General features: G+C 37.9%; 3 protein-coding genes across 16 annotated transcripts in view; 2 read left to right on the top strand and 1 right to left on the bottom strand.

Annotated features, from left to right (window-relative positions):
- Positions 1-49,096, top strand: part of LOC115219800 (protrudin) — a 95,253-nt gene extending 46,157 nt beyond the window's left edge. For all 6 annotated transcript variants that reach the window (XM_029790069.2, XM_029790071.2, XM_029790070.2 and 3 more), the window contains exons 2-12: positions 13,380-13,555; positions 19,502-19,572; positions 21,295-21,475; positions 26,072-26,167; positions 30,650-30,762; positions 31,410-31,531; positions 37,187-37,249; positions 40,469-40,598; positions 41,377-41,426; positions 43,538-43,619; positions 45,946-49,096. In XM_029790069.2, coding sequence (XP_029645929.1) covers positions 13,380-13,555; positions 19,502-19,572; positions 21,295-21,475; positions 26,072-26,167; positions 30,650-30,762; positions 31,410-31,531; positions 37,187-37,249; positions 40,469-40,598; positions 41,377-41,426; positions 43,538-43,619; positions 45,946-46,034 — 1,173 coding nt within the window. In that variant the 3' untranslated portion in view covers positions 46,035-49,096. The remainder of the gene's footprint in view (positions 1-13,379; positions 13,556-19,501; positions 19,573-21,294; positions 21,476-26,071; positions 26,168-30,649; positions 30,763-31,409; positions 31,532-37,186; positions 37,250-40,468; positions 40,599-41,376; positions 41,427-43,537; positions 43,620-45,945) is intronic.
- A 7,705-nt stretch (positions 49,097-56,801) lies between these two features.
- LOC115219711 (phospholipase DDHD2) lies at positions 56,802-114,822 on the bottom strand. 7 transcript variants are annotated; one of them, XM_036509510.1, is made up of 23 exons: positions 114,647-114,822; positions 103,545-103,880; positions 101,086-101,436; positions 100,473-100,660; positions 100,078-100,221; positions 99,766-99,804; positions 93,389-93,406; positions 84,345-84,408; positions 80,139-80,228; positions 79,522-79,663; positions 76,271-76,373; positions 75,668-75,773; positions 73,792-73,916; positions 72,370-72,489; positions 70,842-70,931; positions 69,946-70,043; positions 67,746-67,965; positions 66,667-66,678; positions 65,299-65,392; positions 61,194-61,391; positions 59,458-59,596; positions 57,292-57,727; positions 56,802-57,246 (listed from the first exon to the last, which is right to left on the bottom strand). In XM_036509510.1, the coding sequence occupies exons 1-23, from the start codon at positions 114,789-114,791 to the stop codon at positions 56,932-56,934; spliced, it is 3,573 nt and encodes a 1,190-aa protein (XP_036365403.1). In that variant the 5' UTR covers positions 114,792-114,822; the 3' UTR covers positions 56,802-56,931. The 7 variants fall into 7 exon arrangements, with proteins under 7 accessions (XP_036365403.1, XP_036365405.1, XP_036365400.1 ...); XM_036509512.1 differs by having other exon boundaries at positions 57,322-57,727; XM_036509507.1 differs by having other exon boundaries at positions 56,802-57,727; positions 114,647-114,821.
- A 13,754-nt stretch (positions 114,823-128,576) lies between these two features.
- Positions 128,577-144,179, top strand: part of LOC115219850 (mini-chromosome maintenance complex-binding protein) — a 19,501-nt gene continuing 3,898 nt past the window's right edge. For all 3 annotated transcript variants that reach the window (XM_029790139.2, XM_036509502.1, XM_036509504.1), the window contains exons 1-9: positions 128,577-128,735; positions 132,391-132,470; positions 134,094-134,276; positions 137,018-137,116; positions 137,962-138,133; positions 138,235-138,311; positions 141,030-141,127; positions 141,652-141,809; positions 143,440-143,563. In XM_029790139.2, the coding sequence (XP_029645999.1) occupies positions 128,678-128,735; positions 132,391-132,470; positions 134,094-134,276; positions 137,018-137,116; positions 137,962-138,133; positions 138,235-138,311; positions 141,030-141,127; positions 141,652-141,809; positions 143,440-143,563 (1,049 nt within the window). In that variant the 5' untranslated portion in view covers positions 128,577-128,677. The remainder of the gene's footprint in view (positions 128,736-132,390; positions 132,471-134,093; positions 134,277-137,017; positions 137,117-137,961; positions 138,134-138,234; positions 138,312-141,029; positions 141,128-141,651; positions 141,810-143,439; positions 143,564-144,179) is intronic.

Raw genomic sequence — 144,179 nt, 5'->3', positions numbered from 1 at the left:
GAAGAGCATTAAACAATACTTAGTGGTATTTACTCATGTCCCTTTTGCATTCTGAGTTCTAAGCATGCTCAGTGTGCAAATTTGTGTTTTATCATTCTGAGATCAGTAAAAATAGTATCAGTTGAGTACCGAGATTGATATAATCAACCGTGCACTTGAAGATAAAGCCCAAGCGTGGCCATAGTCCAGTGACTGAAACCAGTAAAAGAATATCTTATTTGTACAGCTATATCCAATATTGATGCTGTCTGCTTAGTGTAAACAACTCGAGCTGTTACTTAAGCACCTGACTTGGCATAAATATTGCTCTATCTACGAACATTATAAATACACCTAATAGAAAGACCTGTTGAAATAGGTAACCTCTATGTTGTTGCTTAATCTACTTGAAGTAGCAAACATATTCCCTCATAGCACACCCTACAGTCCTGGTTCATTTGTACGTAGGAAAAAGGTAGATGGTCTCGGCTGGAGATCTTTAATCACAGGCCTGCTTGATCAGAGCTGACTTAGGCTGAACAGCAACAACCTAGTATAGGTCTTACAGCACATTTTGTAAAGTCCATTGCTAGGTTACCAAGCGTTAATAACTGTTGCCTATTTCCATAAAAATGTATGGAATCATACTGTGACATATACTAAAGCTGTTTCAGATTTCTAGTGTATGTACCCACTCCCTTACACACACACACGCATCTGCTTCAAAATACATCCCACCCTTAGCCTTGTCTTAAATGTCAAAACAGAAATAACATCAAAACTGGGGAGTCTCTGATGTTTGAAACTCAGCTGAAATAATATCTTGCTGTCTCTGGAGACTCTGGATTGGAGATAGAATCCCTTTCAAAAGGTTACCATCATCAGCAGCAGCAGCAGTCGTTGTTTGTCATTGTTACTATTATTATTATTAATTATTACTAACAGCATTACAGCAATGCTATCAGCTGCATTATCATTATTAATTAAATGTATATAATGAGATTATTGTGCACAGTGCTCAGGTGCACTACATCAATAATGAATATTATAATTAATTATTAAAAAAGAATTTTTAGAAACAAGGGCAGTGGATTGGTAGAATTGTAGTGTGTCAGACAAAATGCCTTTGGTATGCTGTGCACTTTGTTCCAAGTTCAAATCCAGGTCAGCTGTACCGTTCATTCCTCTGGGGTGAATAAAATAAAGTACCAGTCAAGTAGTGGTATTGACTTAACAGACAATATCTCCTTCAAAATTTACATCCTTGTACCCTGTACAAGAAATTATTATCCTCATTGAAGATCGCCCTGTCGCCTTCCTTTTAACCAGGAAGGGCAGGCTGTCCTTATGTGCCCTAGTGGCCATGGTGAAAGTGGTTGTATGGTGGATGAGATTAAAGGGGCTGAAGGCAAACACTTTTCTCTTTGGCCAATCCCTGATCAACTTCTTCAAGTTTCACTTGAAAAGGAAAATAAGGGTAGAGAGGGAAGTGTTGCCTTCTAGCCAGTTTGCTGGAAGGTGGATGAGCGTGAGGAGAATGGTGTGAGTGAACGGGCCTACTCTGAGCATGTCTGTAATCAGAAGAGGAAATGATAAAAGGCACCTGTCCCAGAAGCCAAGGCACTCATGGTTTTATGGGGTTTTTCCCAGAGCAGCCCTCAAATGTATTCTTCCTATTGAGAAAAAACGAAATTGTTAAAATTGTTTTTGTTTTTCTTTATGTTAAACCTGTTTACACGCAAAACCCTCATTCTTTGTTTTGTCTTGTACTGTCCATAATGCTGTTTTCTCAGTGTAAACCCTTGGTGGGCAATAAAAAAATGATTATAATTATTATAATTAAGGTGGTGAGCTAGTAGAATCGTTAGCACGCTGGATGAAATGCTTAGTAGTATTTCACCTGTCTCTGTGTTCTGGGTTCAAATTCTGCCAAGGTCGACTTTCACTTTCATCCTTTCGGGGTCGATGAAATAAGTACCAGTTAAGTACTGGGGTCGATGTTACTGACTATCACCCTCCCCCAAATTTCAGGCCTTGTGCCTATAGTAGAAAGTATTATTATTACTATTAAGGTGGCAATCTGGCAGAATCGTTAGCACACCAAGCAAAATACTTAGCTGTATTTCACCCATCTTTATGTTCTGAGTTCAAATTCTGTTGTGGTTGACTTTGCCTTTCATCCTTTCAGGGTCGATAAATTAAGCACCTGTCAGGTATTGGGGTCATGATCGACTTTCCCCTCCCCCCAAATTTCAGGCTTTGTGCCTACAGTAGAAAGGATTATTATTATTAAGGTGGCAAGCTGGCAGAGTCATTAGCATGCTGGGTAAAATGCTTAGCGGTATTTCGCCCGTCACTTCGTTCCCAGTTCAAATTCCACCGAGGTCAACTTTGCCTTTCATCCTTTTGGGGTCAATAAATTAAGTACCAGTGAAACACTGGCCTTGATGTAGTTGGCTAGTATCCCTCCCCATTTCAAGCCTTGTGCCGTTAATAGAAAGGATTATTATTATTATTAGGCAGCAAGCTGACAGAATCATTAGAATTCTTAGCAGCATTTCGTCTGTCTTTACATTCTGAGTTCAAATTCTGCCAAGGTTGACTTTGCCTTTCATCCTTTTAGGGTCATTAAAATAAGTACCAGTTGAGCACTGGGGTCGATGTAATCAACTTGTCCCCTCCCCTGAAACTGCTGGCCATCATCATCATTATTATTATTATTATTATTATTATAAGGCAGCGAGCTGGCAGAATCGTTAGCGCGGCAGGTGAAATGCTTAGTGGCATTTTGTCTGTCTTTATATTATGTTCCGAGTTCAAATTCCATCAACTGGGGTTGATGCATTCAACTAGTCCCCTCCCACAAAATTTCAGGCCTTGTGTGTGTAGTAGAAAGGATTATTATTATTATAGTTGTGACATTGCAGAATCATGAGAGCATTGGAGAAAATGTTTTGTGAATGTTGGCAAGGTGAATTTTGCTTTTCTCTTTCTGGGGTCATTGAAATAAAGTACCCATCAAATACTATGGTCAGTACAATGGACTGTTCCCTTTCCCCAAGTTTGAACAACTGTGTGGTTGTGTTAGAAAATATTTTTATTATTAGCATTATATTTTAAGGTGGCTGGATGGCAGAATCATTATCAGGCCAGGTAAAATGCTAAACAGCACTTCACCTGTCTTTACATTCTGAGTCCAAAAGCTACCATGGTTAACTTTGCTTGTCATCCTTTTGGGGCTCATAAGTGCTGGGGTCAATGTAATCGACTTGCCTCCTCCCTCAAAATTTCAGACCTTGTGCCTACAGTAAAAAGGATTAATATTATATACATTGTTATTGCTGTTATTGGATCTTTTCGCTTTGACCGGCAGATTTTTAAAATAATTTCCACGTAACTAAACACTTTTAAAATTCGTATTCTAGTAGAATGTGTTTATAAAACATCTATTTCTCTTGGCTTTCTTGAGAAAATTCTGTAGTTTGTAAGATATTTTCTGCAATTTCAACCAATCAATGACGTCTATTGAGGTGAAAACATTCTGTGCCGTATGAAAATGTCCCTCGTTTAAGAAACAGATTGGGTTTATTTACATTTGTGAAGAAAAAAGATACCCTTCCTCCCACCCCTAACCCTAACTAACCCTAAAAGAGATTGAAATGCAATAGATCGATACTAGGGTCATAATTATGGGTGACAATTTCATATGACATCACTAGAAATTATTTTTAAAATCTGTCGGTCAAAGCGAAAAGATCCCTGTTATTATCCACATTGTCACTGCCATCCTCCTTGAAAACCTTGTCAGTAGCATCATTTTTGGAGCGGCATGGATGGAGATGTGAACTGACAGTGTTGTTCTCTGTTTCTATAGTGGTCAGATCCCATTCAGATCAACGTTGTCTTTCATCAAGTAGCAGGAGTAGATTCTATCAACCATAAAATACTCCTTCCTTACAAATTTGTGTCATAGTCATTATAAATACAATGGGATCTCTATATACAAACATAATCTTTTTCCGGAGCTCTGTTTGTTAGCCAAATTGTTTGTTACGTAAGTAATTGAAATAGATATAGATAGGAGTAATCTGTTGCAAGCCACACCCAAACACCACATAAAGGCATGAAATGGCGTTTATTTGCCCATCTGTCAATAGCAAATGTGTGTGTGTGTGTGCTTCCTTTGTCTTCTGTGGATTCATGGTTATGTTTTTTAAAAAAAAAATGTGAAATATTATTTTCTATCTCCTGTACTCTTTTACTTGTTTCAGTCATTTGACTGTGGCCATGCTGGAGCACCGCCTTTTAAAATATGAAAATTTGAAAATTTAAAATATGAAAATTTGTAAGCCACATGAAATGTATATGTGGACATTAATGAACCATTGTCTTTTAATTTGTTTAAGTCATTAGACTGTGGCCATGCTGGGGCACTGGCCTTGAATTCTTTTTTTTTTAAAAAGCCTGGTACTTATGCTGAATCGTTATGTTACTGTGACATAAAGACACATGCACATATATTCTTTTACTTGTTTCAGTCATTTGACTGTGGCCATACTAGAGCACCGCCTTTAGTCAAACAAATCAACCCCAGAACTTATTCTTTGTAAACCTAGTACTTATTCTGTCGGTCTTTTGCTGAACTGCTAAGTTACAGGGACTTAAACACACCAACATCGGTTGTCATGTGATGGAGGTGGGAACAAATGCAGACACATACAAAAATATATACATATATATATGTTGGGCTTCTTTCAGTTTCCATTTACCAAATCCACTTACAAGGCTTTGGTCGGCCAAAAGCTATAGTAGATAATACTTGCCCAAGATGCCACACAGTGGGACTGAACCCAGAACCATGTGGTTGGGAATAAAGCTTCTTACCTCACAGTCACTCGTGTATATATACGACAGGCTTCTTTCAGTTTCTGTCTACCAAATCCACTCACAAGGCTTTGGTTAGTCTGAGGCTGTAGTAGAAGACACTTGTCCAAGGTGCCATGCAATGGAACTGAACCCAGCCACTTATATATACATGCATAGTCTATGCATGGTTTGTTGCAAATTTCATTAAAAAAACTGTTCATTAAATAATTCATTCATTTAGTGTACCGTTTATATATTCAATCCCAGCACTTTTGCATGTGCACAGCCTACTCATGGTTTGCTTAAATTTGCCTGTGATTTGTTGTTCAAATTTCAATTTACTAGGTGAATGGGCTCTTAATGTTTGGTATGTACCACCAAGCTAATCTTCAAATTTTTCCTATGCTTTGGAGTTAAGAGAGGACATAGAGACTTGTTTAGGTTTTTGCATATCCATGATCACGTTTCAGTGATTGTCTCTGTCTTTTGAAGACCATATTTATTAGTTTCAATATTGAACATGTATACCTGCATAGTCTATTTAAAAATCTGTTTTAGAATAAAAAATAGTATTAAAATACATCTAAAACAAGAGAGAAGTAATTTTTAGAGTAATTAATTATGTATGTTAGTGTATGTTTGTATGTACAGGTGTATGTGGGGTAGGTAACAATTTTGTGGTCATTTGAATTTTGCTGTATTATGTACACCCCAAAATATATTTTTGTTAGTGTATTTTAAAGATTGTATTTGTACTGCCCTACTTTCAAAATAAGCTATCATTATCATTGAGGCAGTGAATTGGCAGAGTCATTAACATGCCAGACAAATTGTATAGCAGCATTTTGTCCATCTTTATATTCTGATTCAAATGCTGCCAACGTCAAGATGGCTTTCATCCCTTTGGAGTTGATGAAATAAGTACCAGCTGAGCACTGGGGTCGATATAATCAACTATCCCTCCCTCTCTCACAAAATTTCGGGCCTTGACAGCCACTGCATTGACACCACCACCTCTAACATCTGAAACACAAGCCATTCCACAATGACCATCACCACAACAACAACAAACACAAAGTAAAAAGACTAGCTTTACAAACTACATGGCAATAGGCACAAAATACAAGGAATTAATGAAGTACATGATAATACACATCAGCATAATATCAGAAGGTTTTGTTACACCCACAATCTCCCCACCTGCACACATACAAATTGTTCAAACAATTAAAAAACATGCACACACTTAATAACCCAATTTCCACAGGAAATCAGAGATTTTTGAGGGAATTTCAACAAGAGGCGCAGGAGTGGCTGTGTGGTAAGTAGCTTGCTTACAAACCACATGGTCCCGGTTCAGTCCCACTGTGTGGCACCTTCGGCAAGTGTCTTCTACTATAGCCTCGGGCCGACCAAAGCCTTGTGAGTGGATTTGGTAGAGGGAAAGAAGCCTGTCGTATATATGTATATATATATGTGTGTGTGTTTGTGTGTCTGTGTTTGTCCCCCTCAACATCACTTGACAACCAATGATGTGTTTGCGTTCCTGTAACTTAGTGGTTCAGCAAAAGAGACCGATAGAATAAGTACTAGGCTTACAAAGAATAAGTCCTGGGGTCGATTTGCTCGACTAAAGGTGGTGCTTCAGCATGGCCACAGTCAAATGACTGAAACAAGTAAAAGAGTATGATTTGCTGCTGGAAGCACCCCAAGCCAACAGGAGGGACGGACAATCCACCCCTCCAAACAAAACCAAGTTTCCTTTTTCTATTCTTTCTCCAACAACATGGTAATGCACAGAATAGGCAGCGAGAACATATGTGGTCTGGGATTGCCTTGGAAGCAGGGTCACCTGCTCAATGACCTCAGAGCACTGAATGTCGACATGGTGGCCATTAGCGAAACCGAAATTTCCGACTCACGGGACTTCTGACACATTTTTTAGTGACTGAGGTGTACGCATCTCCAAGTTGTCTGGAAGTGGGAGGCAGAGTCACCATAATGGTTCAGAAAATTCTGGATCTTGCAATACGGATGATCTTCTGGATCTGGAAGGTAAGTCAGTGGTCCTGGATATGACAGGCAGCGAAGGACATACTTTCGGGTAAGTTGCTGTCTATGCCCCAACAGGGGCAGGATGACCTGATTTTCTTCAGACATCTAAAAACTTCCTGGGAATGTCCCACTCTTTAGTGTTAGTGGGGGATTGGAATGGAGTTTGAGATGTAAGGTCGGGATGTGTGGGGTTAGCAGAAAGGAGAGGAGGGTGCAAAAGCCTCACAGACCTGTTCAGACGATTCCAACTGTTTGACAGGTATCAACTGGATTTCCCTGATGTGCCAGTGTGGACCTGGTCAAACTGCATCAGGTCATCCAGAGCATATCTAGATAGGGTATTCTGTAGGGTAGCAGATAAGAAATGCATAGGTTGTCCACAGTTTAAAGTAGTCGACTACACAGACCTCAAATTCGTGATCTGTACTGTCAACTTAGGCTTCATAGACATGGAACTAGTTACTGGAAGCTGAACATGTCATTGTGGGCACGTAAAGATTTCAGAGACTGGGATTAGTGAACTAGTTAAGAGATTGTTGATAATAAATGGTGGTTTGCACTTAAAAGGTAAATTAGAGTAGAATTGACAAGGTTTAGCAAAGGACTAGCGGTAGAAAGAAACAGAGTAGAGGCAGAGCTTGTCAAAATGTTAGATGAAGCTTTTAGAAAAGGCATTGCAGCTGATGTACTCACAGCCAGAGTGGCACTCAACCGACTCTTCAACATGAAACATGAAGGTTATGTTGTCAGAGCTATAGCATGAGCACTTAGACATGAAGGGAAAAAGCCGTTGAACAGGCTTGAGTGACAGAGGCACGGCGTGGCAATAAATCCATGATTCAATCCTTGCTGGACCACAACAGGCAAATGATAATTGATCTGAGACAGATTTGTGTAGCCTTTCAGCAGCACTTTGCTCAACTGTTTGGGAGAAGCAGTGAACCAAGTTACAGGATGGATTTTACATCCTACCTCAACAGGCTGCTGCGGCGCTTGGTGAGGGAAGTGGAGCAGTGCGAAAGGCTGATAACAGCCTTTGAAATACAGGAAGGAATGGCTAGCTGCACAAGGGTAAATCACCTGATTTGGATGGTTTGCCCTACGAGCTTTACGCTTACATGCCAAACTTGTTTGGTGACCTCTTAGCAAACATTTATTGCAACTGGCAACAGAATGGGAGAATTTCCAGTTTTGTGAAACAAGGAGTGGTAGCATTGTTGAGAAAAGATCCAAACAAAGGAGATTCTATTGACAACTTTAGGCCTGCACTCTGTTGAGTGCACAGTTCAAAATTTTGGCCATTGTGTTAGCTATAAGATTAGTGCTTGTTGTTGGGGATGTGGTATGGGAGGCACAGACATGCGCCATCCTCATATGATACATCATTGTATCCACCTCATGTGATACATCAGTGGCTAGAAAACCTGGCACGGGTGGGGCCCCGATCAATTTAGATCAGTCTGAAGCTTTTGATAGGGTTGACTATCTATACCTGACAGTGCCACTACTACACAAACAGGAGGCATTGAGAGGCATCCTGCATGACCTGGGATGTGAGCGATGTATGTTGACATATGCCAACGTCACCATAGCAGTGTTGGATCATAAACACATGCTCTCAGAGACTATGAGGCAGTTTCAGGAGTGACAATTAACCAGGAAAAATTAATGGGCTTGCAACTTGGCACCTGGAGAAGCAAGTCCATGTTGTCCAACTGTGTCGTTGGGTGCAGGATGGACGGACTGGTTAAATTGCTTGGGGTCTGGTTTGATCCAGACCTCCAGATGGACAAATATTGGTCAGAATGACTACCTCTCACCCAGAAATGGGCTGAGAGGAAGCTATCCCTGAAAGGTCAGGCAGAGATGGTTAACAGGTGTGGTCGCCATTCTCCAGAACATATTTCCGCAGCTAGTTTCTTTAACGGTGCTGCAGTCCTGGGTAAAACAGAGACTGAGAGGGAGCATTTGGAAAGTGGAATACCTTCAAGTGCTTGCAGCCCTCAGCCAATTGGACATCCACTTTAGCTTTTTATAATGGATTAGTGGAGGGAAAGTGTGACGATGTTCTTGGGGAGACGTTGGGTGTTGAAGAAGATCAGCTAGCTGCTATTTTCCAGAGATCTTTTGGCCCAGAACCGATAGATAATTTCCAAAAATCTCTGGCCTGGCAGTGCTACCAAGGAGCTTTACCTGTTTGAGATAAACTTTACAGGCACTGAAGTGCCATCAGTTGAGCATATCCAAGATGCACACAGGACAATGAGATGGTCCAGCATGCACTCATCCAGTGCCTGAGCATTACTGACCTGTGGGTTTATGTCAAACACCTGCTGTTATGTATAGGACAGATCCAGCTGTCAACTGAATCTATCGTGAAAATCATTCTGCCACCTTCTTTTAACTGAGGCTGTGTTTTTTTGCCTGGTGGCCATGGCAAAAGAGGTTGTATGGTGGATGAGATTGAAGGGGCTGAAGCCAAACACTTTTATCTTCAGCCAATCCCTGATCAACTTCAAGTTTCACTTAAAAAGGAGAATAAGGGTAGAAGGGGAAGTGTTGTCTTCTAGCCAGTTTGCTGAAAGGTGGATGGAAGTGGCAAGAATGGTATGAATGAATGGGCCTGCCCTGAGCATACACCTGTAATTGGAAAAAAAAAAGAAAAGGATAAAAGGCACCTGCTAAAAGTCAAAAGTACCTATGGTTTTTTTGGGGCATTTCCATGAGCATGTTTCCTCCCTATTGAGGATCACAGATTGTTGATTTTTAAAAATTTTGTTTGTCTTGTTTACATGCAAAACTCTCACAACAACACACACTCACACACATACACACTCACTCACACACATACACACTCACTCACACACATACACACTCACTCATACACACTCACTCACACACATGCACTCACACACACATACACATACACATACACACTCACTCACACACATGCACATGCACTCACAGACACATGCACTCACACACGCACTCACACACACATGCATTATAGATGCAATATGCCTTGATTACCACACTACACCATCTCTATAATTAACACTTCACAAATGTGTACTGCACACACCTGGAACTGGAAGCATGTCTTGCAGCAGTTTAGAATACTTAATGGTAGTGATTTCAGAACCTAATGTGTGTAGAGGTATTACTAATGACATTAATATGTAATTTATAATTCATTGAAGGATATTTCAGCTGAACAGAACCCACCCCTCTCTGATATGTGTGGAATTTTAATTTCCACTTTAAACAAGATCCCGTTGATTTATGTTGATAGTGGTGAGGTAATCCTTACCTCCAGTAGTTCCATAGAGCCAAGTGGATTGAGTTTCGCTTAATCAGTGTTTCTTAACCATTTTTTTTTTTTTTTGCCTATGGACCTCTTTGATTTCTATTTTACTCTACTGGACCCTAATAATGTTTTTAAAAGTCTCATATTTTTATAATTAGATATTATTAGGGATTGTATTAAAAAAAAAATTGTGAAAATATTTTGTGTATTGTAGAAGTATAACTAATTTATTACTCTTTTACTCTTTTTACTTGTTTCAGTCATGTGACTGTGGCCATGCTAGAGCACCGCCTTTGGTCGAGCAAATCGACCCCAGGACTTATTCTTTGTAAGCCTAGTACTTATTCTATCGGTCTCTTTTGCCGAACCACTAAGTTACGGGGACGTAAACACACCAGCATCGGTTGTTAAGCGATGTTGGGTAGGACAAACACAGACACACAAACATACACACACATACATACATATATATATATACACATATATACGATGGGCTTCTTTCAGTTTCTATCTACCAAATCCACTCACAAGGCTTTGGTCGGCCCGAGGCTATAGTAGAAGACACTTGCCCAAGGTGCCATGCAGTGGGACTGAACCCGGAACCAAGTGGTTCGTAAGCAAGCTACTTACTACACAGCCACTCCTATGCCTATTGCACAAGTTTTAACAGCAAAATCTTACATAGACCCCCCCACCCAGATCATATGGACCCCTGTTGAGAATCTCTGCTCTAGGTCATGGGTACAGTACAATAGAAGAGTTGATGACAGAATATGAATTGGTGACCTCTTATCTAAAACAGTATCATTTCATGTATGGATGTCCTGAAAACATGTAGTGTGTTCCACAAATAGTCAAATACCTCCTTCTCTGACACTCTGCTAAAGAGTTATTTAACAACAATTGTCCTCATTTGCTATCTAGCTACTACTCCCTTCTTCTGTTAAGGTCAGGCCATTGTCTCTGCATGTATGAATGAAACAAATACTGTTGTATTTATTCTTTGTTTTATTTATATATTAAAATTATTTTTAATGTTTTCAAGCTATGAGGTTGTTACTCATCTATGGGTGTTGCTTCACTTAGCAAATCCCAAAGTACAAAGAAATGCACAAAAATATTTACTGATTGTCTGAATGCTCAGCTAGGACATACACAATTATATATTTACAGTTAACCAAATAATAAGAGGTTAACATCTATATTTTTTCAAATTCCTTATAATTACTCTTGAATTCATTTCAAAACGTCCTTTCACAATGTTATTCTGTTTTGAAAAATGGTTCTCTTTTACAGAATTGGGATTAAATCCTTCAATATATATTCAATTATATTAACCCGGGAAAGGCGGTGAGCTGGCAGAAACTTTAGCACGCCGGGCAAAATGCGTAGCCGTATTTCGTCTGTCATTATGTTGCGAGTTCAAATTCCACCGAGGTCGACTTTGCCTTTCATTTTTTCGGGGTCGATAAATTAAGTACCTATTTCTTTATTACCCACAAGGGTCTAAACATAGAGGGGACAAACAAGGACAGACATAGGTATTAAGTCGATTACATCGACCCCAGTGCGTAACTGGTACTTAATTTATCGACCCCAAAAGGATGAAAGGTAAAGTCGACCTCGGCGGAATTTGAACTCACAACGTAACAGCAGATGAAATACCGCTAAGCATTTCGCCCAACGTGCTAACGTTTCTGCCAGCTCTCCGCCTTAAATTAAGTACCAGTTATGCACTGGGGTCGATGTAATCGACTTAATCCCTCTGTCTGTCCCCTCTGTGTTTAGCCCCTTGTGGGCAGTAAAGAAATATATATTCAATTATATTAACCCTTTATCCAGTGTTGTCATTTCTTCTAACCTTGTTAATTGATAATTATAATTAATGATCATTATTGTTACCATTTTTTTTTTTCCTAAAACGAATTTGCCAAACATATATAACACTACCATCACACGCGTAAGGTGGAGTTCAGGTGGGAAAGTAATGATTTTGAAAAAAATCGAAAGAGGAATGTAGAGATCATCAGCTGTGGTCCACCACCTGCTCTGTTAACTCTCATGATAGTTAGCTCATCGGAAGAATTATGTTAAAATATTCTTGCCTTTAGTCTATTTCAGTAATTGTTTTATCTCTAGAATCAGTTCTACAACAGTCAACCATCTGTTGTTTCTTTTATTCTTATTGACTGTTTTTCTAATATATCTAACCCCCCCCCACACACACACACACACACATATTTTCCTAATGGTCAGTCTTTTAATGAAGTTATATCCTATCTTTCATGGTGTTTTTTTTCTATAGCTATAAACAAAAGTGGTGGTGGTGGTGGTGGTGGTGGTGGTGGTGGTAGTAGTGATGTTTATTGTTGACTATCTCTAGGTAAGTCTTAGTCTAAGAGACTTATGATTAAATCATTTCAGTCACAACCTTGTATTTTTTTAGGTATAGTACATTCACAACTATGTCCAGTGTTACCTCATCTTCTAAAAAAATTGTTGAGAGTGATTTGAGTGAAATTTGGCTGCTATTTCAACAGATTGAGTGACTACATAGTGGCTCCTTTGTTGGGTTGTGCTGGTTTTGTTAAATTTTGTTGGCCATGTTGGGTTTAATCTCAAGCTGGCCCTAATTGAAACAATTGTATGGTCAAAGGTGTTCCAAACATAACTACCCTGCTTTCCCATCTTTTTTTAAGACAATAAGATGTAATTTGAGGAACATTTGGTTGTTCTTCTAGTATGTTGAGAATCCACATAGAGGCTCCCTCATTGACTTCTGCTGGGAAATGGTGATGATAGTATTACTGTTTGTAACAGTACTGGACAGTGGGGTTGCATTCAAAGTGATTGGTTTGTTGGAGCAGATATCATCCAGTGTTGACAATTGGTTCATACCAAGGAAGTTTGTTAAGTTCTAAGACTTAATAATCCTGAAGTGCTAGAAATGATAGTATGTCACTAAGTGCCTGGTAGTATTGTGTAGAAAAGGTAAATTCAACCAAAGTAATGTAAAATAACAGATGGTTTTGTTTGATTTCTGTGGGATGGAAAAATATGTTTTCTGCTGATTTAGCGGTAACAAGCTTGATTGCTGATAGTGAAACAATGTTCATAAAAGATGCGCTTCAATTTTGAACTTTCTCTAATGTTTTCTATTTGTTATTCACAGGTTAAAGAAATGAATTCTGTGCAAAAGTCAACACTATTAGTTCGAGAAGAAAAAGATGGTGACCGCGAAAAAGTGAATTCTTTAGACATTGCCAATTTAGTAGCTGAAGTAGAACGGTTCACTAAGTTGATTGAGCCTGTGGCTTTTGTGATCTATGCTTTGGAAGATGTCCGGAGGTAAGCATTTCACTTCCATCTTGAAATACATTTTATTTGTGTGTGTGTGTGTTTGTTTCAATAGCTATAAATATACTCTTTGCTAAGCTGAAGCTGCCACAATAAATAAGGTTACATGTTAGACAATGTCCGTCTTCTTTGAAAGAAATTGCAATTTTGAAATAGCCACAGCAAGATTTGGAATCAGAGTTAGAAATTATATGCTACTCATTAATTTCCAATCAGTTCAGCATTTATTCAAAAGGAGCTTCCTTTAGTAACTAATCTGTTATAGGGATTCCCAAGTAAGAAAAGTTTGGTGTTCCCAAATACTAAGTATAGTACCAATGATATATCAGTTCTACAATGTATCAACTCAAGCCATCTCTTATGGCTTTACATCTATCCTTCTGCAGGTTGAAGGGATTTTGTTAGAACAATAGTTTTTTTACAGTTAGATGTCTTTACTTCTATCGAACACTCAATCACAAGTTTAATTAATTTTAATACATTACCTAGTCATTACCAGAATATAAAATAAATAAGATAAGTGCAGTCTTTACTATCAGTTTTAAAGATAAGATACAGCTATAGTAAGATTTGAACTATTGACCCTTGGAAAGCAGCTTAGCATGTTGACATCAGTCAGGTTACTAGAACAATTTAATTTTATGTGTAGATGAAAGAAAATATAAAAGCAGATGAAAAATGTTCAGCAGTATGGAGTGCTAAAGTGTGTTTGCACAGCTGTTATTCAGGTTTTATGGGCAGGTTTTTAGCTCCAGTTTCTGATGTTATGCAAATGGGATAAATTTCTTCCTGGGTAGAACGACAAGGAAGAGCTAACAATCTATAGTTAAAGCAAATAATAGACATTGAGGACCAAATGTCCGAAAGCAATTGCAAATCCTGAATTAACATCTGCTCTTCTCTCAATTCTCGCAAACTCATTACATCCTTTTTGGATAGACTTGTGACTGGTGATGAAAAATGGATCTTCTATCGAAATGTTAAATGTCGTAAACAGTGGCTTGGTAAAAGGGAAAAAGTTCAACCACAACCGAGAAGGGAACTTCATGGAAAAAAGGTTCTTCTCTCTATCTGGTGGGATTGCAAAGGAGTAATTCACTTTGAATTGTTACCACCTAATGCAACAATCACTGCTCAAGTCTACTGTCAGCAATTAGAGCGTTTGAACCAGGGTTTGAAGAAAAACAGGCCCACTTTAGTGAATCAAAAAGGAGTGATGTTTCATCAGGACAATACATGACCCCACACTGCAAAGATCACATCACAGAAGATCAAAGAGCTTGGTTGGGAAAAAATTCCTCATCCACCTTATTCTCCCGACCTTGCTCCTTCAGACTACCATTTGTTTTGTAGTTTACAGAATCATTTGGGGGACATAACTTTCGCAAGCCAGGAGGAGGTCGAAACTGACATTTCAGAGTTCTTCGCTTTGAAACCAAAAGAGTTTTACATTGATGGGATTAAAAAGCTTGTAAATAGATGGAAGGAAGTCATAGATAATCAAGGAAAGTACATTGAGGATTAAATTTCAATTAAATATAACATTTGATCACTTTTTTTCTTTATTCAAAATCCGGACAGAACTTATAGTATGGCTTGATATATATATACACACACACACACACACACAGTGGCAGACTGGGTCTCAAAGCATTGGTTGCCAGGAGACTAAGGGGGCCCACCTGCAACTACAATGCTATCATTTGATTATTATATCAAATAAATGAAATTTTCAAAAAGTGAAAAAAAACTAGTACATTGTTAGGATTACTAGGATAAATATACTAGGATTATATACAGTAATCCCTCTATTATTGTGGGTGTTACATTCCAAAACCCCCAGCAACAGGTGAAAATCCACAAAGTAGAAACAGTACTGTATATTTTTTTGTTATTTTTATAATTTATATATATTTTTCTATATCTATAAAAGGGAGTTTATGTGTGTGTGTGTGTGTGCGTATGTTCCTTATGCATTCCAAAACCGAGTTACCGATTTTGACATATGGAGTGTCAAAAGATTCAGTACTCTTTCGGCTTTGCTTTCATTCACATATTTGCATGACAAAAATTTAACATTACAATCTTTTCCAAAAGTCAACTATCCTAAACATTTTATATGATGACAATGACATCACATTTTCTATATGAGAGTGTACCTTAAAAGACATCCATGATCATGACACAGACCTTCACTCACTCTCTCTCTCTTTCTCACTCGCGCACGCACACACACACACGTCCATTTCATATACACGTACATACATCTTTCACTTTGTCATCTCCTTCACTTTCTGCCCTCTCCTCCCTTTTCACGTTCTCTTTTCTTTCAATTTCTGCTCCCTTCAAAGCATAAAGAAATAATTTTTTACGGAATGAGCACGAGAAACACAGAATGAAAGAAAAGACAGAGAGACAAGAGAAAGACACAGAGACAGAAAAGAAATTTCTATAGGAGAAAATTAAAGACAGGGAGAGTGGGTGAGAGAGAGAAATGCTGATGTTTCATACCCTAAGTATGTTCTATAGTTGAAAGTGAAAGAAAGCTGACAGAAAGTTGATTATGTATGTTCTATATGTGAAGGTGAAAGAAATCCGGCACAAAGAGAGTGGGAAAGTGGGAGAGAAGGAGATGCTGAGAACCTCAGAAGCGAGATTGGGTCTCACAATTTTCAGGTCATTTTCACTTTAATCCCATGTTTCATGCATGTGTAGAATTAGGCATTATCTCTCTCTCTCTTTTAATTTCTCATAATAATGTATGGAGACCTTATGCTGTCAGCATGTTCACTAACTTAATTTCCTTCTTTTGGAATTAAGAAAGGTATGCAAAAATAACTTACTTTGGCACGCGTGCACACACAAAGTTCTGATGAATTACGTTATTTCTTGCTGTGCGCTAAATTACAGCTCAGATCCTATGGAAATTACCTTTCCCTATTCTGTCATTTCTGTTTGTGATGAGCATATTTCAAAACCTGATCTTCTATTTAAACGTACAAGGAAGTTATCTCAGAAATCCTGTCCTTTCCCTGTTGCTTCTAGCATGACCAAAATGACATTTGTATACTGCCCCCACCTCCTATTTCTTTCCTCAATTTTCTCACATTCCTATGTTTTCCATACAGGAGATTTGCATTTTGCCCCAAAGTGGATAGCTGATGGGTGACTGAGTATTTCTTTCAGAAAAATTAAACTTTCAAAAACAAATATTTTTCTGCATTCGTAATCTCTACATTTTTCCTTGTGGATAGAAAACAAAATCCCGAAAACAGTTAAAAATTAGGAAATTTCAGTGGGGAGGGGGGAAATTATAATTTTGAAAATGTGATTTCCGGGCAAGAACATGTTAACCCCTTTTTATTCAATGAAACAGTACATAGTTTGTGATCCTTCTTAAGAACACAAATCACTTTCATGCAAGTTATACCGCCCCCCCCCATCTTTACTTCTGGACAAACAATAACTTCCATTATGACAGTCATCCATTCCACTATATATCGGCTAACAGAATGCATTATGCTTATTAACACAGAACATAGCCACAGATCATATATATATATATATATATATATCTCGACAGAGCGTTAGCACCTTGAGAGAAATGTTGTACCTAAGAAGCATCAGTTGTGGTGTGCAAGAGAGACGATTGCGCTGGTATGGTCATGTGGCGAGAATGGATGAAGATAGGTGTGTGAGAAAGTGCCAATCCCTAGCAGTTGAGGGAACCCGTGGAAGAGGTAGACCCAGGAAAACCTGGGACGAGGTGGTGAAGCACGACCTTCGAACTTTAGGCCTCACTGAGGAAATGACCAGCGACCGAGACCTTTGGAAATATTCTGTACGTGAGAAGACCAGGCAGGACAAGTGAGCCCAGCCCACTTATGAATGCCTTTCCTCCCTTGGACACAAAGACCTGTTGAGGCAAGCGAAGTCGATATAGAACCTCATCCGACGACAGGCACCCATGCCAACCCCCTTTGCTTGCGAAGACATGTTGGGGCAAGCGAAATCAAAATCGAATTGAACCAGCCAGGATCCCTGGTCTGGTGGTACGTAAAAAGCACTATCCAACTCGTGGCCGATGCCAGCACCGCCTCGACTGGCTTCCGTGCCAGTGGCACATAAAATACACCAATCCGACCGTGGCCGTTGCCAGCCTCGCCTGGCACCTGTGCAGGTGGCACGTAAAAAGCACCCACTACACTCACGGAGTGGTTGGCGTTAGGAAGGGCATCCAGCTGTAGAAACATTGCCAGATAAGACTGGAGCCTGGTGCAGCCTTCTGGCTTCCCAGATCCCCGGTCGAACCGTCCAACCCATGCTAGCATGGAGAACGGACGTTAAACGATGATGATGATGATATATATATATATATATATATATATATTATATATATATATATATAGGCGTAGGAGTGGCTGTGTGGTAAGTAGCTTGCTTACGAACCACTTGGTTCCGGGTTCAGTCCCACTGTGTGGCACCTTGGGCAAGTGTCTTCTACTATAGCCTCGGGCCGGCCAAAGCCTTGTGAGTGGATTTGGTAGATGGAAACTGAAAGAAGCCCGTTGTATATATGTATATATATATATGCTTGTGTGTCTGTGTTTGTCCCCTCCCCCCCAACATCGCTTAACAACCGATGCTGGTGTGTTTACGTCCCCGTAACTTACCAGTTCAGCAAAATAGACTGATAAAATAAGTACTAGGCTTACAAAGAATAAGTCCTAGGGTCGATTTGCTCGACTAAAGGCGTTGCTCCAGCATGGCCACAGTCAAATGACTGAAACAAGTAAAAGAGTAAAGAGAATATATATATATATATATGAGTGCTAATGTTGGGGGCTGACTGTTAACTGTTGGGTGATGGCTGTTATTTCTAGCATTGGAGGTCAACAGTTGTACATAGAAAAATAGCGACAAAATATGTTTAGGTTTTAATGAAAAAACTTTGTTCCTTGTGAGAGAGTGTGGATGTTATAGTAATTGGTGTATGAAATAATATCATGATAAATGTTGAGTTTTAGATGTTATTGTAATTGGAATAGTATTAGAAAAGTTGGTGCTAGTCATTGTGTTGCTGTGGATAGTTTGTCATGATGATATCACCTAGATTCAGCCGCTGCCCATGTCTATTCACCATTTCATCTATCGGTCATCTCTGCAACACCCCAAATCTCTCTCTGCATTCTCTGGGTATGGTGGTCATGTGTGTTGATTTTAAACTAATCGACAAGCTCTGAAATGATGGTGCTAAAAGTGGTATTTGGCACTGGAGCCTGTTCTACATGAAGTCGTGATTGGTCAGATCACGTGAACAATATTCTTTCCAGGTGAAATTGTTTCACCAATCTAGGAATGTATACAACAAAGCAGTCTCTTGTCTTCTGACTAATTACTACCTATTTTATTAGATACTAGCACTATGACCTGGCAACGCCGGGTCATAGTGCTAGTGCATGCATACACTGCTGCGTGTGTGCGCACATACATGCGAGTACTGTCCAAATCTCCAACCAATCACATACAGCTAGCTGGCATTCAATTGGTCTATCAAGTTTCGGGCATTTTGATTGGGTTTTGGATAGAAAATTCACAAAAAAGTCACTTCTATTGATTTTTTTAATGGCTTTGCGGGGTGACTGGGGAAATGTAAAGATGTGCACGACCACTCTTGGATGGTTGTGAATGACCATAGAAAGTGCGAGCCCTCTAACTGAAAAAAATTGTGGATTTGTATAAAGGACACACACACAGACATTTTGCCATTTTTATATATATAGAGAGAGAGAGAGAGATTCTTCCACAGTACTCTTGTCTGTCTGATATTTTACTTCCCAGATTTTACCTACAAACTAATCTAATTTCATAACAGTGTCCAGTTTAAAAGAAAAAAAATGTTACCTTGATTGTCAAGAGGTTTTCTTTCTGTTGTAGATGGCGTAATCCAAACCTGACAATTGCTTTGTGGATCTGTTGTAACATCGGATGTTTTGTTTTGTCTAAAGGTATTGTTCACAATATTTTTACAATAACAGCTTCCTAACATTTCTCTAGAGCAGTGTCTCTCCATTCTTTTGATAATGTGGTACACTGGCAGATAAATAATTTATTGACATAGATACGTAAAGGAAAAAAACAAACAAACAACTGTTTGAAAATTAAAAATCTGTAAAAATAAATAATATTTTGTTTTATAAGTAATACTTGTGTATAACAAAATTATGAATTACAGTTTCAAAACAGTGAAGCATTAGTATGGATTTTCTGAAACCTTAAATTATATTTTTAAAAATCTGTGGTGCACCATTTCAGAAACACCATTGGAGTTTTAATAATCTAATGTTCTAGATATGCATTTTAAGAAAAATAGGATAGAGAACAGAAATCGAAGCAGAGGGTTGTAAACCTGTTTGGATTGAACTGTAAGATGTTGATTAGTGTCAATCGGTTGATGATAGACAGTGTAGGACGGAGAGAATGGACAGCAGTAATATAATTCTTTTAACCCTTTCGTTACTGCATTTATTTTGAGATGCTCTGTGTTTCTTTCAATTAATTTTAAATATTAAAGAAAGAATTTAGTAAAATAACTTAGTTATCATTAAGCTAGTATTAGGAACATAAATTGTGACAATGGTTTGGTGGAAGATTTTAATTCAAAACTTATGAAAACAAGACATTTATACCACTGAGCCAGAGGCGGTTTCAGCCAGGTTGGTAATGAAAGGGTTAAAAGATTATATTACTGGATTGTATATATAAGAGAAAGGAGTAGTGCCTTTGACATTATAAATCTCACAGGCTCTCCAAGACTGTTCAGATTGATACAGTTAATGTCTTGTTTGAACCACTAGAAATCTATGTCTTCTGCAAAAACATGAAGGGGAGAGGAAATCCATTGGCATCTCACTGCAAAGCAGGAGGAATGGACTTAATGATTAGTGTGGGGCCATGCAATGGGACAAAATGAGGAGAGAGGTTGGTGTATACATATTTTTGTTGTTTAGACCCAGTTTAGCTCTGATTAAACTGAGGCATAATCATAACCGTTCCAGTCATGAACATCCTGTCTTTTTTGTTTGTCTATGATCACATTGTCCTTGCCATTTCTTTTAATTCTTTTCTACTCTAGGCACAAAGCCCAAAATTTTTAGGGAGGAGCCAGTTGATTAGATTGACCTCAGTATGCAACTGGTACTTAATTTATCGACCCCGAAATTTGGAATTTGAACTCAGAATGTAAAGACAGATGATATACCTATTTCTTTACTACCCACAAAGGGCTAAACACAGAGGAGACAAACAAGGACAGACAGACGGATTAAGTTGATTATATCGACCCCGGTGCGTAACTGGTGCTTAATTTATCGACCCTGAAAGGATGAAAGGCAAGGTTGACCTCAGCGGAATTTGAACTCAGAACGTAGCGGCAGACAAAATACCGCTAAACATTTCACCTGGCGTGCTAACATTTCTGCCAGTTCACTGCCTTTTCTTTTAATTGTGATTTGTAGAAGTGGTTACTATTTCTAGCAATTCATGCAACCACATAATCTCTCTCATGGGTTGATGTATATTTAGTCCTAGTAGACATTGTTCTATGGGAATTGATAAAGGGTTTTTAAAAAAATTTTTTTTTTTTTTTTACTTGGAAAAGAGTTTAGTGAGTGATGATCAGTTGAACATTTTTGTTGTTTGTAATGAAATCTGTTACTTCTATCTTTCAGCTGCCTTCTTTGTTTTAGTGTCTTTACTAGTCGTAGCTGTTGCTACTCTATCACTCGTTCATATACACACACGTATATTTGACACTATACTGCCTGAAAGCCACAGAGAATGTTATCTTCCTGGAGACAACAACGGGGACGAAGAAATATGTCAAAATACTGTTAGAGAATTCCAATACAGGTAAACTATTTTCATTGTTCATTAAATACATCTATTCCATTGTGACATCGTTATAGAAGTCTCACAGTTGTGGCTGCACAACTTTGTATGATTCAGCAACAAAACACAGCCTCCTCTAATCTAGCAGCATCATGGGATCTTTTCGGTTTGAACGGCAGTTTTTTCTAGCGGTGTCATATGAAATTGTCACCCATAATTATGACCCTAGTATCGATCTATTGCATTTCAATCTGTTTTAGGGTTAGGGGTGGGGGAAGGGTACCTTTTTTTTCTTCACAAATGTAAATAAACCCAATCTGTTTCTTAAACGCGGGACATATTCATACGGCACAGAATGTTTTTTTTACCTCAATAGACGTCACTGATTGGTTGAAATTGCAGAAATTGAAGAAAAAAAAAACAACAAATATCTTACAAACTATAGAATTTTCTCAATAAAGCCAAGAGAAAAAGATATTTTATAAACACATTCTACCAGTATACGAAGATTAAAATTTTTTAATTACCTAGAAATTATGTTAAAAACTGCCGTTCAAAGCGAAAAGATCTGCATCATGAGAAATGACTGACTAAAATGATTATGTTATTGTATTCCAGAAAGGTGTTTACATTTATGGTGTGCATGATATTTACTGAAATTATATATCAGTCACGCTGGCTGTCATTAGTAAAACTGTTTGGGTCACAATTAATATCTGGGATTTTTGAGTCTTCATTAAAATCATTTTACTGCTAGCAAAGAGGTGTTATTTGTATGTGATGTTGTGCTAATGTTAGTTAGTTAGTTAATTTGGCTCAAAAGCAAATAGCAAGGCCATGTAGGGGGACATGGAGTTAAGTACAGGGTGGTGTTCATGTAAAGAGTTCAGGCCACTTGAGGTCCAGGGAGGCTTTGAACAAAGCGGTCGTCGGCATCTTCACCATCTCATCTGGCAGCTTGTTCCATGGATCCACAACCCGGACGGAGAAAGCTCCTCTCCTTCGATTGAGATGAAATCGTCGCAGGTAGAGCTTTTCGGAATGACCCCGCAGCCGACGCTCTAGAGCATGAGTGAAGAACAGCTCTTTCGAGAGGTTACACTTTCCGCTTCTGATGTTGTGGGTGAGAATGAGATCACCACGGCGGCGTAGGACAAATTTTTGAGACCATGAACCATGCAGGTAGCCAGCTTCTGGACTCTTTCGAGATGCTGTATGTCTTTGAGGAGATAAGGAGAAGAGGCTTGAATCCCATACTCCAATATGGGTCTCACCAGCGTGACATAGAGTGGTAGGAATATGGCTGCTGTGAGCATTCCAAATGACCGTCGAATCAAGAACAGAATTCCGCGTGTATGGAGGGTTTGAAAATCAGTTGCCATATAAAATCTCTTAATTCTCCATTGTTGAGTAAGTAAGTTAGTTATAAAAACAGTTCATCCTCATCATATTGAAATGTGATGCAAAAACATAAGTCATCATCGTTTAATGTCTGCTTTCCATGCTGGCATGGGTTGGATGGTTTGACTGAGGTCTGGAGAGCCAGGAGGTTGCACCAGGCTCCAATCTGATCTGGCAAGGTTTCTACAGCTGGATGCCCTTCCTAATGCCAACCACTCCGAGTGTGTAGTGGGTGCTTTTTATGTGCCACTGACAGGGGGGGGGGCAGTCAGGCGGCACTGGCATCGACCATGCTCGAATGGTGCTTTTTATGTGTCACGAGCACAGGAGCCAGACAGGCAGTACTGGCACCAACCACACTTATATGGTACTTTTTACATGCCACCAGCTCGCAAGTCAGTCCGGTGGCACTGGCTTTGACCACGCTCAAATGGTGCTTTTTATGTGTCACTGGCATGGGTGCCAGTCAGGGGGTACTGGCATCGGCCACAACAACAGGTCTTCTCAAGCACAGCATATTGCCTGACGATTGAAGGGTACTCTTAAATGGGCCAGTTATGCAACACTGGCATAGATCATGGCTACAATCTTACTTGGCTTGTCAGGTCTTCCAAGTACAAGATATTTCCAAAAGTCTTGGTTGCTTGTTATTGCCTCTGTGAGGCCCAGCTTCACCACCTCCTCCCATGTCTTCCTGGGTCTATCTCTTCCACAGATTCCTTCCACTGTTAGGGTGTGACACTTCTTCACACAGCTGTCTTCATTCATAAGTAACACATGACCATACCAGCACAGTCGTCTCTCTTGCACACCACATCTGATGCTTCTTATGTCTCAAGGTGCTTACACTCTGTCATGTATGCACGCTGACATTATACATCAGGGCAGCATACTAGCTTCATTTTTTTAAAGCCTACACATATCCTCAGCAGTCACAGCCCATGTCTCACTGCCATGTAGCATGGCTGTTCGCACACATGCATCAAACAGTCTACTTTTCACTCTGAGCGAGAGGACCTTTGTTACCAGCAGAGGTAGGAGCTCTCTGAACTTTGTCCATGCTATTCTTATTCTAGTAGCTACACTCTCAGAGCATCCACCTCCACTACTGACTTGGTCACTTAGGTAATGGAAGCTGTCAACTACTAGTTTTTCCCCTTGACATGTGATGGAATCTGTTTTCTGCACATTTTCAGTGTTTATTGCCCTTGTGCATCTGCCACTCACAAAAACTATGCTGCTACACCTCTAATTTGTCCACAGCTTACACTGGGTACATGTTTTGGAGTTTCTACCTATGCATTTTCTATAGATTGAGCAGGACCATCTACCTGAAGGGATTTGTGGTTTGTCTGCCTTCCTACTTATTAGGACTTTGGTTTTAGTTAGGTTGACTCTAAGGTCCTTTGATTCTAGACTTTGCTCCCACACCTGAAACATCTCCTCTAGTTCTGGTAGTGACTCAGCTATTAGAGCAAAGTCATCAGCATAGAGGAACTCCCAGGGTCAGCCTGTCTTGAATTTCTCTGTTACTGCCTGGAGGACTATGATGAATAAGAGGGGACTGATCCTTGTTGGACCCCTACTTCTACCTGGAATTCTTCACTATACTCGTTGCCAACCCTCACCTTACTGACAGTATCCCTGTACATGGCTTGTACAGTTCTCACTAACCATTCATCTATCCCTAGTTTCTGCATTGACCACCAGATATGGGATCAGGGGACCCTGTCAAAGGCTTTCTCCATGTCACCAAAAGCCAAGTACAGAGGTTTATCTTTGGCTAGGAATTTCTCCTGCAGCTGTCTTACCAGAAATATAGCATCAGTGTTGTTTCTCCCTGGCACAAACCCAAACTGCATCTCGTCTAAACTAACTCTGGATATTCTTACTTTCTCGTTAAATTCCTCAAATGCCACTTTCTCTCAATTATTCAAAAGGGATCCTCATCTAACATCTGTTTTCCATGCTGGCATGGGTTGGACAGTTTTGATAGGATCCAGTGAGCTACAGGGCTACATCATACTCCAGTGTCAGCTTTAGCACAGTTTCTACTGCTGGATGCCCTTCCTAACACTAGCCACAATATAGTATGTACTAGGTGCTTTTTTGCATGCCACCAGCACTAGTGAGGTCACCTAGTAAGTTGCAAAGCATGAAAAGAAAGGAGAAGTGGGGGAAAGACCCCATGACTAGGTAGAGCAGGGTGAGTATTAGGGAGGAGGTGGCTTTCTATCAAATGTTGGAAGGCTAAAGTATGAGAGATAAGCACAGGTGCCATGCTAAACCTTACAAAGGAGGTGAGATAGGACCAAGATATGTGGCGCATTGTTGTACTCAAGAAGACCTACCCACCACAACAGAATTGAGATTTTAAAACTGAAGTGCCACATTAAAAGCATTGGTGTAAATGCTGGTGCCACATAAAATGCACTGGTGCTGGTGCCACGTAGACAGCACAGGTGCTGGTGCCACCTAAAGAGCACCCAGTACACTCTGTAAAGTGGTTGGTGCTCGGAAAGGCATCCAACTGTAAAAACCAAACCAAACAGACAATGGAACTTGGTGTGGCCCCTGGCTTTGTCAGTTTCTTTCAAGTCATCCAACCCATGTCAGATCTTTTCGGTTTGAACGGCAGTTTTTTAAAATAATTTCCACATAACTAAACACTTTTAAACTTCATATACTGGTAGAATGTGTTTATAAAACATCTTTTTCTCTTGGCTTTATTGAGAAAATTCTATAGTTTGTAAGATATTTGTTGTTGTTTTTTCTTCAATTTCTGCAATTTCAACCAATCACTGACGTCTATTGATGTAAAAAAACATTCTGTGCCGTATGAATATGTCCCTCGTTTAAGAAACAGATTGGGTTTATTTACATTTGTGAAGAAAAAAAGATACCCTCCCCCCACCCCTAACCCTAAAACAGATTGAAATGCAATAGATCGATACTAGGGTCATAATTATGGGTGACAATTTTATATGACACCGCTAGAAAAAAACTGTCGTTCAAACCAAAAAGATCCCCCATGCCAACATAGAAAACAGATGTTAGACGATGATGATGGAAACACTTCTATGAGCAATGTTTTCTGTTAGGTTAATTTTTATACACACACGCACACACACACACTGTTAATACATTAAGTAAACATTTCTTCAAATCTCCATTGGAAACTACAGAATGTATTTTTTCTAACAACTTTATTTTTAGCTTGATACAGGTCAATGATTTCCTGATCCGCTGCAATGAGTACCTCGACAGTTTTTACACAATTCTAAAATGGGAAGAAATTGGTCCCTCGCTCAGGTAAGTCTTCCATTAATAGTCGTTTAACAACATTAACAGTTACGTTATACACATCATGCTATATTACAATCTACACAATATATGGACATCAGATGACACGGACATGCTCTACACACCCATGAAACTTTGAGTAATGTGGAGCTTTGATTGATTAAAGCCATTCTAGCTATGACCAACCTGTCTTCCTTTTTCAAACATATTTTGTCTTGGATCACATTATCCAAGTTCTTTCTTTCTTCTTGATAGTGTCATGTGTGATTTGAGAAAAATTTGGCTGCTATTTATAGCTGGTCATGTGACTATGTAAAAACTTCATTAGCTTATTAAAACATATGTCATGCCATATTGTAACAGTGTGATGTAAAGGAAGTGTAACAAGATGAGAGTTCAGGAACACTGGAGGGGTGGTCTTATCTTGTCACATTCATTAGTCGAAGAAAAGGAACCAAAATCCAGCCATCTTCAATAACAATAAATAGTAGTTTGTTCTTCCGGTTCACAGGTAAAATATATACATATATATTTCTTATGGGCGAACCGGCAGCCAAGTCCACAAGACTGTTTACAAATGTTCACTCGGGTGAGCCAAGAAGATACGGTGTTCATTCCTGCTTCGAAGAGAGAGCTTCTCTGTGCGTAGGGTTTTCCCTGAGAGAAGTCTTAGCCACGTCCGCTTGTTAGGGCTACTCTTCCAAAAAAGGTCGATTTTAACGGGGACGCTTTCAGGTTGCAGTTCCTGCGCATGCGCATGTGGGAACTTCCGGCAGCCTACCGGAAGAAATCCAATCCTCGCATACGCGCTGAAACTTCCACAGTAGCATCACTACAGAAGAAAAAGATGGAAGCGAAGAGAGAATTGCAGTTGTCTTACCTGTCGGTTTGGAAAAAGGGTCACTTTCAATGTCCACATGCACTCTGTCTCGATCTGCAAGGTTCACTCAACGTCCACATGCACTATCCCTCACCGTACAATCTAACATGTCTGCTCTGATGCACTGTTGACCACCGACTGACCCCTCACACTTTACTGTCCCCACATGCCCCACTTCCGACAGGACATGCCTCCTCCCCCACTTCCGATCCTTCCCTACAACACAGCTTGGCTCATAACGCCACAAACAGTATACACATTTTTTCATTATATATGTACTATTGTAACAATGTGTACATACTATATAATACACCATGCAGTGGTATAATACACTTAATTCAGATTATACACACTATACTGCAACATTATACACAATATGCTGGAATTTTAGCTCTATTGTAATATTATACACACTGTTCTATATAACATTATATACGCTGTTCTAAATAACATTACATACTCTGTTCTATACAACATTGTACATTCTGTTCTATATAACATTATACACTCTGTTCTATATAACATTATACACTCTGTTCTATATAACATTATACACTCTGTTCTATATAACATTATGTACTCTGTTCTATATAACATTATGTACTCTGTTCTATATAACATTATGTACTCTGTTCTATATAACATTATACACTCTGTTCTATATAACATTATACACTCTGTTCTATATAACATTATACACTCTGTTCTATATAACATTATACACTCTGTTCTATATAACATTATACACTCTGTTCTATATAACATTACACATTCTGTACTATATAGCATTATACACGCTGTTCTATATAACTTTATACACTCTGTTCTATATAACATTACACATTCTGTACTATATAGCATTATACACGCCGTTCTATATAACATTATACACTCTGTTCTATATAACACTACACCCTCTGTACTATATAGCACTATACACGCTGTACTGTAACATTATATATACTATCAATTTTACGTTATAGTTCTACTGATCACACTTGGCAACTAAAACCAAGAATTTGGGATCACTCTTTCTGTCCTGTTTTTTTTTTCAGGTTGTAGAAACATCACTGAAAACAACATATAAGGGGCTAAACATAGAGGGGACAAACAAGGACAAAGTATTAAGTCAATTATATCGACCCCAGTGCATAACTGGTACTTAATTTATCGACCCTGAAAGGATGAAAGGCAAAGTCGACCTCGGCGGAATTTGAGCTCAGAACGTAACGGCAGATGAAATACGGCTACGCATTTCACCCGGCGTGCTAACATAGCTGCCAAATTGGGAGGTTTAGGAACTATGTTAAAGTCTCTTTGCTAGCTTACTTAGAACACCAAGTCTCTCTTTCTCACACATATCATACATTGATTTTAACTTCTACATGACCGTATTATTATTAAACTCTTTTAACAAACACAACACAGCTTTAATATAAAATATCCACCAACAGATTTCATCCTGACTCTCAAACATGTGAAAACATTGATTGGCTGACTCTTTTACAGAATATCAGGTTTTTATTATATAAAGCACAGAAAACTGATTTTAATTTTGTACATCTCTTATTATCCATTCACTTTAACCTACGCATCGTTAACATGTTTTACTCTCTTAGACTCATACCACACTCCATTATAAACTATACTATAATAATGAAATTATTGTATACAGTGCTCAGGTGCACCACAACTTGTCAAAAAGTGCATATAAAGTATATGCAGTAATGTACAAATGTCTGGAAAGCGAACAGTGTATGAGTCAGATACATGCTTGCGTGTGTATGGAGGGGAGAAAATCAGGTGTAATGTTGGCAAATCTCAGGAAGCATGGAAGTTTTGAAAGATACAGTGCTCCGACAACTAACAACTGATGCCGGCAGTCTGTTCCATGCTTCAGCAACTCTTAGTGTGAAAAAATGTTTCCGAAAGTCATGGGAGCTGTGCTGTTTTCTGACTTTGTAAACATGTCCACGGGTGTTAGACAGGTGGAGTTTGAAAAGGTGCTCAAAGTTATTGTTTGTAAGATGGTTAATAATTGGTTAATTGGTAAGATGGTTAATAATTTTACTACCCTTCCTACTGTCTATATCTCATTTATAAAGGGCGAATAGCACTTTCCACATTAATATGCATGCACACACAGATGTGTATGGAACATGGTTTATTGCAGTCTGCTCCAACCTATAAAACTAGCCATCCACAAACACTTAAGCACATCGGTAACCTGATCTTATTCCTCTGATCCAAACAAATACAAATATACCCAATGTTCTTGGTGAGTTGGGGGTGACTACCATCTTTAATTACTCCCAAACATTTGAAATATTTTTCCTAGACTTGATTTACATTGACTGTCACTACCCAGGCTGCCACAACAACCTTTGAACATATAAAATTAAGTTGAACAGCAAAGCACTTGCCATATATTCTGATTCCCACACCTAGGTCTCTAAACCAGCAACCACTATATTTTATTGTTTGTTTGTTCCTTTTCGAGCCATGCCTAGCTCACAAGGGCTGGTTTCCTGGTTTCTTGGCGTATAGGTTCTCCACCTGGACGGGACAGCAGTCCATCGCAGGTGAGCTGCAAGATGCAGGAGGAAAGAGTGAGAGAAAGTTGTGGCGAAAGAATCAGCAGAAGTTCGCTATTATCTTCTGTCGGAGCCGCGTGGAGCTTAGGTGTTTGCGCTCATAAACACACACATCACCCGGTCTGAGATTCGAACCTGCGATCCCTCGACTGCGAGTCCGCTGCTCTAACCACTAGGCCATGTGCCTCCACAGCAACCACTATATGGCAATATATTTTCTCATTCTCCCACCCAACTCTCTAAACCAGTGACCACTGTATAGCAATATCTCTTCAATCCTGCTACTTAAACTGCTGTGGTGCTATATATTCATTCTCACAAACACCTCTCTAAAACAACAACCACTCTTGCACTATATATTTATCACAACTGACAGCTCTCTGAACCAGTAACTCCTGCATGGCTGATCCTAGGTGACATTTTCTACACTAATTAGCTGCTGTTTAAATTTACACTGATTAACCAGATTTTTATCAAAGCTGTTCCTGCCATGACCATCCCATTCCTTTTTCAGGCATTTGTACTTTAGACTTACATTAATGAATATGTCCTTCCTTTCAAGTCAGTAACGTCTGGTTTGGGGAAAATCTGTCTTGTACACAGATTTTAACAAAGTAAATTAAAAGTGTTGATAAAATTATCTCGTTAAGTTTATCTTGCATTAACCCACAATTTTGTTTTCCATTATGTCATAAGTTCAAATCCCACTTAACCACAGAACTCCAATTACTTCCCAGTTTATATTTGTGAATAATAGCTACCCTCTCTAATTTTTGGCTCAGCTGGTTACTCATGAAGTGATCCTATACATGAAAAATATCTTCCACAATCCAATGTTGAAATATAATGTCTAAAATTTAAGGACCTACGTATGAGAGTCAGGAAAAAGAATTGCTTTTCAATGTCTGTTTTCCAGTTAATATTCAGAGATAATTTCTTGTATGTTTTTTATTTCTGTTCTGAACCCATGCTATCATTAATATCGTTGATTATGTTTTCCTTGCTTTTCTCTTACAGATTCCACATAGAAATCTGTTCCTTTTTGATCTTCCTCACCATGTTTCCAGCTCGCTGGAATTTTATCCTTTTCTTCAATTGGTTTTTCTTAGGTCATGAAGAAATGTTAAAATGTAAGTTAGATTCTCTTTATTTTTGCATTTACCTTTGTAAGCACCAATATCCATCTCATTCTTAAAGTAATGAATCAATATTTACCTTGCGGTCATAGTTTTTTTTTCTATCTCTAATATCCCTACTGAATTATGTATTTCTTCAGCTGTTCTGAAGAATATCTCTATATCATCAGCATTCCAAACCAAACTGCATGCGTCTATGTTAATTAATGAGTCTCTGTACAACTCTATACATGATTATCAATTATAGAGTCATCTGCAACCTCAGAGATGAGAGGGCCATATGGATCAGCTATTGGACTACGTTTAGTGTGTGTCTGAACAAAACATTTTAATCCACATTGCCTCAGTGTTGGAAATAGGCAGCAGGAACTGTTAGCTATGTTAGATTGATATCCTATCTAGGAAAAGGTTTATTTTCATCTTTACCATTCTATGAGACTAAGTACTGGCTCTTCAATGTTACTCTCCACTCTAGATATATTAGTTTTAATCTGATCATGTCTCTTCCTGTAGGTAAAGTTTAGTCTAATTTGCTAGCTAATTAGACCAAACTAATTAGTCTATGCTATAAAAGCTATTTCATCATATTTCAAATAATTCCTATAAAGTTTATACTATCTTATTGGTATTTGTGGTTTCAGATATTTCTAAAAAATCTCAATTTTTTATGGCAAAATGGAAAGATGAAAATGAATTAGAAGTTGAAAATCCCTCAAGTGATCCAAAAGTACCAGAAATGGATTCTAATGGTCAAACTGAACAGGTGAGAAACTTAATCACTAATTGCAGACACCATACCATGTAATTGGCATGTAAAAAGTACCCCTTGGATGTTGGACGATATTTTGTGCTTGAGAAGACCTGTCAAGCCATGTGAAATGATAGTCGGGGCCAGTGCCAGTGCTGTGTGACTGGCACCCATGCCAGTGGCACATAAAAAGCACCATTCGAATGTTGGGCCTCACAGAGGCAGTGACAAGTGACCAAGACCTTTCGCGAAATACCATGCTTAAGAAGACCTATCAAGCCAAGTGAGATCATAGTTGTGGCCAATGCCCGTGTCACGTAACTGGCACATAAAAAGCACCCATTACACTCTAGGAGTGGTTGGCATTAGGAAGGCATCCAGCCGTAGAAACCATACTTGGAACTTGATGCAGCTCCCCACCTTACTAATTCTCAGTCAAACCGTCCAATCCATGCCAGCATGGAAAAACGGATGTTAAATGATGATGATGATACAGATAAATTACTTCCTAATTTACCCACAGTTCATGTGTTAAGAATAAATCAGCCTCCATGATTTTTTAATAACCATGTTGATTCTACTTGTTCCCAAGACTATATTGTCTCTTACCATTCTGTTGTACTTGTAAAACGATGATGGAGATTCTAGTGTAAAAGCCAGAATTTGAATTGACAAGTGGTATGTACCGAGTGTGAAAGGTTTCTATGCCAGAGAAAAACCTTTGTGAATCGGGAGAATATCTGTCATTATTGAACCCCGTTGATAAAATGGCACAAAATTAAAATGGGGCAGTGATCTACTATTCTGAAAACTGATCCAACCCAAGTTAACAAGGAAACACTGTTGCTAAAACATTGCCATCAAGGAGAGAGAATATTAGTTTCAATTTTGGGCACAAGGCTAGCAATTTCAGGGGAGGGATTAAGTAGATTACATCAACCCCAGTGTTCAACTGGTACTATTTTATTGACCCAAAAAGGATGAAAGGCAAAGTTGACTTTTGCAGGATTTGAACTCAAAATGTATAGAGGATGAAATCGCACTATGCATTTTGCCCAGTGTGGTAACAATTGGGCCAGCTAACACTGAAAATAGTTTCTTTACTCACTGTATGATAAATTGCATCATCATCATTGTTTTACATCCACTTTTCCATTCTTGCATGAGTCATATAGAAAATTCATTGGGGCACATTTTATATGGCTGGATATAACAGCCATCTCCTGTTTCCAAGCAAGATAATATTTCCCAAGGCTGGACATGATTTCACAGAAGACTGGAAACAAGGGACACTAATTGTGTGATTGTGACATTTGTATATAAAATATCATGTGATGTCAAGGACAAGGAGATGGAAACAGTCATTCACAGATATCCATATATATTTATACACAAGCTTTTAGTTTCCACCTACTAAATCCATGCACAAGGCTTCAGTCAGCTCAGAACTATAGTAGAAAACTTACCCAAGGTGTTACGCAGTGGGACTGAATCTGAACCCACATGGTTGAAAATAAAACACTAAATATATATTGGCTTCAAATTTTGGCACAAGGCCAGCAATTTCGAGGAGGGGTTAAGTTGACTACATCAACCCCAGTGCTCAACTAGTTGTCATTTTATTGACCCCAAAAGGATGAAAGACAAAGTTAGCTTCAATGGAATTTTAATGCCGAACGCAAAGATGGACAAAATGCTGCTAAGTATTTTTCCCAGCGTCCTAAAGATTCTGTCAGCTCACTGTCCTACTAAGAATAAATATTAATTTAATTGTTCAACCACTGAGCCATGCACCTTCCTCTTTGGGTTAGGGTTCTCTTATTCACATTCCTTTAACTTGAAAGTGTGTCTTGATACGTCTTTACCATCTTTCTTTTCCACCTGGCATAACCATATAAAGAAACTGGAATTTTGCAATATTATTTTATTCACTCTGTTTAAAATATTCTTCATCTGAAGCAATGCATCGGTACAGGTGCGTTTCCCACCATCTGAAGCAGTGCTAGAACTCTTGCGAAGTGATGCCTTTTAACACTTCTGTCCTTTTTTTTCCTTTACCTTTTCCACATCTGCATATTCCGTAGCAGTAGCTTTCATCACTAGTGATGACTTTTGGAAAAAGGTTCGGATCAACTTCCAACTGTTCTTTCAGTTCAGGACATGCATTCAGTTGTAACTGCTTTTGATCTTCCATGAACAAGTGACACACGAATTTTGCTGCAACTCTTTTCATTTGCAACTCCTCACTCAAAGTTCATTGGCAGAAGCTCCAGGGCACACCAGTTTTATCAACAAGTTTGTCAATTGTTTGGTGATGGTCCTCCAAGATCAGTTCATGAATTTTCATGATCTTTTCATTTCGGTCACTCCGAAAAGCTCTATCTACGATGATTTCATCTCAATCGAAGGAGAGGGGCTTTCTCTGTCTGGGTTGCGGATCCGTGGAGTAAGCTGCCGGACGAGATAGTGAAGATGCCGATGACAGCTTGGTTCAAAGTCTCTCTTGACCAGAAATGGCCTGAACTCTTTGTATGACCACCCTCCCTGTCCCCCTACATGGCCTTGCTTTTGCTTTTTGAGCCAATAAAAATTGAATTGAATTGAATTTGGGAGATCAACAGTTGTCCTGAATGAGGTTGGTCTTCAAGGAACAAGTGACCATTCCTAAAGTGTGAAAACCACTCATAAACTTGTGTTTTGCTCATGGCAGCATCCTTATAAGCTGTTTGAGGTATGACAACTGTTTTGGCCGCTGTTTTCCCCAACAGAATTTCATGGAAGTATGCTGTCCCTTCGTTTCAGCCATTGCAAAATTCAGTGAACAGAGGAGAAGCGCTGCAAAACAAAGGCACACTGCATGGCAGTACGACATCACCTAATGACACCAGTCAGCAGACTGATGCCTGAGGGTTGCATCAAGTGGCTCCTAGCAGCGAAAGACTGAACTACAACGGGCTTTTCCCCACAGAGAATGTTTCCGGTTAACGTTAGGGTACCCCTTGTATATCACCCTATGACAAGATACCCATTCCTGTCTCTCTATCATACTTTAACCTCTCATCATCTGGCATAAAGCCACTTTGCTCAGTGCCCCTCCTCACTTGGTGGGGTTTTGTGTTGCAGCTTACTTGGTGACCTCACTAGTGCTGGTGCCATGCAAAAAGCACCCAGAACACTCTGGGTTGGCATTAAGAGGGGTATCTACCTGTAGAAACCATGCCAAAGCAGGTATTGGAATTTGGTGTTGTTCTCTTACTCACTGGTTCTTGTCAGACCATCCAATCCATTCTAGTATGAAAAGCAAACATTAAATGGTGATGATGATGATGTATACTATTTTATTAAAACTGAAGAAACTTTGAAAGCTGTTTGATATATATATATATATATATATATATATATATATGATGTATAAAAACATGTAACATACAAATAAATATGTAAATATAAAACCATCCGAATTTCTGAGTACCTAATTTCTTCTAATATAAAATACATGTACATCATCTCCAAACCTTCTAATATATATCATCATCATCATCGTTTAATGTCCGTTCTCCATGCTAGCATGAGTTTTATATATATATATATATATATAGTAAATAAAAAAAATAAGAACAAACAAAAAAAAACGTGAGGATGTGGTACATGTCAAGTATTAGCAGACGCTCAGGGAAGTAAAGAAAGATGGTTTAACGTTTTGAGCAACGCTCTTCTTCAGAAACAGAGGAAAGTCTAATAGAAAGGAAGACGGCAGAAGAAAATCGCCAACAATTCACATGTGGTTACATTTTGAAATGACTGGAAGGGAATGGGTGAAGAAAAAGTTCTTTCTAAGACAGGAGAGTGTAAGAGAAGAGGGTATGTGTATGTGTTTGTAATAGCACGTGTATGTGTCTGGTTTTGGCTGCTTATGTGTGTATCTGTGAGTGACCTTTGTGTTTCTTAATGCAGGAAGGATTCAGCAGTACGGTAACAGGAGTGGTGGTCTTTTGTGTAGTTGTGTGTCTCTCCACATGTGTGTAGAGGAATGGTTAGTAGAAGGGTGTTTGACTGCCAGTTTGAAGTATGTGTATGTATGTGCATATGTGTGTGTACGTGTGTGTATATACACCCATGTATGTATGTGTATTGTGTGTGTGATGTATGTGTGAATTCATGTGTATGTGTGCACATGTTATAGTCAGTTATAGCCTTGGTTTATATTTTCCCTTTTTATAAGTGATATACTGTCTGAATTGAAATTAGCATTTCGGACTACAGGTCATTCAAAAACAAATTGACATAATGTTATAAATAATAAAGACAATGCTGCTTAATTTTGAGAACAATAAAATTATAAAAATGTTAAGCGTAACTCTGGCATAACGCTTTGATATGTAAATATGACAAATTAATGTGAGAGAAATTGCTGAGAACACAAACATGTTTCAAGTTTTTGTGTAGCTGAAGGGAATCTAATTCTAAATATACACATGTGGTGTATGTGAGAAATATATCAGGTTGAATGTGTCCTTGCTTAAACAACAATGTAACAAAGAATGAGATAATAAATCTTGATATATAAGATAATCTAAAAACAATAAAATAACTATACAAAAATAGCTGTATAATTATGCTAATGGATTATTAAGGCTGTGTGTATAACCAAGGACAATTGATATGCCAAACATAGAAACAAAAACTAATTATATTAATATAAAATGAAATGAAACTTGAATTCAGGTTTCTTTAATATCCCCCTTCGTCCTTTATATGTTTCTTTATTAGCCACACAGGGCTGCACACAGACGGGACAGATTACAAAGTAGAGCTTTTCTTTTTTGGGGAGAGAAGAAAAAAAAAGTGGGGTAGGTTTTCGATCAAAAGGGAAAGAAAAAGAAAAAGAAAGATCGTAAAAGGGAAAGATGTAAAGGGGGAAGCAGATAAGGTTTATCTGGGGAAAGAAAAGCCTATGGAAAAGACCACGGTAACCTCGGTCAATAATGTTACATATTACCACATTTGTTTGCAAGTGGGTAACCCTCTGTTTTAAATTTTCTGGGTTCATAGGATTATGCTCAAGGTATTATATGTGTGTAAATTTACGTGTGTGCACAGATCAAGCCAGTTCTTCCTTTACATATATGTACTTGTGTATTTATGTGTGTCCAAACTAAACCTTTAATACAGCCTTTGTGTTGTGCCTTTGAGTAAGACATAAAGTCACACACCTTAATCTGCCTTAACTGATAATTTTCACTTCCTGTTACAGTAATTAAAGATATCTAAGGCCTGCTGTAAAAATTACTGAATTTGTAAAATACCCACTTTTGTGTTGCACCAACTCTTCCATGTTGAAAATAAAATTGACTTGTATTTCTAGTTCTGATGGTGGTTTTCAATATTTTATTGATTTAAGGAAGGTGGCGAGTCTGTAGAATCGTTAGCACACAGAGCAAAATGCTTAGCGGCATTTCATCTGTCTTTACATTCTGAGTTCAAATTCTCCTGAGGTTAACTTTGCCTTTCGTCCTTTCGGGGGCAATAAAATAAGTACCAGCTGAACACTGGGGCTGATGTAATTAACTCTCCCCAACTGTGAAATTGCTGGCCTTGTGCCAAAATTTGAAGTATTTTATTGATTTACAGTTTGTAGTCTCTATTTAGCAATTGTTTTCTGTTTTTCAGGTGAATTCCAAAAAAGGTGAAAATGAAGAATCCCCAGAGAAGGAAGAAATTTCTACCTCGGATGTAAGTTATAAATTGAGTTACAAGAAAGAATGAATAACTAGCACTATGACCTGGCAACGCCGGGTCATTGTGGTAGTGCATGCATATACAGCTGCGTGCATGCACACATGCACGCGAGTACTGTCCAAATCTCTGACCAATCACATAGAGCTAGCTGGCATTCAATTGGCGTATCAAGTTTCGGGCATTTTGATTGGGTTTTGGATAGAAAATTCACAAAGAAGTCACTTCTATTGATTTTCTAATGGCTTTGGGAAATGTAAAGATGTGCACGACCACCCTTGGACGGTTTTAAATAACCATAGAAAGTGTGAGCCCTCTAATTGAAGACTGTAGTCTGTATGGATAGAAAATACAAACCAGCCGTACATCGTTTACTTGAGAAAGCATTAAGCTGTAAAGTAATTATTTCCAAAAGGCATAGGTGTGGTTCTGTGGTAAGAAGCTTGGTTTTTAACCACATGGTTTGGGGTTCAGTCCCACTGCATGGCACCTTGAGCAAGTGTCTTCTACTACAGCTTCAGGCCGATCAAAGCCTTGTGTATTTGGTAAACTGAAAGAAGCCCATCCTATATACTTATATATCTATGTGTGTGTGTCTTTGTGTCTGTTTGTCTCCCCATGACACCAACGCGGCTTGACAACCGGTGTTGGTGTATTGACGTCTTTGTAGCTTAGCAGTTCAGCAAAAAGAGACCAATAGAATAAGTACCAGGCTTCAAAAGAAAAAATAAATACGGAAGTTGATTCATTCAACTAAAAGTTCTTCAAGGCAGTGCCCCAGCATGGTCACAGTCTAAAGACTGAAACAAGTGAAAGATAATGGTAAAAGTAGTAACAAAGAGACAGTGGATAATATGGTTTCTGGAGTCAATTCATGACAGATCAGCCTTTTAGCACTTTGACAGAGCTATATGTCAGTGTAGTCTGAACCTGGTATGCTGAGCTTGTAGACTTGTCTCACCCTATACTTGATCAAAATTGATTGAAGCTAGTCAACTAAAATCGATTAATTTGGAGATCTGACCCCCTTCAAGACTACTCATCATCATCATCATTTAACGTCCACTTTCCATGCTAGCATGGGTTGGACGATTTGACTGAGGCCTGGCGAACCAGACTCCAATCTGATCTGGCAGAGTTTATACAGCTGGATGCCCTTTCTGACGCCAACCACTCCAAGAGTGTAGTGGGTGCTTTTACGTGCCACCGACACGAGGGCCAGTTTGGTGATACTGGCAACGGCCACGTCCAAATGGTGCTTTTTACGTGCCACCTGCACTCGCGACGTCCTCGCTCGAATGTTTCACGTGCCACCAACACAAGTGCTGGTAAGGCAATGCGGTAACGATCACACTCGAATGGTGTGCTATTGCTCTGTAACTATAAAATGGAGTGGAAAATTCTTTATGATCTTCTGCTTTCATGTTAACATTGATATTAACTGTTATGATGATGCAATTATGAAATTTGAAAGCAAATTTACTCTAATGCTACCCATTTTCTCCATAACAGGTTGTTATATTTAAAGTAGATTTCGCGCTGGGCGAAATGCTTAGTGGTATTTCGTCTGTCGTTACGTTCTGAGTTCAAATTCCGCCATGGTCGACTTTGCCTTTCATCCTTTCGGGGTCGATAAATTAAGTACCAGTTTCGTACTGGGGTCGATGTAATCGACTTAATCCCTTTGTCTGTCCTTGTTTGTCCCCTCTATGTTAACCCTTGTGGGCAATAAAGAAATATATATTTAAAGTAGATTTAAATTTGCTAACCTCATTTTTCTTCTAGCTAAGATTATATTGTCTAAGAAAATATTGGAATGAATTAAATGTAAGTTATGAAAGTGTTAAGTGTATGTATGCATACATGCATGTATGCACCTACCTGCCTGCCCACACATAGGTATTTGTCCAACCTATTGCAGCAATGAGAAAACAGAACAGCTGTTGATAGATTATATTTTAACAGCAATCATTTTAAATAATAATAATAATAATGAAATTATTGTATACAGTGCTCAGGTGCACCACAACTTGTCAAAGGTGCATATAAAGCATATACAGTAGTGTACAAATGTCTGAAAAGTGAACAGTGTAAGAGTCAGATACATGCTTGCGTGTGTATGGAGGGGAGAAAATCAGGTGTAGTGTTGGTGAATCTCAGAAAGCATGGAAGTTCTGAAGGATGCAGTGCTCCGACAACTAACAACTGATGCTGGCAGTCTGTTCCATGCTTCAGCAACTCTTAGCATGAAAAAATGTTTCCGAAAGTCATGGGAGCTGTGCTGTTTTCTGACTTTGTAAACATGTCCACGGGTGTTAGACAGGTGGAGTTTGAAAAGGTGCTCTGAGTTATTCATCTTGTAACCAAGATATTCATCTTGGTTATGTTGCAATATGCATGTTTTAGTGCAGTATTTATACTGAGGTATTTTGTCTATGCTTGATTACTATTTGTAAGGTATTAAGCTGTCAGCCCTTTAACAGTATGGCAAACCATTTTGTAGAAACTAATTATATTTAAAGATTAATTAAAGAATTGTTGAAGCCTTAAACAAAATTCCTGTGGTATTTGGTTACGGCCCTTTACATTCAGGATTCAAATACTGACTATGTCAACTTTGCCCCTGCTCTTTCCAGGCTCAAGAAAATACAGAACCAGTCATGTTTTAGGGTTGGTTTAATATACCTATAAAACATTCTAGATGTGAATGGAATCATATTGTGTACATAGCTTCTCTACAGACTTCTTTAGAATCGTTCTTTCTTTTATTCTTTTACTCGTTTCAGTCATTTGACTGCAGCCATACTGGAGCACCACCCTTAGTCAAACTATTCAACCCTTGGACTTATTCTTTGTAAGCCTAGTACTTATTCTGTCGGTCTCTTTTGGTGAACAGCTAAGTTACAGGGATGTAAACACACCAACATCAGTTGTCAAGCAATGGAGGGAGGACAAACACAGACATATGCACACACACACACACACACATATACAACAGGCTTCTTTCAGTTTCTGTCTACCAAATCCTCTCACAAGGTCTTGGTTAGCCTAAGGCTATAGTAGAAGGTACTTGCTCAAGGTGCCCTGTAGTGGGACTGAACCTGGAACCATGTGGTTGGGAAGCAAGCTTCTTACCACACAGCCACTCCTTTGCCAATCAGTTGACGTTTTTTTTTCTTTTTCGTATCTTTAATCTCTCAATATTTTTCATTCTAGGGAGAGTTTGACTTTGTGAATTGTGATTCAGTCGGTTATGCAGAAAATCGCCATGAGCCTTTGCCTACCAAACCTGGAATGGTGGCACGTTTGATGGAGCTGAAGAAACGCCGACAATATATTGCAAGTGGTAAGATATATTTTATGTGTCGTTTGTCATTCAATGTAAATAGTGAGATCTTTTGGTCTGCAACCCTTACATATAATCTCCATCATAATCAGTATACTTACTAATGCTTACCATAGCATGGGCTGGACAGTTTGACAGGATGCAAAGAGCTGGAGGACCATGTCTTGTTGAAACATCTGAATTTGGTAGAGATTGTTTTTCTGGGTACATTATTACATAATACAACTACTAAAGAGATTGTCTCTGCTCAAGTCACTGACCAGTTTACAGAATGTAATGGGTCCTTTTTCTGTGACAACGGTACAACTAACATCACCTTGTAACTTTGTAAGACTAACCCTTTAACATTTAAACCGGCCGCATCCAGCTTAAATATTTTGTCTATTTTATGTTTGAACCAGCCAGATCTGATCTCTCACACCTACCCTACAATGTCATTCTGAAAATGCAACAATCACATTAATGAACTCTCAAAACTATGAGGTGATGCCTAATTAATTTAAGACAATGTGAATAAATAAGCTTTACGTTTGACAGAAAATCTGAATACTAAAGGGTTAAAGAATTGTCTCATTCCTGACAAAGAGGAAGAATAAGGAAGAGAGAGAAAGAAAGAAAGAGTGTGTGTGTGTGTGTGTGTGTGGTGTCTTTAGATGCAGTGTTGTGGGAAATTAAAGTATGACAAGAGGAACAGATTTGTTGTTGCGAGAGAGGGTAGTAGTGAAAAGAGTAAAGTTTTCCCAGACACCCCTATCATCTCACACTTTGTTTATTACAGGTGCCTGTAATGCTTGTAACGTTTCATTTTCTTCCATTCTGAAAAGAAGAGTAAGTATTATGTTTCTCAAAAATCTAATTCATCATCATCATCGGGGTCTGGGAAGCCAGGAGGCTGCACCAGGCTCCAGTCTGATCTGGCAGTGTTTCTACAGCTGGATGCCCTTCCTAATGCCAACCACTCCATGAGTGTAGTGGGTGCTTTTTACGTGGGAGGCTGGCAGCGGCCACAATCGGTTGGTGCTTTTTATGTGTGACTGGCACAGAAGCCAGTCAAGGCAGCGCTGGCATCGGCCACGTTTGGATGGTGCTTTTTGCATGCTACCGGCACAGAAGCCAGTCAAGGCAGCGCTGGCATCAGCCATGTTCAAATGGTGCTTTTTGCGTGCTACCGGCACAGAAGCCAGTCAAGGCAGCGCTGGCATCGGCCACGTTTGGATGGTGCTTTTTACGTGCCACTGGCACAGAAGCCAGTCAAGGCAGCGCTGGCATTGGCCACGTTTGGATGGTGCTTTTTGCGTGCTACCAGCACAGAAGCCAGTCAAGGCAGCGCTGGCATCGGCCACGTTTGGATGGTGCTTTTTACGTGCCACTGGCACAGGTATCACAACTACTATTTCTATTTGATATTTATTTCGATGTTGATGTACTTGACTCAATAGGTCTCCTCAAGCAATTAAATTTCAAAATAAATTTAGATATATCAGTTGCCATGCATTCAGTGAGACTTACTAAGGCAGTAGTGTATGACTGGATACTCTTCATGCGGACAACTTAATTGTTTTTCTTGCAAGTTATCTTTATACCACAGCTCTTCTTAACACAGTGTCATTGTTGAGCTATGGGATCTGTTGTTTAGAAGACATGTAAACAAGCATAACAACTTTTTCTTAATATATGTCAACATGAAGACATGTTGAAACATCACAAGCAAATACACATACACGCGTTTATATGGTATCTTCATTTAGATTATCATGTTGCATCTACTTTCTATGCTCTTTTGGGTTGGGTGATTTGATAGGTTCCAACAGCTTGGAGGGCCATGTCTTGTGAAATGTCTGTTTTTTGGGCTGGATTTTCTTCCTAACATCAACCAATGCATCCAGTGTGTGGGTTGAATGCATTTTCTCAAGGCACCAACCTTGTATGTTTATCTTTGACTGTGTATTTGCAAAGAATATAAATGTGAGAAACTTGTTCTCTTTGAACAAATTTGAGCAAGTCCCAGATATATTCTCTCATCATCATCATCATCATCGTTTAACGTCCGCTTTCCATGCTAGCATGGGTTGGACATAGTTCTGGGAAGCCAGAAGGCTGCACCAGGCCCATTCTGATCTGGCAATGTTTCTACAGCTGGATGCCCTTCCTAACGCCAACCACTCCGTGAGTGTAGTGGGTGCTTCTTACGTACCACCGGCACAGGTGCCAGACGAGGCTGGCAAACGGCCACGATCAGATGGTGCTTTTCACGTGCCACCGGCATGGAGGCCAATCGGGGCGGCGCTGGCAATGGCCACGTTCGGATGGTTCTCTTACATGGCACTGGTATCACAACTACAATTTCCATTGATGTGGATTGATTAGAAATGCAGTGAACATTAATTGTCCCATTGGAAATGTATGACTCTTGCAATATAAATTAAAATCTCACACCTCGACTGACACTCCATCGGTTACAATGACAAAGGTTTCTGTTAATCTGATCAACAGAACAGCCTGCTCAAGAAATTAATGTGCAAGTGGCTGACATGTGTACCCTTAACGTAGTTCTCAGGGAGATTCAGCATGGCACAGAATGTGACAAGGCTGGCCCTTTGAAATACAGGTACAATTCATTTTTGCCGACTGAGTAGACTGAAGCAACATAAAATAAAGTATCTTGCCCAAGGACACAATGTGCTGCCAGTATTTGAACTCACAACCTTACGATCATCAGCCAAATGCCCTAACCACTACGCCACATGCCTGCCTGCTTCAATACATGCAATTATCCAAACACACAGTATTCACTGAAACATTGGCTCCTAATTTTCAACAGTCTACTGTTACTTGTTTATAATTCAGTGAAATGAATGTTTACACTTAATCACACACTCAATATTTACTCTGTCTTGTCTGTTTCAAACTAATAGATTTCTACTTTCGTTCATTTCCAGTACTACTGTCGTCACTGTGGTAACCACTTCTGCGCTAAATGTTGTGCTCAAAAAGTACCCAAGTCCTTATTTGGAGCCACAGGTTGGTGAATTTTTTTCCAGTTACCTCCTTAGTTATATGACATACTGAAAAGCAGCGAGCTGGCAGAATCGTTAGCATGCTGGGCGAAATGCGTAGCCGTATTTCGTTTGCCGTTACATTCTGGGTTCAAATTCCGCCGAGGTCGACTTTGCCTTTCATCCTTTCGGGGTCGATAAATTAAGTACCAGTTACGCACTGGGGTCGATGTAATCGACTTAATCCGTTTGTCTGTCCTTGTTTGTCCCCTCTATGTTTAGCCCCTTGTGGGTAGTGAAGAAATAGGTATTTCGTCTGCCTTTACGTTGTGAGTTCAAATTCCGCAGAGGTCGACTTTGCCTTTCATCCTGTTGGGGTCAATAAATTAAGTACCAGTTACGCACTGGGGTCGATGTAATCGACTTAATCCATTTGCCTGCCCTTGTTTGTCCCCGCTGTGTTTAGCCCCTTGTGGGCAGCAAAGAAATATATATGACATACTGATATATCAGCATCCTTTAATATCCTGGTAAACTGACTGATCTATTGATTGAGGAATCAAATAATTATTTTATACATAATTTAGTTCACTTTCCCACTCACTTTATCAACATAACACTTCTCAAAAAAAACAAAAGAAAAAAAACTGTCTTTCTCACTTCAATCTTCTGTTCAGAAGGCAATTAATTGTCTCATCGCTGTGCATCTTCCTGGCAAGCTCCACCTGTCTAACACCCGTGGACATGTTTACAAAGTCAGAAAACAGCACAGCTCCCATGACTTTCGGAAACATTTTTTCACACTAAGAGTTGCTGAAGCATGGAACAGACTGCCAGCATCAGTTGTTAGTTGTTGGAGCACTGCATCCTTCAGAACTTCCATGCTTCCTGAGATTCGCCAACACTACACCTGATTTTCTCCCCTCCATACACACACAAGCATGTATCTGACTCATACACTGTTCACTTTCCAGACATTTGTACATTACTGCATATACTTTATACGCACTTTTGACAAGTTGTGGTGCACCTGAGCACTGTATACAATAATTTCATTATTATTATAAATCTTACACAAAGGCATTCAGTCAATGCACATTTCAGTGTAGCAAGTTACTTAATCCATTAATGACAGCATATTTTTCTAGATAGGATTTTCTACGTACATCACTCCAGGAGAGCCTTTATATTCTAGCCCAACTGTCTCTTCTGGCTTTTCGCTACTTTAAGGAAGCGGAGCAGCATTCATAACCTTTGTGTGGAGGCACATGGCCTAGTGGTTAGAGTAGCGCACTCGCAGTCGAGGGATCGCAGGTTCGAATCTCAGACCGGGCATTTTTTTTTTATATTTATGAGCGAAACACCTAAGCTCCATGCAGCTCCTGCAGAAGGTAATGGCAAACTCCTGCTGACTCTTTCGCCACAACTTTCTCTCACTCTTTCCTCCTGCATCTTGCAGCTCATCTGCGACGGACCGGCGTCCCGTCCAGGTGGGGAACCTATTACGCCAAGAAACCGGGAAACCGGCCCTTATGAGCCAGGCATGGCTTGAGAAGGAACAACCATTCATAACCTTTGTAGGTACTCACAGACTGGTGAGGTTTGAGGCAGCTGATACTCAGTTTCAATTATTTTCAAAGGGGACAAGAGAAGGAAAGCAGGCACATAAGGTGAGTCTGCATAGAAGTATCCAGCTTGCTAGTTCAGCGCAGCAGGGTCCATTATGGTCAGAGTAGAAGGGATGTGTTAACGAAACAGTACATCTGTGAACTGCTTCTAACAGATGATGAGCTTCAAAAAACAGAAAAGAAATACTTTGAGCCAGAATAACTAGTAGTCACGGATGAGGGCAGCTTCTATAGGCAGCACCTTTTAGTAAAATCATTTGATATATATAATGTTGCCTGGACAGTAGGCATGTGTAATTTCAGATGTAGCTTCTGGTGGTGACGGGTAGGGGTAAGATCAGACCAGATTCTGTGGATGTTGGTATAAATGTGAAAAAATTGTACAGCAACAAATGATGTCATTAAAAATATAAATTAAATCCTATAACAACTACAGCTGTGTGTGTGTGTGTACATACACACACACGTTTTATTATATTTGAGGATTGCTTATTAGACAAAGCTTCACTTAGCAATTTATTGATTTTAAAACTATATCTCCCCTACTTCCTCCGTCAGCCCTAACATTCAGAGATGTTCAAAGCATCTAGATTAAATAACAAAGTGTTAATTCTCCCATTGCATGACTTCTTAGAACCATAAAAGTTCAGTAATTAATCAATCAATTGAACAGTTAATGTAGGATAATTATATATAAAATGATTTCTCTGTTTTTAATTTCAGCTCCTTCAGCTCAAACCGAGACTGTTCTGGTGTGTAATACTTGCTACAATATGCTCATGAAGAAAGAAGATAAAGAGAAACCAAGCTGAATAACTGTTTGGTGACAGCTTGTCATCTGAACTACACACTTTAAGAGCATCAAACACTCCGAGAGAAAACTGTGCTGTCCTAGACTTACTCCTCAGCAAGACCACAACACCTGCTGCCACAAGCGACACTCACCGTTCCGACAAGAGTATGGACATCAGTATTATTTCAAAAGAAGCAGAAAACAATCATACTTTCAGTTTCCTTCTGTTCTTTTCATTATGGTTTTTCTAATTGTTAAAGTTTTAACTTTAGAAATTCACACATTATTTTCAGTTTTGTGAGTACCCAGTTTGAAAGGAATGGTCCCAGAGGAATTCAGATCATGTTTCAAAACTTAGTGAGAGGAATTTTTTAAGTTAAAAAAAAAAAAAACCCAGTATTTCTCCTTTATTTTGAGAGTAGTATGAAAGCAAAGCCTAATAATTTATTTTAAATAACCCTTCCCAACCTATATATATATATACACATCCAGTTTTTGCTTCAGTGCCAGTGTAGTTACTCTTTCATAAAGAGTTTTATCTTCAGTGTGAAGAATGCTTGCAGTTGGCTAAAATAAAAAGAGATGGGTTATGGTTGTTCTGTGTGTGAAGAACAGGTTTGGATTACGTAACTATACAAATTGCGTTTGCTTATATTTGAAGTTGGAGTAACTGTTTCATTGACGGAACTGATTAACGTAATTCTGTTAATTGGTTTCTTCTGCTCAATTACTATTTTAGTAAACTTCCATAAAGTATTAGTCATAAATAAGGGGAAACCTTATAAGTATTGTCGTAATAGATAGCAGTAGATTGGAAGTGCTACAAAAGAAATTTAATATTCAGAGAAAATTAGACATAATCCCAGCTGTTGACCTACGGTGGAATTACCTTTACGTATTTCCGCAGCAAAAAGCTATATTTAGTTAAGTTGTACCAGAGACAGTTAACACAACACTTCATTTTTCTGACATACAAAATACATTTATCCTGCATTATTGCATTGTGTATGGCACAAGTGAATCCAAAATCTTAATCTTTATTGTTTTGATGGCTAATAATTTTGCTACTTAGTAACAAAAATTCAAATCATTATCAACAATGTCTTTATCTAACTGTGGTCAAATTTGCCTTTCATCCCAGCCCCTCTTATTTAACATGTGCTATTATATTGCTATACTGTCATCTCATCTGTAGGGTCCTATTGCTAATATGAGAAACCGTTCTTAATTTAGCCTTGCTGCATTAATGCTTCAATGTTTGGATTTGCTTCTGCTCTTTACTCATAACATTTATTCTTACCAGATCATTTTATCAGTGATTTGTCATGTTACTTTTGTCTTGTTCTTTCAAACAAGATCTGAGAATATGAGTGAAAAAGTTTCCACCATCTCAGTCAAACAATTATTTAATAATGGATAAATTTCAATTTTAAATAAATCTAGTTGAGCTCACAGCAATTTTATTAAAGGCAGGGTATATGGCAGATTTCAAGAGAACTCAGTATGCAAAAATAGGGTCATTTTGCACAGCTTAAATTCTACAATTGAAAAGTTTAAATTTAAAAGTAACTTCTATATTGACAGAGTTACTATATTAACTACAGTTACTTACTAAAAGTATATTTCTCTGTTCCCCACCCCAAGAAATCTTAATGCAAACTTTAAGTATCCCACTAAATTAAGACAGAATTGTTAGTGCCAGACAACATGCTTAGCAACATTTCTCCTGGCTTTATGTTCTGAGTTCAAATTCCACCAAGATTAACTTTGCTTTTCATCCTTCCAGGGTTGATAAAATAAATACCAGTTGAGCACTGGAGTCAATGTAATTGACTGGGGCATACTTGACAGAGAACATTTTCTTTCCAAGAAATCAATAATCAAATAGAATTATTTGGTGAGTGAATCATGGAAAATGCTTTTTACTGATGAAGTATTACGATGATGGCGAAATAAGGATTGATTTCATATTATATATGAGCAGGGGATAAACTACCTAAAGAATGTTTAGTGGTGTACATTCAAGCCATAATAAATTTGATATTTAAGGATGAACCCTTTCTTTTAGACTTACCAACTACTTTATAAATCATTGTGGAATATGAACACTTTAAATATGAAAGTATTGGGTTTATATTATCAGCTTAAAGTGTGTGTTGGTAATTCTGTTTCTAGGGTTACAAGTCCGTCCTGTATAACCATTAAGTTCTGAGCCAACAAAAAGAAAAAAAAACTTGCTTTATTAAAGTGTATAAGGTAAAGTTATACTTATAACCAAATCTTCCAGGTCTTCAACAAAATATTTTAAATATACAAAGTGTTTCAGAGATTTTTTTCTTCAATTATTTACTATCAGCTACAAGTATTTTTCAAAGTCTTATCTATCAAAACCTGTTTTTGAGAGGCTGTACAACACATCTAATCCTCTCTTCAGCATTGTTCTCATTTTCTTCAAACACTGTTGACCTTTTCTATATTCATGGGATAAAGTTTACATTAAAATTTCATTCTTGATGGGACCATCTCTAACGAAGCAAAACTGAATTGAAATATTTAAGTTTTCTACCACTTCCTACATCAAACATCACACGAAATCTTTTACCAAGAATTGCTTTTATCTAGTCGTATTAAAATTATGTTGATACTGATAATGAGATAACGAGAAACGTGTTTCTAATGTAAAAACAATCATTCGGTGTTCAAATGGATTCATTTTGTCTTGATTTCCTTTTTTTTTTTTTTTTTTTTTTTTAATGGTCTCAGACTTAATGGGAATTCATTTTATCATGCGACTGGGTGTGAATTAGAAATATTTCCAAGGAGTTGACTCTTACACAAAAGCTACTGCAATTTTTGTGTTCCAGGAACTGAAACTTAAAATGTAATTTTTTTTTTTAAATCAAAAATCCTTATCACTCACTAAATTGGAGTATGGTCAATTTGTTTAATTTCTGGAAAAAAACATTATCTCTAATTTTGAAGGACCCACGATTGCAGAAAAATCAAACAAAGGAGAGAAAAAAAAACCCAAAACAAATTTGATCTGTCTTCCTTCTTGCTATAAAAACAAATCTTTAAACTGTGAACGAATGACTGCAACATGTTTCCGTGTTTGGTGTTACTCTTTGTGGTGGCTGGTGATAACAAGTAGTCACAATTCTTTTATTTACAATGTGCAACCACATTAGATTGTTGATATTGTGCTGTTATTTTGAAACTCACTTGTTAAAATCTATCACCAAAAAGCTACTTCTTTTTTTTTTTTTTCCAATATGAAATATTCTCATGTAATTTTCCCAAGACTATTGACATTGAGTATTTCACTCTATTTGCAATTGTGATAAACTGTCTTTATTATGTAAATAATAATAATAATAATAATAATAGAAAGTTTTATATAGCTCCGAGCATCTTTAAACATTATATTGGATTTGTTTTTATTTTATTCCTTATTTTTTTTTTACATTGTTTATCATTTCATTCATACCGAGCCACTACTTGTCTTTTAATTACAGAAGTATTCAAATTACACAGCAGTGGAGGCACATGGCCTAGTGGTTAGAGCAGCGAACTCGTGGTCGAGGGACCGCGGGTTCAAATCTCAGACCGGGTGATGTGTGTGTTTATGAGCGAAACACCTAAGCTCCACGCAGCTCCGGCAGAAGGTAATGGCGAACTCTGCTGACTCTTTCGCCACAACTTTCTTTCACTCTTTCCTCCTGCATCTTGCAGCTCACCTGCGATGGACCGGCATCCTGTCCAGGTGGAGAACCTATACACCAGGAAACCGGCCCTTATGAGCCAGGCATAGCTCAAAAAGGAACAACAACAAATTACACAGCATTAGGATTACAGCTAGCTTGTGAGAATTGACACATACCTACATGTCTTGCTGCAAACACTGTTTCTTAATAACTATTCTAATACTCATTTAGTTACTTTCAAATTTCAGTCCATCATTTTAAAGCCTTTTGTAGTTGTAGCTATTTAAAATTATTCTACCAACAGGTGCCATCAATTTGAAGTGATCTGCTTTTTTGTATGCAGCAGTCATTCTCCAATTGCCTGAACCAATGCAGTCTCCTCTCTTACACCTAATTCTGCTTAACCCTTTAGTGTTCGCATTATTCTGCCAAAATGAATGCTTCTTCATCCACATTGTTTTGAACTAATCATGCATTATCTTGTAGCTATGAGATTTTGATGAGGTAGCTGTTAATTTTTAAAACGATATTGTAGGGTTGGTGTGAGAGACCAGATTTGGCCAGTTTGAACATAAAACAGGCAGAATACTTTTAGCCAGATATGCCAGGTTTAAGGGTTAAAGAGTTTTTCTTCTTTCTACTCAGGTTTTCAAGCACACTAACACTGAACATCATTTGTAGCATACAAACTTTTCTTTCTAGTCTTCATAAATTACCTGAATTCAAAGCCCTTATCTTGTTACCATGCTACATTGCAATTCTAACACAATCTGCCCTTAACTCTAAGGAATAAAACACTTGATGCCAACATTGGTAATGGCTCTCTTAACTTTTTCAAACCTGCTCTTATCCTGGTTACACAACAACCACCTCCCCTACTAATTATGTTTCTTGGGTAATAGTTGTTCTATATTTTAGAGTTGAGGAATTCTATACATTATTTACATTGGATGGATGTATCCTCATCTTGTTTGTTGATACAAGGTTTTGGCAGATTTATTTGCCAGCTTCCATCAGGTGTCCTGGTAGAATTTTGAACCTAACCCTGGGTTCTCGTTCCTAAGGTTTTTTTTTTTTTTGCTGATATTATTTATTCAAGGCACTGCCTGGAATTGAACTCAGAATCTTGGTTAGTAGCCCATGCTCTTCATTATGCTATATGGGCATATAGCGTAATGGTTAAGAACACAGGCTACTAACCCCAAGATTCCAAGTTCAATACCAAGCAGTGCCTTGAATAAATAACATAAAAAAGATACCTTAGGAGTGAGAATCCAGGGTTGGGTTCAAAATTCTACCAGGACGCCTGATGAAGGCTGGAGAGTAAATCAGCCGAAACGTGGTAACAGAAGATGAGGACACATATCTGTCCAATGTAAGTTATAGAAGTTATCAACAACTAGCAAACCATCAGAGTATTTAACTGGATCTGTTTCCAGTGTGATCATATGCATTGCTCCAGTACGTTGTCATAGGAAGCCTAATTCCTCTGTTAATTTAATCAATGATTCCACTCCACTACACATCATGTGTGTTTATTGAGTACAGGTTCAGGATATGACGTTTCTGAGCTCTGACTTCTTAGTCTCTTCTAAATTTACTTTGACCCTCTCAAATCTAAGTTTAGTTCACATGCCTGGAATTCCTAATTCCAATAAGGATTCAGTTATGAGAACATGACAACATATAAGAGGAGTTCCTATGGCCAGCTAGTCGTGAACACCTTCATGATGGCCTGAAATCTGTATTGTGTGTGTGTGTGTGGCACAGGCACGGCTGTGTGTAAGAAGTTTGCTTCCCAATCACATGGTGTTGGGTTCAATCCCACTGCAAAACACTTTAGGCTCTGTGCTGAGCAGTTTTTATTTCTTTACTACCCACAAGGGGCTACACACAGAGGGGACAGACAAACGGATTAAGTTGATTACATTGACCCCAGTGCGTAACTGGTACTTATTTAATCGACCCCGAAAGGATGAACAGCAAAGTCGACCTCGGCGGAATTTGAACTCAGAACGTAGCAGCAGACGAAATACCGCTAAGCATTTCGCCCGGCATGCTAACGCTTCTGCCAGCTCACCACCTTTATGAGAACATGACAACATATAAGGAGTTCCTATGTGCTGAGCAGTTTGGGAGTAGATGGAAACTGGAAGAAGCCCATCGTGAGTGTGTATAAGTCTTTGTGTCTATCCCTGCAATCACTTGACAAATGGTACTGGTTCATTTATGTTCCTGTAACTTTGCAGTTCAGCAAGAGAGACCTATAGAATAAGTACCAGACTTACCCTAGTATGGTCCAAGTCCAATGAATGAAACAAGTAAAAAAAAAACAAAAAAGAAAGACCATTTTCATAATTACTTCCTAAACATTACATGGGTCAAACAAAATTATGTTTGGGTAGAAAGCCTTCTGGTTGCTACCCACTTCCTACACTTGTTTTCCAAATGAGGTAATAACCTCCCAATCTAAAAACAACACAAGTAAGTGTGGAGATAAACAACAAGATATGATTGAGGCTTTTGCTCAAATATTGCACATGTCTACCAGGGGATCTATTTCTAGCCCCCCCCCCTTCATCTTTATTATAGTCCTCCAAGCTATAGCTGAGGAATTTAAGACTAGTTGCCCTTGGGAGCTCCTTTATGCCAATGACCTTACTCTTATTGCTGAATCGCTACCAGAACTAGAGAAGAAATTTCAGATATGGAAGCAAAGATGTACTTTTATAATTGAATGCAAGCAAATGACACCAAGGAAACCATTGTTTACAGCCATCAAACGCATCAGATGAGGGGAAATATGTACTCATGCAAACACATGTATATATATGTATATATCAAGCTTCTTTCAGTTTCCGTCCACTCGCAAGGCTTTAGTCATTGTGAACAATATAGTAGAAAACCTGTCCAAGTTACCATACAGTGGCACTAAACCTGGAAGCAGGTGGTTGGGAAACAGACTTTTTAACTACACAGCCACATACCAGGTATACTTAGCCAGGAGAGGAGGAGGAGGAGGTTAACCAATGTTCTGTGGCATGAGGATCAGAGGCTTCAGGTGTTATGGACCATAAAACAGTGTAAGAAAATCATACCATGGAAGGAGAGAAGTGTGTTTGCATGGATGATGGCTCACTTTGCAGTTAGTGATTCTGCAAAGAAGGAGGCTTGGAAGCGCCACTGAAAGGTTGCTAAATGTAGAGAATGTATGGGGAGGAGCAGAGTCAACTATCTGAATCGACAGTAGCTTAGATAAAAGCAATTGAAGATATTAAGACTTGGCCAAAAATAAACTTCTATATCTGGCTTTTGTTGACATTGCAAAAGCCTTTGACAGGGTCCTCTGCTCCTTTATCTGGTGGGCAATGCAGAAGCTAGGACTAGATGAGGACTATTTCATTCTGACCTTCACACATCTTGTGCTTAGTCCCCACATCTCATTATTATACAGCATCACACTTCATACATAAGCAATATTCAGTCTACCTTTCATTAAAAAGAAGATTCCTCTTGTTACCATTAGAAGTAATAGCTCCATGAACTTTTGCCAATCTCCTCTTGTTCTGGCTACCAGAGCACCCACCTCCATGGCTGATTATGTTGTCTTGGTAACAAGTTTTGGAAGGCTCGGGTAGAGCACCGTCTGAAACAAGCCTTTAGTATCCAGTGTCTCCAGAATTCTTTCTTGCTGAGATAGGATTACACATGTAAAAACCCTCCATCAAATCAACTCCAGCATTTAGTCCACACCACGTAAAACATCAACTTGGCTGAAACATTGTGTGGATGTGATTTGCATCTCTCTTGTGGGAACCTCTACGGCCAGCTGCACCATGGTTAGCACATGGTTGGTGAATTAAAGAAGCAGTTCAGAGATTTTGAAGAGGAGTTTCTAATGGAAAATAATTGATGTAAAATAACTTTTCATTAAGGATGTATGTAATTGTGAGGTACAACAGTTATAACTAAAAAGACCAGTCAGTTTGCAGCATGGTATGGGCAGAGAAAATGGAGAAGGCATTGCCCCAGATGAGGGAGATGTGATGGAACACCCACTCCCATACATAGGGCTCGCAGTTGTGGATGGCAGTGAGCAGGGATGAAGTCCAGGTGCCCAGAATGCCAGAGATCTCCATTGTCACAGGCTCATCTACAAATCTAGCTGAGAAAAACAGCTGATACTTTGAATTTGCCTTTCTTGGCCTGATAAGCAGTGAAGCCTGTGCTGGCAGCCAAAGAAAGTGTTGCAGCATGTGGCATCCCAGATGAGGGCAGGGTGCTATCACTGTGGAACAGGAAATTAGTCATGCAGTCTGGCCTTTCACTATCCCCTCGGTCCAGCCCTGCTAACTTGAGCTGGGAAGACTAACTTGCAGCATTTAGGCTATGCTCTTTGCTCTTTTGCTTGTTTCAGTCATTTGACCGCAGCCATGCTGGAGCACCGCCTTTAGTCGAGCAAATCGACCCCAGGACTTATTCTTTGTAAGCCTAGTACTTATTCTATCGGTCTCTTCTGCCAAACCGCTAAGTGACGGGGACATAAACACACCAGCATTGGTTGTCAAGCAATGCCAAGGGGACGAACACAGACACACAAATATATATATATATATATATATATATATATACATATATAAATTAAATTATATATTATAGAAAAATTGAATATTATAGAAAGATTAAATATAAGATAAAACACTTACACACACTTACACACACACACACAGACACACACACATATATATATGTATAGATTGTTAGCCACTACACACATTTTTTTCTCTCCTTGTTTTTTCTGTGTCCCTTTCTGTAGAAGAGCATAGGCTCGAAACGTAAAAGACTTTTTCTATTCCTGAGCATTATACTAATACATCTGTTTGTTTTGTACACCACCTGTCTTCATCTTTTGTTTTTTAACCCTTAAATGTTCGAATCTATTCACTAATTCTGCTTGTTCTTAAAATATAACCCTTTAATTTGTTTATCCCCTCGGTACCAAGTTAATTTGTTCGTTACTCTGTTCATTTCTTCAAACCCCGATTGTTTTAAGTCTACTGTCCCCAATCAAAATCTTCGCAGCCCGCCATATGCCTCGGTATGAAGATATTTCGTTCGTCCTCCGCCATTACTTTCAATCAAAACTTCCGTCTTTCCAACCCACTTCCGGTGAACCTATATAAATAATCACCTCGTGTGCTTATCTTTCATTCACCCCTTCTTGACCACACAGCGATGATCATAGCAAGCAAGCTAAGAATTCTCATTTCATCTCTTCCTGACTCTTGTACTACACACATACATTTGCTGCTAACCCTTAAATGTTCGAATCTATTCACTAATTCTGCTTGTTCTTAAAATATAACCCTTTAATTTGTTTATCCCCTCGGTACCAAGTTAATTTGTTCGTTACTCTGTTCATTTCTTCAAACCCCGATTGTTTTAAGTCTACTGTCCCCAATCAAAATCTTCATCCCCTCGGTACCAAGTTAATTTGTTCGTTACTCTGTTCATTTCTTCAAACCCCGATTGTTTTAAGTCTACTGTCCCCAATCAAAATCTTCGCAGCCCGCCATTCGTTCGCGGTTTGCCCGCCCTCCCACCCCCACCACCCATACCGGAGAACACTCTGTTTACACCATCCTCACCGGATATCCCCTCTACCACCGCCACCACTACGTGTGTCTGTTCCTCCTACCCCTCCTCCTCAATATACTTTCTCATTATGTATTTTACCCCTGCCTCTTCCCCCCTGGACAGAAGCAGCTGGCGCTGCAGCTCATCAAACGTCCCACTTAACCTGTTATCTTATGTTCCTCCTGTTTTGAAATGTGTCACTGCCTCAACCGGCTATCTCCTTCCAGCCCCCCCCCCCACTCTTGATATCCTACGTTTTACTTCCTACTTTTCATTCTGTCTAGAACCTGCCACCAACCCTACCTGTCATCGTTTCTCTTTACCCCAAACCTTCCCCACTGGTGCTCCCCTATATTACATGCACCCCCCACCACTCTCTCTCCCTCTCTCCTCTCTGCCGGAACCCCCCCCTGCCGCAATGCAACGAAAAAAGGCAATAACCGATCGTGGCCGATGCCAGACCCCTCTGGCACCTGTGCAGGTGGCACGTAAAAAGCACCCACTACACTCGCGGAGTGGTTGGCGTTAGGAAGGGCATCCAGCTGTAGAAAAAACTGCCAGATCAGACTGGAGCCTGGGGCAGTCCCTGCTCCCCAGACCCCGGTCAAACCGTCCAACCCGTGCTAGCGCGGAAAACGGACGTTAAACGATGATGATGATGATGATGATGATGATGATGATATATATATATATATATATACACACACATATACATATATACGACGGGCTTCTTTCAGTTTCCATCTACCAAATCCACTCACAAGGCTTTGGTCGGCCCGAGGCTATAGTAGAAGACACTTGCCCAAGATGCCACGCAGTGGGACTGAACCCGGAACCATGTGGTTGGTAAGCAAGCTACCTACCACACAGACACTCCTGCATCTGATATGCTTTATGATTTCATCGAAAGCAGCATAGTGTGGAAGGCAGCTACCACCATAATGGTATGACAATCAAAGATTACCTGAATATGCCTTTGAAGAGATGCAACATCAGCATTTCGTGAGTGGGAGATATTGTTACCTGTGTTCGAGTAATCTTGGTGATCTTGCTGTTGGAAGGAGATTAAAAACATGGATAAGAAACATACTCAGTATTACTAGAAGGGAGAAAAAGTGTATACTTGCAGAGTAATCTCTGAGCTCTCTAAAAAAAACGTTTATATGTTTCATCTGCAACTACTAAAGTTGCATAGCAAATATTGGGATGTGTCATCAAAGAATCTACAAATGAAAAAGATGATAGTTATCATCAGATTCAGTGGACAACCATAAAGCAAAGAAGTGGGCGCATGTAGATGTGCTTAGATAAGAGATACAAAGTTGATGAATGACAGTATTTGTTGACAACAAGGAGTGATGTGAAGTGGAAACGAAGTGGAGAGAGAACATCCAAAAACCCACTTTAACTCGCAAAATTGTAGTGAAGAAGTAGTAAGAAACACCTGAGGAATGGTTTTCATTTATTCATATCTTTAAGTACAAGTCAGTGTCTTACCTACCTAGATGTAAAATTAAATGTTACTTTGAATATGAAACTTAGTTCAGATCTGAGAGATTAAACCTCCATTCCATTTTAGTAGGTGTTTTTTATAAACCCTGTCAATGGAGGAGGTCCAACTGGCATACCAGTCGTTTGAGGACCTGTAGTGGGGGGTATCATTGATGGAGCTGTTGAAGGTGGACCCATGGGTGGAGGAAGATTTGTTGAAGGTGGACCCATGGGTAGATGAGATAACACAGGAGCAGTTGTAGGAGGTGCAATGGAGGGAGTAGAAGTTGAAGGAGGACCCATGGGGGGAGGACCAACTGAAGGAGGTCCCATGGGGGGAGGGCCTGTTGAAGGAGGTCCCATGGGAGGAAGGCTTGAAGGAGGTCTCATGGGGGGAGGGCCTGTTGAAGGAGGTCCCATAGGGGGAAGGCCAGTTGAAGGAGGTCCCATAGGGGGAGGGCCAGTTGAAGGAGGTCCCATAGGGGGAGGGCCAGTTGAAGGAGGTCCCATAGGGGGAGGACCAACTGAAGGCCTCATAGGTGGAGGGCCTGTTGGAGGTGGTCCCATGGGGGGAGGACCAACTGAAGGATGTCCCTTTAGGGGAGGGCCAGTAGGAGGTCCCACAGGGGAAAATACACCAAAATGATTTGCAGTGGCTTGAGAGCTACCAGGACTTGAATATTCTCGTCTTTTAGAATTTAATTGTGGTTCTGAGTAGGAAGGTGTTTGGAGAGGAGTTGAAGGTGAAGTAAGAGGAACAGCTGAAGAAGGAGGTGCAACTGTACTTCGGTTCATTGAATCTGGCCAATTCGTCTGAGGATAAATTCCTACTATTGAGTACAACTCCTTAAGTATAAGCAGCACTGTGTCTTCAGATTCCCTGTAAACAAAAAAACAATAAACTGGATAGACATGGATTCACAGCAGACTTAATCATAAGTGTTGTTTACACAGGTATTAGCTTTTCTGAATCAATTTGCATTGTGGTGTTCTCCCACTATCTTCTCTAGCTAGGCATGAAAGCCAAAACGTTTTAATGTCATTAAGTCTATGATGTTCATGTCTTTCCTATGGACAGTGGAGACACAGATGAGACTTCCAGAAGATAGGGTCCTTCTGTTACCAGTGTAATCTAAGAACTAATACCTATTTCTTTATTACCCACAAGGGGCTAAAACATAGAGGGGACAAACAAGGACAGACATAGGTATTAAGTCGATTACATCGACCCCAGTGCATAACTGGTACTTAATTTATCGACCCCGAAAGGATGAAAGGCAAAGCCGACCTTGGCGGAATTTGAACTCACAACATAACGACAGACGAAATACGGCTACGCATTTTGCCTAGTGTGCTAACGTTTCTGCCAGCTCGCCACCTAATACCATAGCTGGCATATATTCTCAAACACTTTACCTTCTATACATATTTTAACATCCACTTTTCTTATGCTTGTATCAGTTGGACAAAGTTTTATTGGAGGCAGTTTTTCTACAATTAGATGCCCCTCCTGTAGCCAACCTTCTCGTGTTTCCAAGCAAGGTAATATTGTAACATCTTTCTCAGAGCCAGACATTTTCACAGAATACTCAAAATGAATGACACTGTGTGACAGTAACATTCATTTATAACCATCATGTGATGTTAAGACTAGGCGACACAAACACACATGGTTGGGAAGCTGTCTTCTTAACCATAGCCATGTCTGTGCTTAGTATATATATACAAAGTAAGACAGGGGTTATGAGGGTAACCCACTATGGGATATCTGACTAATATAGGCAGAATGAGATACTTTTATCTTTAGGCTGAAACAGCTGTAAGGACCATTTTATGTGTATTATTCTTATGGTATTATTATCTTGCATATTGATGTATATTGTTTTGTTCGATTTGGATATTCCTATTTATATAAATCCTTAAAATCCTTAAAAATGTTTTTAGCCCGAAGGCCACGGCCATGCTGGGGCACCACCGCTGAAAGTTAATAAATAATATGAAATGGTAATATCTGTAAGTTGATGATTGAAATGAATTTGTTCCTCCATTTTCTTGTTTTATTTATATTTCCTGAGCGCCATACTAATACAATTGTTTGTTTGTATTCCACCTGCCTTCGTCTTTTGTTTATTTCCGTAAACCTGCCTTCGTCTTTTGTCTATTTTCATAAAGCTTCCCATTATATATATATATATATATATTATATATATATATATATATATATATATATGGTATGACTATTGCAATTACTTGCTACATTGTGCTTACTGGGTAGTCTACAGTTCACATTCTGCTCTTGTTAAAGATATTGAATTCAATGTTCTTGTCCCAACAGTGTTTGTTAGTTTGTAGTAAATATTAAGCTGAAAATCTGCAGGTATAGAAATCACCAACCGTGGCACTACACCAATGCATCAACTACATGGAGATTGGCAACAAGACACTATATTAATGTGCTTTCCTTTGAATCATTGCATGAACACAAAGTCATCTATGATACTTTTAAAACTCAATCGGTTTCAAGATATAATAATTTAATTCATTAGAAGTCAAGATGTTAGTCAGAACCAACACTAAATTAGTAGAAATACTGTACGGTTAATGACTTACCAATAGCAGCCATGACTAGTCAGTGCAAATAAATAATCGTTAAAGCTTTCAATAGGTTTCTCCTGTAAGACATAGTCAATTCTGCGTCCTTCATTTAACAGACCCATGCTGATTTCCTCATCATGACTAGAAGCAATGGCTGAAAAATGTTTGAAAGAAAATTTCAGTGAATATAATCCTCAAACAGAAAACTTGGTATATTTTAAACATATAGAATCAAATAAACGGAACTTTTCGGTTTGAACGTGTTTTTAAAAATAATTTCCACGTAACTAAACAGTTTTAAACTTCGTATACTGGTAGAATGTGTTTATAAAACATCTTTTTCTCTTGGCTTTTTTGAGAAAATTCTATAGTTTGTAAGATATTTGTTGTTTTTTTTCTTCAATTTCTGCAATTTCAACCAATTACTGACGTCTATTGAGGTAAAAAACATTCTGTGCCGTATGAATATGTCCCTCGTTTAAGAAACAGATTGGGTTTATTTACATTTGTGAAGAAAAAAAAGATACCCTTCCCCCAACCCCTAACCAACCCTAAAACATTGAAATGCAATAGATCGATACTAGGGTCATAATTATGGGTGACAATTTCATATGACACTGCTAGAAAAAACTGCTGTTCAATCCGAAAAGATCCAAATAAACCTATCAGACTACTGAAGTCATCATTAAAGCAAGTTAGTTTCTATTTGGAGATCAATTCCTACAGCCACCAGTTAACCGAGGTATTTTGTTTTTCAGCAATCACAACAATTGAAGTCTTAACTGTAAAACACAGAAGTTTCCTTAAATTATTTAGCTACTTGTCAATAGTGGATGTTACCGTAAACTAATTTTCCTTTTAGTTTAGCTGTGTAGAGGTGACAAACTGAAAGAGAACTATTTCAACCGATCCATCAAATCTACTCTGGATTGGCAATGGATACTAAAGAGATTTGTTTCATCATCATCATCGTTTAACGTCCGCTTTTCATGCTAGCATGGGTTGGACGGTTCAATTGGGGTCTGGGAAGCCAGAAGGCTGCACCAGGACCAGTCTGATCTGGCAGTGTTTCTACAGCTGGATGCCCTTCCTAACACCAACCACTCCGTGAGTGTAGTGGGTGCTTTTTACGTGCCACCGGCACAGAGGCCAGATGAGATATATTATAATATTAGTTTATATTTTTACTTTTGCTATGGAATAGTCTGGCGGATTTTCTGCAGTTATGATCTTTACAGATCAATGTAGCTTCAACACCAATGCTTGCAGGGGAAATGTTATTGTGAAGGGAATTTTAGAGGATTGACATTTTGAGGATGAAGGAATAGGAAAAGTGGCCAGCACAGGATCAATGAGGGACAAGAGGAAAGGCAAAAACAAGGAAACTTTTAAATAATATAGTTCCAGTAGTTGTGGAGATGTCAAAAATGTTTTTAATGAAACAAAGACTATTAATTAGAAATATTGAATTTCTAAATGTCTCAACAAGACATGAGCGGCGGTGGAGCAATAGAGTGGTTGTATAAAGTCAACATAATGTGACAGTCCCATGAAGGGAATTACACACACCGCTATATAGCTCTAGGAAGCATCGACACTTCCTAGGGCTACATAGCGGTGGTGTAGTTCCCTCTACGGGACTGTCAAGTTATGTTGACTTTATACAATCACTCTAAAAACTATTAATTCGAAAATGAAATATAAAGTAGGGTTTTTTTTTTTTTGTTTTCCCAGAAAATCTGTCCACTTACATGCAGTTTCACATTCATCGTCAGTAACAACTAACTGGTTAATAACATCACTCATTTCTTTTTCTACATGTTGTTCCAGTGATTGGTTTGAAGTGTGAGCTCTTGCAAATTCATTGATTGAATTCCAGGTACTCTTCAGGGAATCCAGAAATCTTTGCTTCAGATCAGAACCAACTCGGCTGAGACTTTCTCGCAATTCTGAAATCAAAAGAGACAAAATATCAATCCCAATTCAATGTTTTTGGATTGATGCTTAAATGCATCTTTCTTTATTATTATTAAGTACCAGGGATTAACTATGTAGTACTTCATATAAATCGGAAAATTCATCTTTACTACTAAATGAAGATGAGGGTGGTGGTAAAATAGCAAGGGAATTAATTAAAAGGCAGTATTTTTTTTCATCTTACATTCTTAATTCATATCTGACCATTCATAATTCTAGGGTCAATAAGTACAAGGTTTCAATTCAATATACTCTTTCACATTCCCCTTGTAAAAAATAGCAAGATATTATTATTATTATTATTATTATATAATCATCATTATTATCATTATTATTATTATTATTATCATTATTATTATTATTATCATTATTATTATTATTATTATCCTTATCATTATTATCATCATCATCATCATTATTATTATTATTATCATTATTATCATTATTATTATTATTATTATCATTATTATCATTATTATTATCATTATTATCATTATTATCATCATTATTATTATTATTATTATTATTATTAACAGTGGTAAATTAGCAGAAACTGTATACACTCATGCAGTTTTTAGTTATAACTCTTCGTGTTCCGTGTTCAAATTGCATAATGTCAACTTTATCATCCCTCTGGTGTTGATAAAAAAGTACAGATAATAAAACAAGAGTGAATTTATTTGACTATGTTTCTCTCCTTCATAAATTGACTTTGTAGTTAATGAAAACTGTTTCTATTATTACTAGAATATTTGTCCTGAGCTTGTCTTAACAGTGATTCAAGTACACTAACATACAAAACCATCATATTAGTTTCCACACTAATTTACTAATAAATAATAAACAATCTTTCAACACATTAAACTGTCAACATTCTACACATGAAGTAGGAAAAAACATTATATATACTGAATTTTCAAATTCCCAACAAAATCACAAAAATTCAATGTACAATAGATATATATTTCTTTATTGCCCACAAGGGGCTAAACATAGAGGGGACAAACAAGGACAGACAAAGGGATTAAGTCGATTATATCGACCCCAGTGCGAAACTGGTACTTTATTTATCGACCCCGAAAGGACGAAAGGCAAAGTCGACCTCGGCGGAATTTGAACTCAGAACATAACAGCAGACGAAATACGGCTACGCATTTCGCCCGACATCCTAACGATTCTGCCAGCTCGCCGCCTTAATATATGTACTACAGATATAACAACACTAAACATACACCCCAAACAAAGCATGCATCTCAGGCACATTAAGATCATATAACATCATCACATATTCTTTATTGTGCCCTACTCAAGTCACATAATTGCCATCATATATATCAATACACGTGTATTCTGATAAATGTGATTCTTAATACAACCACAGAAGGGAGCAAATCCAGCATCTAGTGGGAACATGTCTCCCAGATTCCTGCAGCAGTCAAAGTAGAAAGAGTGAGATATATATCATCATCATCATTTTAACATCCACTTTTCCATGCTTGTATACGTCAGATGGAATTTATCGAGGCAGATTTTCTATGACCAGCTGCCTTTCCTGTTGCCAACCTTCACCTGCTTCCCTATGGCCAGACAGGTTTTCATGGAATACTGGAAATGAAGGACAACACTTGCATGGTTATGACTCTTGTTTACAACCTTCATGTGATGTCAAGGCAAGGAGAGACACACACACACACACACAAACATACATACATTCTTTCGTCCCTTTGTTTCAATCATTTGACTGCACCCATGCTGGAGCACCACCTTGAAGGGTTTTAGTTGAGCAAATCAACCCCAGAACTTATTTCTACTGATCTCTTTTGCCAAACCAGTAGGTTACAGGGACATAAACACACCAACACTGGTTAACAAGCAGTGGGCGAGGAGGGGAGGGGGCACAAAGACACACACACACACATAAACAGGCTTCTTTCAGTTTCCGTCTACCAAATCCACTCACAAGGCTTTGGTTGGCCTGAGGTTATAGAAGACACTTACCCAAGGTGTCACACAAGTGGGACTGAACCCGGAACCATGTCGTTGGGAAGCAAGCTTCTTACCACACAGCCATGCCTAGGCTCCTTTCAATTTCCATCTACCAAATCCACTCACAGGACTTTGGTTAACCCAGGGATATAGTAGAAGACACTTGCTCAAGGTATCACACAGTAGGACTGAACCCAGAACCATGAGATTGGGAAACAAACTTCTTGTCACACAACCATTTTTGCACATATCTATTTATCTATTACTCTTTTACTTGTTTCAGTCATTTGACTGCGGCCATGCTGGAGCACCGCCTTTAGTTAAGCAAATTGACCCCAGGACTTATTCTTTGTGAGCCTAGTACTTAATCTATCGGTCTCTTTTGCCGAACTGCTAAGTTACGGGGACGTAAACACACCAGCATCGGTTGTCAAGCGTTGGTGGGGGGGACAAACACACACACATATATATATATATACGACAGGCTTCTTTCAGTTTCCGTCTACCAAATCCACTCACAAGGCTTTGGTCAGCCCGAGGCTATAGTAGAAGACACTTGCCCAAGGTGCCACGCTGTGGGACTGAACCCGGAACCATGTGGTTGGGAAGCAAGCTACTTACCACACAGCCACTCCTGCGTCTAAGCATAAAGGTTCAGCTGATTAACCCTTTAGCATTCAGATTGCTCTCTCAAATGTAAAGTTTGTTTATTCACATTGTCTTAAATCAATCATGCATCATCTTGTAGCCTCAAAGTTTCGGTGATGTGATTGTCTACCTTAAGAATGACATCACAGGGTAGATGTCAGGGGCTGGATGTGGCTGATTCGATCATAAAACAAGAATATTTGGGCCAGATACGAGTCAGTTTAAATGCTAAAGGGTTAAGATGCACATACATTGTATACATATTTCTTGTCTCCCCCAAGATAAAAACCTACAACTGCCTGGGTAACAGTGTCCAGTGAATGCTATATAGTATGTGTAATATTGTTACTTAGTCCCAGAGGAAGCCTTTGATCAAAGGCGTTACAGTCGAGACCATTCTGTCTCTTTTCAGACATTGCATCACATTATTCAATTAATCCTTTTTAAGACAGCAGGACAGAGCAGCTGCATAGAAGATTTCTTGTTGGCTTGTGTTATCTTATATCTGTTTCAATCATTAAATTGCGGCCATGCTGGGGCACTAACTTAAAGAACTTTTAGTCAAGGGAATTGACCCCAGTACTTATTTTCTGTAAGCCTGGGACATAAACAAACCAACACCAGTTGTCAAGCAGTGATAGGGGACAAACACAGACACAAAGACATACACACACACACATATATATGTATGTGTATATATATATATATATATATATATATATATATATCATCATCATCATCATCATTTAGCATCCGTTGTCCATGCTAGCATATGTGTGTGTGTGTTTGTGTTTGTCTCCTAGCATTGCTTGACAACTGATGCTGGTGTGTTTACACCCCCGTCACTTAGCGTTCGGCAAAAGAGACCGATAGAATAAGTACTGGGCTTACAAAGAATAAGTCCCGGGGTCGATTTGCTCGACTAAAGGCGGTGCTCCAGCATGGCCACAGTCAAATGACTGAAACAAGTAAAAGAGTAAAGAGTATACATACATACACATACAACAGGCTTCTTTTAATTTCCATCTACCAAATCCACCCACAGGGTTTCGGTCAGCGCGAGGCTAAAGTAGGTGCCATATAGTGGGACTGAACCTGGAACCATGAGGTTGGGAAGCTAGCTTCTTACCACACAGCCATGCCTGTGCTTTATGCTTGTAATATATTTCTAATTCTAGATATGTGCTTTACTTACAATATAAAAACGAAAATAAAGATGAGGGAAACATAACAATTAAGACTCACCTAAATGAAGACGTTTTCGGCCTTTATGATGTGGTATTAGAACTGGTTTGTGGTTACTAGCGTGGGCATTCACAAGTGGCTCGATACGATAGGCCTACAACATGTAAACATTATATATGGAGATGTTGAGCTCTGAGCAGAATATACTTTCACATCATAAAATTCTACATTACACTTGAAATAGATTATGGAATCCCATGTCATTCTATGAAATTGGTCATGGTTTCAAAAGCAAATTATTTTACTGTTGACTGTTTGTCTAATCATTTAATACTCAACTAAAAAGTAGTGAAGGGTATCTATTTGCTTCAAAGACAGATTGAATTATATGCATGACTCATCATCATCATTTAACGTCCACTTTCCATGCTAGCATGGGTTGGACGATTTGATTGAGGTCTGGCGAACCAAACTCCAATCTGATCTGGCAGAGTTTATACAGCTGGATGCCCTTCCTAACGCCAACCACTCCGAGAGTGTAGTGGGTGCTTTTACATGCCACCAGCATGAGGGCCAGTTTGGTGGTACTGGCAACAGCCACACCCAAATGGTGCTTTGTACGTGCCACCTGTACAGGAGCCAGTCCAGCGGCACTGGCGACGACCTTGCTCGAATGTTTCACGTGCCACCAGCACAAGTTCTAGTAAGGCGACGCGGTAATAATCACGCTCGAATGGTGTGCTTAAACGTGCCATCAGCACAAAGGCCAGCTTGTTGCTCTGACAACGATCTCACTCGTATGGTACTCTTAGCGCTCCACTAGCAACAGATGCCAGTCACTGAGTTTCATTTTGACTTCGATTTCACTTGCCTCAACTGGTCTTCGCAAGCAGAGTTTAGTATCCAGTGACCCTATAGAGGAATCTCATCTGTTGATATTAATATCAACATTCATTTGTATATATACTTTGAGTTGGACAGCTACATCAATATACAGTACGGTGAATTACCATGCTTATATCATGCATTTTTTTTAAAATTTTAACATTCAAAATAATTTGAATGAGGAGGTAATTGTTTCTGCTGACTAATACCAATTACCTTCCAACATCTACACATCATTGGTTTGATAGCTAAATGCAGTATAATTTTCTTTTATATATAATGACAGAAATTTAACAAAATCGAGTTCTTTAACCAACAAACAAGTGGAAGTATAGTCATTCCAATTGCTAATGTTGCATGAAAGTATCCAAAACAAAACTCCCTACTGCCATTAAAATAATTGCTGTGATTTCAAATTCTAAGTTTTAGACTTTCTTATCAATAATAAAGATGGCAGTTAATACACGATAATTTTCAATATTACTTTGCAATAAATTTTTGATGTTTGCAACAAGTTAATGGTAAAATGCCAAAATAACTTACCACAGAATCAAACTGAAGACACGGCCAAAGGAAGATGCAAAGAAAATATAAAAAGTTATCAGAATGGTTTCAATACATTTAAATTATTTAAAATAAAAAAGTTTCAGAAAGCTAAAACAAAAGACTTAATACATTTACTGATAATCTGTTACACAAAAGAACCAAGATAAACAATATTATTTATGAACTTGTTAACAATATGTATTGTCTTTGATGTAAATGTGTTAGTAATAATAAAACTGTTAAACTGTTTTAATAAGTCATAATACTAAGTGACTTTCAAAATAGTTTATAACCTATTTATATACTGCCTAGCAGTATATAAATTTATATATTTCCTAGCAGTTTTACTTGCAACATATATACAACAAAACAGGTATCGGTGACAGTGCAGAAAACAACCCCAAACTTAAAAGGCAGCAAGCTGGCAGAACCGTTAGCACACCAGGCAAAGTGCTTAGCAGTATTTCGTCTGTCGCTACGTTCTGAGTTCAAATTCCGCTGAGGTTGACTTTGCCTTTCATCCTTTCGGGGTCGATAAATAAAGTACCAGTTTCGCACTGGGGTCGATGTAATCAACTTAATCCCTTTCTCTGTCCTTGTTTGTTCCCTCTATGTTTAGCCCCTTGTGGGCAGTAAAGAAATATATATTTGATCAGAATTCTTTAATATGGACATAAACAATCTTCAAATGGTAATGTCAGCTTTTAAAAGCATATTTCATTAAATAAGTATCTTTTTAATAATATTTAAGATAAGTTAGGTTGATGTCATCATCATCATCATCATCCTTTAACGTCCGCTTTCCATGCTGGCATGGGTTGGACAGCCTGACATGAGCTAGCTGAGCAGAAGACTGCACCAAGCTTCAGTGTCTGTTCTGGCATGCCTTTTATAGCTGGATGCCTTTCCTAACACCAACCACCTTGCAGTTGTTGTTTTTTTGAGTTCTACATCTGCTACAGAACAAGAGAGAGAGATTTTGAAATTGCATCCATGCAGACAGGCTCCAACAACAGCATGATATTTAACAAGAAAAAAGTCAAGAAGAAAAAAAGATTTGGTTTGCAATAACTTACCGGATGGAAAATGTTGAAGACTCTGGAACATGTGGGAAGGCAGAATTCTTCTCCCATTTTTTCTACCCCACGTACAGCTAGAAATACTCCAATAGGAGAGCCTAAAGCAAAGAAGCTAACAGGATGAAAGAGTAACTGTGGATATTCAACAAAGGGTTGTCCAGTTCCAGCCACACCCATCAAATAGTCAACAGAAATCGATGTCTCACATTTTAGCAATCTAAGAGAGAAAAATAAAGAATTGTACAAAATCATGAAAGTTAACACTTAAAGATGCTTTTTAGTTCTTTTATAAATACTTTTCCATTTTAAGAGCATTGTAGCTCACTTGAAGCATCTGGTCATCAAATCTAAGTAGAGACTTCAAACTTAAAATCTTCAAAGCCACAGTTGAACCAATTCTACTATATGGCTCAGAAACCTGGAGGTTGTCAAAGAAGCTTGAGAGGCAGGTGGATGGAACTTACACTCGCCTCCTTATGAGAGCTCAAAATCTCTCGTGGAGGCGTCATCCAACCAAAATACAAATATATGGGAAACTACCTCCTGTATCATCTCTTGTGAAAGGTAGGAGAGTCCAATTTGCTGGACATTGTTGTAGAGCTGAAAACAAGGCAATTTCTACTCTTCTCCTCTGGAAGCCATCCACTCGCGATAACAGAGGGTGCATACTCTCCTACCCTGATGTAATCTCCAGGGATACAGGCATCCAGCAACAGGACCTCCGTAATGCTATGATGGACCGTGAAGTCTGGCGTAGCATGGTAAATTCCATTGTCTCGACCACGGTCAAACAATGATGATGATGACAAAAGGAAAAGAAAAGGGGAAATAAGAATGCAGAAAGTTTTACCAAAAGTTTTACAAAGGCCCATTGTCAGAAGAAAGCAGTCTTGGAAACGTCCTGCTACACGGATTCCTTTACCTTATTCAAACTCCTAGGAGTTATGTAAACAGCAGTAGCAGAAACTCTTCAGCTGTTGGTTGATGCAATGTATAGTCATATGCTGGTGGTGGTGGTATATTATGATGCTGGTTGCAATCACCATGTTTATATAGCAGCCACTGGCTCAACTCCAATTGGCTGATAATTTTTGGATTGAGACAGTGGGTCAATATAGCTTCTTTTATATGTAGATTTCCAGTCACATCAACTAACAGTGGATGCGTTGCCTACACCAACAGCCGGAGATTTGCTTACACCAACAGTTGAAGAGTGGCTGCTACTGCTGCTGACCTAATGCCAAGGAGTTTGAATAAGGTAACAGAATCGGTGTGACTGGGCATTTCCCAGACTGCTTTCTTCTGAGGATGGGCCTCAGTACTTGAAATATAAAGGATTTTGTAAAATTTTCTGCATTGTTAGAAGCCTTATTTCCCTTTTTCTTTCACTTATAAATTGTGTTAGGTGAGAGTCATTTCCAAGGATTATTGAAGTAAGCCAAATAAATTTAAAGACCATTAAATAGTACTTGTGTGTTTTAGTCACAACCTGGACCATTTAAAATAGAAAAAGTAAAAGCAACAAGCCCACTGTCAGGCCTTCTTTCTGCTTCAAAGTGCTTATAATGTCTAATATCATTTATCTAAAACAGCCAATTTATTTATTTCATTCAAAAGACTATTTTGCATATCATGTTAATTTCATTTCCTTCCGCGTCCCCAAAGTCCATCCCCTCCTCACCGTGGTGGGGACGCTGGCAACGAGTAGTGTCAGAGCTATGCCGTCGGGAACTTCGGTTCCTGGTAGGGCCACCCAAGGCGGATTGGTCTGACACCGAGTGGTATTAGGGCCACAAGCCGGCAGACGAGGCTCTGGTGAAAATCCTCGGAGTGTCTGCTCCGGCAACCGGCGGCTCCTCGGTCGTTCTGTCCCTGCGTCTGCAGACAATCTGCGGCAAACAGGATGTCTCTACATGCGGGATTGTTAGGGACCGCTTGTGAAATCCACATATTCCCACAAAACTTCTTCCAAGGAAGAAGCCAACTCAACCCACCCAGGGTGAATGTCACCACAAGTACAAGTAAGTAATTTCCTTCCCATCTTGACATTTATGATAGCTTCTTTCCCGCTACTTTCTCTAGTTTCCTTCAAGTTCTGCTTATTGACGAATTGAACAGAATTGTATGCAAAAACTGAATTCAACTTGGTCACTTGTCTAAGTAATAGGAATCTCACAAAATTCCAAGAAAAACTCACTTTGTTTTTAAATTTGTTTCTGCTTCTTTCAGTTGCTCTTCCTCTTTTCTTTTCTTCTCAGCTTCTATCTTCTGCTTCATGGCAACCTCTTCTTGGTGCTATACAAATGACACATCAAACAATTATTAATAATACTAAACAAAAAAGATACAAGAGCATTATCACTAGTGCCAACAAACAAAAAGCTCCCAGTACAATCTGCAAAGAGGTTGGAATTAGGAAAAGGATCAGGTTATAGAAACTACACAAAAGTAGACATTCATGCATGACACAGGCCTCCAAACTCATCATCAGACCCTGTCTAACCATCCAACCTTTACCAGTGAGGAAACTGAATGTTAGATGATGATGATGATCAGCAGCAGCAGCAGTACTGACAGTCAGTATTTGAGAGCATTATAGATAACACACCTGGACACTCGAAATTCATGAAGCATTCTAAACCTTTTAACTGATGCAGGCATGGTGTTAGGAAGGTCAAAACAAACTATGGAACCTGGTGAAGCCCCTGGCCTACCAGTTCCTGTACAGCCATTCAACCCGTGCCAGCATGGAAAACGGATGTTAAATGATGATGTGTTTAAGAAGTTCACTTCACAATTACATTGTTTTGAATATGATTCCATTGCAAGGCACTTTGGGTATGACTCCATTGCAAAGCACTTTTTCAGAACCTCAAACTGACCAAAGACTTGGATGGAATTTATGAGATGGAACCCGTTTCTTTTTTGGTGTGAGACAATCTGTCATCTGGTTCACTACCATCATCTATTCCCTGGGGTGTCCGTTTTGAAGCAAGGATTGAGGATAACTTCCATCCACCTATCTTGCAGGTCCAAACTAAGCCATGCAAAAAAAAAACGAAATGTTTGATACTACAATTCCCTATATCTGACCTGTTTTAATTCTGTCATCAACTTCTGAAGTTTCTTTCGTGGTCCCATCGGTAAACCAAGACATTTCAAATCCTCATCAGTACACATACTCTAGAAAATACACAAAAAAAATTTTATATTATTTAGAAAATAGTTTCATCCAATTGTTCAATCATTTCATTTTTTTTAAGAAATCAAAGTATTCTAAATAGTTTCAGATTCATATTTACTTTTACTCGGTTTTTATATTATATATAGCATATATACCCTAACAAGATCTTATATAATATATACCCTAACAAGATCTTATATAACATATACCCCACCCCAACAACTTACATTATATGTACACAGTTGGTGGGAAAGACTCAAGACTCTATTCCTTAGAGCAGAGGCGAGAAAGATATGCCATAATATACATCTGGAAGATCCTGGAAGGACTTGTCCCAAACTTTGGCAACGAGAGTTACACAAATACTTGAACTGGGCGCCACTGCATAGTGCCAAGGACTCCAAATTTGCCATCAAGATGTAGGACAAGATACTGTGATAGCCTGGGCTTCAGAGGTCCACAGCTCTTCAATATCCTCCTGAGAGACCTGCATGGGGTGGATGCAGATGTCTTCAAAATAAAGTTGGGCCTCTTCCTGTCAGGTGCCCCAGATGAACCAACTTCACGGCAGGAGGTGCAGATGAGGGCAGCTGCATCAAACTCTCTCATGCACCAAATGTCAATTGCTAAAAAGCATTTGTGAAGTAAAATCATGTAGCAACACCAAATGGCGGTGCCCCAGCATGGCCACAGCTCGTGAGCTTTTTTTTTTAATATGACATATATTCAGCAAATTCTTCTATTATCTGTAGTCAACAAGTTCTTATATGTGACCCTTGATGCTCTTATATTCATTTATGTTCCAAAGTAATAATTAGGGGGAATCCCGAGTTACCTCCACTGCAGTTTCACTTTTATCTTCATTCCCACTTCAGAAGCACCAAAAAATTATAAATAGCTTTAAACAGGATACTGCCACTCTGACATCAATTACTTAACCACTGAAGTATATTTAATTTCCTAAATTAAAGCCAACTAATTTTATTTTGGTTTTATTCCTAAATGCCTTGTTTAATTTTAAATTTTAATCGGACTTTCTTTGGCTATAATTATGTAAGAATGAAAAAGAGCCTCATTGGCTCTTTTTTATTCTCTATGTGATTGTTCAGATAGCTAGAAAAATTATCCAAATTCCTCTCAAATTACAACGCTTTGCAGTCTTAGAAAAAGAACACATTAGATAACAAGCGGAAAGTGTAACCTTTCGAAGATGAGGACAAATATCCATCGAATGTAAATAATGTACATAATTCCTCATCTCTTAAATATAGAACTGTAAGTCTATAGTTGTTCTAGAATACAAAATAGTAAGTGTAGCTCGTCACATCAACATAACAAGTAATGTTACTATAAATAAACTAATAAGTATTAAGGTACATTTCAATACAACTAAAAACAAAATACTGTTTTTTTTAAATAAGAAAATGAAAATCTCACCAATGCATCAATATCAATTTGTTCATTTTTAAATATTTCCATTTTATCTTGAAGTCCAGCTTTGGCCAATAAGTCTTCAAGAGTCATCTCAGTTTCTTGGCTTGTATCTTCTTCCAATGCCTTAAAACCAAACAAAAAATTCCACTCATGACTAATTACTTTTTAAATATTTAAATCCATATTAACTTTTCAATAACCAGAATGACAAACACTAAATTAAACTCAGCAATGATATCCAACCAAAATTTGCAACTAGATTTGCATTAATCATCTTTAATATTTCCCTTTCTTTTATGCAGTAGAATCATTATTCTATTTCCAAGATTTATAATGAGACTTTGGTCATAGAAAATGCAAGAGTTATTAAAAATAAATTTCATTCATTAAACAATGTTTAATCCTGCTGTTTCAAATGAATATAGATTTCTAATAGAAATCTATACAAGTGAACATGTGAAGAACAAAATAGGAATTTTGAAAGAATTATCGATAAAACTAGTTTTTAAACACTGAATAGCTACAGGGGTCTACCAAAGTAAAATAGTAATCAAAAGGGTTCATAGGTAAAATACAGCTCTAAATAATGTTCATACATTAAAACATTGCTGTGTAGGAGCATGACAGAAACACCAACATGGGAACATGCCCAGCAACTGAATCCTCATTTAACCTTTCACAAAGTCCCTTCAGATTCTACGTAGCCCCAGAGTAGTTCGAACGTGACAAGACTGAAATTGCAATGACTAAGTTATGGACATGGCTTTTGTTTAAATTCGGATGTCAGCTCTATATTTCTGTACCACAAAATTAATTAGGTTCACATTTATGAAATTTGTTCATTGAATCACTGTAAGGTGTTGTCTACACATATCACCAAGAAAATTATCCTACGTAGAATAAACATCATCGACGTGTTCATCCTATGTGGAATAAACATTACTATCTTTTATCTTTTACCTGTTCCAGTCATTAGACTGGCCATGCTGCGACAACACCTTGAAGAATTTTTAATCAAATGAATTGACCCAAGTACTTTTTTTTTTCTATAAGCCAGGTACTTATTCTATTGGTCTCTATAGCTGAACCACTAAGTTACAAAGACATAAACAAACCAATACCGGTTGTCAAGTGGTGGCGGATACAAACAAAGATACAAAGACACACACACACACACAAACAAATTTACATCAGTTTCCGTCTACCAAATTCATTCGCAAAGCTTTGGTCAGCCCAAGGCTATAGCAGAAGACACTTGCCCAAGGTGCCATGCAGTGTGATTGGGAAGCAAGCTTCTTATCACACAGCCAAGCTTGTGCCTATATTATCAGGCTATTTATCCTATGTATATACAGCAGCATTAAACTGGTTTCTAGGTGGGTGGTTTTACAGTCATTTTTTTTTAATGACAAAATCGCAAAGAATATTTACCTTGTCCACTTCTGGAACAGGAGCAGGTTCAGGACTAATGTCCTTGCTTTTGTCTCCTAATTTCTGATTATTTTGAGGATTGTGCTGATGCAACAACAAATCAAAGAGAATAGATGAACCTGAAATTGTAGAATATGAGACATATTAGAATTAACTGGATTAGAGTAAATGGGAACGTTATCTTCATTATAATGAGGGTATAGATACTGAAGTGATGATTTCCATCTCTACATTCGGTTTTTAGATCTGACAAGGATCAAATATATTCTATATATATATATATATATATATATATATATATATATATATATATGTAAGTCCTATGAAATAAATATCAGGCATAACTGTAGTTGATTCAGTTAGCTATTCTCTTCCTTAGAAATTTATAGCCTTATGCTTCTACAAAACAATTATTATTACTACTACTAATACTATTGCTATTGTTGAGAGAGAGAGAGAAATGCATACCATTAAAGTGACACTGGGGTACAAATGTACAAAACCCAATATACCCACATGACTACCCGTCTGATAAGGGTACACCAGGTACATGCATCACAACCATGTGTCTGCAATATAGTGATTTTGTATCAAGATAAACAGCACATGACCTTATTAGAATTTTCTTCAGGTCAAGTAGCTCATTCCACTCAAATGGTCCCTGAATAAGGGTTGTTTAAAGATGATGAATGAAACACCTGTTTCCAGAGGTGAATTATTCAAACCCTCAAAGAATTCCTCTCAGCACATGGCTATGATGCCTCCCCACTATTCCTGTTCATGATCAAAGATGCACATAACGTCAGCCACTAAGGGACATGCTCGACTGGTGAAGGTCAAGCACATCTGTGGTATTGGTCAGAATATTTACTGTAGCCCATCTTTTATACCAAGACAAAACATCAGAAGCCATGAGAGCTACTGCCTGGTACTGCATCAGGGCATTTATCATCATCATTATTAATATTAAGAATGGCGGTGAGCTGGCAGAATTATTAGCACACCGGGCAAAATGCTTAGTGGTTTTTCACCTGTTTTTATGTTCAATTTCCACCAAGATCAACTTTGCCTTTCATCCTTCCGGGGTTCATAAAATAAGTACTAGCTGAGCATTGGGGTCGATGCAATCAACTAGACACCCTCCCCTGAACTTGCTGGCCTTGAGCCAAAATTTGAAATCGTCATTATTATTATAATTATATTTATTAGTAGCACTATGACCCGGCAAAACCGGGTCATAGTGCTAGTGCATGCATATACAGCTGCTTGCGTGCGCACATACACGCAAGTACTGTCCAAATCTCTGACCAATCACATACAGCTAGCTGGCATTCAATTGGCATATCAAGTTTCGGGCATTTTGATTGGGTTTTGGATAGAAAATTCACAAAAAAGTCACTTCTATTGATTTTTTAATGGCTTTGCGGGGTGACTGGGGAAATGTAAAGATGTGCACAACCACCCTTGGACGATTTTGAATGTCCATAGAAAGTACGAGCCCTCTAACTGAAAAATTGTGGATTAGTATAAAGGATAGACACACACACACACATTTTGCCATTTATATATATAGATCAATATATAGGTATTATAAACATTACATAAAATATTTCAGTATTACCAACATTACATACAATATTTTGGTTTTACATATAATTATATTGATAGAACATTCCTCTAATGATTAACAAATAGTCAAAATGTTCTTTTCTTCTTAATCCTATGTGTCACAGTCACATAAATCACATACTGAAGGATTATATCAACTGTTGTCTCACAAGTTGAGAGACAACAGAACTGTTGTTGATGTAATACAAAAACTTGACATGAAGAAATGAGATTGTTATTGTAAAGTTAATAGAACACTAACCTAAGCTATGCCCAGATACTGACACAGTTCCTTTGAAAGTAGGGTTTCTTGATAAAAATAATTCATAGAGACGATTAATTTCAGAACCAACAGTATCACACATTGTCTGTAAAAAAGAAAAAGAAAAAAAGAAAAATATCACAATTTATGATGACAAGATCTAGTCGGATACTTTGGACCCAATTATTTCATCATGCCCACACACTTTAATCCTTTTGTAAATATGTAAACCCTTTTGTTACCATACTTCTGTTGAACTACATTGCATTTGGTTTAGTTAATTTTGAAAATAATAAAGAATTTTGTAAAGTATCAGTCAGTACTAAGCTGGTATTCAAACATAAATTAACGAGGAATTTTAATGGGAAATTTTAATTTATCTCACTTTATATAGAAAAAGTGTATCATAGCAGGGTTGGTACCAAAAGTGTTAATAAAAACACATATAATTACACTTAACTCTCAAACAGTTACTGCTACAACAAATAATCTTAAATAGAAAAATATAGAAATCAGTTTGAGAGTCATTGTGAGAGACGATGTTAAATGAAAGGTTTGTAATTCAGATTTGTGATATTAATCAGCAAAAGGAATATATTTTACCTGACAGTATTTGGGGCTGGTATAAAACAAAATATCTAACAATGTATCATTGATAAATTGCCGAAGCTTCTGCGTGCTTGGAAGGGTTATTGCTTTCAGTTGACTGAAGAGAAAGAAATTGAGAGTTAAATACAAGTCAAAAAGGGGTGAAATGTTAACAGGATAATCAGATCCAACACACTCTACCATCACCTTTTCTGTACTACCAGTTATCACACACACACACACACACACACACACATACTCTCTCTCTCTCTCTTTCCAGAAATATTTGTTACTGACGTCCCTCACTCTCTCTTATTCCCCATCAATCTCTTTAACCCCAGTCACAATGCTCCAGCCACCATACCCTTGCTCATTTCACCCACTCATCCTGGTTCTTCTATCATCTCTCTCTCTCTCTCTCTCTCTTATTCACATTGCCTAGAAGGAACTGAAACACTGCTGAGTACTAGCTAGGACTATAGTAGGAATAATCAGCCATCACCTGAAGTCATGATTTGCTAGAATATTAACCCACACGATCAACAAAATCTGACCAATCACACCTTCATATTGAATAAACTAGTGATGATTTCATTTTTTGGTGTGCTTCCTTCTGAGCCTATCATCATCATCATCATCATTTAACGTCCGTTTTCCGTGCTAGCAGAGGTTGGACGGTTCGACCAGGGTCTGGGAAGCCAGGAGGCTGCACCAGGCTTCAGTCTGATCTGGCAGTGTTTCTACAGCTGGATGCCCTTCCTAACACCAACCACTCTGTGAGTGTAGTGGGTGCTTTTTACGTACCACCGGCACAGGTGCCAGGGGAGGCTGGCAACGGCCACGATCGGTTGGTGCTTTTTACGTGCCACCGGCATCGGCCACGTTCAGATGGTGCTTTTTACATGCCACCGGCACAGAAGCCAGTCAAGGTGGTGCTGGCATCGGCCACGTTCGGATGGTGCTTTTTACATGCCACCGGCACAGAAGCCAGTCAAGGTGGTGCTGGCATCGGCCACGTTCGGATGGTGCTTTTTATGTGCCACCGGCACAGAAGCCAGTCATGGTGGTGCTGGCATCGGCCACGTTCAGATGGTGCTTTTTACATGCCACCGGCACAGAAGCCAGTCAAGGTGGTGCTGGCATCGGCCACGTTCGGATGGTGCTTTTTACATGCCACCGGCACAGAAGCCAGTCAAGGTGGTGGTGGCATCGGCCACGTTCAGATGGTGCTTTTTACGTGCCACCGGCACAGAAGCCAGTCAAGGTGGTGCTGGCATCGGCCACGTTCGGATGGTGCTTTTTACGTGCCACCGGCACAGAAGCCAGTCAAGGTGGTGCTGGCATCGGCCACGTTCGGATGATGCTTTTTACGTGCCACCGACACAGGTATCACAACTAGTAGTATCACAATCAGTATAAATTTGATATACCATAACTACTAGACAGAGAGCTTTGACAGAGATGATAGGTGGCCAACAGAGATGGCAGACAACAGCTGACAACACAAAAGCAATGAACAGTCAGAAGACAAAAGACATTAGACGTCAGTAGCACAGTGAGCAGCTAACTACAAGAACAATAACATTCAAAACTCTCTCAATGTTTTGTCATTTGTAGTAACAACATTTGTTTTTTGTGCATGAAAAGAATAAAAGTTTGTTGATCAAAAATTGCAATGGATTTCAGTGTTCTTCATACAGGACTCTTTAGTTTTGTATGTACAAGGCAACTTTAACAGGACTGTTACCATGATAAACTGCAGCCACTACACACTGTAATGTTGCTGGTAAATGAATAGAAACAACACAAGTTCAAGAGGACCCTTTATTCTGGTCAAAGACATTTCTCTAGTGTTGATGCTATGAGGAACTGTACCCGGTATGTACTGTAAAGTGATTGGTGTCAGGAAGGGCACAGCAAAAGTGTTATGGCTGCTCCCCCCCAACCCCTGATGAAGAGGATTGGCTTGAAAGAGCCCTGTGCCAGTGTCACATAAAAAACACTTATGCTGGTGCTACGTTCAAAACCCCTAGCACCACACTGTAAAGTGGTTGGCATTAGGAAGGGCATCCACTTGTAGAAACCAAGCGAAATCAGACTGGAACCTGGTGCAGCTCTCCGGCTTACCAGCTCTGGTTAAAATGTCCAACTCATGCCAGCATAGAAAACTGATAATGATGATGATAATGAGAGCAGTAATTCTGAATTTGAACTAACTCAGAACATGACAACCTGTCTACTCATGCTAGTATGGAAAGCAGACATAAAAATGATAAGATAAACCAATGCACTAAAGCCAATAGAGGAAGTTTTATACGGGGTGGTTTGAGCTATGATAAATAGCAGGTAAATTTATTTCAAATCCCTTTTCTGACAAAACCTATGAGATGTGTGCCTGCAAAAATGACATGATGATTAGAACTAATCTAGAATTAAACAACAATAGCAACAATTAAACAAAATCATATAGTTCATAAAGAAGCCTGTTTGAGGTTGTTCAAGCTGCAAGAAATAGCAGTCAAATCTCACTCAAAACACATTCTATTATTTTAAAAATGAAAAGTTACATTCGATAATGTTTGTCCTGCTTACATTACACATGATAAAAGATAAGGTGGCTAGACTAAAATGTCTTTCGATTTGCTCGATCAAGGAGCCAAATGACAGAAAAACTACACACTTGTTCAAAGGAGATTTGCAGTAAATACTTCCCAAGTGCAATATCAAAATTTAATTCAAAATCCTTGTAAAATTAGATTCTATTTAATATTGAACACTAAACTCTGCTTGCGAAGACCTGTTGAGGCAAGTTCAAATCGAAATCAAAGTGAAATTTGATGACGGGCACGAGTACCATACGAGCATGATTGTTGACAGAGCAGCTAACCGGCTTCCATGCCGGTGGCATATAGGAGGCACCATTTGAGCGGGATCGTTATCAGCATCGCCTTACTGGCACCTGTGCTGTTGGCAAGTGTAAAGAATTCGAGCGAGGTCGTTGCCAGTACCGCCTGACTGGCCCCCGTGCCGGTGGCACGTAAAAGCACCCACTACACTCTCGGAGTGGTTGGCGTTAGGAAGGGCATCCAGCTGTAGAAACTCTGTCAGATCAAGAGTGGAGCCTGGTGCAGCCATCTGGTTTGCCAGCCCACAGTCAAACCTTCCAACCCATGCTAGCATGGAAAGCGGACGTTAAACAACGATGATGATGATGATTACACATACCATTAATTCAGCATTAGAAAGAAACAAACCCAAGCACTTACTTATCTATGCCAGTAGCTTCACTGTGCAATGCAGAATGCCAATAAACTGGCAGGTATTCAACACGACCAACATAGCCTGATTTAAGGCCTTCACTGAAGTGAGATTGCAATAAGGTCTGTGAAATTGAACGGAAGTCATCGACTGAAGGAAAAAGAAAAAATGTGATCAACTGTGATTAATTAAACTAGATATCACTTAACAAATCAACATTTTGCCTGATCGTAAATACAATTAGAAATGAGAATTTATCAGCAATTTATATGGAGTGACTTTACATTAAGGAGTGGAACATACAATTTTCTGTAAATCGTACTTTCTCATGATCCCAGTAGACAATGGAAAAAGCTCTGCCCCAGAATATGGCAGGGGAAATGCGGTGGGACAACTACTCTGACTCATGGGGCTTGCGCTTGCAGATAGCCATCACCACCCCAATAGTGGTGAGCAGGGATATGGTCCAGCAGCCAAGAACGTGAGAGGCCTCCACTGCCACAGGTATAATTAATCGAACTTGTTTGATTACATTTGAACTTCAGAAAAATGTAGCAAATGTCATTATTACAAACACAAAAAAATTAGTGAAGTAACTATTAACTAAAAAAGCAATATTACTTACCGCATTCGACAATACTGCGGAAGCGTATATCACAAACAGGTCCAATGCCATGAACTATAAACACAAGATGATCAATTTTCCCAGTTTCACCTGAAAAGGACGTAAGAAGAAATAATTGAAACTCATAAAATTCCTTAAATAGCCTGAAAATTCATCAAACCTACAACACCTTGGGTACAAGAGAATAAAATTTTGAAACAAAAGGAAAAAAGAAAACAATGAGCACATCAGGCACGTAAAAAGTACCATCCGATCGTGGCCGTTGCCAGCCTCGCCTGGCCTCCATGCCAGTGGCAAGTAAAAAGCACCATCCGATCATGGCCGTTTGCCAGCCTCGTCTGGCACCTGTGCTGGTGGCACGTAAAAAGCACCCACTACACTCATGGAGTGGTTGGCGTTAGGAAGGTCATCCAGCCGTAGAAACATTGCCAGATCAGACTGGGCCTGGTGCAGCCTTCTGGCTTCCCAGACCCCAGTTGAACCGTCCAACCCATGCTGGCATGGAAAACGGATGCTAAACGATGATGATGATATCACCATGATCGACCAGGCTATCAGATGTTGCTACATGTCGCTGGTCACAATGCGCTTCGCATTGTTTTAGCCTTCAAATGACGCCACCCCGCTGGCTAAGTGAGCAGGCCAACAGAAGAGTGAAAGTTGTGGCGAAAGAGTACAGCAGGGATCGCCACCAGCCCCTGCTGGAGCCATGTGGAGCTTATGGTGTTTTCGCTCAATAAACACTCACAACGCCCGGTCTGGGAATCGAAACTGTGATCCTACAACCGCGAGTCCACTGCCCTAACCACTGGGCCATTGCACCTCTACATATATATATATATATATATATATACATATATGTTATTGTACAATTTAAATAAGTTATTGTTATTTTGTTTTGCAATTTACTTAATCTTTGACATTTTATTGCTATTTTAATGTTAATATTTCTATTATATGTAATTTTCTAGATGGTGTAATTTAATTGTTCATTTTGAATTGATAAAAGGTGTTTTTTTTCTATTTTTCTAATTTATATATATATATATATATATAGCACTTAGGTTTTGCAAGACTAATAACCTGGTATAGAACTCAATACACGTATTCTTCAGAACAAAGCGCTAGTCGAATACAAAGTAGTACTAAGAAAATGTGATGACAAACAAATAAACGATTATCTTATGAATTTCATTATTACCTTACAGTTGTTTCTGCTATAAGATGCAGCGGACTCGTAGTTGAGTGCTTGGGCCAACACCTTATAGTTTCACTGGAGCCTCAAAAATTAAATGCAATCAGTCCACTACATCATATAGCAGAAATAGCTTTACGGTAATAAAGTTCATAAAATAATCATCTATTCCTTTGTCATCTCATTTTCTTATATATATATATATATATATATATATATTATATATATATATATATATATATATAATTGAATAAGGGTAGAAATTGATATTAATCAATTAAAACCAGTGGCCTAGCATATTAAAAAAATCTGAAGATTAAAATATTTTTTACAAACAAAATTTAAAGGACTGACCACTAAAAGTGGACGGTTGCTATTTTCCACGAAGAATGTGTTCTCAAGAAAAAACTCAGCACAAAACCAAAGTGTAAAAAATAAGCAAATGAAAATATACGAAATCAAAAACGATTTTTGATTTCGTATATTTTCTTTTTTTTTATCTAGTTTCAGCTGTGGCCATGCTGGGGCACCGCTGTATATTTTCATTTCGTTTTTGATTTCGTATATTTTCATTTGTCTTGCTTATTTTTTACACTTTGGTTTTGTGCTGAGTTTTTTCTTGAGAACACATTCTTCGTGGAAAATAGCGATTTTGATGTCTATATCTAGCATATTGACCGTCCACTTTTAGTGGTCAGTTCTTTAAATTTTGTATATATATATATATATATATATACATACAGAGGTGGGCACTGTTAATTGAAAAGTTAACTTCGTTAATCTGTTAATTCTTTGAAAATGTAACAGAAACTAACGTTAATCCATTAACATTAACTTTTATTGAAAAAAAGGCATAACTACAGTTTAATACCCCATTGACTTTGTTGCCTCATAACTTCCTGAAAGATGGATACTTTTTAACAAAACTTTCACCAAACAATCGCTTATATCCTGTAGATCGAGTATATGCGAAAATTTGATGGAAAAAAAATTTTTTGAGGGGTTGGGGTGAGGAGTTTCCCCCTTCATAACTTTCTGGAAAATGGGGTTTTTTTCAATGAAATTTTATACAAATACCTTTCAAATGGTGGAGATTACAATTACAAAGAAATTTGCAGGCAAAATTTTAGGAAGGGGGGCAGGGGAAGGAGTTTCTGGATCAGACAGCCCACATAAGCTGGAATTTCTCCACTTTGATGGGAATTTTTACCAATATTTTTCAACAAAGTCTTCAGAATGATGGTAGGGCATCTTTTCACATAAAAAAAAAAAATTTGGAAAATTTTTTCACTCCCACAACCCCCTCACCACCCCAGTCAAACGATTTTGTCCATTTTTTTTTTCTCACTACACACTTAAAACCCTTGAGAGAAAATATTTAGTTTTAAAAGAAATTTTAATGATTTCAGAGGAAAATTGAGTGATTTAAGGGAGATCTGGTTGTTGTTTCTAGCACATCCCAAAACCTCCCACCTCGTTTCTATCTCACTCACATATCTACTGATATTTTTCAATCTTTTTCTCGGTGGGCTGGAAGAATCGTTAGCATGCTACGTAAAATGCTTAGCAGTATTTCATCTGCTTTACGTTCTGAGTTCACATTCCACCGAGGTCAACTTTACCCTTCATCCTTTCGAAGTTGATTAAATAAGTTCCAGTTATGCACTGGGGTCGACGTAATCAACTTAATCATTTTGTTTGTCCTTGATTATATCCTCTATGTTTAGCCCCCTGTGGGCAATAAAGAAATAAATATTTTTCTTCCCATAAACAAATTTTATGGAATGATGATGCCAAAGTTACACACGTGTAGTCCCAACTGAGGGAGGCCATGTTCTGTGTGTAAGAAAAAATAAACACCTAAAAACATCTTTAGTATTCATATTAATGTCAAATGTAATGCTTATTTGTTCATGTTATTTTGAATTATTCAGGTTCAAGAGAAGTGTCCACAATATCTACTTGAAACTTAGTAAATGTTCTACATACAGATTTGAAATTTTATCAGTGGGTGCTTTATATACCACTCATTTATAGTTATGTAACTTTAGCTGATCTTGCTGAGTAAATTTGACTTTTATGGGCAGGTAAATTTAATTAACAGGTGTAAAAGCATTAACATTATGGATAAACACTAAAATTGAAATTCTTAATGCATCTTACTTGTTTGATTTGTTACTAAAATTATTTCAGATGGCAACCGACAAAAATTTTGCCACTTTTCAAGATGGGGTAAATGAATTTGAATTGATTAAAATACAGCTATAATCGGGACAAGATTTTATTTTTTCGGTAAATATTTTGTACCTCGGTGTGGAATAATTTTTCCACAGTTTTTTTCAGGTGCATTCAACCTATCTGACCTCCAAACATGCCACAAGCCACTTTTTTTCTGGAAAAGAAAGGTGGGATGAGTGGAGACCTCAAAGTTTCCCACCAAGGGTGTTTCGTTTTGCGGGTCTTTTTACCAACATTTTTCCTTCCATTTATTTTTTCCATTTTATGGAAGTCAATATTTTCTCTGCTGACATCCACCTCAGCAAGGTGAAAACACATCAATCACTGTTCCCTCTTGACAGGACAAAGAAATTTTCCGCTGTCTTTGCAAGCAACAAGCAGGTGAATTTGGTTTCAAATCCAGGCAGGGCCAAACAAGGTCCTACAAGTTACTTATAATAAGTGGCGTTATATTGGGGTTGAAAGAATGGCGCGTACAATATAAAATATGCTAAGACAATCTGTAAACAATACAAAACTTTTAAACGTTTACCAGTTTTTATGAAATTTTTGGGTTAACGAATTCGAGTTAACGGAAGCTAAATGTAGCATAAGTTAATTAGTTCAATAATGATTTTCAAAGTTAACTTAAAAGTTAATTCGTTAATGAAAATGTTAACTTCATTAATTAATGGCTAACAGAATTACGCCCAGCTCTCTCTCTCTTTCTCACATATATATATATATATATATATATATATTTAATGGTAGATAGTAAGAAAAATATTGTTCACCATCATATACTGTAGCAAAGTCTTCAATTCCTCTTTTAACTACACGTGGTCTCATTTGTTCACCCTAAAGAGATAAAGGAAAAAATGACAGCTTTGATAAAGTTATACAAGACTGTTTCCTAAATTCTATTAAAGTGTGTGTGAATGTTTTATGTATATAAAAATGTAAATATATGTATGCATAAATGTGTGTGTGTGTATAAATCTATATGTGCATCTGTATTCTTAAATAACTGCTTTGCTTTGTTCCTTTTCCTTTGACACAAGAGTACACTAAGTTGATTATGTAAATAAGGTGAATTCTTATGGATTAAGCCTGTTGTTTACAGATCAATTTCATTCAGCCAATAACTTCGGATATATCTATCTTTCTAGACTAGCACTGAAGTATTTTGGTCTCTAGCCAAGAATCCCAGTAGCCACAAGTACAAACGGCAAGTCAAAACTTGATATAAATCCATAAACTCTTGGACAGCTTATTATTTGCCCACAGACATTCTCCATGTCATTTAGTTTATATCAGCTAGAGAACTAAATTTCATTGCAGGGAATACTTTTTCCCCTCCTACACAGGAATCTCCTAATTTGTTTTAGCATTGAGGCAGCTGTAACCCATTAATACTCATCACATAAAAGCCTCCCAAACTAAGTCTACCTTTGTATTACATAGTGTTTATGCTTTGTTAATATATTTGGACAGCTATTATTAATTTGGGTCACATCTTCAACATCCCCTCAGTAACAAATAGCTTCCAAATTTCTAAGACAGGATTCAAAACTGAATCTACATTTTCCTACAAGTTCTCTTCCTATAGTTCTTGCCAATTACACTAGGAAATTCATGAGAGTTAACTGTGATCTACAACCTTTTCATGTCATACATGGGTCAAAGCTGGTACAGAGGAAAAAATCTTTTATTTAGCCCGACCTAATTTGGTTAGAATGGAAATAAATAATCAACCTCAAATCAGTTTTCTCTCTTTAGTCACCCAGCCCCAGGTCAAAGAGCATCTCTGCTTCTCCTCATATGGCTCTCTTGTTCTTACTCTCTTTAGCAGTCCTCCACAGATGAAGCTTACGTATGGAACGGGCTATATAACTAACGATAATTTGTGCACTACAACAACTCAAAGTAGTTGTAACTTCATCATCATCATTGTTCGACCGTGGTCGAGACAATGGAATTTACTATGCTACGCCAGACTTCACGGTCCATCATAGAATTACGGAGGTGCTGTTGCTGGATGCCTGTATCCCTGGAGATTACATCAGGGTAGGAGAGTGTGCGCCCTCTGGTATCGCGAGTAGATGGCTTCCAGAGGAGAAGAGTAGAAATTGCCTCGTTTTCAGCTCTAGAACAATGTCCAGCAAACTGGACTCTCCTACCTTTCACAAGAGATGACACAGGTGGTAGTTTTCCATATATTTGCATTTTGGTTGTAACTTACTTCGCAACAATGATGACACAAAATAAAGGACCATCTCAACTAACAATTACTATTATTCTTCTCTCGTTTATTCAATGCATATTATCATTACAACGATCGTTATAACTCTACAAAGTTGTCGTTGTTGAATTTTAAGCATCTCTGTTGTAAGATTGTGTGTGAATGTGTTTTTACGTGAATGTGTGAATGTACTTTAAAAGTCTTAGATGTTTAAAGAAAATATACTTTAACAAAAACAGAGAAAATCAAAAGAATAGTAATCTAAATTATTTATTGTTGGAATGATGGCTGCCTTGGAGAGTTGGAATAAAGATAACTTTCACCAACCATTATCTGAATTATCTCTGTTACAGTTATCAAAGACAGATGATATAGTGCAGCAGTAAGTTCTCAGCAACTTAAGATAAAAATCTGCTCTATATCACAGATCTCTTCACTAATGAACCTTTACGAAATATATAGAAACCACAATTTTGTCTATTTTTCTCTTCTTTAAACATCTTGGTCTCCTACCAACGCTACATGTATGACAGTGGGTTTACTGCAGACAGTAGCAAAGAAGCGAAGAATATCTGTACATTTGTAAATTTAGATAAATTTGTTTGCGGCAGGAAGGTAAAAATCTAGATATTTCAAGCAAAGCCCTTTGTCTGAATAAGAAATTGTTTAAAGCTTAGAGTAGCACTAAGAATATTTAAGGAAAGGAGGTCAGGAGTCATTCCCAGAGTGACAAAATGAAGAGTTTGAGGAAGGATAGTGATAGATTAAAACAAATCTCAATGCAGACTAGAGAGGGGAGATACATGATGAATGGTATAATGTAGATATATAAGCAAGTATACACACATACTACCAAGAACACAAATGGAATCAACACAAATGGAAAAGTAAAAACTATTATTGATAGAAAAGAAGTTAAAATGCATACATATAGTTGAGAGAGAATATGTGACAGTAAGTGAATGATAGAAATTTTTTAAAGCTTTTCAGGAACACTGAAAAAAAAATTGCATTTGAAGAACATCTCTAGGGAGAAAAAAAAAGGATAATGGGGCAAAAAAGTGTTACTAGATTAATAGAGTGTAAAGCAAGATATATTTTGAATTTAGGAGAAAGTAGGGTAATGTGTAAGATGTGAGGATTAGAAATGCATCATTACGCACATGCAGGAAAAATATGAATACTCATGAAGGTAAGAAGATGAGAGGAAGAGGAAGGGTTACATGAAAAAAGAAACCATGCCAAGTGTAAAGGTAAGTTGTTTCTTTTTATGTTTATGGAAAGGTGAGGATCCATGATATGCAGAAATTCCAGACTCTGAGAGAGATGATCAATGCAGTGGTGGGTTGGATTGAAATGATGGTGTCATGAATTTGCTTAGATGAATATGAAGAAGATGGTTGTGGATACAGTCCCCTAAATATTGCCCATTTCTTTCTCTATATAATGCCTATGCCACCTAGTTTGGTATCTTGCTTGTTCATCGCCAATTTATATCACGGGATCATGATTGTCTCTCAAATGATGAGGGTTTGTAAGATAATTGTTAAAGACACGTTGAAATCAACTAAACAATCATTTCCTTGCCACAGAATTATTATTATTATTGAGTGAAAGAGCAGCGCATGCCATTAAAGTGACACTGGGGTACAAATATACAAAACCCAATACACCCATCATGACTACCAGTCTGATTAGCATGTACACAAGGCAGATGCATCACAACCATGTGTCTGACATGGTAATTTCATATCGAAATAAACAGCGCATAACTTTGCAGGTGGGGCCCAGTTAGAATTTTCTTCAGGTTGAGTAGCCTATCTTACTCAAATAGGCCCTGAATAAGGTTTGTTTAAGGATGTTGAACAAAACATCCATGTTTCCAGAAGTGAATTAATCAAACCCAAAAGAATTCCTCTCAAAACATGGCTACGATGCTCCCCAACTACTTCTGCTTGTGATCAGAAATGCACATATCAACCAGTAAGCGATATACTCAACTGGTTATGGTCAAGCAACTGACAAGCAAATCTGTGGTATTGAGCAGAATATTTGCTGTAGCCCATCTTTTACACCAAGACAAAACAATGTACATGATAACACTTCCAATCAGTTAAGATCAGAAGCCATGAGTGCCACTGCTTGGTACTGCATCAGAGCATTTATTATTATAATTATTATTATTCATCACGGGAGTTTTAGAGGGTTTTTGGTGGGCCATGAAATCATAACCTCCTGCTGAGATCTGAGGTCTGAATGCTCATAAACACACATCGCCCAGTCTGAGATTCAAACCCGCGATCCCTTGACCGTGAGTCCGCTGCTCTAACCACTAGGCCATGTGCCTCCACACAGGAAAGCTTTGACCAAAGTGACATACAATTAGTTGAAACACCACAGTCTCAAAATCCCTTCATAATCTGCTAAAAATGTTGTATTAAATGAAAGGCATAACGTGCCTACATTTAAGGGTAAAAAAAATGGGGGGGGAGAAAGCCCTTCTACATATTAACATGACCCACAAGATAATGCAGAAACACACTAACATTACCCATTAGATAATGCAGCAACGGACATGTGAAAATTCAAGGCCAAACAACAATATACCAACAGTGTCAAAAGTACCCTGGAGCACAAACGTAAGAATTTAGCTTGATTTTATTTCAAAAGCACAGAAATAAGTGAACCTTGCAAAAGACAAAAAAAAAGGCTCTGAATAATGCCTGCCCTTCACCACTGAACTGATATTGACCTCACTAAAAATTCCTACAATGCTCCATGAGCAGTATTTATGACCCCACTGACTAAAGAAAAGCCAACATGAATAAAATAAAACCACTTGATCATTCTTATAAATCCATAAGGTCCAATGACCCAAACACATCATCATCATCATCATCATCGTTTAACGTCCGCTTTCCATGCTAGCATGGGTTGGACGGTTCAACTGGGGTCTGGGAAGCCCGAAGGCTGCACCAGGCCAGTCAGATGTGGCAGTGTTTCTACAGCTGGATGCCCTTCCTAACGCCAACCACTCCGAGAGTGTAGTGGGTGATTTTATGTGCCACCGACACAGGTGCCAGACGAGGCTGGCAGACGGCCACGCTCGGATGGTGTTTTTTATGTGCCACCGACACAGGTGCCAGACGAGGCTGGCAGACGGCCACGCTCGGATGGTGTTTTTTTTATGTGCCACCGACACAGGTGCCAGACGAGGCTGGCAGACGGCCACGCTCGGATGGTGTTTTTTATGTGCCACCGACACAGGTGCCAGACGAGGCTGGCAGACGGCCACGCTCGGATGGTGTTTTCTTATGTGTCACCGACACAGGTGCTAGACGAGGCTGGCGGACGGCCACGCTCGGATGGTGTTTGTTACGTGCCCTCAGCACGGAGGCCAGTCATTGCGGTACTGGCTACGGTCACGTTCGGATGGTTTTCTTATGTGCCACCGGCACTGGTACCACAAGGATACAAATTCCATTGATGTTCATCTATTTTGATTTGGTTCGATTTGATTTGATACGATTCGATTCGATTCTCACTTGCCTCAACAGGTCTTCACAAGTGTCACAAGAAGGAAGGTATGCACAGGTGGACTGACTACGTCCCAGGTAGGGGCCACGGATTATGGCTTCACTAGTCTTGCCGGGTCTTCTCACGCACAGCATACTTCCATAGGTCTCGGTCTCTAGTCATTTCCATGGTGAGACCTAACGTCCGAAGGTCGTGCTTCACCACCTCGTCCCAGGTTTTCCTGGGTCTACCTCTTCCACGGGTTCCCTCAACTGCTAGGGATTGGCACTTTCTCACACACCTCTCTTCATCCATTCTCGCCACATGACCATACCAGCGCAATCGTCTCTCTTGCACACAACAACTGATGCTTCTTAGGTACAACATTTCTCTCAAGGTACTAACGCTCTGTCGAGTAAGTACACTGACATTACACATCCATCGGAGCATACTGGCTTCGTTCCTCACGAGCTTACGCATGTCCTCAGCAGTCACGGCCCATGTTTCACTGCCATGTAGCATAGCTGTTCGTACACATGCATCATACAGTCTGCCTTTTACTCTGAGCGAGAGGCCTTTAGTCACCAGCAGAGGTAAGAGCTCCCTAAACTTTGCCCAGGCTATTCTTATTCTAGCAGTTACACTTTCAGCGCACCCACCCCCACTACTGACTTGGTCACCTAGATAGCGGAAACTATCAACTACTTCTAGTTTTTCCCCCCGGAAAGTGACAGAAGTTGTTTTCTGCAGATTTTCGGAGGTCAGTGCTCCAGAGCACCTGCCTGCTCCAGAATGGATAATTATGGAATAATTAAAAGCAAAATAAGTAAATGTTTGACTGCTGTTCTGAGTGTACCCCATAAATTATAATCTCTTTGGCATCAGCAAATAATTTGTTAGCTGGTTGTTGTAAACAAGAGTCCATGCTGTTGCCTGATACGTTGGTTTGACAGGAAAGCTTTTTTTGTTGCTTGTTCCTTCTCAAGCCATGCCTGGCTCATAAGGGCCGGTTTCCCGGTTTCTTGGCGTATAGGTTCCCCACCTGGACAGGACGCCGGTCTGTCACAGGTGAGCTGCAAGATGCAGTAGGAAAAGAGTGAGTGAAAGTTGTGGCGAAAGAATCAGCAGAAGTTTCACCATTACCTTCTGCCAGAACCGCGTGGAGCTTAGGTGTTTCGCTCATAAACACACACATCTCCCAGTCTGCGATTTGAACCCACGATCCCTCGACCATGAGTCCGATGCTCTAACCACTAGGCCATGTGCCTCCACACAGGAAAGCTTTGACCAAAGTGACATACAATGAGTTGAAACACCACAGTCTCAAAATCCCTTCATACCGATGACTTGCATGTGTCACCGAACACACATTATCTAAAAGGGAGAAGATGTTCTTCATCAACAAAAAACAAAGGTGGTGAGATAGTCATGATCAAATCTACCAGTACACACTAAGAATGAATAGATACATTATAAATTCAGATCTTTTCGGTTTGAACAGCAGTTTTTAACATAATTTCTACGTAACTAAAAAATTTTAAACTTCGTATACTGGTAGAATGTGTTTATAAAACATCTTTTTCTCTTGGTTTTATAGAGAAAATTCTATAGTTTGTAAGATATTTGGTTTTTAATTTCTTGCATTTCGGCAATTTCAACCAATCAATGACATCTATTGAGGTGAAAACATTCTGTGCCATATGAATATGTCCCTTGTTTAAGAAACAGATTGGGTTTATTTACATTCTGAAGAAAAAAAAAAGATACTCTTCCCCACACCTCTAACCCTAACCCTAAAACAGATTAAAATGCAATAGATTGATACTAGGGTCATAATTATGGGTGACAATTTCAGATGACACCACCAGAAAAAACTGCCGTTCAAACTGAAAAGATCCATAAATTCCAATAGATAATTGTAAATGCTAAAAAGTAGACTATAGTTGTAGAAGATGGAAGTGGAATAATGGTAAGTTAAGAATTTGCTATTGTTGTTAGTATAGTAAAATATTCATAACCAATAATAAAGGGAGGACAACTGAAAATGTTAAAAAAAATCATTTATTTGTTAGGTCATAATAGTTTAGGGGCATACATTGCCAATTGTGAACCTTCGAGTTTAGTTTAGCAACTGTAGATATTTACAAAAGACATACAGACACTCAAACACTTGCACAAAACATGAAGATTGATACCAGAGCGGACATGAAAGCATAACTGGTACGAAACAAATTTAACAAAAAAAAATGTGCTTCTATGTCTGCTAGTCAGGTAAAAATAGACAGTATTTAGAGAGCTTCATTTTATACATTAAGATAATTTTTCTATGAATACCAAAATTTTGAGAGTTAAATATTTGGTTCTGGAAAATATTACTTTTAAAATTTCATCTTTGTCAAAAGTAAACAATATCAAAAGAAAAAAATATATTCTTGGCCAAAACATAATTAAAATGTTTGAATGACTACAAAATATTCTGATCAATTATTTGGAAAATTGAAGCATTAATTAACGATAATAATTATACATGCTTGTCTTTCTAAATACCCTCTTATAATGGTGCTTTGATGTTGAAGGAAAATCATATGTTCTTGGAACGTTTAGAAGTATTTTGACTATTAACCCTTTCATTACTGTATGTTTTTTGACATGCTCTGTGTTTCTTTCAATTATTTTAAATATAACAAAGAATTTAGTAAAATAACTTAGTTATCATTAAGCTAGTATTATGAACATAAATTGTGTCTAAGGTTTGGTGGAAGATTTTAGTTCAAAACTTATGAAAATTAGACATTTATACTTAGAGCCAGGTTGGTAACAAAAGGGTTTAAGAATAAATACTAAATAAAGTATGAAGGAACATTTAAAATGAAACAGAAGAACACATGGTTTATATTATATTATAGCTAAATTATATTTTCTGCTGAACTTTATACACAAGATATGAAGGGTTTGGAAAAATTCTTGCTTTAAAGATACTTGCATTGGCTAATGTAAGCTAAATTACCCAGTTATTGATGTTTGTGAGTGATCAATTAGAATTATGATTAAGTTCACATAATGCAAACAACATCAATTGCATCATATTACCTATGAACAGAGAAAGCTTTTTAGGGTTTTTTTATATACAGTTAATTGTTTTATGCACTATTTCTGTGCATAAACTGTGATGTAGCCTGGAGTACAATAGTTAGATAATAAAACGAGTTTAATAGGGTTAATTTTGTTTGCTAAATTGTAGACAGTAACTTTGTAAGAAAGGTTAGAGAGAGGTAATAAGAAAGACTCTTAGGTAAATATATAATAAAAGATTAATCTTATATTTGAGGAAAACATCAACATAAAATGGACTGATGAGTTTCAGATGGAGATGACTCAGCTTATACAGAGATGAACATAATATTGTAATCATAAGAAGCCATCAGTAAAATGACGAATGAGGATGCGGAAAACTATCATCCGGGAAAGAGTAGCATCATTCTTTGTGAAGCATCGATAGTTCATGTCTAAATATTGGTCAAGACAATTACACCTAACTGCCTTACAATCATAGATTAGGAAAAGAAATTATGAATTTGCATTATGTTTCTCATTGTTTACAAGAAACAGGTCTTGTGTTGGTTACTCTCATTTTATTAGTAATTACTGTCTCTTACAGTGAGTGTAATGATAGCTTCCTCTCAGTATAAGCCAGTTTAAAAATTTTTACCACCAATTAAATTTCATACTGCACACAGACACAAAGATATGTTATATACATTTTTACAGTGATTTTTGTCTTACTTGTCATTCCAAAGAAGGCCTAAAGCTACTGAAACCACATCTAGACTAACAGGATAGGAATAATGCGTCAGGTTAGTCACATTATCTCAGTTGAAGAAATGCATACCAACTCAAAATTCCAAGAACATATTTTATTCTTAATTCTATTAAATGAAAAAAACCTAACTGAAGGGATTGTTTTTTTTCTTTTAAAGTTGACACCATGCTAAACTAAAGGGTGATTAAAATTCAAAAGGAAAACATATAAAGTTCCAAACAGTATTCACACAATTGAACAAACAGATGAAATGCACTCACCGGAAGGGAGTAGACACTCTTGAAAGAAACAAAATTAACATTATATTAGACTTATATATTCTCATAAAATAAAAGTAATAAAATCACAGTTGTTTATATATATATATATATATACATATTTATTCCTGGTCAAAAGTCTGAATACAATGATACAAATAATGTTTATATTATAACTTATGATGCAGATAGAATGTATTTTCTAATAATCAGATAAGATGACAAAGATTTGTGAAAGTGGAAATGGTGTGATACCTGCTTTGCTGCTAATAAAGCACCAATGCAATCAGGCATGCTTTCAACAAAATTTTTGTAGCAAACTGGTGTTGTCTCCTGTGTCCAAACCTGCAGTAGCTTTTCTTTTATATCCAAAATTTATTTAGCTACAATTTTCTTTCTATAGGATATCATGCATTTTCTATGGGGGTTGCTATCAGCAAATGATCCAAATAGATTAATATTATTAGCGCTAAGCCAGTCTTCCATACACTTTGCAGAATAATAGAGTACCCTCACACTGAAATATAGTGCTATTATGGACAATCTTATGAGTTGGAAACTTTTTCAAAGTATCAAGTACATTTTAGAATTTATAATTGTACCAAAGACATTTCCAGATACAAAATTTTTCTTTTGCAGAAAAAACACCCCTGCCAATATCAGAATGGAAAGACACTACTAGACTCTTGTAAGTATATATTTGGGAATGTACCTCGAGTTTGATAGACAGCAAATAAAACCACTACTAGAAGCAAATTGCTTAATGGGCGTTTTGTCATTGAATACGACTAAGTTAACCCTCTTTAAAGCAATTTTTATGATTCTTACAAAATGGTAAGCAATCCTGCATGTTGTTTTGTGAGAAGTCTTGCAACAAGATTGAAGTCTTTCTAAAATTGATATCTTGTTGTTTCAGTGATGTAGTTTATTGTTGTTGAAAATTGTGTTTGTCTGTCACTGCCAGATGAAAAAAGGAGATGCAATGCAAAGATGATGACTCATGTCATAAGGTTTGCCTGATCTACCAGGTGGTTTATATCCACTTGTCTGACGAAGTTGAAACAAGGCTATCTTGACAGCAGCAGCAGATACATCTAGTTGTGTTGATACCTTCCTGAACACGAGTCCACTGCCACAAAAAACAAGAATTTCAACACTTTTTCAGATGACAATTCCATAAATTCATAAAAAATTGATATATATTGCAGTGCCAGAAAGGTTGGAGATATATATATATATATAATATATATATATATATATATATATATAAGTTACCCTCCCAAGCACAAGTCTGGGCAAGGTTGTTTATGGAAGACCAGCAGTTGCCCATGCATACCGGCCTCCCCTCTCCACGCCACCAGTGTTATCCAAGGGAAAGGCAAAGGGGTCGATACAGCTTGGCACCTGTGATGTCGCAACTCATTTCTACAGCTGAGTGAACTGGAGCAACGTGAAATAAAGTGTCTTGCTCACAAACACAACATGCAGCTCACAACCTCACGATCGTAAGTTCGATGCTCTAACCACTGAGTCATGCACCTTCACATATATATATATATATACATACATACATACATGATGGCTGCCCCCTTGTTATCGAGTATGGCCATTGCACGAGGCTTAACTGTTATTAGTGCTGTGATCAAATGTGAATTTTATTTGCTTTTTAAGGCTACAGCCAGCCATTCAGTTGAGACTCACAGCACTATCAACAATCATGAACAATGTTGTTATCGTGCAATGCCTGTGCAAGAAGATTTTTTTTAAAGTGAGGAAAGGCTGTGCACTGAGTCTATTCCACTCACTAAGCATGCATACATACATACATACTCGCCCACACATAACAGTAGTCAAGTATGATCCAGGGATCCAAAGTTAGTTAACTTCAAGCAATAGGCACCTAGTATAGATAACAAAAACTGGACAGTATATGATAACATTTACTAGTATTGTAGGTTACACTTTCCCATATCAAAGTTTAGAGAAATTGATAAGCTGGTTGTTTCTATACAATTCATGGTTTAGTGACTAATGCTGCTAACAATGTGAATAAAAAACCCAAAATATAAGGAGTAATAGAGGTAAAATATTGGCTACAATTTTTCATAACTCACCAACATTTCATTATGTAGGTCATTACAAAACAAACACTCCTCAGTATATCTAGTCTTGAGGCTGAGTCACCTCAATGAAGTTTACACTGATGCAGGAAGTAAACTTCATTGAAGTGTCTTGGCCTGAAGACTAGCTATGGTGAGGAGCGTTCATTGCATAATGACTTACAGAACTGAACGTCAGTGAGTTAAGAAACAACTGTAGCCAATATTCTACCCCTACTGTTCCTTAGATTTTTTGGATAAAATATGAACTTGTCTATATAATATATATATAAAAACAGTTACTTGCAAATATGGAACAGAGAATTAGTTTTTATCTTCATCAAAAACATATTTAGAAAAATACCAAATTGCATTCAGACTTTTGATAAGGATTTTATATATATATATATATATATATATGGGAATTTTAGGCTAGAATAATAACTATCTTTTCTGAAATAATATGTCTTAAGGAAATATTCAGCAATTACCAAATGTTACAAATTATTTTTCATACTTAATCATTTTAAGTGAACAGAGTGAGTTAAATGTTGTATAGTTAAAAAGAAATTAATTTTGGTCTAACATAAATAGCTTGATTTTACAATCTTAAGGCAATAACAAAACCAAAATAAGAAAACAAAATAATATATAAATTAGGTTTGTATTTACTATTAAATACTGATATTTATGAAATCAATGTTTATTGAATATAAAAGATTTTTACATGAAATGGGAGCAAAAATAAAGTTTGTAATAGCAGCCAACATAAATAGGTAAAGTTTAAGGGAAAGTATTATGTGCTATTTTAATGAAAGTTGGATATATAACCAGTTAAAGCATGCCTGGAGGTGTGAATGTATCTTAGGTGAAGCGGTAAAAAGGAGAAAAATTAATATGAAACTCCAGACTATAAATAGAAATACACATAAGAACTTGTGGTGTAAAATATTCAGAGTGATTACCATCTCATCTGTAGTTCTATTAGATATATCGATAGAGTTTGAAAGGTAAAGGATAAAAATTTAATTTACTACAACTTGATTGAAAGGACCTTGAAGGTAAAAGCTATAAGATTAGAAAGACTTTTAGGAAATATAATAATGGGTAGTAAAATCACTGACAAGCAAAGTTTATAGAATGTAGTAAAAGTAAATATAGATTTTATGTTATTGTTCATTTAGTAAGGTGCAATGTAACTAAACAGCAGTAAAAGCTACTTTTAAATAACTTCAGTTTTATATGAAAACGTCTTAATTCTCTTTTAAATAAGGACTTTAGAAAATGGTAATTTAAACCTAACAGAAATAATGTGTGAAAATACAAAAGCTCGTTATGAGTTGCAAGAAAAAAAAAACAACTTTAAAATAGTAACAGAGTATAAAGCATAGCTAGCTGCAAAGAGTTGCAAATTATTTAAATTTCAAATGGTATATATAATTTAAAGTGGAGGGGAAATATGTTAACCATGAACATGTTACAAAATTGACATGAATAATGAAGGATATGTTTATAGAAAATGTTTAAGTTTGATGAAACTGATGTTTATGAAAAAATCTACTTATGAATGTATAGGATAAGCAAAATAAAATGCCATGCAAAGAATATTAAAATGAAATGAAACTGAATTCTCTCTGGTCAAAGAAAGAAAAGGATATAGAAACACAATCATTCTAATACATAGTCATGCAAAAGAAAGAAATTTGGGTATAAAACAGCAACAAATGTAAAAGAAAAGTTTGAGATTTCAGTACTAAAAAAAACAATAATTCAAGAAGAAAATATTTAACTCTTTTTGAAACACAATGTCTGTAAAACACTTTAGTATGACTCAACAGATATAAGACTTGGAATCACTTCTAGAGAAACTACCTTAAACATACAACTATCAATATTTGATGAATGACACAGACAGACAGCCACTAAATCTGAACAAAGGGCAATTTGCAAAGTCTAATTGTATCTCATCAGTTACAAATCTATCAGAGGTTGAAGTAAATTTATGAAACGATGGTAAAACTTTACTGAACTTTTCCCATATTAACAGTATTCTCTAGGCTGATTATTTCTTCAAGATTCTAAACAACCCCTAATCAATACTCTAGATGTTTCCAATTGCAATAAAATGCCACTCTACTAATATTTTACAGTATTTAATAAATATTCAATTGGTACAAAATCAAGACATCTATCCATAAATACAGGACATATTATTTTAGTTGTAGAACTGGAAATATCTTTCATCAATATTTAAACATTTGTAAAAATGTCAAATGAAACTATTTTGAACTGTCTCACTTATGCCATTTTCATGATGATGATGGTAGCGAGTAAGAGTATCTTAACAACCAAAGAAGTACTTAATCTAATACATTCATTGCTTTTATAATTAAGGTTGCAATTTTCTCTGGTCCTATATAACTGAGGCATGTGATCAAATAGATGACTCGTTAATATTAGATAACTAATAGTTCTAAAGAAACTGAAAGTCAGGTTCAGTTTAACTGGTCACAGTCTCTCAGTTTGGTTTGGAATTTTAGTAAAGCATTCCTTCACCAAAAAGATTAAAGAAGCTAAATATGCTTATATTTGTGGAATTTACTAATTTATAAACTTTGTTGTGTTAAATCATATTTGTTTATTTAGGCACAAAGAAAATGAACAATATCACTGAAATAACACACAAAAATCCCCACTCAAAACAAACTCTCTACAAAGTAAGAAGAATGCATGATCTAAATGATGAAATAACAATTATTTTCAATATAAGTGAAGCCACTATTAGAGTTTTATAGGAATTAAAAGTGTCAATTTGCAATTAATACCACAAGTATATTCAATCCAATTAGGAGAGGATTCATTCAGTATGGTTACGAATTTCATTTCCATAATAAGTCAATATAGGAAATACTTGAAGTTAGGTTGAGATGAACAAATCCTTACAACTAGAAACTAATTCAAAAACAGAGTTTCAGTGAAATAATTCTGATTTCTCTTTTGATTGTGGCCATGCTGAAGCACCACCTTTTAGTCAAATAAATTGACCTCAAGACTTATTCTTTGTAAGCCTAGTACTTATTCTATTGGTTTCTTTTGCTGAACTGCTAAGTTACAGGGATATAAACACACCAGGCGATGGTGGGGCGACAAACACAGACACAAATACACACACACACACACATATATATGATGGGCTTCTTTCAGTTTCCATCTACCAAATCCGCCCACAAGGGTTTGGTCAGTCCAAAGCTATAGTAGAAGACGCTTGCCCAAGGTGCTATACAGTGAGACTGAACCCGGAACCATGTGGTTGGTAAGCAAGCTTCTTACCACACAGCCACTCCTGTGCCTGATTGTCTAATTTTCTTTTAATTTAGCTACTTGTCTAAGATAATAATAATTTCTAATTTAGACACAAAACCAGCAATTTTGAAGGAATTGAATCAATCCAAGTTCTTCATATGTACTTCAGTAACCCAAAAGGATGGCAGGCAAAACTGACTTTGGCAGGATTTGAACTCAGAATACAAAGAACTAGAACAAATACTAAAAGATATTTAGTCCAATACTCTTACAACTGTACCATTGTCTAAGTTCTGGTAAAATATCCTTAAATATTTCATCTCATTACATATCAAAGTTAAATGGTTCTTATAAAAGATTCTTTCACATAATATTCACCAAGAATTCATTTAGAGAAATACCAAATCTATTGACACTCACTATATTAGGAATATAACTAGTATGAACATGATCTGAATAAGAAAAATACAAGTTAAAGCAAATACCTTAGTAGTACCATTTATAAAAAAAGATTTAGCTATTTCACTACAGTAATTTTATTGCATTTCTGAATCCCTTCTATTAGACAACTAATTATAAATGAATAGCAGATAATGAAAGTAATATGATTAAGAATTAATTTACCTAATTATTTCTAATATTGCTATCATTTAATAAATATTTAAGGAAAACTTACAAAAGTTTACATGTGGTTATGTCAGATTTTTGGTTAAAGTGATAAATCTAATTAACAGAAACAATAGCAACATCAAATAGAATTGACAGCTAACGAGGGTTTATATCTCCATTAATTAGAAAAGAGTGTAAGTCTAGGTTAGTGGCACAAATTAAAGGGAAAATACTTGTGGTATCACAAGTACACACATGAATACACACAAACACACACAACTGATATATATATATATATATATTTTGAATTTAAGTGGGAGAAAAATGACACCTAGCAAGGCCAAGAGAAGCTGCAAGTGCCGAACATACCTGTAGCCCGGCATATTGGGATTCATTAGACGGGGACAACTGGAAGTGGAAATAAACTAAAGCATAAAACATAACCTAAAAAGTCAAATAAATTCTACACTCTCCTCTCTTCTTTTGGCAGTCATGGATTTTCAAACATTAACAAAAATATATGAATAGTGACAATTAAATTCAATAACTGTGTCAAAAATTACAGATTTCTAAATGTCTATGAAACACACAGACAACAATATTACATTATAGGAAATATATAAAGTAAGATGCAGTTGAAATAGAAATGAAAGATAAAAAGGAAGGTGAGGTTATACATACATTTATAGTGCCCCACTCATCTGGTTGAGAGGAAGTCTGGAAATGAACTATCACATTAGGATTGTGCATTACAATGGTTTCTCCGCCAGGAAATTCAAGTTTTTTATGCCATAAATTGTTAAAAATAGCATTTTTATATTCTTCCTGGAAATACAAAGAAAAAATATGCCTTTTTGATCTGTTAATTGAAACGCCCAATATCGATAAGTATCGGTGCACCACAGAAATTTGGGGCCCAAAAGTGTATCTAGCACACGCACAACCACACACACACACACACAATGGGCTTCTTTTAGTTTCTGTTTCAGAAACCCACTGAAAAGGTTTTGGTCAACCTGGGATTCATTTACAACAGCATAAAATTCAGAAAAGAAATTTGTAAAATAAAAATTCACCTCAAGTTTTTGAGCGAATGCTTCAGTATAAGGCACATATTTGTTGTCTCCTTCTCGCTTGTAAAACCAAGTACTTCGACGGACATGGGTATGATCTTCGCTCCAATAGACAGCTTTACGAATCCTCTGATCCACTTGAATGTCATAACGGCCACCATCAGTGGCAACCACCTCACCGTCAGCACAACCTGTGGTTCAGAAATTATAAATATAAATAATTACCATTTGTTGGGTTGGATATACTGGGAGACATAGATGCAGGTAGAGCTGAGAACACTTCTGAACATGTTAAAATCAAAACTCTAAAACAGTGGTTCTAAACTGGGGGTCTGTATAAGATTTTGTTGTTAAAATCTATGTGCAATAAAATTGCTTTTAGTTCTACAAATACATAAAACATTTTTTTTAGACAATTCCTAATAATATTTAATTATAAAAATACAGTAGGATTTTTCCATGTCCATTGAATGGTTATGGAGGCCCAGAAGAGTAAAATAGGAATTAAAGGGGTCCACAGGCAAAAAAAATGGTTGAGAAGCACTACTCAAAAACAACATGTAGCTAGATTGTAGACAATTATGAAAATCCTCCAAAGAGGCATTAATATATTTACCATTCTGGAATGCATTCTCCAGCCTAATTGAATCAACAATTGAAAATGGGAACCAAACTTCACGGTTTTCAATTCTTTTGCAAAAACACCAATGGGCTTGAACCGGCTGGTAAAACGAAGCGTTGCAATCCACTGGTGGTTGGTAATTAACAGATGTCATTTGTTGGCTTTGATGAAACATACTGGGATCAGAGGAAGTAGTTGCGTACATGGGCATTTCTCCGACTTTGGGAGGAGGACCTACTTGTGACTGGGCCCTATAGCTCTTTGGATGTGCAGGAGAGTAAGTTTCAGCTGGTGGTGGAGCGTATCGTAAAGGGCCCTTTTGTCTGTATCTGTTGGGAGTTGAAGCTGAAAATAAAGTTAAAAAAAAAGAGAAAAAAAAAGCTAGTCACTGAAATACTAAAAGTCTACAAACCTTCCTTTAGAAGATTAAATAATAGTGTTTAATATTCTAGAAGATTAAATAACAGTTTACAGATATCAGGCGCAGGAGTGGCTGTGTGGTAAGTAGCTTGTTTACCAACCACATGGTTCCGGGTTCAGTCCCACTGCGTGGCACCTTGGGCAAGTATCTTCTATTATAGGCTCAGGCCAACCAAAGCCTTGTGAGTGGATTTGGTAGACGGAAACTGAAAGAAGCCCGTCGTATATATGTGTGTATATGAGTTTGTGTTTGTCCCCCTAGCATTGCTTGACAACCGATGCTGGTGTGTTTATGTCCCCCGTTACTTAGCGGTTCGGCAAAAGAGACCGATAGAATAAGTACTGGGCTTACAAAAGAATAAGTCCCAGGGTCGAGTTGCTCGATTAAAGGCGGTGCACCAGCATGGCCGCAGTCAAATGACTGAAACAAGTAAAAGAGTAAGAGTAAATAGTATTAGTGTCAAATTTTAGCACAAGGTCAGCAATTTTATGGGAGGGGGGGAGTCAATTTCATTGACCCCCAGAGTTCAACTTGTACTAATTTTATCGACCCCAAAAGAATGAAAGGCAAAGTTGACCTTGGTGGAACGTGAACTAAGAACAAAAAGATGTACAAAATGCTGTTAAGCATTTTGCCCAGCACGCTAACGATTCTGCCAGCTCACCACCTTAATAGTTTACTGATATTAGCATCCATATGTTTTATCTAGATTCTGTCATGGCCACAAGCAAAACTAATTAAATAATAATGAAGGGTTGTTTGCCTATGTTGCACTGTTATGTCAGCTGTTTCATCTAAATATGAAATCCTATCTTATTACAAACTTGCTTCTGATCTATGTTTATGAATGTGACACAAATCTCAAAAAATGATATCAGGCAATCTTTTTTCTTTTTTTTTCTACAGACAGATACAAAAACAATTATTATGAAATAATTCTGAGATGTTTTCAATTAAGTTATGTTAACTTACTACAACGGTCATAAAAAAAAAAACAATAATAATTATGCAGAGAAGAAAAAGCAATATTAGTTAATGGTTCCGGGTTCAGTCCCACTGCGTGGCACCTTGGGTAAGTGTCTTCTACTATAGCCTCAGGCCGACCAAAGCCTTGCGAGTGAATTTGGTAGACGGAAACCGAGAGAAGCCCGTCGTATATCTGTATATGTATGTATGCATGTGTGTGTGTTTGTGTGTGTCTCCCCAACATCGCTTGACAACCGATGTTGGTGTGTTTGCGTCCCCGTAACTTAGCAGTTCGGCAAAAGAGACCGATAGATTAAGTACTAGGCTTACAAAGAATAAGTCCTGGGGTCGATGTGCTCGACTAAAGGCGGTGCTCCAGCATGGCCACAGTCAACTGACTGAAACAAGTAAAAGAGAGTAAAGAGTCAGCCTGAAACTGTAATAAAAAAAAAAAAGGCACTTGCCCTACGAGGTGACACACAGAAAGATGAACCCCAAAGCTAAGTGATTTCAAAGGCAACTTTTTAACCATTACATATATGTGAGACAGGCTTCAGCATAGAGAGTTGCTGAAGCATGGAACAAACTGCCGGCATCAGTCGTTAGTTGTTGGAGCACTGCATCCTTCAAAACTTCCATGCTTCCTGAGATTCGCCAACACTACACCTGATTTTCTCCCCTCCATACACACACAAGCATGTATCTGACTGCATATACTTTATATGCACTTTTTGACAAGTTGTGGTGCACCTGAGCACTGTATACAATAATTTCATTATTATTATTATTATAAATTTCACTTACAAGGCATTGTCAACCTGAGGTTTGGGCAAAAGACATTTATCAAAAGTACTGCAGTGGGATCAAACCCAGGATCAATACAGCCATGCCCATGCTTGTATATAAAATATATATTCAAATTTTAAATAAAATTTTTATTTCTTTTTAAATGAAAGTGGTGCTAAAAAAACGCTCAAAATCAAAAACAACAAATAAATGAATTATCATGCAAGTTATTGAACCAATGACTGTGTTATATGTTGGATTATAGGTAAATAAGTCTTACTAGCTTCTGGTGAACTAACTGCAACAAAAGATGACATAGATGGTGGTTTGCTCCTGTCTGGTATGGTACTTGTTGTAACAGGATCGGGAGGCTTTTGAGGAACAGATGGCATATTTGGAAAAGAAGCTGATGTAAACATTACAGGAGCATCCGTCTTTGGAATGGTCTTCTGTTGTGACGTAGAAGGAAGATTGTGACCAACTTGTGAGAAAGGGTCTACACTTGCAGAATTAGATTGTTGAAACATATTAAAAGGGCTTGCTTGCTGACTGGCTGAAGAAGTGGCATTTTCTGGTACATTCTGTCCAACAAAGCTATCAGCCTCTGCCTCCTCATCTGCATTAAAAAAAAAATTTGAAACTTCATATAATAATAATAATAATAATACAAAACAGATAATTCATCACTGTATCTTTTATTAAACTACCACCCAAATGGTTTTCTCGTTGTCTGCTTTGGTAAAGAATTGGGTTGTATTCAGAGAGTCAAATCTTTTCATACATGGTATAGATTTCTTTGTTACAATGTTGTTCCTATCCTTACTAATTAGAGTATTATGGTTGTTCATATCATTATAGTAAATTATCTTATTTTGATTATTCCTCTTTTCTCTGTTTGTTGCTTGAATGTTCCTATTTTAATCTTTAATTATAGTTATGGGCTATGTTGCCACCATTTATAGGTTTGTTCACATTAATGTAGTTAGGACGGTGGTAATTATTAAGGTTTATAAACAGAATTGGGTTGAAGTGTTTCCAGGGCATTGACAGAGAGGGAAGATTTGGTATTTCGGGTTTATGTCTACGGGGCATTGATCTAGGTGCTTGCTTACGGGAATTTTCCTAGTCATGGGGTACTGGATTTGTTGCCTATGCACAGTAAGTCTATCCTTTAAAGTTAAGCTAGTTTGACCTATGTACTCTCCACCACACCCTCCACATTTGAGAACATAGATTAAGTTCTTCGAAGCACAGGTGAAGTGATTTTTTTATGGTAAAAATTCGACCTGACTTAAATTTGTATGTTGAACCCTCTAAAAGGAAGATGCAAGTTCCGTGGTTAGGGCGGTTGCACTTTTTGACTATTGGGGTTGTATTTTTGGTGGGTAATTTGGTGCTGGTGAGTAACTTTTTTAGGGATTGTGGTTATCTCTAGCTTTTAATAATCCTGTGTGTTTCCAGTGCCTTTTTCATTCACGGGTCCTTCATAAGGAGGGTTATGTTTTAGTGGATGATGTTATATGCTTCAATGTTCCTTGGATGGTGTGTTGATATGTAAGATAAAGTTTTAAGTGTGTCTTACAGTGCACAGCAACAAATCAGAGACCCCACAACTAGGAAAATTCCAGTAAGCAAGCACTTAGACCAATGCCCTGTAAGACATCTTCCCTCTCTATCAATGCCCTGGAAACACTTCAACCTAATTCCGTTTAAATAAGGAAAGCATACTCATTAAAAAATATAAACCACAGCTGAGTATCCTTTAGAAAGAAGGAAAAAGCAGTCAAAAGAAAAAGGAAAGAAGACTCAATTTCTCCACAAAAAATAACCAGGAACAATAAACAATTTTTAAAAATCTTTAATAACAGTCTTCCACCCAAGTTTTGAAACCGCAACTCCGACTCACCATACAGACAAGAGTTGCTGGCATCACCTACCTCTAGGCCAATAAAATTTTACAAACACCAGTTGCTGACATCACCTAACTCTAGACCAATCAAAATCGAACTTCAGCAAATACGAAATGACCCTTTAAGAGAATCGACCAACTGGAACGACTGATGACCGTTCCCCACAGGGAAGCCAACCAGGCAGAATGACAAACTTGACCACTGGAAAAACAAGTATTTTAACGAATCAAAAATCGGATCCGCTCGCACAAAAAATTATAAATACACCTGATTCCAAAACGTACCACTACAAGCGAAACCGTCTATGGAAAGAGGATCAGAGAAACTGTAAGCCAAATTCCCTTTTTTTTATTATCTTCATTCCTCCCTTGTTTTTTTCCCCTCTTCTTAACTCAGTATGACTGAAAATTTGATGATACTCATTTCTTGTCGATTACTACTAACATTAATGAGCTCTGTACATTCAAACAAACTGAAGTACAGTTTTAATATTATTGACTACTATGAACAATAAACTTGTCAACAATGAAATGCCTGTACCTGTCCTCCTAATTCATAATTCTAAATTTGTCAGTTATGAACAATTTAATCTGTCAACACTGAAACATTTTTACTTCTCAACATTGAAATTTTCAAAGTTGTTTTTCTCATTTATAATTTTAAACTTTTACCATTAATAAACAAAAAATATTGTTGAAACTAGTTTGGTATGCATGTAAATAGTACATATACATGGTCTAGACAAGATGCAGTTTGGGTTTGTTCCAGGGAAAAGCACCATTGATGCTATATTTCTGGTAAGACAGCTGCAAGATAAATACCTAGCCAAAGATAAACCCCCATACCTGGCTTTCGTTGATATGGAGAAAGCCTTTGACAGGGTCTCCTGATCCCTTATCTTGTGATCAATGAGGAAACTAGGAATAGATGAATGGTTAAACACTGTCAGGAAGGTGAGTGTTGGCAACGAGTACAGTGAAGGATTCCAGGTAGAGGTCCACCAAGGTTTAGTCCTCAGCTCCCTCCTATTTATCATAATCCTCCAGGCAATAACAGAGGAATTCAAGACAGGCTGCCCCTGGGAGCTCCTCTATGCTGATGACCTTGCTCTTATGAAGGAAGACATTAAACGATGATGATATATAAGTCATGAAGAAGACTATAGTGACAGAAAAAAAAAAGCAAAGGCAGCACATAATAGCTTCTTATACTGGGAGGATAGCTTAGGGAGGTTGGTGGATAGGCATTTATCGAGGATATTATTTTTCTACAAAAACTTATGTGGTTTAACAAATAGATACACATCCAGCAAAATCAAGCATCATCAGTAGGTTTCCTTGCAACAGTAATAATAATGATAGCAATCTTAGAAATTGGAATTATAATCCAGGATGGTCATCTTAAAAGAAAACTACCTCAATAAGTTTCATCTTACAAATATATCAGAATGATGGAAATGTGGACATTAAAGCAATAATGATGAAGAGTATATATATATATACTCTTTTACATGCTTCAGTCATTTGACTGCGGTCATGCTGGAGCACTGCCTTTAGTCGAGCAAATCAACCCCAGGACTTATTCTTTGTAAGCCTAGTACTTATTCTATCAGTCTCTTCTGCCGAACTGCTAAGTTACAGGGACCTAAACACACCACCATCGGTTGTCAAGTGATGTTGGGGGGACAAACACAGATGTACAAACATATACACACACACACATACATATACATATATATATATATCTATATATATCCATATATACGACAGGCTTCTTTTAGTTTCCATCTACCAAATCCACTCATAAGGTTTTGGTCAACTCGAGGCTATAGTAGAAGACACTTGCTCGAGGTGCCATGCAGTGGGACTGAACCCAGAACCATGTGGTTGGTAAACAAGCTACTTACCACACAGCCACTCCTGCACCTATATATATATAAACATAATACATAATTTAAACAAATATTTTTATCAGCATCCTCTCTGTCACCAGGTATAATCTGCGTCTGCGCAGTGGTTTGAAAAGTTAGGATATACAAAACCATTAGTTCTACGTGTGGGTCTGGCTGTCTGTATGTCTGAAATCTAAAGGCTATCCCACGGATGAAAACTGGCCTTCAGCGAATATTTTTTTGCTAGAAATAGTTAGAAACCATGGTCTGGGAAATAGTTGAGATGGTAAACGTTTTTAATTTTCATTCCTTTAGAGAATTTATCCTATTTTTGTGGTCTTTGAGATTTCTACTGCTCTTTCTAGCACAACGCTTTCCTATTTGGAAGCCTCTTATTGTATTTATATATATATATATATATAAAATAAAATGAAATAAACACAAAAGCAATTATAACTTTTCAACAATTAAGTCCACTTAAATCCAGTGAAAACTGAGAACTATGTCAGCCTTCAAATCAAATTCTTTAAATTCCATAAAGCTGACAATCGGTTGAAATGTCATACTGTTACTATCACATCATCCCTATCGTACAACTAATCAGCAACTTTGTTGGTCAACTAAAAAAACTCAAAACTAAATCAACATAAGCTCTAAATGTATGTTCCGAAAACTCTTTTGCCCTGCATTGTTCAGGTCACCTGCAATGGACCAGGGTCCCATCCAGGTTGGGAACCTATACGCCAAGAAACCAGGAAACCAGCCCTTATGAGCCAGACATGGCTCGAGAAGGAACAAAAATAAAAAACGAAATGAGAAATGCAGCTGGATTTGTGAAGATAGAGACAATATTTGAATGCTTACACTGTATATAGTGCTGGCTTGGATGCTGGAAAATATGGCCAACACAGTGTTGTAACCCTTTGAGATAGCGTTTTTTAACCTGGGTTATCTTCAAGACTCCCCCTTCACCTCCCACATGGGGTGATATAAGCTAACAAAGAAACAGCAAATGTCAAAATGTGCTGCATGTTTAGAAAGGACATGATTTTGCTTTAAAATCAAATATTCAAATCAGATACATTTCTTATATTTTAAACACATTTTTTAAAAACTCTGCATCAGGATTAGAATATCAGTGACGTTGGGTTAACAGTGAGGTGAAACATTAACTGATGGTATGCTTGGCGAGCTGGCAGAAACATTAGCACGCCAAGCAAAATGCGTAGCTCTATTTCGTCTGCCATTACGTTCTGAGTTCAAATTCCGCCGAGGTCGACTTTGCCTTTCATCCTTTCGGGGTCGATAAATTAAGTACCAGTTGCGCACTGGGGTTGATGTAATCGACTTAATACCTATGTCTGTCCTTGTTTGTCCCCTCTAATGTTTAGCCCCTTGTGGGTAATAAAGAAATAGGTATGCCTATGTCCAACATTCACAATTTGCTTCCAAATCTGTAGTGGGGGTGATTGCTCTGAAAGTGTAGCAGCTAGAATAAGAATAGTTGAGCAAAGTTCAGAGAGCTCCTACCTCTGTTGGCAACTAAGGGCCTCTCGCTCAAGATGAAAGGTAGACTGTATGATGCATGTATGCGAAATACCATGCTACGCAGCAGTGAAATATGGGCCATAACTGCTGAGGACATGCGTAGGCTTGAAAGAAATGAAGCTAGTATGGTCCGCTGGATGTGTAATGCCAGTGTGCATACATGACAGTGTAAGCACACTGAGATAAAAGTTGGACATAAGAAACATCAAATGTGATGTGCAAGAGAGACGACTGCACTGGTATGATCATGTGTTACGTATGGATGAGGACAGCTGTGTGAGGAAGTGTCACACCCTAACTATGGAAGGAACCTGTGGAAGAAGTAGACCCAGGAAGACATGGAATGAAGTGGTGAAGCATGACCTTTGAATGTTGAACCTCAGAGGCAATGCCAGAAGACCAAGACCTTTGGAGATATGTTGTGATTGAGAAGACCCGGCAACTAAAGTGAGATCGCAGCCATGGCCAATGTTGCATGTCCGGCCCATTTAACTTTTAAATGACCTGTTGGCTGATATATGCTTGAGAAAACCTGTTGTGTCAAGTAAAACCAAAATCGTAGCTGTGGTCAGTGCCCCCTGACTGGCTCCTGTTTCAGTAGCATGTAAAAAGCACCATCTGAACGTGGTTGATGCCATGCTGCCTGACTGGCTCCTGTGCCAGTGGCACATAAAATGCATCATCCGAATGTGGCTGATGCCAGTGACCCCTGACTGGCTCCTGTGCTGGTGGCATGTAAAAAGCGCTATCCAAACGTGATCGATGCCAGGGCCACCTGACTGACTCCTGTGCTGGTGGCATGTAAACAGCACCCACTATACTCTCGGAGTGGTTGGCATTAGGAAGGGCATCCAGCTGTAGAAACATTGCAAGATCAGATTGGAGACCGGTGTAGCTGCTGGCTTTCCAGACCTCAAACCATCCAACCCATGCCAGCATGGAAAACAGACATTAGATGATGATGATATATTGGTATGCAATTTTAAGATCCAAGGATCTAGGTGTAGTAAGTTAGTAAGCTTCAAGCAGTTCATAGTAGGCAGAAAGAAACAACTTTCAAGAACAATAATAGTTTATTGGTGTAGAAGGTTGTAGGTTTTTCTCATATCAAAGTTTGATAACCTGTAAAAAGTTATTTTACAGTTCACAGTTAGTATTTAGGGCTGCTATGAATGTAAATTAAAATCCAAAGAGAGGAAATGGGGGCAGGTAAAATCCAGGCTCCGTATGTTTCCTAGCTAGCAGAACCTGAGAAGTAATGATTACTACTCAACAAGGAGTACTCCACTAGCTATTCATCAAGTCAAGGGATCCTGAGTTAACTTGCAGGAGATGTGATTTAAAATGCTTAGCCTTCATTTAACTAAGGTATCTTCAGCTTGATGAGTAGCAAGGAAACATATGTAGCCTGGATTTAATCCACATCTCTTAATTTGGATATATATACATACACACATGTTTATGTAGTTGTTTTACAATATTCCTATTGTGAAATCTTGTGTTGAAACAGGCTTTTTTTTTTTTTGAGGATGGTCATGTTTTTGCCAGTTATTCACCTCACTTCAACTTTATTACTATTATTAATATTTTAGCGCCTTCTGTCTAAGCTCTTTTATCACACAAATAGAATTGGAAGAGACACGTGGGATGAAGAGTCACAGGAAAGGCTACAAGAGGTTTGATGAAAGAGCATAGACAAAGGACACTTAAAATAATAAAGCTGAAGTGAAAACCACTATATAACGCATGTGTTTAATTGGCAAAAATAAGACCATTCCCAAATATAACACTAGAGATGTATATATTATTTGCTTACACTGATATCAGTCCATCAAACGTGATGACAGCATCAATCCAAGACATTCAGCCACCTCTACCTCCAGCATATTGTTTCTCATGAGAGCAGACGACATGGCTGACAAGACGAACACAAGATCAGCAGATACTGTGGCACTGAGGGCACCAAACAACTGCAGGTTGATGATGATGTCTTGTCCTCTCTTCATACAGTCTCTTGCATTTGGTTTCAAAGCGCTCTACTCCAGCATCACACACAGACACCCATACCTTCTGGTTAACAGCCAGAGGTTCCAATCAATTGGGAGGGACACTGAATAAAAATAAGACTGCTTAATTACGATGATCATCAAAACGAAGTTTTGGACATCCATGAGGCCTACCTCCAGTCTCGATCTCACTGAAGAGGACTGTCTTTGGGAGCCAGTGACCAGGCATCTGAATCATATGGCTAACCCAGCAGAGAATATGACGAAGGATACAAGCCTCAGTACTATAGCTCTCAGCCCTCAGGAGGATTTCAGTATGAGGCATCTTGTCCTTCCACACAAGACCAAGGATATTTTGGAGTGATCTGATATGGAACATTTCTAGTTGTCTGATCTAGCACCGATAAAGGGTCCAGCACTCACACCCATACAAGAGGTTGGATACACAGACTGCTTGATAAACAAAGATTTTTGTACTCGCTCTAAGGTTCTTGTTTTGAAAGAACAGTTTATTGAGTCTCCTGAAAGTTGCAGAGGCCAAGTTGATTCGGTGCAAGGAGTTCAGTGTCAGAGATTGTGCTTCTAAGATAGCAGGAGTGTGCTTGCAGTAGAGGAGCATCATCAATAAGAATGGGCTGAGGGAGTTGGTCAGTTTGGGAAAGCTGATTGGAGAACAAAATCTAAAACTTTGTAGATATATCCTTGTCTTCTTTAGCAATTCCATACAAATGACATGGGGAGCACTAATTCACATGAATATCAAAATAGGAGCACATGATGCGTAGGCAGCATAGAAAATAGGGACAATAAACTATGAAAAAGGCTGATTGAATTTTGCCTCATTTAAAAAAAAGACAAAACATAATAAGTGAAGGGTATTTGCAAGATGTCAGCTGATGAAAAGCAGGGGGTAAGGTTGAGGTACAGAAGGTTGAGAACCACTGCCGTAGTCAATGAAAGGTTAATGTAATTATCCTAATTAGTCCCCAGCCAGTTAGACTGATGCAACATTTCAAACCTCAATAAAGGTCTGCTCCATCAGAACAGACCTGTGGTTAAATAACAACGCAATACAATAAACAATAATCATCAAATTAACATAACTTCTCTAAAAATACAATGGCGATATGGCATTCAAAAATATAATTTTAATGTTAGTGCTCCATGATGAGGAAAATAATCTTAGCCTCGAACATGGGTATTCTTTTTGAAGACTAATATGCTCGATGCCTGGCTCTATTATACATAACACCAACAACAATAATAATCCTTTCTACTAAAGGCACAAGGCCTGCAATTTGGGGGGAAGGGACGGGTCGATTGTCGACCCCAGTGTTTCACTGGTATTTAACTTGTCGACCTCAGCGGAATTTGAACTCAGAACGTAAGGACGGAAGAAATGCCACTAATAATAATAAGGCCGGATATAGTAACCTTCAGGAGGGACAAACAAGAATGACTAATAATGGACGTGACAGTGCCGGGTGATTAACATATTATGACGAAAGACAAGGTCGACAGATATGGAGACCTGAGAATTGAGATTGCCAAGATGTGGCAGTTGCGTGAGTCAAACATAAAGGTTGTCTCTGTTGTCATCGGAGCATTGGGTTCAATACCACCCAATCTGAAGGGGACCCTTTAGAAATACCCTACAATATTGGTGTATTGCAAAAGTCGGCATTACGTGGAACTGCACGCATATTGCGTAAAGTACTGTCTGAGGTCCTTGTTGTGACTTGACAAACAGTACAAACCCCTGGAACACACAACAGCTTCGGTAAATTTACAATATCTCCAATCTACAACTCGACTATATTGGATACTGTGTGACGTCTTCAATAATAATTAGTTCGTTTACTGGCCACAGGGGCTAACAAGAATCAATTAAAACACAAAGGGACAAAACACAGGACGAAAGTTACAAAGGGTTTTGTCCGTTTGGAAAAGTCCGTGTACAAAAGCAGGATAACAACGAAATATAAGTAACAATTAAAACTCCCAATAGGAGGAGGCACTTCGAAAGGTTACTCGTGGAAAAACCCATAAAAGCCACGCACACATGGTCGTGATGTATATGCCTGGTGTACCCTTATCAGACGGGTATATTTGCGCTGCTCTCTCTCAATAATAATAATCGGAACCTTTTAATTGCACGTTAAGGTGTTTCTACTGAACTGATTTTCGTTATAGCTGGCCATAGTCTCAGTAAATTCTAATTATATTACATCATATAAATATGCTGCTCTAAGTAATTTTATTTATCAAACTTTGGCTGATAATGACGAGTTTCTGTAAGTTGTTCTTCCTTCTTAAGCTTACGTCTGCGTTAACAAAATAATTGGTGACAAGTCTTTTACTCATCATCATAGAAAAATTAAGGTATGGTTAAGAATGCAAAAAAAAAAAGAAAGAAATAGCGTTACGGTATGCTACCGAATTATTGTACTTGTGCTAGATATTAAGAGATGAAAGATATTTATCTTAAACACGAATTATCCATGGGAAATATGATAGGTTACGATTGGTGAATTGGCTTGTTTAACAAACCACAGTTGCCAAAACCTAAAATCTCTACACAATGTCTACAATAGTGGCCAACATCATCATCATAAGGAGGTGACTTTTCAGTTAATATGGTCAAATGACGTCGTGAATGAGTTAAATTAATTGATACTAGATAAGATGACATCTGCGCTGCCATAGCTTGGTAAACGAAATATGACCTAATGCTGGAAGATAGAATAAAATTTCGGTTCGAGATAAGATAGAAATCCAAAGAGTCGAGTAGTGGTTTTTGAGTCGGTAAAAATTGTATTTAATAGTATAAAAAGTTATTGAAGTTGGTATGTCATTACGAGGGGAAGTTTCCGGTGTTTCAAACAGACCTCTTTCCTCGGAGAGAGAAAGAAAAAAAAGGTGCGTCCTTTCAGAATAGAACAGAAAGCGAAAAAAGGAGAAATACTAGTTTCCACATAACTTAGTTGACAATATAAAAATATGACATAAAAATCAATGGTCAGCTGAGAAAGTGTGTAACAGCTGACACTGTCAAGATTAAGTAGTCGTGTCACAAACTTTCATATCAAAATATTAAGGGATTATGAATATATTTGATATAAGATGTTCTTCTCGAGGATAATTAAAGTATATTTCGATTCATGAAAAAAAAATAACATCTCAGCTAGATTTTATTATTATTATTATATAGAATTTCAAACAACCAATATATTTTGGCAGATGAAAAAAACGGATAATAAATAGTATTTATATATTATACTATTGTCTTTTTTTCACAGTTATCGTCACAAGCTAATGATAGAAGACTATATATTTGATAAGCATGAGGGGAAAATCATCAAATATTACATCGTTAGGTAATAGGTCAAGTAACGGTACATTTTTATCATTACATACGTCTGAGACAAATGTAATCTCTCTCTGATCAGTGGACATTCAGAAGAGCTATCACTACTTCACAGAGAAGAAAAGAGAACAAGGGTTATTTATTCCCTTCTGTGAAATAATAATATGTCTAAAAAATTTAATTTTTTACATCCTTCCCCCATGTCGTGCCCTTTTCTGACATCCCTTTTAGTATTATTACACCCGTGACATGAGATGGATAGAATAGTTTTTTTTTTAAATACCCAACTTTTACGCTTTTACAGAGCCCCCTTTTTTGTGTGTGTGCGTCCTGGGGAAATTTAGAAGGGGTTGTTATGATAGTAAACATACTTTGTAGTGTTAAGGGGGCGAGGTTCTGTGCGAGCATCATGTGTACTCGTGATAATACTGAACAACAATGAAATAATGTTGAGCATGAGGACAAATGCTTCGAAAAAATGTTATAATTATGAAAGCTTCATTAAACAATTTGTTTTCCATCGCAACCCGAGTGGACATTGGAGGTGATAATCTGTAATTCGTGTGACAGATGGTCAGTTTGTTGAAGGTGAGAGATGACGAGTCGGGGGGGATGTATACGTGTGTTTATATATACAAATATCTAAATTACATGACGTACCTGAACAAAACAAAGGAGCGGTTTCTGATTGCACGACAGGCATTAACACATTGGGCTGCTCGGGTGGGTTAAGCGTAAGTCCTCCATTAGCTGGCATAAGCAGTAAAGGCGGAGGAGTTGCTTCTTTGCGGCTTCGGTCCGCCATTGCTATGAACCACGTCACAGAACCGGAAGCGGAACTAGAAACGTTTAGTCGGGATTTCAATTGTCATTTGACGTGTTTCACTCATCAAATGTAAACTGTTATTTAATTAGCCTAAGTAATTGGTTCGATGAGCAATTGTTGGGATCTTTTCAGTTTGAATGGCAGTTTTTAAAAATAATTTCCACGTAACTAAAAAATTTTAAACTTCGTATACTAGTAGAATGTGTTTATAAAACATCTTTTTCTCTTGACTTTATTGAGAAAATTCTAGTTTGTAAGATATTTGTTGTTTTTTTTCTTCAATTTCTGCAATTTCAACCAATCAATGATGTTTATTGAGGTGAAAACATTCTGTGCCGTATGAATATGTCCCTCGTTTAAGAAACAGATTGGGTTTGTTTACATTTGTGAAGAAAAAAAAGATACCTTCCCCCTACCCCAAACCCAAAAACAGATTGAAATGCAATAGATCGATACTAGGGTTATAATTATGGGTGACAATTACATATGACACCGCTAGAAAAAACTGCCGGTCAAACCGAAAAGATCCGAGTGTTTCTCTTTCTGACAAAAAAAAAAGTAATTTTTATTTTTATATTTCATGAACATTATTAAAATTTAGCGTTCGAAAATTTGCCTCAATCAAATTTCCTTAGAGATATTAAGAAAGTTATGAGAAAGCAAAATAGTGCGAAAGGCACTAAACTGTAGTTATATCAAAACAGAATGGATATGGAGTAAAAAAAAAAGACACTGGACATATTGATCCAAACTTTCAACCATAAATTGTCTGGCAGTGGTTCTCTGTCTATTTGACTTGGTGACGCACTGCAGATCAAATTTTAAGAAATCACTGGCGCATTCCGCATCGAAGAAATAAAACAAAACAAAACAAAATTGAACAGGTTTTGAAGTTAAAAATTCGAATCTTTTCGGTTTGAACGGCAGTTTTTTCTAGCGGTGTCATATGAAATTGTCACCCATAATTATGACCCTAGTATCGATCTATTGCATTTCAATCTGTTTTACGGTTAGAGTTAGGGTTAGGGGTGGGGGGAAGGGTATCTTTTTTTCTTCACAAATGTAAATAAATCCAATCTGTTTCTTAAACGAGGGACATATTCATATGGCACAGAATGTTTTTTACCTCAGTGGACGTCATTGATTAGTTGAAATTGCAGAAACTGAAGAAAAAAAACAACAAATATCTTACAATCTATAGAATTTTCTCAATAAAGCCAAGAGAAAAAGACATTTTATAAACACATTCTACCAGTATACGAAGTTTAAAATTTTTTAGTCACCTAGAAATTGTGTTAAAAACTGCCGTTCAAACCGAAAAGATCCAAAAATTCATTAAAAAATATAGAAAGCTGTTGACTATCGTTTTTTATTCGTTATATTTGTGTGTAACAAAATTATGTGTAAGATTTTTTTTTCTGACACTAATATGATTTTCTAAAATCATAAAAATATATTTTTAAAAATCCACAGCGGATTTAGATACATCTTGCAGTGCATCATCTAAGAATTACTAGTTTAGCATGGCATACTACCCAACACCAGAGTAGAGGAGTAGGGGCCGAAACCGAACGTGGTTCCTCCTGATGATGTTTTGAGCTAACTGGATCGTATAAAGGAGCTGTTGTGGTAGCAGACCACGAAACACGGTTGTAATTCCTCCTTTATTATCAAAAACATCATAATGTAATACATATATATGCATGCAAGCAGATTACATTGCTAATTAGAGAAAACAGAAATGTTTGATCATATAACCACTCATACTAGGGTTTGCGCCGAAAATAGTTCAAAAGTGAGCGTTGTTATTATATTAATTTAGGTGTTCACTACTGCGCCCATTTCTTCACAGACACTTTCACTTGGCGGTAGTGAGGGGATGCTAAATTCGGGATGCATAATAAAAGGGGGGGGACCACTGATCATCACATTTTACCGATTGCCTGATTTGTTACTAATGATTTGTGCAGCCACACATTGTCATGGTCAATGTGAATTGTTTTCAGAAGCTTGCTCAGGCCACTTCTGCCCAATGGATTCTCAAAGCTTTTTTAGTGACTCCATTGTACTGCCAGCTCTTCACAGTACAACAATGATCCAGAAAAGAATTACACCGTTGACCCCCCGTTCAGCCCCAAAAAACTACCATGACTTTCTGTGCCAATCGCTGGCTCTTGAACTTAGGCCTTAGAGAAAACGCGTAATATCATTCTATAGAGCGAACCTTCGTTTCCAGATCATAATGATATAGCCGGATCTTTTCGGTTTGAACGGCAGTTTTTAACATAATTTCTAGGTAACTAAAAAATTTTAAACTCCGTATACTGGTAGAATGTGTTTATAAAACATCTTTTTCTCTTGGCTTTATTGAGAAAATTCTATAGTTTGTAAGATATGTGTTGTTTTTTTTCTTCAATTTCTGCAATTTCAACCAATCAATTACATCTATTGAGTTGAAAACATTCTGTGCCGTATGAATATGTCCCTCGTTTAAGAAACAGATTAGGTTTATTTACATTTGTGAAGAAAAAAAAGATACCCTTCCCCCCACTCCTAACCCTAACTAACCGTAACCCTAAAACAGATTGAAATGCAATAGATCGATACTAGGGTCATAATTATGGGTGACAATTTCATATGACACCGCTAGAAAAAACTGCCGTTCAAACTGAAAAGATCCAATATGGCCACTTTCATTTCCTGTCACCAGATCAGAAGATTGGGAAACGTATATTCATTGGCTTCTAACGTTACCAGCAAATCAAAGCAAATTTCTACCCTTCTCTCTTTTAAAAGTGGCGTCTTCTGCAAGGTATCCACTTTGTACACTCTTTCCGATACCCTTCTGTGATGTACAGTGACTGCAGTCCAAGCGTGCAGCAAGCGCACGGATCGTGACTTGTTGTCCACGCGAATCAAATCATTCACTCAGTGACGTTACCTATTTGCGATCACAGTTGATGGTCTCCTACTGCATAGTTTGTCTTCAATGTTGGTTCCTTCTTGTTTCAACTTCATGCATGTGCTTGTCAACGGTATCTTCATAAACAACATGTAGCTTTCTGTGGTTGTCAGTTAGCCTCCTTTCTCAAGAGCTCAATGATGGCATGTTATTCCCTCTCGGAAGCTATTATTTGCCTGCAATGAATACAATAAGAAAAATGGGCATCTTTTCAGTTTGAACGGTAGTTTTTCTAGCGGTGTCATATGAAATTGTCACCCATAATTATGACCCTAGTATCGATCTATTGCATTTCAATCTGTTTTAGGATTAGGGTTAGGGGTGGGGGGAAGGGTATCTTTTTTTCTTCAGAAATGTAAATTAACCCAATCTGTTTCTTAAACGAGGGACATATTCATACGGCACAAAATGTTTTCAGCTCAATAGACGTCATTGATTTGTTGAAATTACAGAAATTGAAGAAAAAAACAACAAATATCTTACAAACTATAGAATTTTCTCAATAAAGCCAAGAGAAAAAATTGTTTTATAAATACATTCTACCAGTATACGAAGTTTAAAAGTGTTTAGTTATGTGGAAATTATTTTAAAGAACTGCAGTTCAAACTGAAAAGATCCGTAAAGGGCTATAGAGGAAGAGTTACTTTGCCAACATGAGCAGTTTGAACGACTATCGCCAGTTCATTTTTAAGAAATATGCCCACTTTTACATTATTGACAATCACGCATGAAAATAACAATTTACCAGCAGATAAATGACTGAATTTCTTTTCTTGTTAAGGAATCAACAGACCAGAGCATATCATGTTTGTAGACCTAATTGAACTGCCTAATCAGAAACAGCTGCTAAGCATCTATTGAAGTATTTCATCAACCGTGGACTTTATGATGGAATTTACTAGAGATGGGGCAAGCAAAATGCTTGCTATTAAATCTGGTGCTACAATAATTTTCGAGGAACTTAATCTCTACATAATAATTTGGCAGTCTTTATCACAGATTAGAACTGCACAAGGTGATTCAGTGAGAGAAATTCTTGGAATTAATCCTTTTCAAGTAAAATATGGTTAAACTGTATTCTACATCAAAAAGAACTGATTAATTTTTCCTCTCAACTAGAAGAATAAATTCACAAAATAAGCCGTATTCGGAGCACTGAGTACTTAGCTTGTGTTAAATAGTTTGAAACTTCGAATACTGGTAGAATTTCTTTCTTCAACCGAATACACATCATTGATTGGTTCAAATTACCCAAATACGACGACTTTAACGTGAAATAACTTCTAAAACACAAAATTTGGTCAAAATCGTTTAGAGTAAACAGTGTTCTATGTGAGAAATTCTACTAGTATTCGAAGTTTCAAACTGTTTAATTAAAAATAATTAATTAAAAAATCTGACTAAGATGGAATAGATCCAATTCACTTGATAAGGACAATAGCCGTTGCCACCAAATTTGGAAACTTGATATTTTATGGCTTTTTCCCAATACTGGACTGACAGGGTTTCAAATCCTGAGTTCTGCTACAAACTGAAAGAACAACCTGATACAAAACTTGAGGCTCAAGAGGCAGTGAAAAAGGGGGAGTTTGGCAAAATTACCTAAACAAACAGCAAGAAAATGCCTCCATTATTCATCTACTGTTTGTTATTGGTTTTATAAATAATTTACAGTCCTGTGTATTTGCAATGACATCCTTGAAAGGTTCTCAAACAGTTGAACTTGAAACTATATGTAAATCGTAAGTGAAATACGTTCTTGATAAAGGTTGTTGTTGTTATGCTGAAATACAGCCTAGTTATGGAGAAGCTGCAATGCCATCTCTCTCTCTGTATCTCTGTCTCTCTCTCTCTCTCTCTCTCTCTCTCTCTCTCTCTCTCTCTCTGTATGGCATTTAAGCTCCCTTCCCTCTTTAATGAATGCATTCAGAAATCATGAAGGATCATGATTGTAGTACCTATTTCTTTACTACCCACAAGGGGCTAAACACAGAGAGGACAAACGGATTAAGTCGATTATATCGACCCCAGTGCGTAACTGGTACTTATTTAATCAAACCCAAAAGGATGAAAGGCAAAGTCGACCTCGGCGGAATTTGAACTCAGAACGTAACGGCAAACGAAATACGGCTACGCATTTTGCCCGGCATGCTAACGTTTCTGCCAGCTAGACCTGTTCCCTACCCATTCCTTTTAGTGCTGTTGAATGTGAGGCGGAGGAGGGTCAGTCACATAAACTTGATAATAACAACAGCATGTTCAATAGGTTTCATAAATTATATATCAATTCTAATGTTTGTTTAAATACATGGACCTCCTCCGGTTCATTGAAAATTTGAACCAGATGTGACTTAGCTGCAGGACCACAGATCACCAGATGACACCAGGACAAGACCTGCTTCAGACCCCGGAGCACAAATTATGCATAACTCTTCATGGAAATTGTAATATCCTCATTAGGATGTAGATATTTACTTATAAATGGTAAAATACATGATTCGTCTTTTTCTTTCCTTACTTGATAATTATATTTTATGATAGTGCGTGCAAGTGACTGTGCAATAAGTCGTCATAGTATACATGTTTCATCATATCCTTAATACACTAAAACATAGTGATACTCTTTTACTTGTTTCAGTCATTTGACTGCGGCCATGCTGGAGCACCGCCTTTTAGTCGAGCAACTCGACCCCGGGACTTATTCTTTTGTAAGCCCAGTACTTATTCTATCGGTCTCTTTTTGCCGAACTGCTAAGTTACGGGGATGTAAACACACCAGCATCAGTTGTCAAGCGATGTTGGGGGGACAGACACAGACACACAAACATTCACATATATATATACATATATACGACAGGCTTCTTTCAGTAGCCATCTACCAAATCCACTCACAAGGCTTTGGTTGGCCCGAGGCTATAGTAGAAGACACTTGCCCAAGGTGCCACGCAGTGGGACTGAACCCGGAACCATGTGGTTGGTAAGCAAGTGACTTACCACACAGCCACTCCTCCGCCTATTGATAGGTTATAATCTTACTAATGTCTTAACTACCAGTGACAGCTGGGTGTGACTCATATTCAGTTAAAAGGGAAGTAGGAAATGCAAAGCATGCTGTCGACTCTATCGCCTAAAAACCAGCACCTCTGTAAATGTTGGTAATGTAGTATAACTTATTTTATAAAACTAATTGTCATGTAAGCTTAGAGGCAAACATAAAAGATGATTTTCACAATGACATTTCATTTCAATAATATTTTCATATATATATATATATAAGCCCAAGGCCAGAAAATCCGGAGTATGGCTGGGTTTCATTAGTTAAATTGACCCCAGTATTTTGGTAATTTATTTTATCAACTTTGAAAGGATAAAATACCAAGTTGATCTCGGCAGGATTTTGACTTGGAGAAATAAGGAGCCGGGATCTTTTCGGTTGGAACGGCAGTTTTTTCTAGTGGTGTCATATGAAATTGTCACCCATAATTATGACCCTAGTTTCGATCTATTGCATTTCAATCTGTTTTAGGGTTAGGGGTGGGGGAAGGGTATCTTTTTTTCTTCAGAAATGTAAATAAACCCAATCTGTTTCTTAAACGAGGGACATATTCATACAGCACAGAATGTTTTCACCTCAATAGACGTCACTGATTGGTTGAAATTGAAGAAAAAAAACAACAAATATCTTACAAACTATAGAATTTTCTCAATAAAGCCAAGAGAAAAAGGTTGTTTTATAAACACATTCTACCAGTATATGAAGTTTAAAAGTATTTAGTTACGTGGAAATTATTTTAAAAAACTGCCGTTCAAACCGAAAAGATCCTTTTGGTAATTTATTTTATCAACCTTGAAAGGATAAAAGACCAAGCTGATCTCGGAGGGATTTCGACTGAAACAAATAATACTACGAAATATTTTGACCTACACTTCGATTCTGCCACTCCATCGAATAGAATGTGCTCAATACTTAATCCTACATTTGTCTACAAAACAATGTAAAGGAGTTCAAAATTTATTGTATTGCAAATCAAGAGCTAGGGTTGGTGGTTTCGACTAACCCACCCACTCAAAACTACTGACCTTGTACCTAAATTAGAAACAAGCTTAACAGCTTGTAACTTCATTTGGTATAAATCAAACATTTTTCTCACAAAGCCAATGTACATATGACAATTAATTAATGTGATGACAAACATAACGACTTACACCAATAGACCGTAATTTAAATAATTGTCTACAAACACGTACTCTCTCTCTTTTACTCTTTTACTTATTTCAGTCATTTGACTGCAGCCATGCTGGAGCAGCGCCTTTAATCGAGCAACTCAACCCTGGGACTTATTCTTTTGTAAGCCCAGTACTTATTCTATCGGTCTCTTTTGCCGAACCGCTAAGTGACGGGGACATAAACACACCAGCATCGGTTGTCAAGCAATGCTAGGAGACAAACACAGACACACAAACACACACACGCATATATATATATATATACATATATACGACGGGCTTCTTTCAGTTTCCGTCTACCAAATCCACTCACAAGGCTTTGGTCGGCCCGAGGCTATAGTAGAAGACACTTACCCAAGGTGCCACGCAGTGGGAGTGAACCCGGAACCATGCAGTTGGTAGACAAGCTACTTACCACACAGCCACTCCAGTGGTTCCCAACATTTTCACTGCTAAGGACCCCATTTATTTAAATGAGTTTTCCCACGGACCCCAGGATATTAAAACGTCTGTCGGGTCTTTTCAATCTGACCGACAGATTTTTTAATTAATTTTTTTTTTTAACTACACATTTTGAAACTTCAGATACTTGTAGAATTTATCTCATAGAACAGGGCTTACTCTTAACGTTTTTGACAAAATTTTGTATTTTAGAAGTTATTTCGTGTTAAAGTTGTCGTATTTGGGTGATTTGAACCAATCAATGACGTGTATTCAGCTGAAGAAAATTACTGCTGCTGTTTGCGAACAACAACATCCGTGTCCACTCCCCTAACAAAACCCTTCTTTAATAACTAGAGATGTTTTTATAGCAACACAGGTTTGCTGTATCAGGGTTGATTTGAGGCTAAATAACAACAAAATTATTCCTGAGACAGACTAACGATGGAGCCTTTATGTGGTTGCATGACCTGCTAGAAAAAGTAGCCAAACTTTTTTTATATACAGAATAGAAAAACCTCTATCCTGTGATATACACGTAGAGTCCATTATGTCTGGGAAGAAAGACGGAATGGTCGCTGTTGGGATGTCTTTGATCATATCTGTTCAATCAGATCCAACTCGGGACTAAACAAGAAGTGACGAAGGGAATGAGACGAGGCAACGAAGTGTAGGGATTTAAACTCTGAAACTATTGAGCAGTTTACCAGGTCATCGACAGCATTGGAAAATGATGCCACGCAACGAACAGTAGCCAAAAATGATTTATGAAAGCTGGTAATTAGTGGAAGTGCAATTATCAAATTATATTGATTATATATTTCTTCTATGATTGAAGGTATGTCATTTCTAAAGTGCAGTTCATTTTCCTGAATATTTCCTGCTGGGTGACGAGTTTACCGTATTTTCAGTTGGTCTTGGCACTGAAGATTCTTAGAAGAGGTTTGAATCCAGTAGCAATAGCGAGGTAGCCGTATCCTTGGATAAAATATCTAGCTTTATTGAGGGCATCATCTTAAAGCCAGAGCTTCTTTTATTCGTATTATCTTGACTCAGCTGAGTGTATAAAGCTGAGTACCGATCAGTTATGTATCAGCCAGTTTTATAATAGAAAGTTTCTATTAAAAGCAACTGTAATGTTTTTAGAAAAACCAGACGCCAATTCTTTCTCCTGACCAATCCGTAAACAAACTTGGGATCTTTTCAGTTTGAACAGCAGTTTTTTCTAGCGGTGTCATATGAAATTGTCACCCATAATTATGACCCTAGTATCGATCTATTTCATTTCAATCTGTTTTAAGGTTTAGTTAGGGTTAGGGTTAGGGGTGGGGGGAAGGGTATCTTTTTTTCTTCAGAAATGTAAATAAACCCAATCTGTTTCTTAAACGAGGGACATATTCATACAGCAAAGAATGTTTTTTTACCTCAATAGACGTCAGTGATTGGTTGAAATTGCAGAAATTGAAGAAAAAAACCAACAAATATCTTAGAAACTATAGAATTTTCTCAATAAAGCCAAGAGAAAAAGATGTTTTATAAACACATTCTACCAGTATACGAAGTTTAAAAGTGTTTAGTTACGTGGAAATTATTTTTAAAAACTGCCGTTCAAACTGAAAAGATCCAAACTTGTATGTTTAGCATTATCAAATATTCGTTCATCCTTTTCAAACTCAGCATCAGTTTTTTTTTTTTGCTTTGCTTCTTGAAATTGTTTTTTTTTAAACCCATGATGCCTATGGATAGCTGTGTCTGGTTTAAGCATTGGTTTCCTTATTGAATGTACAGGAAACTTGGTTAACAAAGCCGAAACATGTGCGTATGAGAATTAGATGAAAGGAAATTCATAATTGCTTGTAAATATCTGCTACATAAAAAAGGCATGGTTTAGTGTTATTTAAAAACCCGGAAACTACACTTCGTCTGCAGTAAATACTTAGTGTTAAGTGCTATACCATATTCGATGCATACATCATGCTTAGAAAGAAACTTTTCACTGAGTTATCAGTTCAGAGAATGAAATCGTCAAGACATTTGTTTTTTTTAGATACTTCCCAGATTACTTGGATCTTTTCGGATTGAATGGCAGTTTTTTCTAGCGGTGTCATATGAAATTGTCACCCATAATTATGACCCTAGTATCGATCTATTGCATTTCAATCTGTTTTAGGGTTAGGGTTAATTGAACATCGAAAATACGACAACTGGAAAGTAAGAAGCCTGTCCCAGCACCGGACTGTCTTTATCCATATAAAAAGATGAAAGGCAAAGTGATCTCGGTAGAATTTCAACTCAGACCGCAGAAGGCCTGAACAAGTATTGCAATCTATCTGACATTCTAATAATTCTACCAATTGACCAGTTATTCTCATGACGATCTTGAAGAATATTATGTAATATGGTGATATTGCTCGTGAAACTAACAGCTTTTATTACATATATAACACGTACAGGGCTGGCATTGGGGTTGCTGGTGCCCTGGGCAAGCTGAACTTCGGCGTGTACAAGCTGACGGTCATGGAAATGTCCTTGTCTTTGTCATGCCCTCCTTGGTGCCCTCTAGCACATGGCGCCCCGGGCGACTACCCGAGTTGCCGGTACCTTGAGTGGGCCCTGAACACGTATGTATTTGATACATATAGCTAACAGCCAGAAATTTCACTGATGCGAGAACCGCTTCCTCCGTACAAATTTTCAAGATGCCTTTAACAGTACAGATTATGTTTCCATGTAGTTATAATCACATTCCAGTAACACTGGTCAAGAAAGATTTTTCCATTGGAGATTACTTTATGTGCACCAGAAAACATTTGATTTCAAAACTATCCACAGAGGTTTTTGTAACGTGACTAAATTATATTTTTTCATAATTATATTTGAAAAATACTAAAATTTTTCAGATCATTATTTCATCACCATGTAAAGACTAACATTTCTTTTTCTGAGCTGAGATTCGAAACCGAATCTAAGGATTCTCACTCGTCTGATCCGCCACTGGCCAAACAGGCGCAATAGAAATTTCTTTGTCCTGTTAAAAAATGAGGGATGGATTTCCCTTCGACCTGACGTTTTAATATCCTGGGGTCCGTGGGAAAACTCATTTAAATAAATGGGGTCCTTAGTAGTGAAAATGTTGGGAACCACTGGAGTGGCTGTGTGGTAAGTAGCTTGTCTACCAACTTCGAACTTGAGCTATGTCATTTAAGGTTCAAGTGGATAGGAAGCAACCTACATCATCATCATCATCATCATCGTTTAATGTCCGTTCTCCATAAGTAGAAATTACTCCTGTGGTATATCTGTCCTTCTAGCTGTGATGAACATTATAAATATAGTAATCCATCAAGGGACTGAAGATAGCCATCAACAAGCAAGACAGCCAGTAAGTAACTTGCTCCAGTCAAGCAGCCAACATAGAACCACACATTCAGCATGAATGACCCAACTCAGTAGCAATCGCAGAACATTAACAGACACCACCGAATGACCAACGCACACACAGACACAAAACATGCCCAGTTCTATCTCATCACATCGACACAGTTTTTCCCTTGTTTATTTTCTTCTTCACCAACTCGAAGCAAGTTGGCAATGTCATGTAATGAATTTTTTGGTGTGTACAACAAGTAAATGCAAGTGTCAATTAAATAAATTATTTAAACCACAATCCGATGCTTTCACATTGTTTTGCTTTGATGTCATCCACATGCCTATTTCATCTGCTACGTCAACATCTTTTACTACACCTTTTCCACTACAACCATGTTTTGTGAATGTAAAAATCATCCAGATTTATCCTACTATGTTTATGGTACTTTCACAAGTAGGCGCAGGAGTGGCTGTGTGGTAAGTAGCTTGTTTACCAACCACATGGTTCCGGGTTCAGTCCCACTGCGTGGCATCTTGGGAAAGTGTCTTCTATTATAGCCCTGGGCCGACCAATGCCTTGTGAGTGGATTTGGTAGACGGAAACTGAAAGAAGCCTGTCGTATATATGTATATATATATATATATATATATACACCAATCCGACCATGGCCGTTGCCAGCCTCGCCTGACACCTGTGCGGGTGGCACGTAAAAAGCACCCACTACACTCACGGAGTGGTTGGCGTTAGGAAAGGCATCCAGCTGTAGAAACATTGCCAGATAAGACTGGAGCCTGGTGCAGCCTTCTGGCTTCCCAGATCCTCGGTCGAACCGTCCAACCCATGCTAGCATGGAGAACGGACGTTAAACGATGATGATGATGATGATGGTATATATATATATATTTGTATGTGTGTGTGTATATGTTTGTGTATCTGTGTTTGACCCCCCTAGCATTACTTGACAACCGATGCTGGTGTGTTTACATCCCCGTCACTTAGTGGTTCGCCAAAAGAGACCGATAGAATAAGTACTGGGCTTACAAAGAATAAGTCCGCTCGACTAAAGGTGGTGCTCCAGCATGGCCGCAGTAAAAAAAATGACTGAAACAAGTAAAAGAGTGAAAAGAGAGTAAGTAAGACACAATGTCGAACTACCACAGGGTACCTAATGAAATTATTCCACATATGGGATTATCCCACAGGTTGTCATGTATGTGACCAATACAAGACGATGCGAATTACATCGAATCTGCTCAACTTGTTCAAGTAAACTACATCATTGATTAAGAAAAATGGACAATCAAAACTTTTTGCGATATCCATAATACGAAGAAAGCATAGAAATCATCATATCGACTGCTGTTTTGTAGAGTTATGGTTTACAACGGTCTATTGTGGCCATTGCCCCGATTGTGGCCGTTGCCAGCCTCGTCTGGCCCCCGTGCCGGTGGCACGTAAAAAGTACCATCCGATCGTGGCCGTTTGCCAGCCTCGTCTGGCACCTGTGCAGGTGGCACGTAAAAAGCACCCGCTTCACTCACGGAGTGTTTGGCGTTAGGAAGGGTATCCAGCTGTAGAAACACTGCCAGGTCAGACTTGGCCTGGCGCAGCCTTCTGGCTTCCCAGACCACAGTTGAACTGTCCAACCCATGCTAGCATGGAAAACAGACGTTAAACGATGAGGATGATGATGATGATGGTTTGATTTTCTGCATGGAACAACTCCAAGATTGTCTGTCCAACGATGCGATAAAAAATGGGGGTGCTGGGTTCTAGCATAGTACAATGTTGAATAAAATGTTTTAGAACCAAGAAACCAACAGCGTGAGGAATCCAAGAAAACGGGAATTTGATGTCTAGAATGAAAAGAATCTTGGAAGGCCAATGAACAGGAGGAACTGAAAAATGGTAGGTGTGATTAGAAGATCTGGTCTAGATATATGAAGATGAGTTTGGTCGGAGTGTTACAACCGAAGTTGTCAGCTTCATAGATCTGAAGAAGAGTGTGGTGTGCATGTTCCAGAAATCAATATTTTGTAATTTCCTCTTAGGTTCTGGAGATAAAATTCTGCCGAGTTTAACTTTGGCTTTATTGATCTCCTACACGGAGATAATAAAATAAGCAACGATTGTTTAGCCCACGGTTAGCTCTGATTGAGTAGACCTATGATCAGACACATTCTAGTCCTGACCATTTATTTATTTTTACAACCTCAAACATTTAGAACTGCTGGATCTTTTTGGCTTGAACGGCAGTTTTTTCTAGTGGTGTCATATGAAATTGTCACCCATAATTATGACCCTAGTATCGATCTATTGCATTTCAATCTGTTTTACGGTTAGGGGTGGGGGGAAGGGTATCTTTTTTTTTCTTCAGAAATGTAAATAAACCTAAACTGTTTCTTAAACGAGGGACATATCCATACAGCACAGAATGTTTTCACTTCAATAGACGTCATTGATTGGTTGAAATTGCAGAAATTGAAGGAAAAAAACAACAAATATCTTACAAACTATAGAATTTTCTCAATAAAGCCAAGAGAAAAAGATGTTTTATAAACACATTCTACCAGTATACGAAGTTTAAAAGTGTTTAGTTATGTGGAAATTATTTTTAAAAACTGCCGTTCAAACCGAAAAGATCCGAACTGCTTTATCCAATCATCGTCTCATTTGTAAACTTATAGTTCGAAGCCAATATTGAAAATTAAATCCTCTTTCACAAGTTTGACAAATAAAAAATACGAAAGTGTGGCTGAAGAGAAAGAAACCACGTGCAACAGCAAGTATTACAGAATATTTCCCGCCATTCTTGAGCTGTAAACAAGGTGGATCTCGAAGAAAACTTTTGTTGTGCCTACCATCATGCCTGGATTGTTCGATTACGTTAACCAACCACTTCAAATAATACAAAAATTGTTCGGTAAGTAACAGCTTGTTTTATTTACAGGTGGTGTTATGGAAAATCGGACTAAATATTTTCATAGTATTTCTTATAGTAAAAGTTTAAGAAAATCGAGAATTGAAGTGATGAAATATACATAGTTCATAAGTGTCAACACACGAAACTCTCGGCCCTTGAGTCAATCTGTTGCTTCTACTAAATATTAATAATAAAAATATACGGCGAAAGTAAAGAATACGTACACCCGGTGGTTGGGGTTAGGGTTTTTGTCACGCCGAAAACGGGTGGTGTACGTATTCTTTACCTCCGCCGAAAATAGAACTCAAAATATGATGAGTATAAGTATATTTGGCAGAGGTAAAGACAATGGACCGCACACCCTTTGGGATGTTTTCTTATTTTTCTTTTTTTTTTTACAGGAACCCACTATATCGAGTGCGGAGATTCCGAATCTGCAAAAAGAAAAAAAAAAATCTGCATTTCAAAATTTAAATCCCCCCCCCTCCACAATTTCCAAAATGTTCACTTCAATATACATGTATGTATTTGTGTGTTTGACCACCCAACCCCGCTACAACCGATGTTGGTATGTTTACGTCTCCGTAATCGAGTGGTTCGGCAAAGGAGACCGATAGAATAAGTGTCCTGTGGTTGGTTTGTTCGACTGAAGGCGGGGCTCCAGCATGGCCGCTGTCAAATGACTGAAACAAATAAAGGAATAATTTACTCCCAAAATGAGACTTCGTCCATGTCTATCCACGTGCATTTATGTGCAGGTGCGTGTGTGGGGGGTTAACTCGAAAAGACCCCAGTACATAATTTTAAAGTCTGGTATTTTATTCTGCCTTTTGCCGAACTGCTAATTTTATGAGAACGTAAACAAACCGACACCATTTGTTGGGGATCTGGGAGGGCAAACAAATACACACACATATATATATGCAAGGTAGTGCTGAAAAGTTCCTGGCTTTCAGAGTATTGCAAAAGTCCTGGTTGGAAGCCCAATCTTTTGAGTTGTTTTGCAGGGCTTAGAAAAACTGAAGGACCACTACAATAAGTGTGTGTGAATCTGAGAGGGGAATATGGTGAATGAAATCATAATTAACTGTTTCTTCTGTATTCTCTTTTACTCCGTGCCAGGAACTTTTTAGCACCTGCTCCTATCACATGCTTCGTCACAGTTTCTGTTCACGAAATCTATTCTAGATCTGCCCTCTCACACCTACCACCCTCTAATTTCACTCTGCATATAAAAAATCACGTTATCAAAATTTCAAAGCTGTGAGATACTCTTACTCTTTTACTTGTTTCAGTCATTTGACTGCAGCCATGCTGGAGCACCGCCTTTAGTCGAGCAAATCGACCCCCGGGACTTATTCTTTTGTAAGCCCAGTACTTATTCTATCGGTCTCTTTTGCCGAACTGCTAAGTTACGGGGATGTAAACACACCAGCATCAGTTGTCAAGCAATGCTAGGGGGACAAACATATACACACACATACATATATATATATATATATATATACGACGGGCTTCTTTCAGTTTCCGTCTACCAAATCCACTCACAAGGCTTTGGTCGGCCCGAGGCTATAGAAGACGCCCAAGATGCCACGCAGTGGGACTGAACCCGGAACCATGTGGTTGGTTAGCAAGCTACTTACCACACAGCCACTCCTGCATGATAATGCATGATTAATTTAAAACAGAGTGAAAAAATAAGCATTCCATTTGACAAAGTAACTTGGATACTGAAGGGTTAAACCAAATGATAAGCATTTACACATTTTGTGATCATTCAAAACTAGAGGTGGTTGGTACGACTTTGCTTGACTTTGGAGTGTCAAAACACTACTTCGGCTTTATTGTTAATAGCGCAAACACTCTGAAAGATACATCATATTGCTATTTTTCCAATTATTTACTTCTGAAATTTCAGTACCTTTTGGTACCTGGCTCTATCATAAAAACTTCCCATTTTAAAATGATCTAAATTAAAGTCTTGCGTCTAAATTGCATGCTAATTTATGTTCCCAACTTAAGTTTAATAATGACAAATTATTGTAATAAATTCTTCATTCATCATCATCATCATCGTTTAATGTCCGCTTTCCATGCTAGCATGGGTTGGACGAATGACCGAGAGCTGGCGAACCAGATAGCTGCACCAGGCTCCAATCTTGATCTGGCAGAATTTCTACAGCTGGATGCCCTTCCTAACGCCAGCCACTCCGAGAGTGTAGTGGGTGCTTTTTACGTGCCACCGGCATGGGGGCCAATCAGGCGGTACTGGCAATGACCTCGCTCGAATCTTTTTACACGTGCCACCGGCACAGGAGCCAGTGTAGCAACGTTTGTAATGATTATTTTCAAAATTAATGTATTTCAGATGACAAAAGGGTTAAAAATAAAATTTGCTTAGTGCATGCAGTCCCAGTATACATAAAATAGGAGACTGAAAATGAACTTCACAATCGTCAAGTAATGAGAATTATAACTGTATGATGATGTCAACAGTGCTCTGCTCCAAATGCTTGCTATAGAGTATGTTTTGCTAAACTCACCTGAACCGTTTAGCATTTAAAATTACTCCATCAAATTTAATGCTTATTTATTTATGCTTTTGAAGTAATCATGCATTGCAGCTTAAAGATTTCCTTGATGAGGTGGTTGTGTATATTTTAGAATGACATTCTTCTTCTTCTTACAGCATTCACCCGGGGTGGGTTGAGCTGGCTTCATTCATCCTCAATGCTGCATCTCTCACAAACGCCGATCAGACCTGGCGATTTGAGGCTAACGACCACGTGATCCCTAACCACTCCTTATTCCAGCGGTGAACGCCGTAGACATGGGGGCCCAGGTTGGGTTCCAGATCGGCCTTGACTGTTATCAGCCAGGTTTTTCGTTGTCCACCACATTGCTTTCGCCAACCCTGAAGGGGAGCTGGGGCAATTGCTTCGTAGATGAATTCTCCTGGTTGACGACGGAGGGCATGATCCAACCAACGCAGACGTCTCGTTAGGATGACATTGTAGGATGTAAGAGGCCAGATTTGGTCAGTTTGAACAAAAAAACATGTAAAATATTTGGGCCAGATATAGCCAGTTACAATGCTAAAGGACTGACTGAATGGTTAATCGACTTAAGTGAAGTTGCAAAGGAAGTGTTGTATAGCTATAACTTGAAGATATTTAAAAAGAATGAGTAAACAGCCATTTCATAAATATCTATCCTTCCACAAGCTAACCACCTCTGTCTTACAAGCCATATCCAAATAATCATCATCATCATCATCGGTTAATGTCCGTTTTCCATGCTAGCATGGGTTGGACGGTTCGACTGGGGTCTGGGAAGCCAGGAGGCTGCACCAGGCCCAGTCTGATCTGGCAGTGTTTCTACAGCTGGATGCCCTTCCTAACGCCAACCACTCCGTGAGTGTAGTGGGTGCTTTTTACGTGCCAGTGGCACAGGCGCCAGGCGAGGCTGACGACGGCCACGATCGATTGGTGCTTTTTACGTGCGACCGGCACGGAGGCCAGCCGGGGCGGCGCTGGCGACGGCCATGTTTGGATCATTATACATTTGTCTCTTCAACTCTTGCATGAAAAGTTATTTACTTATAAATTTTGAATGCTTTTTTTTTTTTACCTATTATTTCCCAAAATACTTTCAGATCAACAAAGTTCATTGAAACCAGAATCAGTTTCAGACTATTTTAGGAAAGAACTAGAAAAGCCATCACTTGCAGCACAAGTAAGTTTCTTCTTTCATTCTTTCTAGTGTTTTATGGATTTATTCTTTAAATTTCCTGAGTCACGGAAGGATTATTGCTGGAGATTATATTTTCTAATTAACCCTTTCATTATTGTATTTATTTTGAGATGCCCTATGTTTCTTTCAATTACTTTAAATATAACAAAGAATTTAGTAAAATAACTTAGTTATCATTAAGCTAGTGTTAGGAACATAAACTGAGACTAAGGTTTGGTGGAAGATTTTAATTCAAAACTTATGAAAACAAGACATTTTACCACAGAGCCAGAGCAGGTTTTGGCCAGGTTGGTAACGAAAGGGTTAATCATTGAGTAGAGAAGGAAGAATATTTATGGTTGTGTGGTAAGAATTTTAGCTTTCCAACCACTTGATCCCACGTTCAGTCCCACTGGTTGGCACCTTGGATAAGTGTCTTCTATTATAGTCGCAGCCCAACTAAAGCCTTATGAGTGGATTTGGTTGGCAGAAATTGAAAAGAAGCCCATCATGTGTATGTATTACTGTCTCCTTGCGTGAGCATCATGTGTTGTAAGCGAGAGTCACCATCATACAAGTGGTGTCCTTCATTTCTGGTCTTTCATGAAAACATGTCTGGTTAATGGAGAACATAATCTCTTACATGGTAACCCGTGAGGTTAGGTGTCAAGAAGAACATTCAGCCACTGAAAATCTGCCTCAGCTAATTCTGTCCCACCTGTGCGAGCATGATTATAGGTTGGCAAGGTTGATGGAATTGATGTTTTGGCTGTGTTATATTAGAATTATCAGAGATTGTATGGCTTCACACATCTTTGGGTTTTTCCAATATAGTAGACCCACGAATGTTCATAACTGTAAACAGTTCTCTTTTTAAATAGGATCTTGAAACAATATTAAATTAATTTTTTGATAACAACATACCTGAAAACTACCTATAGATCTATGATACAAAACTTAAATTTCTCATCTTCATGTTTATATTAAAATTTTCCATCATGTATTTATGTACAGTTCTTTTGTTGATTATTCAGAAAAAATTAATTGAAACATATTACATTAGAAATTATCATCCAACATTTGATATCCATTTTCCATGCATAGGATGGCTTCACAGGAACTGGCAAGGCCAGAGGCCACACTATGTTCCAGAGTCTGTTTTGGTTTGGTTTCTACAGCTAGACACCCTTCCTAATGCCAACCACTTTAAAGAGTGTACCGGTTGCTTTTTACATGGCACCAGCACCTACTGATGAAAGCCAAACGTTTCCCTACATTATGAGATGTAGTTGTGTTTCCTCAAGTGTTATGTAAATATTGTCAAGAGCATCCTCTCTGTCTGTCGTGGCCTGAATTTAGTAGCAGTCACTGAGTTTATCAGGGTGTGTTGTTGCTGAAGGAATATTGGTAAATGTCCAACTGTACTCCTTCTTATTGACTCTAATTTGTTTCAATTACATATATGTACACACAATGGGTTTCTTTCAATTTCTGTCTACTAAATCCACTCACAAGGCTTTGGTTAGGCCAAGGTGCCATGTGGTTGGGAAGCAAGCTTCTTTCCACACTTGCACCTATAAAATTTCTTTGTACAATGTGAACATGGGATGTTTTGTTTTTTCTTAGGTGAAATCTGTCAACTCCACAGCACTTCACGACCTGATTCCCAACTCTTTAGTGCGTTATCGATGTATGGTTCAAGATATGTTTGATCCCGAATTTTACATGGGGACATACAAAATAAAGGACTCCTGCACAAAACAAACATTTGTTAAGTGTGGAATGTATCGTGATGTGGCAGAATGCAAGGTGAGTTTTAAAAAGATTTTCTTTTGTTCAATCAGCAGAGACAATTTATAATGTATTTATTGCCTAATATCATTATGTATAATTGCATGAAAGCCCCCACTTCTGAAGTTTTGGGCAATATGTTGAATAAGTTAGCACATTACACAACTTGATTTGAGTTCAAATCCTTCCAAGGTTATCTTTGCTTTTCGTCCCTCCGGGGTCAATAAAATAAAGTACCAGTCAAATACCGAGGCTGTTGGTATCAAGTAACCCCCCTCCCCTCAAAATTGCAGGCCTTGTTCATCATTATCATCATTATACATCTGTTTTCCATGCTGGTATGGGTTGGGTGGTTTGATCGGAGCTGGTAAGGCAGGAGCTGCACCAGGCTCTATTGTCTGTTTTGACATGGTTCCTATGGCTGGATGCCCTTCCTAATGCCAACCACTCCACAGAGTGTACTGGGTGTTTTTATGCAAAACCAGCACTGGTATCAATTCTGCTGTGTCGGACAAGTCTTCTTGTGCTAAATATCTCGGTCCTTTGTCATTTCCTCTGTTAGAAACAGCTATTATGGAGCTTAACCCTTTAGTGTTCAGATTGCTCCGTTAAATGTAATACTTTTTCACTCAAATTGTTTTTAATTAATCATGCATTATCTTATAGCTTTGAGGTTTCAATGATGTGATAGTTTATTTTTAGAATGTCAATGTAGATTATGTGTGAGAGACCAGATCTGACCAGCTTGAACATAAAGCATGTAGAATATCTGGGCCAGATATGGCCAGTTTAAACACTAAAGGGTTAAGTCACTATTGAGTGTAGTGCTTGCTAAAGATGTTTTGCAAAACCCATATTGTAGATTCATGAAGCCTATATCACAAGAGAATATTTTAATGTGCCACAAAGAAACCTTTTGAGCTAAACTATTCTGCTAGTGTCATTCCTCTGTTCAAAACATGTGACCGCATGTCACCTGTCAACTATCGTCCAGTCAGTCTTACTAGCTGTATTGCGAGAAACACTCTGCAACATCTGGAATTCTCACAGAGTTATTCAGCCCTCGCAATTTGGATTTATCCCTATCTCCAGCTGCTGTGGTCAACTTATCGAGTTTCTCGAAGACGTCACCCGGGTCACTGATGGCGGCTTAAGGGTAGATGTTGTTTACCTTGACTTTACTAAAGCTTTTAATTCTGTGCCATACAAAAGACTTATGGCAAAACTCTCGGCAATGGGTGTGAAAGATGATCTTTTTAACTGGTTGGAGTCCTTCATTCTCAACTGAAAAAAGGTAGTCATGGTTCTAGGACAGCATTCTTCGCCTTATGAGATGTCATCTGATGTACTGCAAGGATCTGTTCTTTGTCCCCTTTTGTTTGTTGCATACATTAATGACATAGATGCTAACTTAAAGAATGCCATAGTGCTGAAATATGCAGATGACATCAAGCTGTACCTTGAGATAAAAAGGACAGATCCTGAACACTATAGATCTTTCCTGCAATTAGACCTGGACACAATGCAACAATGGATTACAAGCTGGCTGTGGACAAGTGCACCACCATACATTTTGGAAGGAAAAACCCAGCATCCACATACTCTCTCCACAACACTAATATCAAGAAGTTTTCTTGTGAACGTGACCTGAGCATTACTCTCAGCAGCAATTTGCGCTGGACAAAGCACATCTCTAAAACTGTCAAGAAGGCCCAGGGTGTCTTGGCATCACTCTGCAAGACCTTTGTCAGCCACTCTCCAGCTATCTATTTATGGCTGTATATGGTTTTGGTGTGGCCACACTTGGAATTTGCATCACCAGTCTGGAACCCTTATCTTGCTCAGGACATTGACCTGGAAACTGTTCAGAGGCGTGCAACCAAGCGAACACCCTCCATACTCTGAATGCCTTGCTTCCTTGGGCTTAGATACATTGGAGTTCTGACACAAAATTATTAAACTACTGTGCCAACAACTACCTTGTGCATCTTTTTGAGCTCCATGTGCCTAACATGTGGGCACGTCTACAAAGAAAACAGCACAGCTCCCATGACTTTCGGTAACATTTTTTCATACTCAGAGTTGCTGAAGCATGGAACAAACTACCTGCATCAGTTGTTAGTTGCTGAGACATTGCAGCCTTTAAAACTGCCATGCTTCCTGAAATTCACCAACACTACACCTGATATCCCGCCCCATACGCATGCACACATGTGTATCATGACTCATACACTGTTAACTTTCCTGACTTTTGTACATAATTCTATGCACTGTACATGCACCTTTGATGAGTTGTAGTGCACCTGAACACTATACATAATAACTTCATTATAATTATTATTATATCTCTATATATATAAACAGCAAAATGTCTGTGTGTGTGTTCTTTATACAAATCCACAATTTTTCAGTTTGAGGCTCGCACTTTCTATGGTCATTGAAAACCATCCAAGGGTGGTCGTGCACATCTTTACATTTCCCCAGTCACCCCACAAAGCCATTAAAAAAACAATAGAAGTGACTTTTTTGTGAATTTTCTATTCAAAACCCAATCAATATGCCCAAAACTTGATATGCCAATTGAATGCCAGCTAGCTGTATGTGATTGGTCAGAGATTTGGACAGTACTCACATGTATGTGCGCACGCACGCAGCTGTATATGCATGCACTAGCACTATGACCCGGCGTTGCCAGGTCATCGTGCTAGTTATTAAAATATTTGATAGAAACTTTTATATATGTTATATTTTTGTTTTAGCCCGAAGAAATTATAACTGATAGTAATCAAATTGTGATGCTTGACCGGCAAACCCTTTACTGTATTCCAATTCCAGCCGAGACACAATGGGTGAAAAAAATATCCTTTACCATTGATCTACGATTTTATGACCTAAATAACTTTTTCTGATTATTCTATAAATTCTATTCTTTGTAGTAAAAGTCTTTAATATCTGTCCTACCAGAATAGAAGTGAATGTTCTTTTAATCTAATTTGGTTCTGTAAAAGACAGGTTTAACCTAATACAGGTTCTGCTATTTATTAAAATGTTTCTGTTATATAGCTTAATGCTGGAGGTTTGTAAATCTACGTAGTTTTTCGAACAACACAAATAACAAAATATGCACTTTCGATTTCTAAATCGCAAGCCAACAACTTGTTTACATTTATTTTTCTCTAATAAAGTTGTTAGTTCTCAATGACCCCAACCACCAACACCACCGCCACTACTTTGCTATATGACATTGCTTATTTTCATCTTTACAAATTGTCCTTAGTGCTAACCTTATGGTTGGATAGGGTTTCATGTTGACAAGGATGGCTACTGTAAGTTTAGAGATATACTTTGAATAGGACCCCTTTTTACTATCACAGTATTTTGACTTGTGATCAGAACTAATTTCTGAAGTTTAGAATAAAGAACAAAATTCATTACAATTTAAATTTTAAATAAAATATTAGTTTCATTCATTCACCCTAGTAGTAAAACTAATATCTTATTTCCAATTTAAATTGTAAGGAATTTTGTTCCTTGTTCTAAATTTTTTATTTAGAACTAATATCAGAACTATAACCTGACATTTCTGAAAATGGTTCTAAATAAGAAAAATGAAACAAAAACATTGAAAATTATGTCTCAAAGCTTGAGTGATTTTTTTTCTAATTTCCCTGTGTGAAAGCTTTTAGTACTTAACTCTTTCCAAGGATATGCTGAGAAGGAAAACACAGTGTCTTCTGAGCTTAGTGCAAGTGCTAGTGGATCCCTGAAGAGACCCCATGATGATGTGGATGATGCTGAAGATATGGAATGTACAAATACTCATGACACAGAAATGAATCCCGAAGACAAACGCAGCAGACAAAATATCTCTGAAGGTTTTAAACTTTAATTCTTTTTAGAGTCGAATTTGGAAGAACTTTGTTAAATGGTTTCTCTCTGAGTTAATAATGTTTGTTTTTTTTTGTTTTTTTTCCAGGCCAGATATCAACTACTTCTCCACTTGATTTGAACTTTCCTCTTCCAGGTGAGACTGGTCCTGCATGTTTAGTTAAGGTAAAGTTAAATATATTTTAAACATATTTTCCAAAAAAATCATTATCAAGATTAGATTAGTGGGGACATTGTGTTAATCATAGAGCAGAAATGTAACTGTTTCAAGCTTAAGGTTGCTACTGGTTATTTTATAATTATGAAAATACTGGGATTTTAGCAATAACAAAATAAGGATTTGTAATTTTCTTTTTTTTTTTTTTTTTTACTCCCACCCTGCACAAAGTGAGTGTATGTGTGTAAGGAAAAAACATACCAACAGAAAAGTATGATATTAAAATAGATTATCTTTCACATACTCTTTTTAAATCACTGTTGCCCTAATAAAATTCCTTACATGTATGCATAAACACACACATACACTCAGTGTGAGCAATATATGTGTACAGACAGTGAGAGAGAGAGTGGTAAACGTATATAGAAAGGGGAAAGTTTACTGAGTGAAAAATGAAAGAGATAGACAACTAGAGAGATCTTTTCTATTGTCACAGATGTTGAAATAATTTTCAAATTTTGTATATTGATGTACTTTTTCATGCTGAATTCGATTTTGTGATTCATTTATTCCAGAAAAGTTTTAAAAAAATGGTAGAGAAGTTTAGCCCTTTAGTATTCAGATTACTCTGTTACATGTAATATTTTTTTTACTCAAATTGTTTTGAATTAATTCTGCATTGTCTCATAGCTTTGAGGTTTCAATGATGTGATTGTTTATTTTTAGAATGTCAATGTAGGTCAGGTGCGAGAGGCTAGATATTGCCAGTTTGAATATAAAACATGTAGAATATTTGGGCCGGTTTAAACACTAATGGGTTAAAGTTTGATATTTTACCCAATCTGAGAACAGAATTTGGAAGCTAGCATTTTTTGTGTGATAGCTATCAATCATAAAATGGAAGTAAACATTATAACACAAGTTTTAAACAAAATGAAAGCAATTATGTAATGAAAAAAGAGAGATGGGGACAGAATGTGTGAGAAATAAAACACCTTACTTCCCTGGGGCATGGACACATTGAAACTCCGACGTCTGGCAACTGACTTGGCAGACGCCCATAAAATTATTAACCATCTTACTAACAATAACTCTGAGCACCTTTTCAAACTCCACCTGTCTAACACCCGTGGACATGTATATAAAGTCAGAAAACAGCACAGCTCCCATGACTTTCGGAAACATTTTTTCACGCTAAGAGTTGCTGAAGCATGGAACAGACTGCTGGCATCAGTTGTTAGTTGTCGGAGCACTGCATCTTTCAAAACTTCCATGCTTCCTGATATTTTCCAACACTACACCTGATTTTCTCCCCTCCATACACACACAAGCATGTATCTGACTCATACACTGTTCGCTTTCCAGACATTTGTACATTACTGCATATGCTTTATATGCACTTTTTGACAAGTTGTGGTGCACCTGAGCACTGTATACAATAATTTCATTATTATTATTTTATATACAAAAAGAGTGATAAAGAATGTGGTAAATATATAGAGAGGGGGAAAGCATAAAAGAGAGAAAACGTGATGATATATAGAGAGTGGGAGATTTGTCAATCTAAAAGTTAAGTTATTTCTCACAGAAAATTATGTTTTGATTATTATTTACGGACAACTTCTTTGGGACACAGATTTAGAAAATCAAAATTCATTTTTTTTGAGGATGTACCATTTCAGGGCCTTTAGGGGCTAAACGCATATATACATAACCACATACCCTCACATTTATATAGTAGATGTTTTGTTGAATATCTTCAATTACTTGGTATGTACATGCACACACACATGCACATACATATATAATTGTGTATACTCTTTTACTTGTTTCAGTCATTTGAATGCGGCCATGCTGGAGCACCGCCTTTAGTCGAGCAAATCGACCCCAGGACTTATTCTTTGTAAGCCCAGTACTTATTTTATCGGTCTCTTTTGCCGAACCGCTAAGTGACGGGGACATAAACACACCAGCATCGGTTGTCAAGCAATGCTAGGAGGACAAACACAGAAACACACATACACACACACATATATATATATATACATATATACAACGGGCTTCTTTCAGTTTCCGTCTACCAAATCCACTCACAAGGCTTTGGTCGGCCCGAGGCTATAGTAGAAGACACTTGCCCAAGGTGCCACGCAGTGGGACTGAACCCGGAACCATGTGCTTGGTTAGCAAGCTACTTACCACACAGCCACTCCTGCGCCTATAAATAAATTTAGCACAAGGAACAAAATTCCTTACAATTTAAATTGGAAATAAGATATTAGTTTTACTACTAGGGTGAATGAATGAAATTAGTATTTTATTTAAAATTTAAATTGTAATGAATTTTGTTCTTTATTCTAAACTTTTTGATTTATTTACATAATAATATAAATCTAATTATACTATTATATAAGTCCCTGCCTTCTTTGGTAAATAACATAAAAATTTAACAGAAGACACTAGCTCATAACGATAGTTAAATAAAGACACATATTGAATGGAATAGGATGAGACAATATATGGATTATAAACCACTCAGCAAAATTAACTTTGGGTAAATGTGTGTGTTTGTTGCTTTTTTCCCCTCAAAACATGATGGAGCTTGTTAAATACAATTGGGAGAGATTTGTGTTTTTGTTTTTCGAATGCTGGCAGAATTTGATGCTTGCGACATTTTTGGTTACATTTTCTTTACAACCTAATAAACTAAATATTTGCATTTTTTGTAGATTTATGACAAAATTGAAACCTTGAAAGTAAATGATATGCTTGAAGTGATAGGTATATTATCTATAGACCCTTCCATGGTAGCTGATTCATCAGACTTGTAAGTCGTTTACTCTTTACTCTCTCTTTTACTTGTTTCAGTCATTTGACTGCGGCCATGCTGGAGCACCGCCTTTAGTCGAGCAAATCGACCTCAGGACTTATTCTTTGTAAGCCCAGTACTTATTCTATCGGTCTCTTTTGCCGAACCACTAAGTGACAGGGACATAAACACACCAGCATCGGTTGTCAAGCAATGCTAGGGGGACAAACACACACACACATATATATATATATACATATATACGACGGGCTTCTTTCAGTTTCTGTCTACCAAATCCACTCACAAGGCTTTGGTCGGCCCGAGGCTATAGTAGAAGACACTTGCCCAAGGTGCCACGCAGTGGGACTGAACCCGGAACCATGTGGTTGGTAAACAAGCTACTTACCACACAGCCACTCCTGCGTTTGTTTTTTTTTCTTTTTTACTTGTTGGTTTTTTTTTCTTTTTCCTGTATTTTCCGGCAGAAATTCTTTTGCTTTTCCATAATAGATCTTTCAACTTCTCCTTTGCTGTATTTTTAGCTCAGGTGACATTGAAGAAGGAATGAATTCTACAGCTGTTGAACAACATTTACCACCACCATCTCTGGTTCCACGAATACATGCAGTGATGGTCAACAAAGTGAACCATAACAATCCTTGGCTTACTAATTCTCTTGACAAAGATAGTCAAGAAAAAAGTTTGTATTTCTGTTTACTCTGACTTTCTCTATAAAAACCACTATTAGTGTTTGTTGATCTTGTTAATACTACTAATGTTTGGTTAATCCTATTGTTTATTATCCTCACTGACTAATATTGTTTAGTACCATGCTAATTGGATCATCATCATCATTTAATGTCCGTTTTCCATGTTAGCATAGGTTGGACGGTTCGACCGGGGTCTGGTAAGCCACGGAGGCTGCACCAGGCTCTAGTCTGATTTGGCAATGTTTCTACAGCTGGATGCCCTTCCTAATGCCAACCACTCCGTGAGTGTAGTGGGTGTTTTTTACGTGCAAATGGCCACGATCGGTTGGTGCTTTTACGTGTCACCGACACGGACGCCAGTCAGGCGGCTGTTTAAAATAACAAAAATAGATCAAAGCAGATTAAGTAATCTGTGGTTTACCCTATTATCTACTGCTTCATTAGTAAGAAGACTAGAGTTTGCACTCATATCGTTCTTTCTTCATGATGTTGCTGGACAATTTTAAATCTGTCTTAATTACATCAAACACAACAATTTGCCTATTCCCTGTCTGTCTTTTCAGTCTCCACAGGCCCACCTCATATGAGTAGTACGGGTTTACACCAGCCTCAACAATTGATTAGTAGCTCTTGATTCCCTCTTATTTCTTGACAGTTGAAGAAAAATAAATCCTAAACATGCTAGCTGCTTTTCAGAAAGAAATAGAATCTCTTAATAAGCAACTTGAGAGTTCTTCTGAAATAATTTATATAAACACGAACATAATTTGTAACTTAATATCTTCCTTTTGAGGCTTCAGACACAGAAACACTACTACTCTGAGGAGGAAAGTCTTCTGCTTTCCAATTAATAAGCAGAGTTCATGAAAGTTCACCTCAGTATTTTGGTTGAATTATGAACTGCAGTTTGCCAATAGCTTTGTCTTTTTTTATATATCACATTAATATGCACCTGGTTTTCTGATTTAACCTTTTAGCATTTAAACCGGCCAAAAGTATTCTGCCTGTTTTTTGTTCAAACTGGCCAGATCTGGTCTCTCACACCTGCCCTACAATATCGTTTTAAAAATTAACAGCTACCTCATCAAAATCTCATAACTACAAGATAATGCATGATTAGTTCAAAACAATGTAGATGAAAAAGCATTAATTTTGGAAGAATAATGCAAACACTAAAGGGTTAAAAAGAAAAAAAAAAAATAAATCATCCATTTTACAGTGGTTCATGTTTAGATTAAATCCTTGTCACAATTTTATGTTGAAAACTTTAACTTGTTTCAAACTCCATTTTAATGAAAAGTTACTTCTCCAAGTTATTATAAAAAAAAAAAAAATTAATTAAAATACTTGGTTAGTGTATTTCATGAAATATTTGATTACTAAAGCATTTAATTTGGTCTGATGTTTGGGTCAGTGTTCTTGTCCACATTAAGTGGATTCATTGTTTAATATTATATATTTATATAGTTTTTTGAAATTATTCTGATATATTTTCTCTAAATGTATTTTGTGTATATTACAAATTTATCATTTCCACTCTAATTGCATACAATCCTTTTTGTTAATGTTTATGGTCATCTAATGTTACATGTATTCTATTTAATATTGTTTGTTTTTCAGTTCTTGCAGAAGTTGGAGAAGATCTGAAGACACTCCGAAGACGTCTTTTGGAACTGTTGCAACAGGTGACACTTGGAGACAGTTTGGCTGCAGAATATCTCCTCTGTCATTTAATTTCCTCCATGTATGTATGCCACCACATAAGTCATATTCTCACCTTTATGGAATACTACTTTGACTTGACTTGACTTGAGACAGCATTCACCTAGGGTGGGTTGAGCTGGCTTCATTCATCCTCAATGCTGCATCTCTCACAAATGCTGACCAGACCTGGCGATTTGAGGCTAACGACCGCATGATCTCCAACCACTCCTTATTCCAGCGGCGAACGTCGTGGATATGGGGGCCTAGGTTGGGTTCCAGATCAGCCTTGACTGTCATCAGCCAGGTTTTTTGTTGTCCACCACGTCGCTTTCGCCAACCCTGAAGGGGAGCTGGGGCAATTGCTTCGTAGATGAATTCTCCTGGTTGACAACGGAGGGCATGACCCAGCCAATGCAGACGTCTCGTTAGGATGACTTGTCGGAGGGAGGTGATTCTGCACTGGTGTCGCACCAATTGTTGGAGACAAAGTGATGCCATCAGACACAAAGGATGCGACTTAGACAGGTGATCGAAGGATTCTAGTCGCTTAATATCTTCCACCCACCAAGATATTTATGGAATACTACTCTCCATGACCATATGAAACTTACCTGTGTCATTTAGCTCTTCAATGTTTGTGTCAATGGAACATTTCT

This window comes from Octopus sinensis, linkage group LG15 (genome assembly GCF_006345805.1).
Source record: "Octopus sinensis linkage group LG15, ASM634580v1, whole genome shotgun sequence".
Taxonomy (NCBI): domain Eukaryota; kingdom Metazoa; phylum Mollusca; class Cephalopoda; order Octopoda; family Octopodidae; genus Octopus; species Octopus sinensis.
Note: the sequence above shows the minus strand (reverse complement) of the source record. Positions and strands in the feature narration are given on the sequence as shown.

What these genes read in the sequence shown, in the direction of transcription:
- LOC115219711 (XM_036509507.1), bottom strand. Translation starts at nt 114,791, where the DNA reads ATGGCGGACCGAAGCCGCAAAGAAGCAACTCCTCCGCCTTTACTGCTT. An exon ending in CAGAAGTGGACAAGGTAAAT is followed by an intron (nt 72,490 to 73,791) that starts ATTCTTTGCGAT and finishes TTTGGTTTTAAG; the next exon opens with GCATTGGAAGAAGATACAAG. An exon ending in TGATGACAGAATTAAAACAG is followed by an intron (nt 70,044 to 70,841) that starts GTCAGATATAGG and finishes TCATTTGTATAG; the next exon opens with CACCAAGAAGAGGTTGCCAT.